This window comes from Euleptes europaea, chromosome 18 (assembly GCF_029931775.1).
Source record: "Euleptes europaea isolate rEulEur1 chromosome 18, rEulEur1.hap1, whole genome shotgun sequence".
NCBI lineage: Eukaryota > Metazoa > Chordata > Lepidosauria > Squamata > Sphaerodactylidae > Euleptes > Euleptes europaea.
This window is the reverse complement of record NC_079329.1, coordinates 36,458,097-36,600,897: the sequence shown is the minus strand read 5'-3', so window position 1 is coordinate 36,600,897 and position 142,801 is coordinate 36,458,097. Positions and strand designations below refer to the sequence as shown.

The window sequence follows — 142,801 nt, the reverse complement described above, 5'->3', positions numbered from 1 at the left end:
GCTGCTAGAGACAGACAATCATAATCTATTTGGAATAGTTTGTTGTATCATTTCCCCCGCCATGCTGTTTTTCTCTGTGGAGGGAGGAAACATGCAACTTCCCATTGTCTGCAAACTGACGTGGCCCCAGCCCAGGAAACACTTCAGCACTTGATTCTGCTGATTCATCTAAACTGGATCTTAAAACAAATCCCAGTGCTGGAGAACGCAGAGAACAGCAGGCATTGGTTGCTCACTTGTGTATTTTAAAAGCCTTGAACTAGAGTTTTTGAAATGCTTTTATGGGCTGTTTAAATAGCAAGGTTTAAAAAAAAAAAACACTGGGGCTGAGAAACATTTTTTTTTAATAAGTTGCCTTTCTTTTTTCTTGCATCAAACACCATTAAAAAAAAATGACTAGACTGAGATACAGAACTAGGGTTGCCAGCTCCAGGTTGGGAAATTCGTGGAGGTATTTGGAGGTGGAGCTTGGGGAGGGCACAGTTTAGGGAAGGAGAGGAAGCTCAGCAGGGAGATGATGCATAGAACCCACCCTCTAATGCAGCCATTTTCTCCAGGGGAACATCTCTGGAGATCAGTTAATTCCTGGAGATCTCCAGGCCCCACCTGGAGGTTGGTAACCCTAACCCTCCAAAGAGAACACTTGCAAAGGTTTAGGGAGTTATATGCATGTTTGCCTCTGAGTGGATTAGATTATTGGGCTCTCTTTAGAGGTGGAAACAGTGGTGCGCCATTGAATGCCCAATGTCCTTATCCTGTTTTCCTTCCCCAACCAGCTATAAAAGGGGTGGGGGAGTAAGAAGAGGGTAACGGTATATGTGTCGTGCCATCTGTCCCCCAATATTTTCCTGGGTTTTGCTATTCCAAAACAAAAAGAGCTGTTGCCAAAAAAACCCTTTAAGTCATAGAAGTATATTTCTGCTCTCCACCACCTGTTCAGAAACTGCTTGGTGTAGTGGTTAAGAGTGGTGGTTTGGAGTGGTGGACTTTGATCTGGAGAACCAGGTTTGATTCCCCGCTCCTCCACATTAGCAGCGGAGGCTAATCTGGTGAACTGGATTTGTTTTCCCACTCCTACCCATGAAGCCAGCTGGGTGCCCTTGGGCTAGTCACACTCTCAACCTCACCTACCTCACAAGGTGTCTGTTGTGGGGAGGGGAAAGGATTGTAAGCCACTTTGATTCTTCACTAAATGGAAGAGAAAGTCAGCATATAAAACCAAGTCGTCGTCTTCTTAGTCTCTCTTCCCCATCCCAAGCTGGTGGCCATTCAGCTCTCCTCTGACTGGGTAGGGTGACGATCTTTTTGCAGTCTATGCATGAAGCTTTCAAAGGGGATGCTTCTTAGGAAGAAACAGTCAAAAAGTCTACCCGGAATCATTTGCAAATGTTCTTGGAGCTGACAGTGGAGTCCCCTTTACCCCATGAACTAGATCCTACTGGTCTCTCTTAAAGGGCGACCTGAGATTCCTTCTCCTCCTGGCAGACCATGCATTGTCTCTGTTGGAGGCTGCATTGCGTTGGAGTTAGAAGAAACCAAGCACAACAAAATGATTTGGGAGGAGAGGGGAGTTCTTTGGATTTAGTTAATATGAAATCCAAAGCAGAGGACATCGAGGTGTGCAGAGAAGTGCATTCTGAGGAATGTTTAGGTGGAGTGTGTGCAAGCAAGCCACAGATTGTGTGTGTGACATTTGGACGTGTGTGTTGTGTTTACGTGTGCAGTAAATGTCATGGTGTGCATTCAGGTCTTGCTGCAAATGTGCTCGCAAAGGTAACAGTTGTAAAGGCGGGTTGTGTGTGCCTGTGCATGCAGAGGTCACCGTATGTATACTGAACTAGTGTTTGTACAGGATTTGTGAGTTTAGCTGATGTATATGTGAAAGTGCAGAAAGGACCAGACAGGTTGACACTGTTTGCATATACCCATAATCGCTACACACAGGGGAGTTCTGGTGACTCTAAGGCTGGGTCTCTACAGGTTAAGCTTTGTGGAAATGTGAGACCAGTAATTGCCAAGCAGTTTGCCATGAGACAACTGGGAGTGTGTAACAAGTTATAAATTAAGTCATTAAAAGGTCCTCTGAAGCCTCTTGCTGCCGGTCTCCTGTTGCCTGGCTTCCATTCAGTCAGCCTTTGGGGGTTGGACAGGTGGGAGGCAATTATGCAGTAGCCCCTGCATTGGTTGTGAATGACCTACCCTCTGAGGAGGTGTCCCATTGCATCTCTGCATGAATTGTTGCTCTAGGCTAGTCTCTGTGCAGTCAGAAGGCATGTGTGAATATGTCTTCATTTCCCCCCCTAATGTGTTGTCATTGTGTGCCTTTGCATTCTGTATAGAGATCTAAATTTTCCAGAAAATGTTGAAACCAAGAAGGAAAAAATCAAGGGCCAAATGCATCATTCATAGCTTTGTTGGCATATAAAACTGGCATATTTATTCAATTTAAAAGTATCATTGTGTGTGTGTGTGTGTGTTAAGTGCCGTCAAGTCGCTTCTGACTCATGACGACCCTATGAATGAAAGTCCTCCAAAATGTCCTATCTTTGACAGCCCTGCTCAGATCCTGCAAATTGAAGGCCGTGGCTTCCTTTATTGAGTCAATCCATCTCTTGTTGGGTCTTCCTCTTTTCCTGCTGCACTCAACTTTTCCTAGCATGACTGTCTTTTCCAGTGACTCTTGTCATCTCATGACGTGACCAAAATACGACAGCCTCAGTTTAGTCATTTTAGCTTCTAGGGTCAGTTCAGGCTTGATTTGATCTATAACCCACTAATTTGTTTTTTGGGCAGTCCATGGAATCCGTAACCCTCTCCTCCAACACCACATTTCAAAGGAATCTATTTTCTTCCTATCAGCTTTCTTCACTGTCCAGCTTTCACACCCATACATAGTAATAGGGAATACAATGGCATGAATTAATCTAGTCTTGGTGGCCAGTGATACATCCTTACACTTGAAAATATTTTCTAGCTCCTTCATGGCTGCCCTTCCCAGTCTCAATCTCCTTCTAATTTCTTGGCTGCATTCTCCCTTTTGGTTGATGGTTGAGCCAAGGAATAGAAAGTCTTGAACAATTTCAATTTCCTCATCGTCAACCTTAAAGTTGTGTAATTCTCCTGTAGTCATTACTTTTGTTTTCTTGATGTTCAGCTGTAGTCCTGCTTTGGCACTTTCTCTTTTAACTTTTAGCAGTAGTCATTTCAAATCTTCACTATTTTCTGCCAATAATGTAGTGTCATCAGCATATCTCAAATTATTAATGTTCCTCCCTCCAATTTTCACTCCAATTTCATCTAAATCTAATCCAGCTTTCCTAATTATATGTTCTGCATATAGATTGAAGAGATAGGGAGATAAAATACATCCTTGTCTGACACCTTTGCCAATTGGAAACCATTCCGTTTCTCCATATTCTGTTTTAACTGTGGCCTCTTGTCCAGAGTACAGGTTGCGCATTAAAACGATAAGATGTAGTGGCACGCCCATTTCCTTTAAAACTAGCCATAGCTTTTCATGATCCACACAGTCAAAAGCTTTGCTGTAATCTATGAAACACAAGCTGATTTTCTTCTGAAATTATCTCGTATGCTCCAGCGTATATTTGCAATATGATCTCTAGTGCCTCTTCCTTTTCTGAAACCATCAGGCATTTCTCATTCCATATATGGTAACAGCCTTTGCTGTAAGATTTTGAGCATCACTTTACTTGCATGAGAAATTAATGCGATGGTCCGATAGTTGCTGCAATCTTTGATGTCTCCTTTCTTGGGAATCGGAATGTAAATGGATCGTTTCCAGTCTGTGGGCCACTGTTTTGTTTTCCATATCTGTTGGCATATTCTTGTCAAGATTTTGATGGACTCCGTTTCTGTGGCTTGGAATAGCTCTATTGATATCCTATCTGCTCTTGGTGATTTGTTTCTCCCGATTGCTCTCAATGCAACTTTCACTTCACTTTCTAAAACTGTAGGTTCTTCTTCAAAAGATTCTTCTTGGAAATAATCTTTTATCCTTTCATCTCTTCTGTATAGTTCTTCAGTGTATTGTTCCCACCTTTTCTTTATTTTGTCCTGTTCAGTTAATGTATTTCCATGCTGATCTTTCAGCCTGCCTAACCGTGCTTTAAATTTCCCTTTGATGTCTTGGATCTTGTGGAACAGATCACTTGATCTTCCTTTTTTGTTGTTCTCTTCTATTTCTTTACACTGGTTATTATAATAGGTCTCTTTGTCTCTACGTGCGAGTCGCTGGAACGTTGCACTTAGACTTTTGATTCTATTTCTATCACCTTCTACTTTTGCTTCTCGTCTATCTCTGGCAATTTTAAGAGTTTCCTCAGACATCCATCGAGGTTTTTCTTTTCTTTTGGCTACAGGAATAGTCTTTGCACATTCTTCCTTGATAATATCTCTAGTTACCACCCATAGTTCTTCAGGTTTACATTCACTTGAACTCAGTAATGCAAATCTGTTCCTTACCTGGTCTTTAAACTCTTCCGGAATATTGCTTAGATTGTATTTTGGTGCTATGAATGTTTTGGTATTTTCCTTAAGCTTTATCTTGATTTTAGATATTAACAATTCGTGATCTGTACTGCAGTCGGCTCCTGGTCTTGTTTTGGCGGAGAGAATAGAGCTTCTCCATCTTCTGCTTCCAATTATATAATTATTTGATTTCTGTACTGGCCATCTGGTGATGTCCATGTATACAATCGTCTGTTGGGTTGCCTGAAACATGTGTTTGCAGTGAACAGATTGTTGTCTTCACATAATTCTACGAGGCGTTCTCCTGCTTCATTCCGTGCTCCTAGCCCAAATTTGCCAACAACATTTGATTCTGCTTTGTTTCCTACTTTTGCGTTCCAATCACCTATGATTATCAGCATATCTTGTTTAGGTGTGTGATCAATTTCTTCCTGAACACTGGCATAAAAACTTTCAATTTCTTCCTCATCAGCATCTGTAGTTGGGGCATATACTTGAATGATGGTTATGTTGATAGGCTTTCCCTGAAGTCTGATTGATATTATTCGGTCAGACTTTGCATTATAGCTCCTGACTGTCTTTGCTACATCTTGCCTCACTATTAAAGCAACTCCGTTTCTTCTCTTTTTGCCATTCCCTGAATAAAACACTTTGTAATTTTCTGATTGAAAATGTCCTAATCCAGTCCACTTTAATTCACTTACTCCCAGGACTGAAATGTCCATACGTTCCATTTCTTGTTTAACAAAAAAGTATCATTAGTTTTGTTCAAACAACCTTGCAAATGTTGCCAATATTTGAGAGAGAGAATTACAGACTTCTGTTCTGTCTGCTACATATTCAACTGGATTTTAGTCTTTGCCATCTGAGACACAGGAAAAAAAAATAAAAGTTGAAAATAGAAACCATAATCTTTGTAGTAAACAAAAAGTGATTTATTGTTTGGGCTTAGAAACAGCCTTTTGTGTGGTCACAATAATGACTATCAGCAGATTTGGATATTGAATTAACATTGAAAACCTTGACCTCTTTGATAATACATCCTACAGACAATATGCCACATTAATTGTCGACAACATTAGTTACATTTAAACAATAATTATATCCTTCCAAAATATGTTTAATGTGTTTACAGGATGCAGAGGAATTATCATTATTGAATACTGTCTACAGTCTTGCATTAAAAAAAAAAAAACACCTCTTCATACAATGAATTTTTAGATGGTATTTCACTAATTACAAAAGAGGGAAGATGTCATAGGAGATTTTATACTTCTCGAATGTTGAGTCCTGAGTATCTATCGTATCCTGTATCAGCTTGCCACGTGCTGAGATCTCTCCTACGGGAACTTATGCCCACCCCCAATCCCAGACACAAGAACTATAGCCCTGTTGAATCAGAGCAGTGATCCATCTAATCCAGCGTCCTGTTTCACACAGTGGTCAACCAGTTTCTCTGGAGGGCCAGAGCCCTGCTGGATCAGAGCAGGGGTCCATCTAGTCCAGCCTCCTGTCTCACACAGTGGCCAACCAGTTCCTCTAGAGCAGTGGTTCCCAACCTTTTTTTGACCAGGGACCACTAGGACTTTTTTGTTCGGTGCAGGGACCCCAAGGTTCAAGATAAAAATTCCGAGAATTTGAAAATAAACTTTAATCATAACTGTTAGTTAAACATTAAACTTAGAATAATATTTGAATATATATATATTTATAATAGAGAACTTTTAATTGAAAATATTAATTTATTATGGGTTTATAACTTTGTTTTGCGGACCTTAATTTAGTTCTCGCGGACCCCTGGGGGTCCACGGACCCCTGGTTGGGAACCAGTGCTCTAGAGGGCCAACAGGAGGGCATAGAGGCCTTCTCCAGGTGCTGCCTCCTGGCACTGGGTTTCAGAGGTTTGCCACCTCTAAATATGGAGGGTCCCTTTGCTACCATGGCTAGTAGCCATAGATGGAACTGTCCTCCACAAATCTGTAACCTGTGGGTCCCTCTCCCCCTGGGGGTCAGGTTGATTCCAGGACTGCAGGTCTCCAGATGGAGCTAAAAGCTTTTCCGGTAGGCCAGGGGTCGGCAAACCACGGCTCCTGAGCTGCATGCGGCTCCTTGGCCCGTTGAGTGCGGCTCTCCGAACTTGGTTCGGAGCACCTGCTCTCGCGCCCGCTCGCGCCGGCAGCCAGGCTGTGGAGCCGGCGCGCCTGAGAGAGAGCGAGCGAGCGCGAGAGAGCAGGCGAGCGGGCAAGCGGGTGCACTGTCTCTCCCCCCCCCCGCCATGGAGAATGGCCGGGTCCCCCTTTCCTTGCCCTCAATGGTTGGGAGGCTAAAGCCTCCCCTCCCCTCTAGCCGCGCGATTGCTGGGCGGGCGGCTCGGTGGTTCCTGGCCCGCCCCGCCCGCCTATCAGCTGTTGGGCGGGGCGGGCTTCCTTTGGTAGACCTGGCCTCCGGCTGAGTCCCATTGGGAGGCCATGTCTACCCACTGGCTTTCTTGGTGGTAGACCTGGACTCCGAGGAGGGGAAAAAGTCCCCCTTCAGAGGCCAGGTCTACCCATTGGCTTCTATGGGCCTCCGGAGGCCAGGTCTACTGCCAAGAAAGCCAATGGGTAGACCTGGCCTCCCAATGGGACTCAGCCGGAGGCCAGGTCTACCAATAGGCTTTTATGGCGGTAGACCAGGCCTCCAGACGAGGACTCCGGACGGGGAGGGGGAAATGGCAGGGACCTACAATTTAATTTTTATCAATAAATAAGATCACTATTAAGTATGATATCAAGTTTTATTCAGTGTACCTATAGTTTAATGAAGATTTAAAACTTTAATTAAAGTTTATTAAGTTAATGAACAGTATACCTACCTATATAGTTTAAGTTTAAGAAATTTGGCTCTCAAAAGAAATCTCAATCGTTGTACTGTTGATATTTGGCTCTTCTGACTAATGAGTTTACCGACCCCTGCGGTAGGCCTTCATGCCAGTTAGGAGACAGATTGCACCTTTCGCTTATTGCTTATTGTTTGACTCTTGCGCTGGCTGTGTTAGGTGTTTGGAAGAATTTTACAGGGTTTGTTTTATTTGTTTTTAATTGTAACTGCTTTGAGCACTTTCAGGTCGAATAGTGGTTGATGAGTAAGCCAAGTGAATGAAATCAGTTTCTCAGTTTTTAGCACAAAACCCTAGAAAAGTGATTACATCTCTTTCATAACAAAAAGTGGTTAAATCTCTTGCATGTATATATGTACAACATTTTTAGCTATAAGTAATAGTTTTGTCATGATAACTTCAGTAATCCCTCCTTTCTGCCCAGTGTTTTCAATTGTTTTTGTTTCGGATGTATTTTAGCTCTGGTTTTAATTGTTTTAATGATGGATTTGTGGGTGGTTCTAATGGTTTTAAAATGTGACGTTATTGTGTATGTTTTAATTTGTTAGCTGCTTTGGTCGCCCTTGTTAGTGCAGAAAGGTGGGATATAAATTTTGTTAAGAATATAATTGAGAATATACTTAAGAATATAATTTCACTATTTGTAAGATAATGGAGGAGGGAAGGCGGCATGGTATAGCCCAATCTCAGAAGCTAAGCAGGGTCAGTACTTGGAAGGGAGACCACCAAGGAAGGCTCTGCAGAGGAAGGCAATGGCAAACCCCCTCTGCCTCTCACCTGCCTTGAAAGCCCCTTGCTGGGGTCGCCATAAGTCAGCTGTGACTTGACGGCGCTTTACACACATGGTAATGGGGGGGAAGGTCTGAAACTGGACTGAGTTCCAGTGCTTTACCCCACTGGCGCTTGGTATCCACTGTAACCCTGGAAGCCACGTTCTCACTGGAGCCCTTGTGCTTTTTGCGAAGGACAATACCTTCCAACTGTGGGTGTACTGCTGGGAATGGAATCAGATTATAATCATTTATTTATCATAGCACATTTATTGTATATGTCCCTGTTCCATTCAACTGTTCAAGGCAGCTTATAGCAATTTAAAATAAAGAAACAGTAAGAATTACCCGAATTTAAAAAAGTACTTAACTGACATGAGAAGGTTTGCTGTGGAGGGAACCACACATGGAAGCAGGGAGCGAGTGAGCAAGAGACCGGCCAGCTATCAGTAAAGCTTTTGCACAGATTCTCACTGAACTAATTTTGGCTGTTGTGCGTCCCTGTAGCAGAGCCTCCTTGGTTGGCCATAGGATGGCCAACCTCCAGCTACTAGCTGGAGATCTCCCACTATTACAACTGATCTCCAGCCAATAGAGATCAGTTCGCCTGGAGAAAATGGCCGCTTTGGCAATTGGACTCTACGGCATTGACATCCCTCCCCTCCCCAAATCCCGCCCTCCTCAGGCTCTGCCCCAAAAACCTCCCGCTGGTGGCGAAGAGGGACCTGGCAACCCTAGTTGGCCAGCAGAGCTCAGGCAAGTAAATGTGTCAGAGGCAGCTCTTTGGGTTCTCTGGATCCAAGCCTGGAAGGGCATTAAAGCTTATGACCAACACTTGGTGTTGGGCCCAGAAACAAACTGGGAGCCAGTGGGGCTCCCGGGTGTAAAGGGCTCTCCCTGAAGGCATTTGTTAACATCTCAGCAGCCGCACTCCGGAGCAGCTGACGTTTCTGAACTGTGTAAAAATCTCAAGTAGAGTGTATTAGAGAACAGATCTGCAACCTGTGGCTCCAGAGCCAAATGTAGCTCAATATGGAATCCAAGGATGGGTCTTTCAAAAAGAAAAGAAAATCTTTAAGATAAGCTCCATCAGAGGGGCTGGCGGGATGCTGGAATAACCAGTGAGTGAAGGAAATGACAGGGAAAGTTTTCTTTCCAGTTCAAGGGCTTCTTGGAGATGCCTTTCAGAAAGGGAAAGGAGAGAGGTGAGCAGTTGCCAGTAATCCAAGAGCAAACGGATTTGTATCGGTGCACTAAAACAATTGTGTGTGTATTACTTGCTGTGAGACCTCGTGGGTGTGCAGCTTCCTAGCAAAGGACGCACAACAACCTGTGTTTGGGCTACAGAAATATTATGAGTTATTAATTGACGTCAGTTATTAGTAATGTTAAGTTGTATATTTTCAGTTATGCAAATCATTCTTTCAAGACTCTTATACTGACTCTTTGTGGATGTCTCCTCTGAATAGTGACATAGGTTGGCTCTTTAGTTAAAGAAAGTTGCTGACCCCTGAGTTAGAGCTTCAGTTATCCCCTTCTGCGTGGCACTCCATTCCTCCACACCACTAGCTAAACAAGTTATGCAGAATGAATAGACATGAGCAGATGTGGGTAATTACAGATGTTACCGAATTCAGCTTTCCTCGGCACGGATTTTACATCTCCTTGCTGATAGGAGATCTCCCTTCCCAGGTGTGTGGCGGCCGCGTGGGGACAATCTTCTGTGGTCTTCTGGACTGGTATGGAAATCTTGGTTGTTTTTGTAGAGTGACTGGGGCTGTCTTTTTTTGTTTGTTTTGGTTTCCAGAGAGATCTGCTGAGCACCGTGATATCCAAAATGCACAGGACCACCAGGATAAAAATCACAGAGCTCAACCCCCACTTAATGTGTGCGCTGTGTGGAGGCTACTTCATAGATGCCACGACCATCGTCGAGTGCTTACACTCTTGTAAGTTTCCAGCCATGTGCAGAAGGCTCTGGGATTAACTGGAGACCCATGTCATCTCTGGACTCATTTCAGTAGTGGGGATTGCTGTAGCAAATGTGAAGCAGTCATGGAAGAAGCATGTCTTAGAGCATACAAAGAGTGCATCCTCCTCATGAACACATGAAGCTGCCTTGGTCCATCAAAGTCAGTATTGTCTATTCAGACCAGCAGTGGCTCTCCAGGGTCTCAGGCAGGGGTCTTTCACATCACCTACTTGCCTAGTCCCTTTAACTGGAGATGCCGGGGATTGAACGTGGGACCTTCTGCGTGCCAAACAGATGCTCTACAAACTGAGCCACAGCCCCTCCCCAAACAGTGAGACTGCCACTACTGAACAGTGAGACCATTCTCAAGGGCCCACGGTGCCTTGTCTCCACAGTGGAAAATCCAGTGGTACATATCCAGAAAGGAAAAGAAATATAATCAGTTGAAGAAGGGACTGTTGGTCAATTTGCTGTGTTCTGTTAACAGTTAAAAGCAAAACCTCAAGTTGTGAATAGTGGCAGCAGCCAAAATTGTGCTGACCGCTAAAACACCCACGTTCAGGCGGCAGAAAATGAGAAGGGCTGTTCCTTAACGAATCGTTCCCTCTTGAAATAAGAAGCTTTTAGCCTGGGGTGTAAAGATGGTCAGCAATGGAGTTGGGCGATGGGAGGAAACCAGGGGGATCCAAAGAACTGGGGGGGGGCATCACTTGAGAAGGCCCTGCGCATGGCCATTTGCCTTGCTCCTGAACAGGGGGGTGGGGACAAGGACCACGAAGCAGGATTTGTGAGAAAAAAGAAAACGTGAACGTTGTTACTTTGTGAGGACACACTCAAATCTGTGGGCTGAGTTGGCCGCCAGCAGTGGCCTGAGGGATTTTATTGCCTTCCCCCCACAACCTTGTGTTGTGCAGTTCTATGAGCAGCCTAGCAACAGCTTATAAAAGAGGATACTGTATTTTCATTTTTAGGATCTTATTTTCTCCCCTTTACTGTTGTGGTCTCTTGGGCAGGCTGTGGAGGTCACAAGGCTGCATCTGGGGGGGTATCCCCCGCCACAGAGCTGCTTGGAGGCCTGGGTGTGCCTCCTCCTGCCAGGCAGGCAGAGGGGTGCCCGGTCTCTTTCCAGGGTATTGGCACTGGCAGAGCTGAGGCAGGCGGACCGTGGGGTTCTGGCACCCCACTTTGCCTCTGTGCTCAGGGACCTCTGCACTTTGCTTCCCAGTGGGAGACAGGCTCTAAAGAACGGCTGGTCTGTATCCTGGTCATAGAGCTAAGCGTCTGGCGCTGTGCTAACTTTCTCTAACCTTCTTCCCCCCCATTCTCTCTGTTCAGTCTGTAAAACCTGCATCGTCCGGTACCTGGAGACCAACAAATACTGCCCGATGTGTGACGTTCAAGTGCACAAAACGAGGCCCCTCCTAAGCATCAGGTATTTTGCGCCAACTCCCGCCTTAACACTATGATAACCTGGATTGCCAGTGGAATGTCATTCATGGGGGTGGGAGGCATGTGACAGCAGCTTAGGAGTCGGGTGGGTTAGCTGTGGGCCTCTTGAGGTGGGAGAGAGGCATTTTTCAGTGGATCCTGCATGAGTCCCAATATCAAGGGCCAAACTCTACCGGACCTTGCCTCAAAGGAAGCCAGGACACACACACACACACACACCCTTTATCACAAGCAGTCAGAGGATGGTCACATTGAGGAGTGGTCTCTCTCCACACTTCCCTTCTCTTGCTCTAGCACCAATGCACAGCTTGATCCATGCAGAAGCAGGACTCAGGTCCGCAACCCTGTTTCTGCCATGAAAAGTCTTCCGGTGGGTGGGGGCCGGCACTGGCTTGGCTGTTTGTAGAGCAGGTGGAGGATGCCTTTCCCCCCTGCAAATAAAGCCACGGTCTTAATTAAAGAGTTCTGTGAATGCTCAGCTGAAGCCTCTAAGACAATCTCTGGACCACAAGACGAGCAGTCCTTGAAGGAACAATGAGAACAATTTAACCTGCATGTGGTTGTGGTTTACAGTGCATTGATCCGTTTGCCTCAGAACCTGCCTGTCTGTGGCATACTTACGAAATCAGAATTTTGGCAGGAAAAGCCCAGTTCTCTGCCCTGAATAAATGAGTAAGAATTTGCATAGGTGCCTATACTTACTCATTTTGTATAATTGATTCTGCTTTTGCCAGTCTGGGGGAAGGCTAACGAACTCTACAGAAACTGACCTCCTCCCACAACCATGGGAAGACCCCAGCCTAGCCCCCAGCTTTAACGGATTACCAGGTGTTGCTAGAGAGTGTTTAGGCTTATCTGTGCAGCTGAAAGGGCTTGGGACTTGTGGGGTGTGGAGAGCCGGGTTCTCCAGTTGTGGGAGTCAGACAATGGAGCCGCCCTTCTCTCTCTCTCTCGATACACAGCACCTGTCAGGGATGCTGCTAGCATCTCTCCTCTCTTTATGGCTCGGCCTGCCTGGGATGGGGTTTCCCCTGCCTTCCCCAGGCACAATAGTGAAAGCCAGCCAGCCCAGCTTTCCCCTTGGCTTTGAGCTGCATCTTGCCACTTCCCCATTTGTCTGGATTTTAGGGGAAGCCAGACATGCCTTAATGGACTCTGCAGATGGTTGGCATAGAAACCAAGAACGCAGTCCACCACAGCTGCATGCATCTCTCCGGGCTTATTTTTAGCTCCTGCTCTGTGTAAATTCTCTTCTCTAGTAACGCTTTAGGCTCTCTGCAAAATATTTACAAGCTGGGTTCCCACCGGTCTTCCCTTAGAGGCCCACAGATCTCCTCATGCTCAGGTTCCTGTACCCACCAGGCAGGCACCAGACGCCGCTGATATAGAGGCACGAGCAAGGAGCCAAAAAGCCATCAAAGCTCCAACAGTGCAGCAAACTATTTCATTTACTTGACTTTGTTTGTAGTTCGCCTTTTTCACTGAGATTCAAGGTGGAGTACACAATTTTGAAAATGCAATCAGAGCAGTATAATGTGTACAACAATGTGACATAAAAGGATGGCGAAATTTGAGAGTGGGGTAGTAAAATAATATACTGCGTGTCACGGGGTTTGCTTCATAGCCAAGGGAGGACTGCAGCCATTTAAAGAGCCAATCTCCTACTGTATGGAAGACAGAAATGCAGATTTAGAAGCATTTGAATCCTTGTAGGCTCACTTCATCAGCCCTCTTAACAAGTTACAGTGGATGCATGTACAGTCTGTCTATTTTTCTTTATAAGTGCATTGAGTAATTATCATGTTGCATTCAATGCATGTACAACTGAAGATGTGGTTGAAACTGCACATTTATTCCAGGTATTGATTTCATTTGAATGCCCATTGGCTTTTTCTTACACAGCAGCCAAGCAGTTTGTTTAGCTTTACCTATGCTGCCTTTCTGCTCAATTCAGGGTCTCCAAGGTGGCAATCATTGAAACATTTAAGACATTAAGAAAGCATTTAAATCATTTAAATCAAACCATGATGTACACACATAAACAGGGCCAGAGGGCAAGGCCTGCCCTTGTCTCCAAGTCTCTTAGTTCTTCGGTGTGTGAAGGGATCCTCAAGATGGCAACCCCTGAACAAGTAGGAGTATTTGGGCTTCAATAGTGCTGAGTGAAGGCTATGGCTTCGGGGCACATTTAAATCCTATTATCTCCTCTTGAAAGAAAAGAAATGAGTGAATGGATAGCAGGGTGGAGTTTGTATTGTCTGTGCAGGGACCCAAATGCTTTGGGGTTAAATAAATGTCAAACTGCAGCCCTGTAGCTGTGAGGATCACACCCTTTCTCCTGCCCAGCTGAATTATTTAACCATTCTCTAATTGCTTTGTCACCTAGAACAGGTCAAAGAGGAATCAAGAGGAGTCAGAGAAGAGACTATTGGGGGTTACCGCACTAGTATTCCCAGCAGTGTATTAAGAGTTTGAAAACGTTATAAAAAATACTGTTCGCACTTTGTTTGGGCCCTTTAGCTGTGAAGACGTTTTCCAACCATTTATAAGCCGTGGTATCCAAAACCCCTTTTAAAGCGATGTTTTTTATAACATTTTCAAACTCTTAATACATCGCTGGGAATACCTAGTGTGGTAACAGCCATTGTTTCACAGGGCATTTGGGGTGGGCTAGGACTGAGGCGGGATTCTAGTCTGCAGTAGTGAGCACAGAGCTGTAGTTTTTTCTAGATTAATTAACCCAAAGGGTAAAGGGTTGAAGTTTTGTTTTCAATACATTCAAATCCTGTATTCGGATTAAAGTTTGCAAATAGTTATGTAAGCTGAAATTCACTCTATGGAGGAGCTCTTTCCATGCCTCCTAAAGAGTAAGTTAGAGTTACCAACATTCAGGTAGGGCCAGGAGACATCCCGGGAATTACTAGGAGACATCCCGGGAATTCCCAGTTCGTTCCCTATTCCCAGTTCCTTATTCACGTTTCCTAGTTCATGAATGATATTGAAGACAATTTAAAAGCTCTGCACCCCAAAATAAGGATTGGACCACCACATATATACCCCCACATGCAGGAGACTGTTCCCTCCGAGAGGGCATGCGCTGAGTCCTGATCTAAAGTCCAGTTTTTGTGCCAGCTGCTCCAAAGTGAGGTGCCCCCAGGACAAATGCACAAATGGGGGTGTATGATATGTGGTGGTCCAAACTTTCTTTTGGAGTGCAGAAGGCACACAACTGTTCCAGTTCCTTATTCAAATTTTCCTTGCAAGACAGGTTTCTGGGGGGGACCCAAAAAGAAGGCAGTGGTGCCAGAACCAGTGTTTGGACCAGGCATCACTGTATGTCTTCTTGCAGGGGACAGTCTCTGGAATATGAGGATGTGTAATATGGGGTGGTCCAAAGATTGATTTGGGGTGCAGCTGGGCCCTAGTGTCTGTATGTGCATTTGTCCTGGGGGCACCCCACTTTGGAGCAGCTGGCACAAGAACTGGACTTTGGACCAGTACTCAGCATGCGCCCTCTCAGAGGGAATGGTCCCCTGCATGTGGGGGTGTATGATATGTGGTGGTCCCATCCTTATTTTGGGGTGCAGAGCTTTTAAATTGTCCTCAATATCATTCATGAACTAGGAAATGTGAATAAGGAACTGGGAATAAGGAACGAACTGGGAACCAACTTCAGCCTCCTGGAATTACTACTGATCCCCTGACAACAAAGGTCAGATCCCGTTGTGGAAATGGCTGCTTTGGATGATGGTATTATACCCTGCTGGTGTCCCTCTCCCCAAATCCCACCATCCCCAGACTCTGCCCAAAAACCAAACCAAATTTGCCAACCTGGAATTGACAACCATATGTTTCTGTCCTTTATGGTTGAGAAGACTATTGTTATATATCTGGTCTCTCACAAAGAAGTGACCACCACAAGGCCTCAGTAACTGAACAACTACTCATTTATTTAGCCATTTTGAGCATAACCTTCTACGGAGAGAATGAGGACTCTATCACCCCTCTGGTCTACCAACAAGCTGCTCTTCTGATATACTCTATACCAGGGTACCCATGGGCGCCATGGTGCCTGCCAACACTTTTTCTGGTGCCCGTCAAGTGTTTTTAGGAAGTGGTTAGGACTTATGACCAGCAAGACTTCTGATTTGCCATTGGAGATTTGATTGGCTGTGCAGTTTTTTTAAAAAATGTTGCTTGGGCAGCAGCTGCCAACATAGCACAAAGATCTCCATTATCCAATACTATTTCCTCGCATATTCCATGCCTTGCTAAAGTGTCAGGTAACTGAATAACTTCTGGACACCTGCTGTAATAGTCCACCACAAGCAAGTAGTTCTTTTGTTCCCAGGTGAACAAGCCTGTTCCAGTTTACTGCCATGGCCTGTTGCTCTGACCATCATTGGTTCTTTGGGTGCTAGTCTAAGTACACTGTGGGACACCGTGTCCTCTTTCTGAGCACTCATCACAGGCCAATATAATATATCTCTTGCCCTTCTTTTGCACAAGACCGTGTCCATTCCTTTTGTCACAGAGATTTTGAAATAATGATCTTCTCTCCTCGTAGTATAAGACATTTATGAATTCTCGGCTCCTCCTTGACATTCCAGAAATCTTTTATTTCCCATGGCACTTGCAACCATTTTGGGCCATGGTCTCCTTATCAACCCCATTCATTTCTGCATTGTCTCGTCTTTATTTCTTCCAGTTTCTCCTCAGTGGCTGGATAATTCTTTAGGATCATATGAATCTGTCCCTTCAGGTCTCCGGTAGAGAGCTGATCTCAGCGCCACGTTTCTCGGGGACCTCCCGAGGAAATCCAAGAAATGTTCCAATTTGGGGTGCTGTATAGCCCTCCAACCCGGTTCCTAACTGGTGGACTGGGGAGCAGGAATACCCCTGCAGCCGAGAAGAGCGGTTTGACTCCTAAACTGTCTGAGGGAGCTTTCTTAAGTCCCCCTTAGGTTTGGATGTTTGTCCTGCCGGCATCGAGGGATATGACATCGCCACGAACGCTTCTTTGGCATTAGGCTCTGATCTCCTCTATCTATTACCATCAAAGAACTACATTACAAAGGAAAACCTCATCTCCCGAAATCTAAGTAAGTCACAAGAACTCTTTTGTTTTTACCTTGAATTAGAAGCCACAGGGGTTTGATAAAATCATCTATGAACTCCGCGTCTCTCTGCCCATTGCATAAGTTGATTCTTTAATGAAATATCCATCAGATAAACCGGCAGGGACTCTATCAATTTGATCAGCGGATAGACTAAAAAACGGGACTTTTTGATAGACATTGTTACTACCAATCGAATGCTGCGTTGTTGGAAGGGGAGGGAGGAATGAAATCCCCCCCCCCCGTGAGCTGTGGCGTCTTTCCAGTTTAAGAGAGTTCTCCAGCCACATTCTATTTGGAAGCGACTTACTTTGGAACCGGAAGACAGCAAGTAAAATCAATTCACTGCTCTTTAAGGCAATGAAGCAATGATACCATTGAGAACAGAGAAGAAGGCATATCATAGGACCGGAAGTGCATCTCCCTTGTGCAACCGTTAAAAAGCTCCTATACTTTTGGATCAGCGAGAGGAGGCGACGGAAGGTCCACGTCCTTACAACTTCCTGTGCATTTCCTGTTTCCTGCTTCATTTGCCAACCTAGAGCGTCTTCTAATACTCACTGGTAATTTAAAACTAAAAGCCCCATTTTTGTACCAATTTGACGAATTTGACATTATTTACTGTGGCGAAAATGCAATATACACGGACTTGAACTCCTTATACCACAGGATCAGACCTGCCAAACTTTTCAAATATTACTTAAAGTGTCAATGTCTGGATCCCGTCCAAGATCTGGATCTTTGCATAGTCCTGCATTTTCAAAACTTAAAGAAACCACGTAAGGATCAACCATGGAAAAGAAAGTGCAAGAAATGCTAGCCAAACAATCTGAAACGTTTGCAAAGCAATACGACCAAATGTCCAAACAGCAAGACCACCTTGCAAAATAAATGGAACAATTGACTTCTATGATGACTACTCTTGGTCAATCTATTAATCAGAAATTTGATGCTGTGACAGAAGAAATTAAAGATATGAAGACTCAGGTTACAACAATGAAAGTGGATATGAAGCCAATGGATACTTCAGTTAAAAAGGTGATTGAAGGACAAAAAGAGGTAAAGAAGAAAATTGAAGGACATGACAGACAACTGGATGCAATACACTCACAAGAAGACACAGTCAAGGACCAGCTGGCTATGATGGATTTGAAGGTGAGAGAAGTCAGTCTTCATCTACAAAATCTACCTGAAGACCTTGGTGATACTAGAGAGACCATGATAAAAACATTGGCTGACCTATTCCAAATAGATGAACAGGATTTAGACCATGCAATAAATAGAATATACAGGATACCTTTACCGGCAAGATTAAAGAAATCAAAACCCAGAGACATTATGATCTCCTTCTATGACATTAGGATGAAAGCCATTATGATGCAATTTCATTATGAGAAACCCATTGTTGTAGGGGAAACACCATTAGTAACCCTTAAAGATATTCCTCGAGGCATAACAGCTATATACACGAAACAACAAGCAAAAATATTGGTTAACGAATCAATGTCAGATAATTGTACCATACAAAAAGGGACAAGACAAGGATGTCCGCTTTCCCCTTTGCTTTTTATTTTGGTATTAGAAACTTTGTGTTGTAAGATAAGAGAATCGGAAGACATCCGCGGTTTACAAGTAAATAAACATGAATTTAAAATGAGAGCATTTGCGGATGATCTTCTGTTAATTTTGGAAGACCCAAATCAATCAGACAAATTAATGGAAATATTGAATTCATATGGCCAAGTTTCAGGATTTAAAATTAACCAAGAAAAAACACAAACAATATTTAAAAACCTCTCTGAAGCAGAGCAGAAAAGCTTTGTAACTACTACAGGATGGGTGAAAACAAACAAAGTGAAGTATTTGGGTGTCTGAATTTCTACCAAGAATAAAGACTTGATTACTAACAACTATCTTAAATTATGGAAAACAATTTAAAAAGATATGTTAAGTTGGTCTAACAAAAAACTTTCTTTTATGGGACGTATTTCGACAATTCAAATGAATATATTACCGAGGATATTATTTTTATTCCAGAATTTACCTATTATCTCCCAAGCAAAATACTTTTTGGAGGAAAGATTTATTGACTTTCATCTGGCAAGGGAAAAAACCAAGAATTGCTTACAAATACTTAGTGGACTCTAACGATAGGGGAGGTTTTGCACTCTCTAATTTCCAATTATATGCTGAAGCGGCTGCTTTAGTATGGCTAAAAGACTGGATTGAACTTTCTAATGCACGATTACTTGATCTAGAGGGTTTCGATAACAGAAGTGGTTGGCATGGATATTTGTGGTACGATAAAATTAAAATACATCATTTCAACAACATAGGATTAAATCCTCTTTATTTAGGATATGGCAGAAATATAAACATCTTCTTGAACCAAAGACGCCGATGTGGATTTCATCACAAGAAATGTTGACATTACGATCACTTAGGCCCACTCAGTTTATAACGTACCAAGATCTTTTAAAGTGGGAAGGTAATAAATACTCACTGAAAGACTATGATGAAGTAAGGGACCTCTTGATCTGGTTTCAATATCATCAGATAAACTCTGTCTATACTCAGGATTCGAAAATCTAATATCCAAGATGTATAAACTATTACTAGAACTTTACTGTGAGCAAGAACGGATAAAACCTACCATGATTACCTGGGCACAGACAGTGGGCCATGATATATTATTGGATAAATGGGAAAGACTTTGGTCACGAGATATGAAACTAATTCTTGCTCAATCATTAAGAGAAATATTTATAAAATGATGTATAGGTGGTATTTAACACCTAAAAAGTTGGCAGCGACCTACAAAACATTGTCCCCAAAGTGTTGGAAGTGTAATATAGAAATAGGCTCATTTCATCATATGTGGTGGACTTGTGACAAAGCAAAAAAAAATTTGGGACATGATTTATAATGAAATAAGGTTGATCATACAGAACAATATACCTAAAACGCCTGAGATGATGTTACTTAGTATGACACTAGATTCTATTCTAACTCAGAGAACATTCTTAATTTATGCCACTACTGCTGCAAGACTGATTTATGCAGCTAAATGGAAATCATCGGACATTCCAGACAAAAGAGATATGATACAAAAAATGCTGGAACAGGTGGAAATGGCAAAACTTACAGCATTGGTAAATCAAAAAGACAATGCGCAATTTATGGGTGAATGGGAGGCATGGAGAATCTACTGAGAAAATGAACTTCAAATGGGGGAACTTAAGGGTTATTAAGTGATCTAATCCATTTTTTACTATTATTAGGGATGCTTTTACAATAACAATATATAGTTATTATAACAAGGTTGATTTGAAGAAAGGTAATAATCATGTATGATCTGAAATAATATGAATTTATATTTTATTTTATTTTTGATAAAGAATCACATTTATATATATATATAACAATATCAGGATTTGAATTTTATACAAAAGAGTACATAAATTTATAATGGGATAGAGGGAGATGAAGGGGAAGTCTTCATATTTTATTTCAATATATTTGTACTTTCAACAATAATTCATTGTTTTTTACTCTCTTCAATGATTTTTATCAATTGTTGAACTGTTTGTTTAAATATTTTGAAAAATAATAAAAAAAAATTTTTTTTTTAAAAGTCTGCCAGGATGGTCCAATGTGGAATGGAAATGAATGAGAATTGATCATTCTAGTATAAATCTCCATGGCTCCAAGATCGCAGATGCTTTAGGTGGTGCTCTTACCCTAGTAAGGTGTTAGAGTTTCTGTCACAATTCTATAATTTGTGCAAGTCTTGGAGCAAACCTGCTTAAATAGTTAACCATTCCCATTATATTTTCCAGTTCTGATCTGGATTTCAGTTGGCTTTTCTGGATCAGGTTTTATGCTATCTGCAGTTACTCTGTGACCAAAATAGGTTACGCTGTCAACTCCAATCTGCATCTTGTTTGGGTTTAATTTCAGATTTTTCTCCCTGCATCTTTCTAATAGTGCTTTTAGGTTATTGTCATGTTTTTCTCTGGTGGATCTGTGTATCAATATGTCATCAATAATTACTTCTATGCTAGTGTGGTGTAGTGGTTAAGAGTGGTGATTTGGAGACATGAACTCTGATCTGGAGAACTAGGTTTGATTCCCCACTCCTCCACATGAGCGGCGGACACTAATCTGGTGAATCTCCACACCTACACATGAAGCCAGCTGGGTGACCTTGGGCTAGTCACAGCTCTCTTAGAGCTCTCTCGGCCTCACCTACCTCACAGGGTGTCTGTTGTGGGGAGAGGAAGGGGATTATAAGCCGGTTTGTTCCATTCTTTTGAGTTCTTTCTCCGTTTTTCCTTAAGAACAAATGGTACTCTTCTTCGTGAATGTATTACAGGTTTCACATCTGGTTTCAGCTTTATGCGGCTCAGTCCTGGTAAACAGCCCAGTCTTGTAAACACATCTGAGAATTTTCCTTCCAGTTTTTGCTTAGTTAGCGCTATGTCTTCTGTGTTCACTAGTCTCACAATCTTTATTAGTTTCAGTTACTTGCCTTCCAACCCAATATTGGTTTTGCATTTGTTTCCGCCATAATGCAAAATGTAAGGGTATATGTAATTTTAGCTGTGCTCACAATAGGGTACATTTTCCCAACACCTTTAATGAATATCCCTCCGCATTCTGTCAAAGTTGGTAAACCAGTTTTCTTCCCCAAATTTACATCTGATAGCACCCTGTGATATGTTTGGGCTGGTATGCAGTTAATTCTCAGCAATTCTATCTATTTTGAACTGAATCATTTTCTTGTTTTTGCCTACTTTCATATCCACCACGGACCTTCAGAAATGCCCACCATCCTGTCTGCACTGCATACAAACACACTTTGTGAGCCTTCCCCAGATATCATACCAAACTAGATTTGAAAGATCACAGCAAACAAGGAGGGGAGAATGGGTAATTTGTCCCTTAAACACCCTGCTGTGGTTTAGATGCCAACTGGAGTAAAACCTCCCAATAGAAGCAGCCAAATCCTCTCTTCGTACATTTTAGAGGTAGAAATGTGCCTTTCTGAAAAGCGAGCAAGCTGAAATTCCAGCGCTAATGAATACACACAGTCCGGGATGAAAACAGTTTTTGTTGAGCCACCTAATTTACTGATTAAAGTGTGGTGTAGTGGTTAAGAGTGGTGGACTCTAATCTGGAGAGCCGGGTTCGACTCCCCACTCCACTTGAGCAGCAGACTCTAATCTGGTGAACCGAGTTTGATTCCCCACTCTGCCACATGAGCAGCGGACTCTAATATGGTGAACTAGATTTGTTTCCCTATTCCTCCACAGGAAGCCTGCTGGGTGACCATTTCTCTCTGAACTCTCTATGCTTCACCTGCCTCACAAGGTGTCTGTTGTGGGGAGGGAAGGTGATTGTAAGCTGGTTTGAGACTCCTTAAGGTAGAGAAAATTGGGGTATAGAAACCAACTCTTCTTCTTCTTCTAAAGTGGTGCTGTGTCATGGGTTCTTTCAAGTGTTGATGCTGACTGCAATATTTGCTGGGGCTCAGGTTTTTGTGGGTGTGCCTGTTTCCTTCCAGTTAGATGCAATATGAGAAAGAGAAAATATATCATTCAGGGGGCAGGTGTAGTAGAAGATTTTATAATCTAGGAACAGAATTTAGCAACCAGCCTGTTATATTTGTAAAAGAGGATACATTCTTAGGATTGCACTGTTAGAGTTTTCGTTGCGGTTCAGATTGAAATAGTGTTGAGCCATTTTGGCGCCTTAATCTGAAATATTACAGGTATTTTCTGGCTGCTACCGCCTCCATTACCACCCAGTCAGTTTGTGGCGGGAACAACCATGGAGTGCCGGCTCATTTTCACGGCTTCAGCTTGGAGGTGGGTGGGAAGAAGAGAGCAGTTCTCTTTTCCTGCCACTGCTGTGAGCAAAACAAGCTGAATCTCCACGCATTTTCTATTTGGGAGGAGTTTAAATGAGGGTTTTAATATTACACACTTCTCTGGCTGACTGCTACTTTTTTACCTGGCCTTTCAGATCAGATAAAACCCTCCAGGATATCGTGTACAAGCTGGTGCCTGGACTTTTCAAAGGTATGTGTGTGCAAGTGGGAACTATTTTTTTATTAATAGAAGAAGAGGGCCCTTGCTGTAAAGGAACTGACGCTCGTTTCTTTTCTCTTGCAGATGAAATGAAGAGACGGCGGGACTTTTATGCAGCATATCCCATGGCGGATGGTTGGTGGCTTGTCTTGGGGGTGGGCTTTTCCTGCTGCTCAGTAGTACTGCATTTTTTAAAGTCTGATTTTCATGTTCTGTTCCCCCCTACCCCTTCTTGACTTGCCTAGTTCCAAATGGATCAAACGAAGACCGAGGAGAAGTTTCAGAGCAAGAGAAAGGGAACCTGTCAGACGATGAAATTGTTAGCTTATCCATAGAGTTCTATGAAGGAATCAGGTAATTTGGGGGCAGATGAGAAAAATGAATCAGTGGACTTCGCTGATGTTTTGCTATCTGCTCTGGTTTCTTATTGCTTCTTTTTATTGATTTTTATCTGTCTTTGTCTAAATTGCAAAATGATTTGCAGCCCATTCCTAAGGGGTGTGGGTTTTACGACAGTGGCTGCAAGTGGCGCTGCCACACCACCTCCTCCGAGGTTTCCCTGTCCCCGAAAAGAAATTTAACTCCTTTTAAAAATTAAAAAATAGGAAAATGCCCTTATAGACATCAACAGGGCTACAACACCAAAAAAGGTGTTTCCGCAGCTGTGGGAAGGGGCATTCCCAGGGTGAAAGGGGTTAGGAAGTTGCCTAAAGAAGAAGAAGAGTTGGCTTTTATATGCCGACTTTCTCTACCACTTAAGGAAGAATCAAACCGGCTTACAATCACCTTCCCTTCCCCACAATAGAAACCATGTGAGGTAGGTGGGGCTGAGAGAGTGTGACTAGTTTCATGTGTAGGAGTGGGGAAACAAATCCAGTTCACTAGATTAGCCCCTGCCGCTCATATGGAGGAGTGGGGAATCAAACCCGGTTCTCCAGATCAGAGTTCACCTCTCCAAACCATAGCTCTTAACCACTACACCATGCTGGTAAAGGCATATTCCTTGGTAGGGAAGAGCCAAAGTTTTTTTTTGCTTTGTTTCTCTGGTGCCACGGCACAGTCACACCTTTGACTGTGATCTGTCTATCACCTTTGGCTAAAACCTCTGCAGAAATTACCCAAATGCTGGATAAAAAGAGCTCAGAGTCATCTGGTGTCCCCTGCTATGGTCAACTATCAGTTGTCTTTTCAGTAAACAGAGCAGACCTTCCATCCACTATCCATGTGTAGATTTTGCTGATTGCCCTTCTTGTCTGTTCTCTCGCAGAGAAGAAAACAAAGGGACCATTGAAAACAGGAGTGTAGAGAAAGACAAGGTGGGTTCTGTCCCAGTATGATGCCTGAAGGGAATCCAGCGTCAACCCACCATTTGCATACACACGCCATATTGTCTGAGTAAGGAGGCGTGGGTCTGCATGGCAACTGTGCAGTGGGGCTAACGGGGCCCAAATAATGCATTTGTGGGTCCTCAGGATGTGTTTGGGTTTGCTGTGAGGATTTGGCCATTTTTTGCCAGTAAAAAAAGTATTTTTTGGGTTTAAAAAAAAATTGGCATGTTGATATGCACACCCCTAACAACTACTTCATTACACATCTCATCCTTTCCCTCTGTCTTCTAATAATTCTGTCTCTCTTTCTCTCAAGAAGAACAGCATGAGATTCCTCCGTTGTCCTGCTGCTATGACCATCATGCACCTGGCCAAATTCCTCCGCAACAAGATGGACGTTCCCAGCAAATATAAAGTGAGTGGCAAGCAAGCACTCTGGGGCCAAAGGTGCTGCTGGTCTTGGGCATGTCCTTGACCATGTTTCATGGAACCCGACCGCAGCACTCTGCAGAATACATGCAAATCAGCAAGACGTGCACCTGTATTTGCTTTTAAATGTTCACGATTTCTGCTTACTGCAGAACTGAATTTACATCCTGGTGGCTTCAGCTGTATCTGGGAGACCAGCGTGAGAAGTTGGTAGAGGGGACCCTCCTTGGGCCCCTAAGCATTGACACTCTGGTGCCCCTAAGGGACCTTTCTGATCCCTGATTTTGTTTCACATCTATATTAACCCATGGGACTAGAGATTTTCTGGCTTTCTATTTCTTCTTCTCAACTGAGGGCCTAAATACGCATCACAAAGACCTCAGGATGTGTTTGGGTTTGCTGTGAGGACTTTCAGTCAGATGTAAATTTTGAGTTCCCAGCTAGAAATGCAATTCCCAGGTGCACAGGGAGTCAGTTCTGATTGAATGTCCCTGTGGTGGACCCAAGGAGTTTGTAACATGTATTTAGGCCCTGCATCAGGTAGAAGAAGAGTTGGTTTTTATATGCTGACTTTCTCTACCACTTAGGGAAGAATCAAACCGGCTTACAATCACCTTCCCTGCCCTTCCCCACAACAGCTGCCCTGTGAGGTAGGTGGGGCTGAGAGAGCTCTAAGAGAACTGTGACTAGCCCAAGGTCACCCAGCTGGCTTCATGTGTAGGAGTCGGGAAACCAACCCAGTTCACCAGATTAGTGTCCGCCATTCATGTGGAGGAGTGGGGAATCAAACCCGGTTCTCCAGATTAGAGTCCACCGCTCCAAACCTCTGCTGTTAACCACTACACCATGCACAGACAGCCGATGTTATGAACAACCCCTGCACATGGTAACACAGTGGATGGGAGCTAATAAATTGAAGCTTTGTCCAGACAAGATTGAATTACTGTGAATTTCAGAGTTGCCACTCAGAAGTTAAGGAGTTCTGGCTGGGGTTGCATTCCCACTTAAAGTGCAAACTGATATCTTATAAAATTTGGAGGTAGTCTGTGCCTACTCCAAATGAGGCCACACCATAGATCTGTGTGTGTGTGCGCGCACATGCCGTCAAGTCACAGCTGACCTATGGTGACCCCTGGTGGGGTTTTCAAGGCAAGAGACGTTCAGAGGTGGTTTGCCATTGCCTGGCTCCATGTCATGACCCTGCTTGCCCAGGGCCGACCTTGCTTAACTTCTGAGATCTGACGAGATCAGGCTAGCCTGGGACTATCCATGTCAGGGCATAGATCTATACAGGAGCGTTATAATACTGGCCGTTCTATTTTCAGTCCCTTTCCTAATAATCCTTAATGTAGACTTTGCCTTTTTCACCGCTGCAGCACACTTTCATTGACCCATCTGCTATGACCCTAAGATCTTTCCCTCATAGTCTCAGTACGTTCAGACTCCATTAGCCTGCAAACTTGGACTTTGGGTTCTTCATGTTGGAAGTGAAACAGGTGTGCCCCCAGGGGTTTCTCTGGTTGTTAACTTTATCGATTGCAGAAATTTTTGCTTCCACCTGATCATTATTACTGATATTCTTTTTCAAAAAAGATTGTTTCTATTATTGGCGGTCTATAAGCAACCTGGGAAGATTTTGAGTGGAGAGTCTCTGGAGGGTGTAAATTTTTCAAATAAAAAATAAGTGCTCGTTGTTGTCACAAATGGAAAGTGTCTTCTTGATGGGCTTTGCTACTCAAAACTTGAATTCAAAATGAGAGAAAAGCTCCTAACCCCAAATCAGAGGAGTGTGGGAACTGCCTTGCCTCTAACCATGGAAGGAATTGTAATCTCTGCATGCTTAGAGGCATACTAATTTATTTTTGCAGTCCACGTAACAAGCCTGAGATGCAATAAAGTTCCAGCCTCCTACTGGTGGGCCTTGCTGGTTCCGGCGCTGATGCTGTGTGCAAGGTTGATCTATGGAAATCAGTTCAAGCAAGTTCTGTGGGTGCATCAAAAGTATAGCTATTCTGCAGCAAAGGCCTCCAAATTCTGCAATGTGATAAATTATGGAAATGTTGTTACAGTATTGATTTGCTTAGTTTGCATAATTTGTTTTTTTCCTGCAAGTCTGGCTATCTTCACAAACCAATGGCTAGTTTTTTTAATAAAAATGAATATTCACGTGGTCAAGATCCTGCAATCTGTGCCCAGCCCTCGTGTGCGTGCACGTGCCCTGTGACTTGTTAATGATGTCATTGTCTCTCTGTTAGGTGGAAGTTCTCTATGAAGATGAGCCTCTGAAGGAATATTACACTCTCATGGACATCACGTACATCTATCCATGGCGAAGGGTGAGTAGGGAAATCTCACTCTGGGCAAGTCTGCCATAGGTGAAATTGCTGTTCCCAGGATCTCCCAATGGGATCCATTTTCTAAGCCATCAAGAAGAAGAAGAAGAAGAGTTCGTTTTTATATGTCGACTTTCTCTACCACTTTTTTTTAATTTTTTTTAATTATTTTTAGTACAAGACATGGGAAAGGGAAAACAGGGAACGGGATAATCAATCTGTGTTCATATTACATTACTATTACACCGGTGTACGGTCTTTCTAAATCATTATCTCTAACATAATCTTGCTTTCTTATAACATTCATATAGCAGTTTTCTAATGTTATATTTGATATCTATGGTGTTACTTTTCAATCTGTTACAAAAAACAATCACTAATGTCATAATGATATCATCTACAATATATACTTATCAACTATCAGTTTGTCATAGAAGGTTTGCCATTTCTGTTTGTGCTCCTCATACATTTCATGATGTATCAAAGCAGAAAGTTTTGACATCATCACATATTCATGCATTTTTGTAATCCACATATTTAAATCTGGTATCTCCTTGTCTTTCCATTTTTGCGCCAATTGTAATCTCGCCGCTGTTGTAGCATATTGATACAACTCTCTTTGATTGGGTGGAATTTGAGGTGGAATAATACCCAGTAAAAAGTATTTAGCTTCTAGTTGGAAATTGGTATCCGTTAAGTCTTGTATTTCCTTATGTATCTTTTTCCAGAAAGTTTGTACTTTCTTGCATGTCCACCATTGGTGGAAATACGTCCCTTCTGTAACAGAGCATTTCCAGCAATTCACCTGGTTTGATTTGTAGATCTTCTGTAAATCTTTTGGTGCGTAGTGCCATCTATAAAACATCTTATACCAGTTTTCTTTTACAGCTTGTGATCTGGTAAACTTAATGTCTGTTTTCCACAATTTCTCCCAAGTTTGCATCGGGATCATCTCCCCTAAATTCTGCATCCATTTCACCATGCATGTTTTTACTTGCTCAGGTGCAGATTCTATGATCAGCAGTAGTTTGTAAATTTTTGACAAGAGATGATCTTGTGTTTTGGTAATCAAAATTTCAAATTCTGTTAACTTCCTTTGTTTACCTTCTTGTACATAGTCTTTTCTGAGAGCATGTATTATTTGATGGTATACAAACCAAGAAATCTTGATGTTCTCTCCTTGAAGTTCCTGTAATGTTTTCACTTGACCGTCTTTCTTAATACAATCATAAGTAAACAGGTCATTATTACTTCTGCTTTCAAAATCTGCATATGCTTCTATTGGAGACATTAGTCCAGGTGGCGATGGGCTGAGAAATCTTTTTAATGAATTCCATACCTTGATCATCTGAATTGGTAGTGCCACCGTTCATGCTGTTAAAGCAACACTCTTAAAAAGGACCACTTTCTAAGGAGTGATATATTATCTTATTCAGCCAGTTACCCAATAAGCAGGACTCAATGCTTCCTACCGAAGTAGGCTTTCTACTGAAGTGTGCCAATAAATTTATAAACAGTGGGTTTCATTATTTACCATTTATTTCACATAAAATATATGCATATTTACACACTCTTAAAAACATGTCATAAAGTACAAACATTATGATTCTTATACATGTTCATTTATGCAAGCAATCTTAAACAACCTTAAGCAGTTTCTATGTTTCTTTATATTTCTCTATATGAGAGTTCAAACCTTAAACCTGTAATGTACTTTCATTCAGGAATATAACAGTTACAGAAATCCTGTAAAATATGATTAGTACAATGGAAAAAGACCTGTTATAGTTAAAAGCATCTTAAATCAAAGTACCTAAAATATAAAACATAAGTTGTAATAAACCAAGTACAACCTTATATTATTTCTAAATCTCTCCAGCTCATATGCTCAGCTTAGGGAGATTTGTAAAGGTCCTAACTCATGTTTAGGATGTTCAAACCTTTTCTGTAAGGACATAGAATCTTTCCAATATTTCTATGTTCTTGCATTATCTTTGGTATATGCAAACGTCAGAGAATCTCTGATTCCTAGTTCATATAAGAGCTAAAGTCCAAAGGCTCTTTAAGTATTTCATGCTAGTTTAGGTTCATGAAAATATAGAACTCCATTGTTTTGAAGTCTATGTATCAGAGCTATGTCTATGCAAAGCTGAAGTTAGAGCTATGCAAGACTATAGTCAATTGGTAATTTGTAGCTATGTGTAGCTTTAATATTCAAGAGTTATTACTTACAACTCTGTTCTGAGGTCTCTCTGGTTATGCCAATATTAGGGAGACCCTTGTATGTGAACCTATAGCTCTGTGTAAAAGCTCAAAAGCTCCATGGACCTTAATCCATGTATAGACTATCCTGTGTATGTACTATCATTGTCACTGAGTGCAGAAGCGTCCCCTGCCCGTTGGGGAAACCTCTGGCTCATACCCTGAGAGATATCTCTGATTGATTAGAGAAACCTCTGAGAGCGTCTCAAAGAACATGTTTCTAGTCTCTTCAACTCTTTGAAGGACTTGTGTCTTGGAAAGCCAAGTCAGACTATATAGATCTTTGTGAGAACTCATTAATCCTTTTGATTGATTAATGCAGTGAGTTTGGCAGTGAAACTTCTGGTTTTTGACAAATTAAAACCACGTCATCTGCATAACTTCTCATTTTATAGTCTTGATCTTCGTATCTTATTCCTTTTATTTTGGAGTCAGCTCTTATCTTATTTGCAAGTATCTCCATTGCCAAATCAAACAGCAAGGGGGACAAAGGACAACCTTGTCTTGTCCCTTTTTGTATTTCAAATTGTTCTGTTAACATCCCGTTAATCAATAGTCTCGCACTTTGATTGGTATATAAGGCCTTTATGGCTTTCTGAAATTGTATGCCACAGTCTGTTTGTTGTAACATTTCCATCAAAAAATTCCATGAAATGTTATCAAAAGCTTTCTCTGCGTCCAAAAATAACATTTCAGCTTTTTCTTTTTTGTTCTTGGTGTAATTGATCGCTGCCAAAACCACTCGAACATTATTTTTCAATTGTCTCTTTGGAATAAAACCAGTTTGATCAGAATGTATGATCTTCATGATACATCTCTTCAGTCTTTGGGTTAGTATTGAAGCAAAAATTTTGTAATCAACGTTTAAAAGTGAGAGTGGCCTATACGCATTGGGGAGGTGGCTTTCTGCTTCATCTTTTGAAATTAAATAAATGTGTGCCTCTTTGACTTTCTCTACCACTTAAGGGAGACTCAAACTGGCCTACAATCACCTTCCCTTCCCCTCCCCACAACAGACACCCTGTGAGGTAGGTGGGGCTGAAAGAGCTGTGACTAGCCCAAGATCTTCCAGCTGGCTTTGTGTGTAGATGTAGGGAAACAAATCCAGTTCACCAGATTAGCCTCCACTGCTCATGTGGAGGAGTGGGGGAATCTAGCCCGGTTCTCCAGATCAGAATCCACCGCTTTGGTTTTCTAACTTTTGGCCTGCCAACATAAGAAATAGCAGTGTTACACTTAAAAAAAAAAAGCCTAAGGAAAATCTGCATACACAACCAAAAAATAGGCAGTATAGGTAATTGGCACCTATTTGGGAGGGCCGGCAAGCCTGCTGTGATTGAGATGCCTCCCTTTTCCACTGCTGAAGCTGCCACCATCTTACCCATAGAGCTGTGTGTGTGGAGGCCAGGGGGCTGGTAAAGGGTTTGGGAGCATGTTTGTGTTCGTACAAATCAACAAGCGGTCAGTTTTAACAACAGGATACCAGTATTGCATAAAACTATTTGGAGGGAGGTTTACATGTAGGGACCTTATCTGCCTCACAATTAAAAGCAAACAAGTAGAACCCCAAACTAGTGTGCAGAGTCCTAGTGGAGCTTTAACCTTTAGCTAGAAGAGACAAGGAAAGCATATGAAATTTGAGAGAGATACTTTTTTTAAAAAGCAACCCACAGCTGCTGCTGAAGTGTTTAGTTGGAACCAGGGGCTTTTCTTGTGACCCTGAGCTCCTGTACATGGCTGGTTGGGTTGCCAACTCTGGATTGTGGAATTCTTGGAGACTTGGGTGCAAAGCCTAGGGATGGCAGTTTGGAGAGGGGAGGGAGCTCAGCAAGGGTGCAATGTCAGAGAGTCCAACCTCCAAACCAGCCATTTTCTTTAGAGGAAGTGATCTGAGGTCTAGAGATCAGTTGTGATTCTGGTAGATCTCCATGCCCCAGCTGGAGGGTGGCAACCTGGGTGAGAGGGAGGGAAGGCAGAAAAGGATGTGGTGGTCTCTTATCAGTAACCTTCAACCTGGAGACAAATGACGCTTTCACACATGCTGAATAATCCACTTTCAATGCACTTTGCAGCTGGATTTTACTGTGTAAAATGGCGAAATTCACTTGCAAACAATTGTTAAAGTGCATTGTAAGTGGACTGAAAGTGCATTATTCAGCATGTGTGAAAGTGCCAAAAGTGTTTGGATTGCAGGTTGGGCACAGCCAGGGTAGTGTGGTGAACCCAGACAGGGATGTCCATCACTTCCCATGGTGTTTGCAGGGCCTTTGCACCCTCCCCATTGTGCCACCCCAGGCAGAACCACTTGGATGGAGAAGATGGGACCTCTTGTATTCCAGACCACAGTGAACCTGAATCAGTTAACCTTTGGGTTGGGACACAACCAGGAGTGCTGCTGGTTGGGCTGAGGTTCTGGGAGGGGGGTGAGTGGGACATACCTAGGCAGCTGCACCTGCCCCAGCCCCTGTGCAGAGCTGGTGGAGGGGACCTCTGCTGCTGTTGGGTTCCCCCTCCCTTGGGCTTTCCCTGCCATTTGAACACATGAAGCTGCCTTATACTGAATCAGACCCTCGGTCCATCAAAGTCAGTATTTTCTACTCAGACCGGCAGCAGCTCTCCAGGGTCTCAGGCAGAGGTCTTTCACATCACCTACTGGCCTAGTCCCTTTAACTGGAGATGCTGGGGATTGAAGCTGGGACCTTCTGCATGCCAAGCAGATGCTCTACCACTGAGCCACTGCCCTGTGGTCCTCTGTGGTGCATTTTTAAAATGGCGATGGTACAGGGCAGACAGCAGGAGGAGCATGGCTGTCGAGCTCTCAGATACCTTGGGGGAGGCAGTGGGAGCCAGTGAATGGGATGACCTTTGGCAGGAGGAGCTGGTCGAGGGCTCCATAGCCTAATGTTGGCTTCTGGAAGAGAAGGATCTGTAATGACCTCTGAACCTGAAGACTCAGGTCTGTGATCAGTGGGCTGTATAGGTGAATCCATCAGCTGGAGTTGGATCAGCCGCAGTTGCGGGGCGGTCCCTTTTTTGTGCCCTCAGCCCAAGGGGGGCAGCAGGCCCTGTGCTAAGAGGGAGAAGAGGTACCAAGGGGTGTGGGGGGGATGGAGAAGCTCTGCAGCCCCTGCCAGGTATTTTTAATGCTACCCAGTAGTGGAGAGGAAGGTATGGGAGGAGGACCTACAATTTGTGGACTCTAATCTGGAGAACCGGGTTTGATTCCCCCACTCCTCCACATAAGCAGCTGACTCTAATCTGGAGAACCGGGTTTGATTCCCCACTCCTCCACATGAAGCCTGCTGAGTGATCTTGGGCTAGTCACGGTTCTCTTTGAGCTCTCAGTCCCACCTACCTCACATGGTGCCTGTTGCTGGGAGAGGAAGGGAGGGCAATTGAAACCGCTTTGAGACTCCTTAAAGGTAGAGAAAAAAGAGGGGTATAAAAACCAACTCTTCTTCTTCACCAGAGTTTTAGGGATTTGAGATGAGCAGTGTTACGGGTGGGGTCAACGTTTTTATTCCAAATCTTTCATAAATGGTTAAAGTATGGGGAAGGGGTGGCCATGGCCCCCTCAGCGAATGGAAGAACTTGGGGGAGGGTTGCATGCAAGTGAGCTACGCCCCATAAAAAACCCCTGACGTTTGTGCACTGCCCAATGTATGTCTCTGTCAAAGGAAGACTTTTGAAAACGGTTGCTCCCTCTCCACAGAACGGACCCCTCCCCTTGAAGTACCGCGTCCAGCCGGCCTGCAAGAGGCTAAAACTCTCTTCCCAGCCCCCCAACTCGGAGTGCACCAACACCAGTGGCGCTTCAGAGTGTGAATCTGTCAGCGACAAGGCCAACAGCCCGGCCACCTTGCCAGCCACCACCTCCTCTTCGCTGCCCAGCCCAGCCACCCCTTCGCACGGCTCTCCCAGCTCCAACACCACCTCCGTGAGCATCCCTGCCAACCCGGCTTCTGGGGCTGTGCAGAACGGCTCCTCGAACTGCCACCAGATGCAACCCTTGTCCAGCAGGGGGCGCAAAGCCATGGTGAATGGGGGCCCGGCGGCGTCGGCTTTGACTTAAAGAACGGGGTTTCTTTTGGGTTGGGGTGTTTCTCCCCCCCTTGGCCAGATCTTCAGTTTTATAAATAAGTATATTACGTGTAGATAAAGGGCAGTGGGGGTGGGGTAGGGAAATTATACATACTTATTTTCTATTGATTGACCTGATTTAATTTAAGAAAAAAGAATGCAAAAAAGATAAAAAACAACAACAACAACAACTCCAGTGGTGTATTTTTAAAGAAATGTGTCTCCCCCTTTTTTAATTTTTAAAAAGCGAAACTGTGCCCATGTCGTCGCATGCCAGCGTCTGTGTAAAATCTGCTGCCCTTCCTGGTGAATCTTTTTTCCGTCGGTGCCCTCAGTTTGACACATAGATCCAAGACAGAAATTCTGAGGCTTGGTTCTTAGAACCACACCGTGGGGTTCTTGTGCTCTCCTTGCCCCCTTACCTTCCCTCTCCTGCCCCCAGTCCCAAATTCAGAATTGCTACTTCAGCCTTGCGTTTCATGGCCGGAGCTGCGGTGCAGCTGCCGAGACGGGAGGGAGGTTCAGCTCTCTGTGCCAGTAGGAGCAGGGGGTTGTGATGCTCTCCTCCCCTCCCCATGGCTGCTACTGCCGAAGCCCCGCATTGATAACCAAGCAAGGTGGCTGGGCCCACGGTGTGGGGCGGAAGACCCAAAGGGGCGCCAGTTAAGGTGCAGCACTTTATTTTGCGGAAAGGGCCAATCCCAGAGTGGGAGGTCGCCTTTTCAGCCTGCTGCTCATTGGAACCCCAAAGAGTCTTGGAGGCCGCCTGACAGGCTCTGCTCTGGCTCCCGAAAGCAGGGGCCACAATGAATGTGTAGTCCTTAAGATTCCTCAAGACTCTGCTATAATGCAGTATCTGTTTCAAGGGTATCCTTTCTTCTGCTAACTTGCATTTCAAGACTGTCAGGAGGCTCCTGGCGTTGCATGCGGAGCGACGCAGCAAGGGATGGGTCGGCTCTGCTCAGGTGTATCGCTGATTCTGTACCAATGCTGGCTGCCAGGTCCTTCTCAGCTGCCCAAGCCGTCTCCCTGGGGTCTTTAGGGTGGTCAGCATTTCTGTGCCCATAAGAGCGCAGGGGGAAAGGACTGCTGTTACTGCCATAAGGTCACCAGCTCACTGAGGAGCCGCATGGCCCCTGTGGGCGTGGCACCGTGTGCTGAACACTCGTTGTGATGGCACGGGCTTGGAGTCTCACGCTTTGCTTTTCCCTCAGCTCAATCAAGGTCCTTCCTTCCTTGTCTTTGGTAAAAGGTAAAGGTAAAGGTAAAGGTCCCCCATGCAAGCACCAGGTCATTCCTGACCCATGGGGTGATGTCACATCCCAACGTTTCCTAGGCAGACTTTGTTTACGGGGTGGTTTGCCAGTGCCTTCCCCAGTCATCTTCCCTTTACCCCCAGCAAGCTGGGTACTCATTTGACTGACCTCGGAAGGATGGAAGGCTGAGTCAACCTTGAGCCGGCTCCCTGAAACCGACTTCTGTCGGGATCGAACTCAGGTCGTGAGCAGAGCTTTTGACTGCAGTACTGCAGCATTACCACTCTGCGCCACGGGGCCCCTTGTCTTTGGACTTACCTTTAAACCGTTTCTGCTGTCACCATTCCCACCCACCGGCCTGGTCCTTGTGGAGCTGGTGCATGCAAGTCCCATGGTACAGTTTCTAGCCATAAGAGCTAGGGATGGAACCTCCATGTTCAGGAACTGTATACCTCTGGCTAATAGTTGCTGGGGATCAAGCAACGGAGGAGGCCAGTCGATTTCCCAAGGGCACTTGGCCTGCGGTTGTCGGAGACAAAATGGCTGGCTGTGTGGATCCTCTCCAAAAAAGGTGGGGCGCATCCTTGACTGGGAGTTGTGAAAGCGGGACAGGTGTGTGTAGTTGATTCCAAAGTGTAGTGGAGGTGGAGCCCCAAGCTCGGGCTTTCTATGAGTAAGGGACATTGGAGATCAGGAGCCTCAGCATCTTAGCTGTGGCATCTTTGGCCATCTTGGAGGCTGAAGGTGCACGTTGAGTTCACAAAAGCTGCCACGGCCAAGATCTGTGTTGCCTCCAGCTCACACTACTGTCCCGTCCCCCCCTTTAAGGCAAAGAACGATTTCCTTGTTTGCACTCCTTGCGTGCTGGGTTTGAAAGACATCAATATGGTGCCTTTGGAAGAAACTTTATATCCGATGTTGCCAAGGTGGGGGGGGGGTTGTGATTTTTCACTGGGGAAAACGAGGGTGTCCTTTCTTCTGCTGACTTGTATTTCAAGACTGCCAGGTGGAAACGCACAACTTCCAATGGGAAGAGTTTTATTCTGCCATCCACTTGAATCTTCTCTCACCTTTTTTTTATCTGGAGGGAAAGCAATCCAGAGTGAACCTTTTTCTTTTTTTTTTATGGGGCAGAAAGGGCTAACTTGACACAAGCACATTTGGTACCCTGGATGTTAAATCCCAATATCCTTCTTTGGTTTAATGTCAAAAACAGTCAACCCCTCCAAGGCAATTGCATGAACACACAAAGCTGCCTTCCGCTCAATCAGGCCCTTGGTCTATCAAGGTCAACCCCATCTCCTCTTACTGGAGGTGGGAGCTCTCCAGGGGCTCAGACCTCTTTTCACATGCCCTCTTGCCTGATCCCTTTAACTGGAGGTGCCAGGGATTGAAACTGAGACCTTCTGCATTTGAAGCCTATCCTTTGCTACTGGGCTACGGTCCTGTGCCAAATGCATTTTAGTAGGTGGATCTGCTAAACCAGGCGTGCAGTGCCAGCTGCAAGCAGCAAGGAGAGCATTGTGCGTACTCTGCAGTTTGGCAATATGTACGGCCTCCCCTGTGCCACCTGCAGATACACAGCCCAGGAACAAAACCGAAGGCTACTAAAACAGGCCCTTATTTTCAGGGCTGCTAAGCTCTGCCTGGGATGTGGAATGGTATAGTGTAGCTCGATCTGGGAAGCTAAGCAGGGTCAGTATTTGGAAGAGAGACCACCAAGGAAGACTTTGCAGAGGAAAGCAATGGCAAACCACCTCTGCTTAATCACTTGCCTTGAAAACCGTATGGGGTCACCATAGGTCAGCTGCAACTTGATGGCATTTTACCCACACAAGCTCAGCCTGGAACGCACAGCTCTTCTAGTCTTTGCTGCACAACATGAGTAGGGCTGGGATTCACAACAACACCTGACACCCCCCATGGGGGCTGTCTTTAGAGAAGATGTCTAAAGCCCTCCATTGGACTCACAGGAGTAGTCAGGCAGGACTTTGGCTTGCTACCTCTGGGTGTTCCTCCTTGGCCTCTGGTTGTGTGTAAGAGGTTGCCCTTGAAGGCACCAGTTTGGCTCACAAAGTGAGATGCTCCCAGAAGGTGTTCCTGCAGCCTGTGCAGCTTCAGCATGCCCCGCCGGGCCCTGAAAACCAAAACCTCCCCAGCGGACCCTCAGGCGCTGGGGCACCGAGGTTCCCTGGGAGGCTTTTGAAATAAACTTCAAAAAAGCAACTTGGCAATTTTGTCTGGTTAAATTTGCAGACAGCCATTAATAGTGGGGCCATAACTTTAAGGAGGGTGAATATTTGCAGGGGCTGAGAGAGCCCTGAGCTCCCTCCAGTTCAATATATCAGAAGGCTGTGGAAGTTGCAGTATCTGCACAGAATATAGAGTCGTAGAGTTGGAAGGGACCACCAGGGTCATCTAGTCCAACCTCCTGCACAATGCAGGAAATTCACAACTACCTCCCCCCCCACACCCCCAGTGACCTCTACTTCATGCCCAGAAGATGCCCTCCCTCTCATGATCTGTCTAAGGTCATAGAATCAGCATTGCTGACAGATGGCCATCTAGCCTCTGCTTAAAAACCTCCAGGGAAGGTGCACTTACCATCTCCCGAGGAAGCCTGTTCCACTGAGGTACTGCTCTAACCGTTAGAAAATTCTTCCTAATGTTAATCCATTTTGGGGTTGGGGTGATTCCTCCCATCTCCTTAGAGGGGGGTGGTCCTGGGCAACAGCCTGTATTTTCCAAGCCACCTTCCACATAGCATCTGCAGTGGTGGACAAATTCTGTTGCCAGAGGTACCCCCATTTGTCTCTGGGCTGCTCTCTGGTCAGCTTCTCAGGTGTTGCCCCTGGGGCTTCCAGCCCTTGGCTGCTACTTCAGAGTCAGGTATATTTTCTTACAAGGAAGTACCAAATGCCTGAAGAGGCCATCAGCATGCTCAGAAACACATCATAGAACCCTTCTCCTGCTGCCCTGTTTATCTTCCCATGGGCCGAGACTGTTGACCTTAAGAGCAGCATTATGTCATACTTCTCGTTTTCAGTCCAAAAAGGTTCCCCCTTTTTTCATTATCTTTGTACGTACCAAGAAAAAGTGACAAGACCAAGGCAACCTAAAAGCCTCGAGGCTTTCTCCCTCTCCCCAACTTTTTTTTTGTAAAAAAGTTTAATATGGTACAAGCCAAATCGCTCTGTATGTTTGCAAAGTTGTACGATGTTTTAATGTGCTGTAATATATTCTGATATTCATATACTGTTATTGGTTAAAACATTTGTATCAATTATACAGTTTGTAAATGGTAATAAATGCAACAGCTTTGTCCTTCAGCTCTGTTGTGTGGAGTTTTTAGTCCTGCTTTACACCCTGAAATACCTGTCTGTGCCCCCAGGGCCGCCTTGCCCTCTATGCACCGGGTGAAATGGGGATCTATCACCAGCTTAAAGACACAGTGTTCAGGGTTCACTTGGCAGAGGACCTGAGGATATTGCTGACAGCCCCTGGGCCATCTCAGTTTGTGCCGGGATCATGCTGGGATCATTTGATGTGGTTGCAGCATTCCAGCAGAGCTGGCATGTTCACAGAGTTCTCGCTACCACAACTCCCATACCACTTCCTTGGAGAGGCATAGCCAGCTGAGTCTCTTTCAGGGTGACCGTGCAGGGCTGTGCCTGCTGCGTTTAAAACGTGGAAAACTGCACCAAGAAAAGCTTGATTTGGCAACTAGGATACATTATGCACATGTGCATTTTTTCTTCTTTTACCTAATTACTTCTGGTTTTGTTGGCCATAGGAGAAAGAAGCCTCACCCAAACTGTCAACCCACTTCCTGGCTTGGAAAGCTAACAATGACCAGCCACTGTTAATACTTGGCTGGGAGACCATCAAAGAAGACAGGGGTTGCTATGCAGAGGAAGGCGATGGCAAACCACTTCTCCTCATCTCTTGCCTTGAAAACTCCATGGTTCTGGGGTCATCACGAGTTGGTTGCAACTCGAAAGCATATTATTATTATGAATTATATTATTATATCATACTCTGCATTTGTGTTTCCTTGGGATTATGGCAGAAGTAGGGTATAGATGTGGGACTGGAGGGTTTTTAATTCTGTCCTGGTGTGCATCACTTTGCATGCACTTACATTGATCCACCCCCTCATCTCTCATTTCGTTGCCCATTCACTGTGTTTCTGGCCACTTATGCAGGGCTGTTTCCCCACAGTCACCCCTGCTGACTGCTCTGGTGCTTCATTTTGATTATGCATGCCTTTTCTGACCGTCAGAGGTTGCCTCGCTCTCCCCGTGTGTTTCTGGCATTTTGCCCGCATTTTCTGCATCCAGAAAACACGGGCAAAACGTGCAGTTAGAAGCGAGGCAACCTCTGACGGAATATTCTGAAAATACTCTTTGTTGTGCACTTTAGGCTTTGCTCAATATTATATTACCAAGGCCTGCAATTCAGATGTAACCCTCTATTGGCTACAATGGATTAAAATATGAAGACTGGCCTCTTCCTAGGGTTGCCTCTTCACCACCGGCAGCAGGTTTCTGGGGCGGAGCCTGAGGAGGGCGGGGTTTGGGAGGGGAGGGACTTCAATGCCATAGAGTCCAATAACCAAAGTGGCCATTTTCTCCAGGGGAACTGATCTGTATCGGCTGGAGATCAGTTATAATAGCAGGAGATCTCCAGCTACTACATGGAGATTGGCAACCCTACCTCTTCCACATTCTATCTTGCATCACCAGCTACATTCCCATATGCAGCATCCCAGAATAAAAGGTATAGGGGCTGGTATTATAGAAGCGGTGGGAGAATACTCCACACATACCCAGAGGCACAGTTTTCTTTGACATTAATTCACGTTTCTAGGCTGCATTAGAGATAAAGTCCCAGTTCACACATGTATGCAGCTTGTTTAGTGCACACTTAAGTCCTGCGCAGAATGAATGCCTGGAAGTTAGGGGCAGGTCCGGCAAGTGGTGTTTGGACCCTCACTCGTTCATTTCCCCTGAATACAGCATCTCTACTGGGGGGGTGGGGACTTTGGTAGCTGGTAGGTAGGGTTGCCAGCTCTGGGATGGGAAATACCTGGAAATTTGAGGGGTGAGAATTGGAGAGGGGAGGGACCTCAGAAGGGTATAATGCCATAGAGTCCACCCTCCAAAGCAGCCATTTTCTCCAGGGAAACTGATCTGGGTCATCTGGAGATCAAATGTAACAGAAGAAGAAGAGTTGGTTTTTATACCCCGATTTTCTCAACCGAAAGGAGTCTCAAACTTACAATCTCCTTCCCTTCCTCTCCCCACAGCAGACACCTTGTGAGTAGGGTTGCCAACTGCCAGGTAGTGGAACAAGACCAGCAGTTATAGCCCAAGCAAATTACAACAATTGTTCTATGCAAAATCAATGCTTATAATTCAAATCAAGTTGAATTATAGTCATATCATATGATAATGAAACATGATAGTCATATCATATGATAGTCATATCATATGATAATGAAACAACAATTTCCAACAAAGGCTACAAATTCAGTTGCAATTGTATCGTAGACGCTTGAGTAAAGTTCCTGTTTTTTTGGAACGTATCACGTGATCGCGATGGTCTTCGGCGTCTGTAGCTTTGTGGTTCCAATGATGCCCCTTATAAATTGGGGGTGTAGCTACAGGGGTCCGGTTATCGCCCTGTTTCGACCCTTTGGGTCTTCCTCAGCACGAACCACTACAATATGTATTGCAATATGCGTTCCGAAAAAAACAGGAACTTACAATTGCAACTGAATTTGTAGCCTTTGTTGGAAACGCTTGTTTCATTATTATATGATATGACTATGAATATCATGACAACCTTCAACTGATTTGAATTATAAGCATTGCTTTTGCATAGAACAATTGTTGTAATTTGCTTGGGCTATAACTGCTGGTCTTGTTCCACAACATCATACAGCAGGCTAACTTTGGTTTACCAACTGCCAGGCAGTAGCAGGAGATCTCCTGCTATTACAACTGATCTCCAGCCAATAGAGCTCAGTTCACCTGGAGAAAATGGCCGCTTGGACAATTGGAGTCTATGAGATTGAAGTCCCTCCCCTCCCCAAACCCTGCCCTCCTCAGGCTCCACCCCTAAAACCTCCTGCCGGTTGTCAAGAGGGACCTGGGAACCCTACTTGTGAGGTAGGTGAGGCTGAGAGAGTTCAGAGAGAACTGTGACTAATCCAAGGTCACCTAGTAGGCTTCATATGGAGGATTAGGGAAACAAACCCGGTTCACCAGATTAGAGTTTGTAGGAGTGGGGGAATCAAATCAGGAGGGTGGACTCTATGGCATTATACCCTTCTGAGGTCCCTCCCCTCCCCAATAGTGGGAGATCTCCAGGTGCCACCTGGAGATTGGGAACCCTACTGGTAGGTGATTGTCTGAATGGACTCTGTGTTGAAAGCTGTGACTTTCAGCTGATCTAAGGAGACATGAAGGGTCAGTTTGTGGTGCTCTGTGATTCATCTGGGGTCGCATGCCCATATGGTCCGTGTGAACCATGTAGACTTTGCCACTTCCTCCCTGTGGTACAGGCAGGGCACTCCTGGGTGGGCAACTTTGTAGGAGAGCCACAGCACATTTTCTCCCCACAGGAAATGGGCCTTCGCCCAGGAACCAGACAGCTTCCTGCAATTACTGCTTCAGCATCTGTTCCATTATTTTGGCTATTATTATTTTAAAAGATTGGTTTTCTAAGCACTTTATGATTGTGTGGTAGCCATACACAGACTGGGGGATTTGAGCCAGCATTCACTCCCCCCCCCCCATCTACTCTGGTATGGTATCAATGGCCATTTATGCATGGGAGGTTTTGCCATGGATTTGCCACTCTTTAGATGCACATTTTCCCCATCCAAATTCTCAAAACTCAACAATAAGCCCCCATGCACAATTTTGAGAATTTGGATGGGGAAAATGTGCATCTAGAGAGCAGCAAATCCAAGGCAAAACCTCCCATGCATAAATGGCCAATGTCAAGGCACAGCCCCAGAGCGCCCCCCCCCCAAATATTACCCAATGCAGACAGTGGATTTCCCACAGCAATAGAGGCATTCACGTGGGAAGGGCTTCACGGTGCGCATCAAAATGCTCACCTCTAACCTGCATACTTTTGATTGGACATAACCACTAACCGGCTTTCCAATGTGTATTTAGAATTACAACCGAAGGTTTCAATTTCCCAGGCCTTTAGAAAATAAACGGAGGTGTACTTGATATTCGTCAGATCTCTCGCTCTCAAATACCCACAGAGGACTCTAGCTCAAGCATCGTGCATCTGGTGACGCCCATGAGTTGGAATGCAAACCGGGCCTTCCTGCTCTGCGCCGGGCCGTTGTGCTGTTTGTAGCCAAGAAGTGCTGAATTCCTCAAGTGCCGATGGAGCAACCACCTTGGCAGCTTTCACTTGTGTCAGACTCAGCGCCTCTGTAGGCCTGAAAACACGCCCCCCCCGGCAGATCTTCATCATGTGGCGTGTGTAAGATTTTAATTAATTTAATTCTAGCATATTAAAAAATGTTATTTTTCTATTATATTTGTAAGCTGTGGTTATTTATATAAGTCAGTAGAAAACAGTATTGTCTAACTTAAACTGAACAAAGCAGGTGATTTTTCGTATCTGGAACAGAGTGGTATAGAAAAACAACATGTGACCACGAAGATGAGATCATAGGCAGGTATCACAAGATGATGACATCACAGAGGGATGGAATTAGAAAAGAGGATGGCTCTTGAGAACAAAGAACTCTGGAAAAGTATAAAATATGGGAAATAGGCGGAGTCTGTTAGGAGACTTTCACTTTTTTATTATTATTTTTTATTTTTTATTATTTTTTTAAATAATTTTATTTATATAATTGAAGGGGTACAGGAAAAAAAGGAAGGGATTGAATATTATAAGTATAAAAACAATACAATAATAAAAAATAAGCTCGATTGTATATTAAGAGATTCTCTATACTAAAAAAACTGTTACATAGTGTCATTCTGTTATTACTTATATTAGTATTCTATTGTATAAGAGTCTAAGATTACATTACTATTGTGTATAACAAATTGAATATTACATAACCGTCATGTTACATTCAATTAACTAGAATTCATATAGGTGTAGAATGACATCCACTTATCATGAAATTGCTCTGTAGATTCAGTAGATTCACTTTTGAAGCCGAAAAAGGGCTGGAATTCTCCTCTTTGCCTGGCAAAATAAAAAAAGCTTTTTTCCCCCTTGCTTTCTTAACCTGGCGTCGTCTCTGCTTCATGGTAATAAAATCTGGCCAAAGAAGAGAGTATATTTACATCCAACAATCACACCTTGAGAACTCTGTCATGTCTCGTATTGGGGCGGTGTGGCGGTGTGTGTGTGTGATATCGACACATGTCCCAGTCGCGTGGCTTTGCAGGGGTAAGGAAGTTGTAATTTGAGTGAAAAACCTGTTCTCAGTACATGGAACAAGTAATAGGATTCAAGTGCCTCCTATCTATTTGAAGAGTAAAAAGCTGATAAGCCACTCACATCGTCTTTAGAAGGAATAAAATCGTCAATTTTCAATTGTTTTGTAGACTTTGTTGGAGAAATCTGGCCTGAGTGCCTCCTCAGTTTTCTTTTCCGTCTCAGATGCGGGCTCATGGTTTACAACCGCAACAAAGATTAGTCCAGCTGGAGTACAGGAAATTATTACCTGGGACTGCTAGAGATAAACAGCAACCTCGCCAATTAAAATTAAACTAAGATTAGATAAAATAAATGCTAAATCTCTAAAATTCTGGCAGGAGAACATGACACACCAGCATGCTGGTCGCCATCTTTGCCCAGCTCCTTTCCAATCGGCCACAGTGATAGAATTCAAGAAGAACACGTCTCTAAGCAGGAGCAGCGTGCCCAGTTCCTCTCCAATGAGTAACAACCAGTCTCCCTGCAGGCAACTTTAGAAGCTCAGCATTGTGGTGGCCCAGCATAGTGGAGATGTGCTAAGGGGAGTTGCAGTGTTGTTAAGCAGTTGCAGGACGGCTTGAGCATGAGATTCCCTCCACCCACATTCCACCATAACAAGGTGGTTGTGTGAATGATCCCTCACCATCAGCACTTCTGGTCATAAGAACATAACATAAGAAAAGCCCTGCTGGATCAGACCAAGGCCCATCAAGTCCAGCAGTCTGTTCACACAGGGGCCAACCAGGTGCCTCTAGGAAGCCCACGAACAAGACCACTGCAGCAGCATTGTCCTGCCTGCGTTCCAGAGCACCTAATATATTTGGCATGCTTCTCTGATCCTGGAGAGAATAGGTATGCATCATGACTAGTATTCATTTTGACTAGTAGCCATGGATAGCCCTTTCCTCCATGAACATGTCCACTCCCCTCTTAAAGCCTTCCAAGTTGGCAGCCAGCAGCACATCCTGGGGCAGGGAGCGTCACAATTTAATTATGCGTTGTGTGAAGGAATATTTCCTTTTATCTCATTTGAAAGCCCAGGCCCCATTCAGAAGATACGCCACCACCCTCAAAGAAGGGGGTATTTTTTTCCATTTCAAATGACTTTAAAATGTCATTATCAACCATTTTAACTGCTGTTATTTCATTCACAGATTGTTTCCATAGAAAACACATTTGAGGCTGTATTTTTTTTTCTGTCTTCCATACAATTTCGATGGTATTTGCAAAGACAGATTCCCCCCCCCCCCGAGATCCTGCCTTCCAAACTTCAGAGAGACTAGACAAATCTCCCCCATTCTTTTTAAAGAATTCAGTTTCTCACAGAGCAGGTACAATGAGGTGTCTGGCAATCTGCAAGACAGGCAGATACACACCTTTGGCAAAGCAGGAAGGGAAGTCGCATCGGCACATCAGGCAAGGGAGGCTGGCATTCCACACCTCCAGAAAGCAGGCAGTGTGGCGGAGTGGATGGACACATAAGATATGCTGAATAAATACAGAGCTTAGCAGGCACATGGGGCTATCTCTGTACCACCCATACAAGGGTTGGGTAAGAGTGCAATAGGGCCACCAGTGTGTGTGTGGGGGTGCTTGGGTTGCCAACTCCAAGTGGGTAAATTCCTGGAGATTTGGGGGTAGAGCCTGGAGAAGACAGGGGCCTCAGTGGGATAAAGAACATAAGAAAGGCTCTGCTGGATCAGATCAAGGCCCATCAAGTCCAGCAGTCTGTTCACACAGTGGCCAACCAGGTGCCTCTAGGAAGCCCACGACAAGACAACTGCAGCAGCACCATCCTGCCTGCGTTCCACAGCACCTAATACAATAGACATGTTAATCTGATCCTGGAGAGAATAGCTAAGGATCATGACTAGTATCCATTTTTACTAGTAGCCATGAATAGACCTCTCCTCCATGAACATCTCCACTCCCCTCTTAAAGCCTTCCAAGTTGGCAGCCATCACCATATCCTGGGGCAGGGAGTTCCACAATTTAAGTATGCGTTGTGTGAAGAAATACTTCCTTTTATCTGTTTTGAATCACCCTCCAACTTCAGCAGATGACCTAGCGTTCCAGCATTATGAGAGAGGGAGAAAAGCTTCTCCCTGTCCACTCTCTCCAAAGCATACATAATTTTATAGACCTCTATCATGTCTCCCCTTAGTAGGGTTGCCAACTGCCAGGTAGTAGCAGGGGATCGCCTGCTAATTCAACTGATCTCCAGCAGATCAGATCACCTGGAGAAAAATGGCCACTTTGGCTATTGAACTCTCTGGCATTGAAGTCCCTCCCCTCCCCAAACCCCGCCCTTTTCAGGCTCCGCCCCAAAAATCTCCCACCGGTAGCGAAGATGGACCTGGCAACCCTACCCCTTAGCCACCTTCTTTCCAAGCTAAATAGCCCTAAGCGTTTTCACCGCTCCTCATGGGGCAGTTGCTCTAGCCCCCTAATCATTTTGGTTGCTCTTTTCTGCACCTTCTCAAGCTCTGTAATATCCTTTTTTAGGTGTGGTGACCCGAACTGTACACAGTATTCCAAGTGTACATATAGTTCACCCTCCATATAGTTCATCCTCCAAAGCATCCATTTTCTCCTGGGTAACTGACCTCTGTAGTCTAGAGATGAGCTGTAATTCCGGGAGATCCCCAGGCCTAGGGAAGTCAGCCTCCAGGTGGGACCTGGGAATCTCCCGGAATTACAGCTCATCTCCAGGCTACTGTAATGCCTGGTTATATAAAGGCATGTAGTGACTATGTACTCATATGCACACACATGGAAGCTTTGGGGAAGTTGGCATCCGGGAGCCATGAACCAACAAATCATGCTCTCTGTGCCTGGTACGGCCTCACGCCAGTAGAGAAAAAGCTCTGAATTACCTCCAACCTTAGGAATGTGTTTTCTACTTCCTAGCTCACAAGATCAAGCACTCGCTCAGTGACGCCTTCGGGCAATATCTATAGGCTATGCTAATTAACGTGGAGTAGAGACCTACCGGTAATGTGCATTGGTGCTTTTGTGTATCAATCTGCTTGTCAGCAGCTATGGGCCTGCCCCATCCGAATGCATAAATGATACTGAGCTTCCTTCGTTCTCTGGTGAGTAACCTTGCATCTTAACTTTGGTTATTTCACCCCAGGTCTGTGTTTAGCTAAATAAAGAACTGTTGCTGTTAACTTAACCTCCTCCTTGTTGTCTGTCATTGGACACTATAAGACAACCAGGCACTTCACTACAGAAGTCAGTTGCACTGGTTCTTGCAGTTGCCTATGCTTTTTTTTGTCCTTACCAAGGTTAATAGCAGCTTGGGGGAGGGATTTATCCCAGGGAAACAGCAGGGCTGAAAGACTTAACCCCAGCCTTGTGGCCCCCCAGTCCAAATCCTCCCACAGCTGCATTTAAGGAGAAATGAAAGGCATCCAGAGGTGCATTGCACATGGTGGTCCTTGTGCCTTATCCAGTTTAACCTGCAAAGAGGTCAGGCCAACGACAGCCACTGCTAAGAACCTGCTGCCAAAACAGATCACCCCTCCTTCTGTCAATGGGTCCAGCCTGGCTGGGTTTACCTTCAGGTTCAGTGGAAGACTTTCAATAAATTTCAGAGGTGGTACCTTCCTTGGTGCTGTTCCAGGGCTGAATGCCAGCAGTTTAATTACTGCTTATTTATATATGTACAATTTTTATATTCCGCCTTTCTGCCCAGTAGTAGAAAAGGGCCAGAGTCCAGCAGCACCTTAAAGACTAACAAAAATATTTTCTGGTAGGGTATGAGCTTTCGTGAGCCACAGCTCACTTCTTCACTGTGAACTTTCTGCCCCGTCAGGGTCACCATTTAAAAGAAGAAGAGTCAGTTTTTATATGCTAACTTTCTCTACCTTTTTAAGGAGACACAAACTGGCTTTCAGTCTCCTTCCCCTCCCCACGACAGACACCTTGTAAGGTAGGTGGGGCTGAGAGAGAGTGGAGAGAGCTGTGACTACCCCAAGGTCACCCAGAAGGCTTCATGTGGAGTGGGGAAACCAACCCGGTTCACCAGATTAGAGTCTGCTGCTCAAGTGGAGGAGTGGGGAATCAAACCCGGTTCTCCAGACTAGAGTCCGTCGCTCCTAACCACTTCACCACACCGGCTCCTTTAAAAGGTTCTGGCTTATTCATTCCATGGCCTTTTTCTGCTAGTTGCATAGAAGACTGACACCGCACATGCGCAGGGTCGAGAGTGTCCAGCACTGCCTCCCCAGTCCCAACAGCTGTGCCATGTTTCCCTCAGGACAACACAGCCCCCAGATTTAGCAAAATCAAGTATTTTATCAGTCCAGTTTAGCCCTGGTTCAGTTAAGTCAAGCCAGTCTGTCTGTTTATGTAACATTTCATCTGACCCCCAAACCTCTGTGGGGTAAAGATGGCACCAATGTGGCAAAGGAAAGGGGGCAATGCAGAATGGGCGCAGGACAGAAGACCAAACGGGTGTGTGCGCTTAAAAATCACCGTCAGTTTCTTCACATTTATACAGTTTCCCCTTTGCCAAGTGGTAAGTAGACTTAGGGCAGGGGTGGGGAACCTTTTTTCTGCCAAGGGCCATTTGGAAATTTTCTGACATCATTCGCGGGCCCTACAAAATTATTAGCTTAAAAATTAGCCTGCTATATTTGGTCAAACATTTAGCCAAGAGGCACGACCGGAGACGGCTCCGAGTGTCTGCCAGGTAGAGCGACTCGCTTTTGAGCTCTGCCGTCCCCAGCTGGGCCCAAGAGATTCAGGCAGGGTAGCATCCTTCTGAGCTAGAGATCTGCCAGGACCCATGGAGGGCCAGACCAAATGATTTGGTGGGCCTTATACGGCCCCCGGGCCTGACGTTCCCCACCCCTGACTTAGGGGCTAGCATGTACCCATTCACATTGTGTGACAAATGCAGCCCGCATGCCTTAGCTTTCTTTCCACTAACCAGGATCCTAAACCAGATGAAGAACTGCAGCTGGGAAAGAGTTGGGAACTAACTCTGTTTAAGGCATGTGCTTGCATTTTTGGATAAGCAGAACTAATCTGAAGCCATGAATTTTATTCTTTGCCCTCTGCACAAGAACAGGACGGGGCAGAAGGAAGAGCCAGGCACGAGCTTGGTTTTTGCACACTGAACTATGCTTCAGGCGGCCATCTGAACGCAGCCTTTGTCTCCGTCTGTCTCTTAAAGCTGCTGTTTCTTCACATGTCCCCCTCCCATCATGCCCCCTTCTTCTAGCTCTGCTGAGTACTTGAGAGTACTATCAGGGCCCATAGAGGTGCTAACCTCCAGGTAGCAGCTGGAGATTTTTTGATATTACACCGGGGGGGGGGGGGGGTCCTTGTTAGGTAGAGTTGCTAGCTCCGGGTTGTGAAATACCTGGAGATTTTGGGGGGTGGAGCCTGAAAAGGGCAGGGTTTGGGAAGGGGAGGGGCTTCAATGGGGTGTAAGGCCATAGAGTCCAATTGTCAAAGTGGCCATTTTCTCCAGGTGAACTGATTTGTTGCCTGGAGATCAGACGCAATAGCAGTAGGGTCTCCAGTAGGGTGCTGCAATCGCATGTGTGCGCCTGCACGCGCGCACGGCCACCACATCCCCGCCCCCTAAAACCTCCCGCTGATGGGGAGGTGGGACCTGTCAACCCTACTGATGAAGACTGAATGCGGTCCAGAGGAGGCTGTATGTTGAGTGCTCACTAAAAGGGAAAAGCAGCGGCACAAGAACAGTATCCCGCTCAAGCCCCTCAGAGGAGCCTGGAGGGGGAGATTTGGAAGGGCGGGATGAAATTCCAAATGGTTCATCCCCCTCCTCCCGCCTGAGATTCCTTGCAGGCTGCCAGCTTTCTGTTCCTGTTATTAATAAGATCTCCCAGTTAAAACCACCTGTAAGGAAGAAGCCATTGAGCAATCTGGCTTTGAGAGTTTACCCCCCAGGGAATCACACCTGGGATAGTTTTGAGATCAGGTGAAACTAATGAGGCGGCAGGAAGCCAAGGTCAGCGGTTAAGTGAAAAGGGGAGGTTGTGTAAGCTCTAGCCCTGCGGCGAACCCAGAAACAGATTCCAGCAGACAGCAGGTCCACAAAAGCAGTTTTATTGGTTATAACCGACAGGTTTCAGAAGCTATAATTCAAAAGGACACTAGTAAGGGGCAAAAGCAAGGCACAGGCATATATGGAAGAGCAAAAGGAGATAACTGGTAACCCAGGCGACCCCCATCTCAGAGGCAGGAAGGCGTACTTGGCATTTCCCACAGTATGGGAATCTATGAAGACTAAACGCGGGGCACAGACTGGCCTTGGACAAAACAGCTCTGCGTTGTAAGTAGAGTAGGTTTCTAGTTGCTCTGAGTTTGTTGTTTTACTTTTTAAATTGCCTGTAATGGTGTGAGAGCATATTTTCTTTTTTTGCTCTCTCGCCACCAATAAATTTGTTTATATTAAAATATTGTCGAAGGCTTTCACGGTCAGAGTTCATTGGTTCTCGTAGGTTATCCGGGCTGCGTGACCGCGGTCTTGGGATTTTCTTTCCTGACGTTTCGCCAGCAGCTGTGGCCGGCATCTTCAGAGGAGTAACACTGAAGGACAGGGTCTCTCAGTGTCAAGTGTGTAGGAAGAGTAATACATAGTCAGAAAGGGGTTTGAGCTGAATCATTGTCCTGCAAAAAGTAACAAAGATAATGTGCTAACCATTGTCCTGTAAGTATCAAGATAATGTGCTAATGAGGGTGTGGTATGTTAATATGTTTATATTACTTAAGTAAAGGTGTGAGTCTTGTCCCTGTGTGGCTCTTCCCTGTCCAGAATGAACCTGCAGGCTGGAGGAGAAAAGCCTGAGATTTGGGAAATTACAGGCCCCAAATAAAGGAGGTCAATGTCTCTCTTTTGCTTCTTGCATTGAGGAGAGACTAGAACCATACATGGTGGCAGCGGACTGGGTGGGGCATTGAGTCATGGCAGGTCGGGTCTTGCATTGATGCTTAACAGGCAATAAAGTGAGGATAGACTAGCTGTGATAATTAGGGATATAGAACAGCGATGTCTGTGGATTTTCCTGAACCAAAAGTATATGATGTGGCAATTGGACTCTATGGCACTGAAGTCCCTCCCCTCTCCAACCCTGCCCTCCTCAAGCTCCACCCCCAAATCTCCAGGTATTTCCCAACCTGGAGTTGGCAACCTTACATAACTGTAGCGGAGCCTTCAAAATGGCATTTGCTAATCATCTCTACCAAACAATGACTTTACATCTAACCCCCCACCCCAAAGAAAATAAATTAAATTCACAGCGCTTAAGTGAATTGTTCATCATCAGCATTTATTACGATCAAGAGATCAGTCAACAACAATTTTGCAGCACAGTTTATATACAAATGTAACATTAATATACAGAGATTAAGATTCATAGCCTTATTGTGCTGTAATTAATTATACAAGCAGCCATCTGGAGACCAACACTGGCATTCAGAAATATGCAGAGTCAGTACTGAGCTAGATGGAGGGTGGGCCTGAATATGCGACCCAGAACTAGTTTTGACTAAGACTGCAACTTCGGAAATATAATAAAAATGAGAGTGTGCCTGACCATGAGCAAAATGCCTTTCTCCTGCATCTTGCCTTTCAAAAAATAATCTTGTGGATGAATTTTAACACTATAGCATGGGTTCTCAACAAGGGGGGAATTCCCCCTGGGGGGAATTTTAGGGTTGGGGGGGGGGAATTGGGACCACTATTCAGCAAAGTGTGATGTCCTGTAGATTATGTACAATCTGTAAAATTGTAGTTTTTTTTTTTTTAGTTAGACTATCTTGGGAAGGGAGGAATTATATTCTGAACAATGGTGAAAGGGGGGAATGGAGCAAAAAAGCTTGAGCACCACTGCACTATAAAGTAGGGGAGGGAAGGAGGCATGGTATAGCCCATCTTGTCATATCTCAGAAGCTAAGCAGAGTCAATACTTGGGAGACCACCGAGGAAGACTTTGCAGAGGAAGGCAGTGGCAAACCACCTCTGCTTCTCACTTGCCTTGAAAGTACCTTTGCTGCTGTTACCATAAATTGGCTGAGACTTGATAGCACTTCAAACACACACATAATTAAGTAGCAAGTATGCCCTGAATGTTGACCCTGTGTGTTTTCTAAAACAATGCGTCTCCAAGACATACACTGCAGGGCTCGCTCTCTCTCTCACACACACACACCAACACACCTGCCTTTCATACTGGCAGGCACTTCATCTGAGAGCTTAAATAGTATTCTAGGATCTTTTATGCAGGGCTGTTTCACTCGCTGTCACCCCTCTGATGACATCAGGTCTTTGGGTTTGCCCTGCCATTTCCGTCTGTCAGAAGTTGGCTCGCTCTCCCTCTGCGTTTCCCCGTGTTTTGCCAGAGTTTTGCAGGACCTGTTTTATCTCGAATTTGAAAACATGGGGGAGAGCGAGGAAACCTCTTACAGTCCGGAAACGGCATGCTTAATCAAAACAAAGATCTGAAGTCGTCGGAGGGGTGATAGCAAGGGAAACAGCCATGCATAAAAGACCTGGGTCTCATCACAACCACAAAATGTTGCTGAAGACTCATAAATCGGATGAAAAACAAAAAGCCTCAAAACCCTGGCCTTTCTATCGATTGTGGTTCCCACATAGACATGAGGAACACTATTATTATCATTATTATTAATAATAATGATGATGATGATGATAATTTATATGCTGCCCTCCCTCGCCAAAGTAGGGCTCAAGACGGGTTACAACAAGATTAAAAACATATGTGTATTAATAATATAAAACATAAAACACAAGAAATTAATACATTAAAATAGAGACTTTACAAAATTTTAAATATGGCGCTCACTAGTCAGTCAACCCCCCCCCCCAGCTGTTAATACATTATATCAAGGTCCAACAGCTTGGGGGAATTGTCAAAATCCAGACAGGCTAAACCGGGGGGTGGGGGGGAGAGCTGGAAGGAAGAGGCAAGCAGGAGGGGAGTGCAAGAATCCAGGCCAGTAAATAAGTGTAAACCGTTGCTGCCCTCAACCATAGGACTGGTGGAACATCTGTGTCTCACAGGCCCTCTGGAACTAGGAAAGATCCATCAGGGCCCAGGTCGTCTTGGACAGGGAGTTCTACCAGGCAGGGACCACGGCCGGAAAAAATGTGGCCCTGGTTGAGGAATAGGGTTGCCAGGTCCCTCTTCACCACTGATGGGAGGTTTTTGGGGCAGAGCCTGAGGGGTCGGGGTTTGGGGGATGAGAGGGACTTCAACAGTGCCATAGAGTCCAATAGCCAAAGCGCCCATCTTCTCCAGGTGAACTGATTGGCTGGAGATCGGTTGTAATAGCAGGAGATCTCCAGCTAGTACGTGGAGGTTGGAGGAGAACAAATATGAAGTTAGCCTGCTATATAAGTAGTTAGTAAACCATGAAATAGCAGAAAATATGCAAAGTTTTATACTGCAATCTTTTTAGTTAGATATATGTTTCACAAATATTCACATTATATTAAAGTTCATATATGAATTTGTACAACCACAATATATCAATTGACAATCACAAATTGTGCAAATATCTCGCTTTGACTTGCGTCTTGGAGATGTGAAGGTAGTCCCAGTGGCAAGGGTTTCTGGCAATAAGGTAGTCTTTTCTTTTTGCCACAGTCTTTTAGGTATAAGGTCTCACAGGTGGCAATTTCCAATTAGTAGCCAAGTGGCAATCTTCAGATTATAGGACAGGGTGCCGGATATTCCCTATTTCGACCATTCGGGGTCTTCTTCAGCTGCCAACCAGGGCTGTATAGTAACACGCGCCTTGTCTCTGTATAGTAACACGCTCCTTGTCACAAGGAGCATGTTACTATACAGCCCTGGTTGGCAGCTGAAGAAAACCCCGAATGGTCAAAATAGGGAATATCCGGCACCCTGTCCTATAATCTGAAGATTGCCACTTGGCTACTAATTGGAAATTGCCACCTGTGAGACCTTATACCTAAAGGCTCTCACCAAACACATTTTTTCCTACCCTCGTGAGGTGTAAACCATCCCCCGACAGAAGAGCTTCTTCTCAAAAGCGTAAGCCATGGTCCAGAAATCCAAACCTTTCTTGACAATACCACCTACGCAGCCAGTCATTAATTTGGAGTATTTGTCTTTCCCTTCCTAAGCCACGACCTTCAACAGGCAGAACTGACGAAAACACAACCTGCGCCCCCAAGTCCTTCACCTTCTCACCCAGAGCCATGTAGTCTCTTTTAATACGTTCTGGGCTGTGCTGGGCAATATCATTTGTTCCCACATGAACAAGTAAGAAAGGGTGGGCTTTCTGTGGGAAAGGGTGGGAAAGGGTGGGAAATCTGTGGGCTTGATAAGTCTTCCTACTCTTTCTGTCACATCCTGGATGCGTGCACCCGGTAAACAGCAGACCTCTCGGGACGACAAGTCAGGTCGGCATACTTTAGACTCTACCCCTCTCAGGAGGGAATCCCCAATTACGAGAAAACACCTCTTCCTAAATTGTGGGGCGGAAGATCGAGTCCTCTCATGCGCAGGAGCCTGAGGAATTTCTTTCACGCTTTGGGGGGATAGCCCTTGTTCTAATGGTCCAGAATCAGTATCTATCGGGAGATCCTGGAACCGATTGCTGAGCAAGAGAGGATCAGCATGTGTCCTGATTTTCTTATTCCTGTGGGCCACATTCTTCCATGCATCCTCTTCCTGCGTTGTTTGTACCTCCATTTGTTCAGATTCCTTACTCTTATCTCCTGCTCCTGTTGCTCGCTAAAGAGAGCTTCATGAGTTCTGTCCATGAACTCTTCACCTTGCTTTAAAAAATGGAGTGTGGACAAGCGTGCCTCAAGACCCTGTATCTTCTCCTCCAGCAGGGCTACCAACTTACACTTGCTGCAAGTGTAATTAATGTTACCCTCAGGTAAAAAGACAAACATGCCACAGACCTTGCATGTTACTGCCTCGGCTCCCTCACTAGCCACACTGCTGTGACCCATTTCTGAAGTTTCTTTCCTAGGCTACTCTGATAGTTCCCCTGGCAAACCTTCTTTCAAGGCTCCCTCCTTGAAGAAGTAAAAACACTCAGCACGTTAAAAAAATATATTACAGAGCCCCCAGGCCAGCCCCCTTGTGCTCTTGCCCTTTGGCTTGAGCCAAAGGCTCGCACCTCTGGCAAGCAGAGCCTGTTTAAATACTCTCAACCCCACCCTCAGCAATCAACAATTGCAGCAATTAGAGCAATTACCTTCAGCCAGCTACAGCTAGAAAACAACAACAAAGAGAACCAGTCAGAAAGCCCCTGTTGGGCTCCTCGCAGGATATGTTATTAGATCTTGGGAAAACTGAAGCTTTTACCAAAATTAAAAAGCACATTAAAGAGCAATAGAGCTGCTGCCAGTCAGAGTAGACAGTACTGATTTTGATGGACCAAGCGTCGGTCGGTCGGTCGGTCTCTCTCTCCCTCCCTCCCTCTCCCCATTCTACTCAGGGCCAGTTTCAAACTGGCAGTTTGGCATGCTGCTTGCCCTCTGACTCCAGGGCTTGCTCATGAGGATAGCGTACTCTCCAGGATGATAATTTGTGGGTGTGAAATCACAGTGGTGTCTCAGGGTCAAGACCTGTTATTTAGGAGGTGTGGGAAGGCAGGAGAGGCCTGTCACTTCCTGCGGCAACCATACAGTCATTGTTATGGGCAGATCCACCCCCCACGCACACATCCTGCCTTCCTGTCTTGCCAGCTCCCTGAATGGGAAGCAGTTTTAGACGACTCCCCCCTCTTCCTTTTCTCCATCTCTTCCCTCCAGGCTGAAATTCTACCTCTTTTCCCCCTTGGATATCACAGCTTCCACAGAAATCACAAATTGCCCCTCCTTCTCAAACCACAGTGCCAATACGTCATGAGCAGTGTAAAATATGTTGTTGTGTCAAGGCAGTCTTCCCTCCTAGTTTGCCATCTTAGCCACTGACAGAAGCCAACTGGATGACAAAGAAGGACAGGGTCCCTTGCAGGGCTTGATGGGAATAACCGTCCCTCACTGTTAACTGCCACCATCCTGCCTCTGAAGATGGGCAGAGCCCCAAATAGCAAAGCATCAATAGCCTTGCCTCCTGCATTTCCAGTTATTCCTTATTAAAACCGCGGGCTGGATCTTCAGCAAGTAGTTATGCTAAACACGTTGTTCAAAGGAATGGATGGTTATTTAAAGAAAATCGTAGACCAGATGTCGAGGAGTAGTACAATAGGTAGGACTGTGGCATTGAAGTCCCTCCCCTCCGCAAACCCCGCCCTCCTCAGACTCCACCCCAAAAACATTCTGCCGGTGGCGAAGAGGGACCTGGTGTTGTGACCCCAATTGTCATCGAGTCCAATGAAGACAATAAGGAGGAGGTTGGGTAAACTACAGCTCTTTATTTTGGCCAAAGCAATAGAACCGGGTGCACAGACTCCGAACCAAACAGAGTCGGGAGACTGCCACACACGAGCAAAGGAGAAACAGTACTTCTTATACCACGAAGACGGTTACATTCCATTAAAAGATACATTTGACCATACGGTCTCTAGTAGCATCACTGCATATTAAAGATACAAAGTCGGCACTTTTGTTTGCGCAGGCGCACCTAATCAGTCTTTCGCTATACTGAAGGAACAAAGCAATCTATATGGGATCAGAGCGTTCTTTCGTGTGCACGAACAGGAAAGGAGGGAGGGCGGTTTCTGTCCTTGGGTAAAAGACAGTTTAATCGGATGTTTGTGTGTGTGTGTGCAGCATCTGCACTTTCAAACAATAGAGTGAGTGTATGTGAGTGTGACTGTATGTGCTGTTTGTGCGTTCAGGCAACGGTATGTGTGTGAGACCTGTATGATTTTCACGGACACAACACTGGAAACCCTACTGCACAGTGAATGGAGTATTCTTCTAAGGTGAGGTAAGCCTCATGCTCTCGTTTACAACAATACCTACAATAATCATTGCAGTGGAGTATTTCATGACAAAGGTGCCCTTCTGGTAGGGTTGCCAACCTCCAGGTGGTGGCTGGAGATATCCTGCTATTTCAACTGATTTCCAGGTGATAGAAATCAGTCCCCCAGGAGAAAACGACAGCTGTGGCAATTGGTTCCATGGCATTGAAGTCCCTCCCCTCTCCAAACCTTGCCCTCCTCAGACCCTGCCCCCAAAATCTCCAGGTGTTTCCCAACCCGGAGCTGCCAGCCCTACCTCCTGGGCTGTTCATTCTACTATAGTTTTGATCTCTTTTTACACATGCCCTCTCAAATATTATGCTTTGCACATTCTACAGAATGACAGAAGTGTGGGAACCCTCCTGGTCTCCGCAGGCAGGCTGAAACAGCTTTCACAAGGTGAGAGCCACTACCTAGAATGTGCGTGAACCGGCCACTGCAGGCCCTACCTGTTTTCAGAAGGCTTTGCTCAGATGAGCGGAGCTGTTGCAGTGGAGCATAGCAGGAGAGGCAGCCCTGCAGGGAGGAGGGTCCAAGGCCAAGGTGACCACCAGTCCCTTGAAATGAACTCAGCAGTTGATAGGTAACCCATGGAGTGTCTACAGAATGGATGTGACGTGTGTGTTCCACCTGGTTGCCAATAGCAGCCTGGCTGTGGCATTCTGTACCAACTGGAGTTTCTGAGTTATCTTTAATGACAGACTCACATAGTGTGCATTATAGGGGAAGGTAACCATAGCAAGGATCAACGTGACCAGGTCAGCTGAGTCAAGGTGAGGGGCAATTTTCTAGGCTAAATTCAGCTGGTAGAATGCCTTTTTTTTTTTTTTTTGCAGCTGCCTTAACTTGCTTCTCCTTTAATAGTGCTGGATCCAGGATACGGCTGTTAACTGAATGAGTGTGAGCTGGAACCCACAATGGTGGGCAGCACAGTGTCCCTAAAGACTTCAGCCTTCTCACATGGAACACATGAAGCTGCCTTATACTGAATAAGATCCTTGGTCCATCAAAGACAGTATTGTCTACTCAGACTGGCAGCGACTCTCCAGGGTCTCAGGCAGGGGTCTTTCACATCACCTACTTGCCTAGTCCCTTTAACTGGAGATGCTAGGGATTGAAGCTGGGACCTTCTGCATGCCAAGCAGATGCTCTACCACTGAGCCATAGCCCCTCTCAACTAGCATTACCTCTATTTATATTAAGATAAACCAATAGCTTTCAAGGGGAAAAATTAATTGCTTCTAGATGATGCCTGGCTAATTGTCAGCACTCTATTGTAAGTATAGGGAAATTGCTGCTTCTAAAACAATGCCTGCCCCTAGTAGCTTTTATATTGCATTAAAAGAAATTAAATTTTCTAAATAAACCTAGTTTTTAAAGGATCCAAAGGTTTTAAATCAATTAGTCTAATTCAACAGTCTTTAACCTTATCAGGTCCAGAATTCACTTTTAATCTAAGCTTGCAATGGGACACTTTGGAATAAGGAATCTCTCTCTCTGTTCAGGGCAGTGGTCAGACACAACACTCCTCAACAGGTAGAGTTCAGAAACATTTACCTGCCAGTCATCAAGCAAACAGTGATCAGGTGTAGAGAAATTAACCTATGGCCGTTTATGCAGGGACGTTTTTCCCCGTGGTCACCCCCGCTGACTGCTTCAGGGCTTCCTTTTGATTGTGCGTGCCTTTTCCACCTCGTTTTCCCCACGCATTTTGCCTGCGTTTTCCAGATTCTGGCTAAAACAGCATGTGGAAAACATGGGCAAAATGCACGGGGAGAGTGAGGTGACCTCTAACGGTCGGAAAGGCATGCATAATCAAAAGGAAGCCCCGAAGCAGTCGGCGCAGGGTGACCATGGGGTCCCTGCATAGTCCCTTGTCAGGCTGTTATCTCGGTTTCATTGTTGCCTCTGTTCCTTTGCTGCACCGTCCAGACTTCAAGGACGGCTCCACATACCAAAGCCTGGGAACGCTGCTCCTGGGAAAGTGTGCTCTGTATATGCCTTGTTTATGCTTTGTAATCTCCCGCCGTTTTCAAGCCTTATATTGCCCACTAGCTAGCAAGACACTCATAGCTGTCATCTTATCCTTTATGCACTGTATTGCCTATTTGACCAGTAAAAGCCATCTGCTTGGATTCTAAATGTCTCTGTGGTGATTTCTGGTTCTTTGGGTCAGGAGCTGACATCCCTGCATAAAAGGCCAGTGTCCATGCCTGTGTAAAATGGGTCCCAGCCCCAGAAAGATGCTCCTTGCAGCATCGTGCCTGCCCGCCCACCCACCATGGATGGATGGACCGACATCCCCCCAGAGTAATAGCTGCCCCGCTGCCTTTATTTATTCTCCATGTATCAACTTATAATCAATTTTTTAAAAATAAAAATACACTGCCCAGTCTTTCATGTCACAGGCAAACACACAGAAACACCTTTCTTCCTTCTTCTGTGGTATCTTCTCCAACTAGAAAATGTCCTAACAAATGCAAGCCTTTAGGGGAGGGCAGCTGAACAGCCCACCCCTCCCCATTTCCCAGAACTTTCATGGGACCCCAAATCAATCTGCTGCGCCTTTGTTTTGTACTGGGTTGGCGAAGGCCAAGAGCATTCTTCTCGGAGCTGGCTGAGAAGCACATCTCTTTGGATGTCAGCTTGCAGAGTTTGCTCTTGGCAAGAAGGCCAAAGCACAAGGCCTGACATTTGTGGCATAGAAAGGCACCCAAGGTACAAATCAGAGGGGCAGCAGCAGGTGCCAGCAGGAGCCCCTTTGGCATCTACATACCACCACTTATATGATACAATGCTCTCACCAATCCAGAATTCAAATGCATCTGAATATTTATTAAATCATCATATAATCATTACACTAACCAAAACCCTAGGCCCATGGGAATAAGGAAAACACAGTGGGACAAAGGGATCTACATTTTAGTTTTAGTTATTTAGGTATTCTCAGACCCTAAAGACCCTAAGCAGCTTACATCATTCTCCTCGCCTCTATTTTATCCGCACAACAACCCTGTGAGACAGGTTAGGCTGAGAGTGAGTGAGTGAATGGGCCAAGGTTACCCAGCAAGCTTCCATGGCAGAATGGGGATTTGAACCCGGGTCTCCAAGATCATAGTCCAGCACTCCAGTGATGACACCACGCACAGTCCAGATGTGCTTTTACAGCCACAGAACCCCATATCACCAGGGAGCTCCTTGAAAGGAGAAAGCCCACGAAGGGCCGGCCTGTTCAGCATCCTCCTACTTGATGTCTGGGGCCCTTTGCAGCACTGCCCCCTTCTCCTTGAAGTGACAGTTGCCAGTTACCCCCCACCGAGCAAGACCCCCCCCCCACATGTCCCACTTTGATGCGGCTCTAATTGAGCCTTGCTGCACAGCAGGGGCTCTGCTGCCAACTGCACCCATCAACAATTTACAGCAATTAATGGCGGTGGGGGGGAGCAGGATACAGAGGAGAAGTGGCTAAGCAGACAGCAGGCACTTAGTAGTAATTACACTATGGCCATTTATGCATGGGAGATTTTGCTTTGGATTGGCTGCTTTTTAGATGCACATCAAAATTCTTAAAATTCAAAAATAAGCCCCCATGTAGAGTTTTGAGAATTCAGTTGGGAAAAATCTGCATCTATAGAACAGCAAATCCAAGGCAAAATATTGTCGAAGGCTTTCACGGTCAGAGTTCATTGGTTCTTGTAAGTTATCCGGGCTGTGCAACCATAGTCTTGGAATTTTCTTTCCAAGACCACGGTTACACAGCCCGGATAACCTACAAGAACCAAGGCAAAATCTTCCATGTATAAATGGCCTGTGGCAAAAAGGAAAATAATCAGGAAAGGGGGTGGAAATTGGTATATTAAAATTATACTCCTTCTGCTCTAGCAAATACCTGGCTTTCTTTGAGGAAGGGTTCAGCCCCAGTGGCGCTCGACCCCTGAGCCGAGAGTGTCTCTGAACACATGACCTATTTTGAGGCAGGAAAAGTTGTACTGCCATATTGGTGCACGCAAAAACCCCAAACAAGCGCAAAATATAGGGTTGCCAGCTCCCGGATGGGAAATATCTGGAGATTTTGGGGTGGAGCCTGAGGTGGGTGGGGTTTGGAGAGGGGAGGGACTTCAATGCCCTAGAGTCCAATTGCCAACGCGGCCATTTTCTCCAGGTGAACTGTCGCCTGGAGATCAGTTGTAAAAGCAGGAGATCGCCAGCCACCACCTGGAGATTGGCAACTGTAGCTAAATACCTTTCATTAGGACCAACCCAATGGCCATAAATGCTGACAGACAGCCACCCCAAAATCTTTTTTCAGAGGCAGAGAAGGTAAAACAACAATTAAGATGGAAGTGCCTCTGTTCATATGCAGAAGATTTCCCCCCTTTTACAACTGAGAAACCACAACCAGCCCACATACATCTTGGATTGTGGCCCAAACCTTCCAAGGTACAAGATTTGTCCCCCAGCCCCAAGGCAGTTGGGAGCCAGGCACCATCTGCTGCTCAGGCTGGCAGGGGATGCGGGGAGAGATGCTACTAGAAGGGGAGGGGGCTGCAACCAGAGCCCCTGGATCCCTTGCAAGGCTGCCTGGATGCTTTGACCCCACGGACGACCCCCTCCCTGGCAGCAGCTGTTGAGGGCTGCCAGCCCCCTCCCCGCTGATTCCGCCATGACCCAGGTGGACACAGATGCTGCCTTCTTACAGATTAGCTCTCCCAGGCAACCTGGCCAGACAGCCAGACAGATGGGAAGGGGGGGGGGCTGCTGGATCTGACTGCGGGCTGAAGGCCAGCCTACTGCCAGTGACCCTTCCAACTAAACCTCACAATGTCTGAGCTGGCCTCCCTCCATACTACATAGGGTTGCCAGCTCTGGGTTGGGAAATACTTGGAGATTTTGTGGCAGGAGCCTGGGGAGGGCGTGGGTTGGGGAAGGGAGACACATGCACACATCAAGCTGCCTTCTACTGAATCAAACCCTCAGTCCCTCAAAGTCAGTATTGTCTACTAAGGCCGGCAGCGGCTCTCCAGGGTCTCAGGCAGAGGTCTTGCACAGCATCTACTTGCATCTCTGCACCTCTTGAAGGCATTTCATCACCTGCCCGAGTGACCGCAGGCAGACCCCAAAGACATGGAAGGAGAGGGGAAGGATTTCCCAGGGCAAAAGGCTGGAATATGTAGTGGGGAAACCTCTTCCAAATCTACAGCAATTAAGAAGGATGATGAAAGAGGGATTTTATTCTATGGACTCCAAAGGTGGACCAGCATAATTTTTGGGCAAGGTTGCTATGGCTGGATCTGCAATTTAAACGAGCCCCCCTCCAGCACACTTTGCTTTAGCTCTCTGTGGGAATTTTTTAGAAGGATCAGTACATTTCCCCCCATCCCCACCCCGTGCAGGACTCTGTGCTGCTAGGAGGAAATTATCTCCCCCCCCCCACTTACCCTACACTGTTTTCCTCTCCCAGAGAAAAACTCCCACTGCATCTTCCTTCAAGCCAGGCCAGTTTGAGAGCCAGTGTGGCATAGTGGATAAGACTGATGGTTTGGAACGGTGGAGAACCGGGTTCGATTCCCCACTCCTCCACATGAGCGGCGGAGGTTAATCTGGTGAACTGGATCCCCCCCACACACACACACACATGAAGCCAGCTGGGTGACCTTGGACAAGTCACGCTCTCTCAGCCCCACCTACCTCACAAGGTGTCTGTTGTGGGGAGGGGAAGGGAAGGTGATTGTAAGCCAGTTTGATTCTTCCTTAAGTGGTAGAGAAGGTCAGCATAGAAAAACCAACTCTTCTTCTTCTTCTAATCTTCCTTGTTGTGTCAGATCTGCTGAACTCCCAGGGAGTTTTACCTTGGGCACCCTGTACAGGGCTAGTGGGCTAGACGGCCCTTCCTCTTGGGCAGCCTTCCTTCCTTCCAGCCAGGGTTGCCAGGTCCCTCTTTGCCACTGGCGGGAGGTTTTTGGGGCAGAGCCTGAGGAGGGGAGGGTTTGGGGAGGGACTTCAATGCTATAGAGTCCAATTGCCAAAGCAGCCGTTTTCTCCAGGTGATCTGATCTCTATTGACTGGAGATCAGTTGTAATAGCAGGAGATCTCCAGCTATTACCTGGGGGTTGGCAACCCTACTTCCAGGTGGGCTAGGTCCTTCCAACTGGATGAGGACTAGGCTCTTTCAGAGGGCTGTCTGGGTCCAGATCTCTCTGTGTCTCAGTGGGATTTCCATCTTCATGGCAGACACTGAAATTACATGGACTTCCTCAAGCTTTCCAAACTTTAGGATCATTCATTATCAAGGAAAGCCATATTATACAACTGATCTCTTTATTGCAGATATTTTTACCCTGCTTTTCCAAACATGTGCATCGTTTGTTCTCCTACAGCTGGCCAGGGAGGGACTAGAAGCCGCCACCCACCCACTACTGCACGTTCTGCTCAGCTCTCCCTCTGGCTTCTGCGGTTTTGCACAGCACTGCCCAATGCCCATCTAGATTAGCATTTATCATCCTGCTCAGAGAGTTTTTGCACTGTTTTCCAGATTAATTTCTTGGGATGCTACTCTGTAAAGAATAGCAAATTCTGCCCTTCCGCTGTGCCTGTGCGGACCCCACATTCTGAACGGGCTGCTTCCATATGGACAATTTTCTCCAGCTTGGCTTCCGAACTGGAGCACTGTTTTTTGGAGTGTCCTCCCACATCACCCTCCGATCAATTGTCCACTTTCCATGGGTTGCTTGCATCTGCTTAGACTTATGAGGAGGGCTTGTGGCTCAGTGGCAGAAACTCTCTTTGGCATACAGAAGGGCTCCAGGTTCAATCTCTGTTAAAAGGTCAGGGGCGTGAAAGCCCTCCAGCTAGGGTTGCCAACCTCCAGGTAGTAGCTGGAGATCTCCTGCTATTACAACTGATCTCCAGCTGATAGAGATCAGTTCACCTGGAGAAAATGGCCGCTTTGGCAATTGGACTCTATGGCATTGAAGTCCCTCCCCTCCCCAAACCCTGCCCTCCTCAGGCTCTGCCCCAAAAACCTCCCACCTGGCAACCCTACCTCCAGCTGAAACCCTGGAGAGGTACTGCCAGGCAGAGCAGACAAGACTGCCCTTGCTAGGCTGACAGTCTGACTCAGGATGAAGCAGGTTCATTGGTATGAATTCTGCATCTTTACCTGAGTTCACATTGTCAGGGTTTCCAGCCCAAACCACAGGAGCTAGAAAGCCATGCCAGGTAGCATTCCAAAGCACAGCATTTACATTCCATGCCAAACAGGTGTTGCTTGTTTTCTTCAGGCTGGAAGCTTCATCTCCAAAATGATGAGTCCTTTTCCGCCACAACTGACTGCCAGGCTGACTTTCAGGGCAGGCACCCTCCCCAGGCCAAGCAGGGGTGCTGTGGCTTGTTTCATAACAACAAGCAGCTTCCTTGAAAGTTGTTGTGTAGCCGCTAGAGCAGTCCCAGACCTTTGGTGGGATACTCAGAGCGTGTTTATTGTTGCACCATCAACATGGCATTTAAGAGGACGCCATGGGAATTTGGGGAGGCTTAAGTGCAATAAGAAAGCAAAGTCCCCCCTTTCTAACAGAACCTGCTGGGTAGGGTTGCCAGCTCTGGGCTGGGAAATACCTAGAGATTTTGGAGGTGGAGCCTGGGGAAGGCAGGGTTTGGGGAGGGAGGGACCTCAGCAGGGTATAATGTCATACAGTCCACCTTCTAAGGTGGCCCTTTTCTCCAGGTGAACTGATCTGTGTCACCTGGAGATTAGTGGTAATTAGGGTTGCCAGGTTCCTCTTTGCCATCAGTGGGAGGGTTTGGGGGCGGAGCATGAGGAGGGTGGGGTTTGGGGAGGGGAGGGACTTCAATGCCATAGAGTCCAATTGCCAAAGCGGCCATTTTCTCCAGAGGAACTGATCTCTATCGGCTGGAGATCAGTTGTAATAGCAGGAGATCTCCAGAGAGTACCTGCAGGTTCTCAACCCTAGTGGTAATAGTGGGAAATCTCCAGCCAGCACCTGGAGGTTGGCATCCCTATTGCTGGGACAGTTGGGGCATGTGGAAGTTGCCTCTCCATTCTCTGCTAGGGTCATGTTTTGGCACAACATCAGCACAAAGCAAATTCACAACAACCTGATCAAGCTGCTGACCCCTAAACTCTTTCAGGAGTGCTGGGGGTGGGGGGGGGGAGAGCCCGGCAAGTGTCAAATTGGGGCATCCTAAGACATTTTTCCTTACCTGAGTCCTCTCAAACCACAGAGTCCTATTCCCTTCTTCTACCAGACCCCATTGGCTACAAAGTGCTCCTGGGAAAAGGTACCTCCCAACACCAGCGGCCCAAAGCCCCAAGGCCACCCCCTCTTACAAGGCACAGAACTGGTGTCACAACTCCCCTGAAACTCCCCCAGGGAATGAAGGTGAGGGGGTGACCGTTTCCTTCCTTAAGAAGGACCTAATTAAGGGCAGCTGCTTTCATTAGGCAGGAACAGTTTCTGGTTTGCCCGGGAGCAGGGAGGCACTGGGTATGGCGACATTAAAAGAATGTGTGCGGCGTGTAAGCACTTGGCATTTGCATACCTAAGTCTACTGAAGATTGCATCTCTGAAACCCAAGCAGTTGTGCTAGGAACTGTTTTGGATCCTCCCCTGGATCAGAATAGTCACCTGAACTACCAGACTGCCCATGGAGGCCTTGCAGAGATGGTCTTCTTTGATACCCCCCCACCTAGAATGGCATCCTTTCTCAGTTCCACAACCACCATCCCCCTGTACTCCTCTGTGTCTCAGATGCTTTATGCAAGGCTGCCTCTGTTCTCACTGACCGGAAAACAAAGCAGAGAGCCCCAGGGACAAAGTGTGGGGGGTAGCATTGCGAGGTCCCTCTTCGCCACTGGCAGGTGGGAGGGTTTTTGGGCGGAGCCTGGGGAGGGCAGGGTTTGGGGAGAGGAATTCAATGCCATAAAGTCCAATTGCCAAATGCAGCCATTTTTTCCAGGTGAACTATTCTCTGTCGGCTGGAGATCAGTTAAGATAGCAGATCTCCAGCTAGTACCTGGAGGTTGGCAACCCTGGGGGGTCACTCTAGAACTGGGGAGTCCCGGGTTCAAAGCCCTCAGTCAGGATCCTGGCCATGTTTGGGCTGTTTGGGGTTGAGGGAATGGCCCGCTACACATGCTCACACAGAGATCAATATTACTTCCTGTAGCTCAAGCCTGCCGCTGATCCGAAGCTCCATGCCCAAGACTGGCCCAGAAATGCAACAAGCTCTTCCCTTTGTGGAGCATCTCAGGTGGCTCATGGGTTTGGATTTCCCTCGGCAGAGGTGGGAGGGCATCTGGTGGCGGCACGTGAAATACCTGCATACCAACCTGTCCGCCCATCAATCACCACTCATTCCTGCCTCTTGTGAGCTCTCTCACCTGTCCTCCTGATCGCTCAACACATGGGAGTGTGTCTCCCTCACCTCCCCCTCCCCCCATGGCCTTGCCTGCCTTATCAGATTCCTAATTGCTGCTTTTCCATCAAGGGAGGTAAGGAAGAGAGGAGGAGGAGGAGGAGAAGAGTTGGTTTTTATACCCTACTTTGCTCTACCTTTAAGGAGTCTCAAAGCAGCTTACAATCCCCTTCCCTTCCCCTCCCCAGAACAGACACCTTGTGAGGTAGGTAGGGCTGAGAAAGTTCAGAGAGGATTGTGGCTAGCCCAAGGTCACTCAATAGGCTTCATGTGGAGGAAAAAGGGAAGAATCTTGGAATGGGGAGGCAATAGCCACGTAAAGAGGCCAGGAGGATTTGGGACAAGATATTCACCAGTCTCACTCTCTACTGTCAGCATCTGGCCAAGATACAGCTCTGGCCTGATAAATCAGCAAGGGAAGACCCAGGTGGGAAACCCCAAACCCCTCCATCCGTCCGTGCTGCTTCTTCACCTATTCATGAGGGAGGCAGCTATTCCTTACTGCTGGAGAGGACATCTTAACTTGCAAGTCCCAAGGTTGTTCTTAGGGGTGGGGCCCTGGCCACAGGCACCCACAACTGCCTGGGGGGGGGGGACTCTTCCTGCCACAGTTGCAGCCCCTCCTGGTCAAAATCCAGGCTCTCATTTCAACCACACCACACACGCCTTGAGAGGAGATGGGAGTCTGATAGGAGGAGGAAGCTGCCCCGGCAGATACCTGCCTGGAAGTTGCCACTGTCGCTGTGGGAAACCCTCTGCGCGGCTGGCTAGCCCTGTCTTGTGCGCAGGGGTCTGGGGCTCCTGCCCAGAGGTGGGCTCTGCCCTTTAGTGCATTGAACCTCTAGGCCAGGTGCTATACAGAAGGGGAAGGGCTACAGACTCTGCCCAGAGACTCCCAAGTCACAGACCAGCTTCACTATGAAGCAGACGTGTGACCCCCTCACTGCAGGAGTCCTACTCCCCTCCCCTGGCAGGGACCCCCACCAATGCCCTCTTTTTCTTCCTCAGACAATTCCCCCCAAACTAGTTCCATTATGTCCTTCCTGTTTTTTTTTAATTTAACTAAAAAAGAAGCACTATACAACATTACATATATGACATAAGCAAAATATGTAAAATATAATAAGAACTAAATTTCAAAATTGGAAAATGCTTTAAAAAATCTGCACCAAAATTACAGAACTAGGTAATGCAATTATCAATGCCAATGTAGTTGACGCTCCAGTCTAATTCCTTAAAATCGGTGCACAATCTCTGGGGGGATGTTGATTTTAAGATTAAACTTGCAATCCTAAAGCCACATATCTACTGTAGCATGGACAAATAGTCTTAATTTGTAATTAATGCAGGATAATAAAAGTTTATATTTCTTACCCACAGCATATACATTGCTTTTTGGATATATGAAATTCCCTGGTCTTTTTAGGATTTTGAACACTGCATGGCGAACATAAGCATTTTAATACAGGTACCTATTAAGCAAGTCCTTCCTGTTTTTTTCAATTGTCATTTCCCAGCCATGTCAATATATGGTCCCATAGTACTGCTCTCTTGTGTTGTGTGCATTCCCATGGGTGTGGCACAATGCAGGGGAATGGGAGGTGTGAGTGTACACAGTGGAGAACTTTGTGGCCCAGAAAGGAGCAGAAACCAACCCCTATCTTCCCCCCCCCCACACACACACTCAGATGCCTCAGACAATGACATGACCTGGCCAGATCCATCACCTGCTGATGGTTGCGGATCCACATTTCACCTGTCTTGGCTCCAATGCCTGGGCAAATAATCCCCTCCCACCAATTGCAGAGCCAGACTCCAGTTTCCTCCAAAGGAATCTGAGAGACGTCTTTGCATGAGCAGGTGGGATGGAAAGTCCTTGAAAAATATCCTTTTTTGTCACTGAATTTTTCACAATGACCCCATCTTCTAAACAGACATGAGGAGAGAAGCCAAATCTCTTTTGTCCGCAGGCCCTCCTGCCACCTGGTCCCCACAAGCGGATCAGCAATGCATGTTTTGAATATACTCATCAAGCATGGCTCACTTATCATTCTTTAAATCATTAAGATTTAATGAGAATTATTACAAATCAATAATATATACATTTATTTTCACTTTGCTTAAGATTTAAGTAAATATTTGTTTCATTTGAACAATTTCTCCCCGTCTGAAGAACTTGAACTGCTTGGAACTTGTACTTTTTATCAGTAGAATAAATGCAATTCCCCTTGGTGTCTTTGGGGTGGGGAGGCAGAAGCCCTTGTTCTCTCAAACACAGATGAAGCAAGAAACCTTCAGCTGGGCAGAAAAGTGTCAGATGAGAGGTGAGGATCACCTGGAATACTACTTGCTGTGGGAAACTTCCCCTTCCCACATGGACTGCCAGCAGTTCAGAGGCTGGAGTCCCCTGCCTGCTATGCAAGCTTTTCATGGGTGAAAACACATTTTTGTAGGAAGGAGGATTCAGGCATGTGGAGTCAACAGTGATGCGCATACCAGATTCAAGCTGGACACTCATTTGCAAGACCTCTGAAGGGAACAAAGATTCTGTTGGAAGCAGTTTAACTTGAGGAGGGATGAGGCCCTCGATTAGGCCAGACACTGCTGTGGTCTCCCCACCGCCTAGGGTTGCCAGCTGAGTTGAGAAATACCTGGAGAATTTAGGGGTGGAGCCTGGGGAGGGCAGGGTTTGGGGAGGGACCTCAGGAGGGTATAATGCCATGGAGTCCACCCTCCGAAACGGTCATTTTCTCCAGAAGAACTAATCTTGGTCATCTGGAGATCAATTGTAATGGTGCGAGATCTCCAGGTGCCACCTGCTGAGTGACCACAGCCATCTCCCCCCACCCCCAATGCACACACAGATAGGAGGCAGAGATGAGACGAAGTGCCCCGAGTCACAGGACGTGGCTTCCAGGCCGTTCTCAGGTGGCACTTCCAATTTTAGGAATCAAGAATCGCTCTTGAGGAGGACAGCTAGTGAAGACGACCCATATGCCTTCTCCCCCTGGAGGCAGGGCTCAGCCCCCCACCCCCCCAACTTGTTCCTAAGAGAGGCTGTGTTGTTGAGTGCAGCTCATTTGTGTGAAGGGAGACAAAGAGCTGGAGCAGGGCTTATCCTGGGCGTGGCACACTCAACACCACCTCTGGAAAGCCCTTATGTAACTGTCCCAAAGGAGATTTAAACCAGTTGCCCTCAATTCTCTTACATAAACAGGGATTAGTGGCGCAGGCTGGCGCCCAGCTCCAGGCCCTCCTGTTGCTTGTCCAACGCCCTCCAGAGCCTCCATTCGGTGCGGCCTGTGAGGTCACCTCTTCTGCAGCCTGTTCCCTTACCTCATTAGCCCAGCCTCACCTCCATAGCTCTTGCTACAAGGCATTTATAGCACCTCAACATCCCAGGTATATTCTAGCACCAGCTGCATATTTATACTCCCTGGAAAGGAACACACATAGGAGGGCCTATACACTGGCCAGATGTGCAGCCTTACCATCTGCCCTATTAGAGATTTAAGATCCCCAGGGCGGAGAGACTTTGCCCGGGTAACACAGGGGAGCTGGAAACCACAGAGCATGTATTTTTTAGATGTCCCCTTTACAAGTCACCACCTAATCTGAAAGATTCAGTGCTGTTGACGAATATCTCAAAAGCTCCACTACGTCCCTAGAACATCTTCTCAGCTGAACTCGGACAAACCTTTCTTGCTCTGCGTTTAAAATTTTAAGAATTCAAACAGCGGGACCAAAACAGGGGTCTAAAACTGAAGGCAGAACTAAATGTTCAGAGGCAAACAACGGGATCAGGTGCCCTTGGAATTCCTCTCGGCAGCATCCCTTGTGATCGCAGCAAACACAGGCTGGAAACGTCCGCATGCTGAGGGAATGCCTAGTTCGGTCCTGAAAGGGGCCCACCTTTCACCGAGAAAGATGCTTTTGGTATCTCGGGCTGACACATGGGCTTGTATGTCAAATAAGAACAGAACACCTCACCGCACACAGAGAGAAACGCGAACGGCTTGAGGTGCTGGGCGGCTGGAGCTGTTGCCAAGGCCCAACCAACGGCCCCCCTTTCAGGTTCCTGAGTAGGCAGGTGCCGGTTTGTGCTGGATGCAGCAGCTGTCACCAGAGCCTGGACCCGTCCGAGCAGGTTGCTGGTGGTTTGAAGGGCTGGTGGCTCAGCCCAGCCTTAGATTTGAATGCATGAAGCTTCCTTTGCTAAGAACAGAATGCTAGAGGCAAATAAAAAGGAATTCCTCGTAATTTTGTAAAGATTTATGGTTTTAAATTATCCAGCACTGACTTCATAATATTGGCCTGCATCCAAATGGAGGGAATTTTCCACTCTGCATTCATTGCTCCTGCAAATTCAGAGGCCTCAGTATTGGTAACAGAGTGTCCACATAGAAAATAGTACTAAACCAGGTTGGGCAAAACACACTGAAGACGAGGAAAACCTGGAAAGTAGATGATTTGGGTATGACTCCTCAAAAATGCTTAGGGGGTGATTAGGGAATGACTCCTGCAGTGCTTCAGTTTGGAGACCCTTGGTCCATCAAAGTCAGGATTGTCTACTCAGAGCCACGGCCCCTCCCCTGGGGCCCTTGGAAGCACCAGAGCAACAGCCAAGGGAATTCCACAACCCCCCCATGGCGCCACCCCCAGAACCAGGACTCCAAAGCAGCCTCCTCCTCCACCCCTGCTCTGCCCACCCAAGATGGAAACAAGAACACCTCCACTGCCCCAGAACAGTCCATTCCCCCAGGGGTCCCGGCAGACAAAGGCCATCTCTCAGAGCCTGATGGAGATGTAGGGGAGAGGAAACAGCACAGAAGGAGACCATCCAAGGGCGTTGCCTGCCAGGAACCACAGCTGTCGCTCCCTCGCACCCCACAGCTCCCTCGGGCAGAGTTGTGGGAAGGCCACAAGAGGCAAAGGAAGCAGCTTCTGAAACCGCCTGCAGGGAGCTGCTGCATCTTCGGAAGGGTGAGCCCGGCCTGCCCTTCCCGGAAAAGAAACTCGCTTTCCAGCTGCCACGCCAGCAACTTTTGTCTTCGAAACTCAGCTGTGCTTTTTCAGCCCTTCTTTATCTTTGGCACACATCAGGCCAGCCAAAATCTCCCGCCCACCCCCACCCCGCTGCACACGGATAGTCACCAAGTGCCGTGCTCCGTTTTACAAACTGCCTTTTTAATAATTTAGAGTTCGCTTCTTGACAAACACACACACAACCCAGGAGCCCACAAACAGGCCATAAAAACATTTTTTAAAAAGACCCAAACAAATGACGGTTGAGGCAAAATGGGCCGAACAGATTCCCTGGCCGCAGCCTCCTGCTTTTTGGGAGACTCCCCCTTCCTCTCCCGGGGAGCCCCACTCCCCAGAATGGAGACTGCCTCGTTGGCCACCCTCTGGACCAGGCTGTGTCCAGGTTCTACAAGTCCAAACGTTCTAGTCCACCAGAAGGAAAACTGCCGCTTGCCTATTCTTGATCTAGGTATTGTCCAAAAGCAACACCTTGGAGTGGTAACACAGTGTGTCCTGGAGCGCAAAAAGTCCCAGGTCAGTCCACGCTGCAGGATCGCAAACCCAGATTTCCGCCCCCCTCCTCTCAGCGCTTCCTCTTGCTGCCACGAAGGAGCTTTTTGCGCCTGAGGATCATCTCGTAGAGCTTCTCCAGGCCCTGCTGAAGTCCCAGGCCGCTGACGGCGCTGCACCCCTGGATGTGGCTCAGCGTGGAAGCGCCCAGTTCATGCAGGCTGAGGACCTTCTCCACCTCGGCGACTGAAAGCGCCTGAGCTGCGTCCTGCTTGTTGGCCAGCACCAACACGGGGATCCCTTGGTTGTCCGAGGCGCGGGTGATCCTGTGCAGCTCCACCCGAGCCTCCTCCAGGCGCTCGGCTTCTGCAGAGTCGACCACAAAGACCAGCCCGTCTGTGCAGCGCGTGTAGGACTTCCACAGCGGGCGCAGCTTCTCCTGGCCCCCCACATCCCACACTTGGAAGGTGATGGCGCGAGAGCCCCCCAGCGGGACCCGGATCTTCTCCATGTTGAAGCCTTTGGTGGGCACGCTCTTGACGAACTCCTGCAACTTCAGGCGGTAGAGCAGGGAGGTCTTTCCCGCAGCGTCCAGCCCCACCACCACCACGTGCAGGGCCTGCAGAGGGGGCAGGAAGGGGGGCACTGGAGCCAGCTGGTTCCCCATAGTCCACCGGATGGGGGCCAGACCTTGGAGAGGGTCACGGCCTGGGTTGCGAGGGCTCACAGAAACAGCAAATCTGGGGTGGCAAAACACACAAGGAGAGCATTAACGCAAGCACAGCACACACAGTGCGTCTCTCTCTCTCTCAGCCGGGTCTTGCTGTTTTTTACAACAGGGAAGAAAATATAGAGGCAGAACTGAAATATGTGTTACATTTTCTTAACTATCCATAATACACACTGAGTCTGTTCCTCAAGCCAGGGTGGTATAGTGGTTAAGAGCGGTGGTTTGGAGCAGTGGACTCTAATCTGGAGAGCCAGGTTTGATTCCCCACTCCTCCACATGAGCAACGGAGGCTAATCTGGTGAACTGGGTTGGTTTCCCCACCCCTCCACATGAAGCCAGCTGGAAGACTTTGGGCTAGTCACAGCTCTCTTAGAGCTCTCTCAGCCCCACCTACCCCGCAAGGTGTCTGTTGTGGGGAAAGGAAGGGAAGGCGATAAGCCGGTTTGATTCTTTCTTAAGTGGCAGATGAAGGTGGAATATAAAAACCAACCTTCTTCTTGTGCAGGTGGGGAGGGGGTGGAATCACCCCCTCCATGCACACACCTGGCCACAGCAGTGGGTAGCAAACAGGAATGGCATCCACACGCACCTCTGGCTGCCTTGCAACTTCCCCTTTAAACTAAGCTTTATTTTTCTTTGGATTAAAGGGGGAACCCCTGGGGATGCTGCCAGTTCCGAAAGAAATCCCCCTCCCTTTCATCTGGGTGATTCCTGCCTCGCACACAGAGAAAAAACCCCCTGTGGAAACAACCGACAAAATTTCTAAGTTAGACCTTCCAACCAGCCCCCCTCCAATTCTGTGGTCAGAAAGGCTGGCAGGGCACTGATCTGGGGCACCATGCCCAGGAAAGGAAGGCTCCCAAGGTGAAGCGCAATGCCAGCGTGGCACAGCCATCCGTCAGACTAGGAGCTGGGAGACCCCGGTTGGAATCCCCACTCCGGCAAGGAAGCTGGCTGGTGGACGGCCCCGGACCCCCGCAGGTGCATCCAGCCCAGCCTACCTTACAGGGCGGTGGTTCCGAGGATAAAATGCAAGAGGGGAGAGCCACATAAGGTGGATGCACCCGCAGGTGCATCCAGCCCAGCCTACCTTACAGGGCGGTGGTTCCAAGGATAAAACGCCAGAGGGGAGAGCCACGTAAGGTGGATGCACCCGCAGGCGCATCCAGCCTAGCCTACCTTACAGGGCGGTGGTTCCGAGGATAAAATGCAAGAGGGGAGAGCCTCGTAAGGTGGATGCACCCGCAGGTGCATCCAGCCTAGCCTACCTTACAGGGCGGTGGTTCCGAGGATAAAATGCAAGAGGGGAGAGCCACGTAAGGTGGATGCACCCGCAGGTGCATCCAGCCTAGCCTACCTTACAGGGTGGTGGTTCCGAGGATAAAATGCAAGAGGGGAGAACCACGTAAGGCGGCCTGGGCCCCCACTGGGGAGAAATACAGTCGATAACTAAATATGTCCAAGGAACAGTTGCCTCCCCGGTTGGGAAAGAAACACGCCGTGGTAACCTCCTAGCCCCTCCTTGCAGTGTCCCCATTACAGACGGGGCGGGAGGGGGTCGAAAGAGCGCCAGAGTCGGGCTCGGTCCCCGGAGGGTTTTTCTTCCCCCCCCTCCCCGAGCGCCCCTCCGTCGCCAGGGAGGGACACCCCGACGCCGCCCGGCAGCTCCCTCTGCAGCCCCGCTCCGAGGAGCCCCGCACCCCGCCGCCCTCTCCGGAGCGGAGCCCCGAGACCCTCGGCCGGGCGTGGGCGGCCAGAAGCCCCCTCCCCTCCCGGCAGGCAGCAGGGCCAGGCAGGGGCTTACCTGCCCGGGGGCCGGCCAACTCCGGCGCGCGCCACCAGCCTGCGCACCGCCCCGCTCCTCCTGCCCGGGCTCCTGGCGCGCGCGGCCAGCCCCTTCGGCCGGGGCCGGGCCGGCCCCCCGCCCTCCAGTCCGGCTCGGCCAACCCGGAGCGCCGACGGCTGCCAGAGGGCGGGGCCGGCTCTGGCCAGCGCTGACCTTTGGAAATCAGCTGCGGGGCGGGACGAAGAAGAAGAAGAAGAAGAAAACCCAGTCGCACTTACCTGCAACCGTTGTTCATTTTTTTAAAAATAGCATTTTAAATTTTTTTTTTATACTACAGTCGTTTCCATCATTCATGACGAGGATCCCATGAGAGAAACAACACCTCTCTATTCCGTATCACTCATTAATTCACCTGTTTACCTTGCCTTCCCCTCTCTCCTCCTCTGTCTTCGGGATAACTTTCTTGTCCCCTTTGCATTTAATTTCTTTCTTTCTTTTTATAAGTTTTTATTGAATTTTATAACATAAAACAAACAACAACTTAAATGAACAGTACAAAATACAAATTTTTTTATAACATAAAACAAACAACAACTTAAATGAACAGTACAAAATACAAAAAATTTTATAACATAAAACAAACAACTTAAATGAACAGTACAAAATACAAAAAAATTTATAACATAAAACAAACAACAACTTAAATGAACAGTACAAAATACAAAAAAAATACAAAAATACAATAACGGAAGGGTATCAGTATACCTAATTCTTATATTCTAAAATTCTATTATTCAGAAAAAGAAGATACCCATTCCCCCTCCACCCACCTAAAACCGTGACCCCACACCCGACTTCCAAAGAAGTGTCTAACTGTTTTTTTAACATTTAAAAATGCAGAGATATAAAATTTCACTAGTTTCTATAACTCGTTAATTATAACCATAAAATCCATTTTTGCCGTCTTATCCCAATATGAGGCGGCCTTTGACCAAGTTTGTTTAAACAAACATTTAATTTCTAATTCAGTGCAATGCTTCATATAGAAACCGGATTACAATTCTTGAAATCTAAATCATTAGTCTTGATACTGTTTCTACCTTGATCAGTTGGATGAGAAGAAAACATAACCTTCAACACCTCCCAGTTTAAATTCATTTCGACAATGTATTGTCCGTGCCTCCCATTCTCCCACAAATTCTGTATTCTCCTTTTGATTTACTAATGCCGTAGGTTTAGCCGTTTCTGCTAGTTCCAACATTTTATTTATCCAGTCCATCTTATCCGGTATCTCTGAAAGTTTCCATTTTGCTGCATAAACCAATCTTGCAGCTGTAGTGGCATATATCAAAAAAGATCTCTGAGTTGAGATTGTTTCCGGTATAATACTTAATAACATCATTTCCGGCGTTTTAGGGATATTCTGTTGCATAATCAGTCTCAATTCATTGTAGATCATATCCCAAAAGTTTTTGGCTTTTTCACAAAGCCACCATATACGATGAAAGGAGCCAACTTCTTGACATTTCCAACAGTTTGGTGACATTGTTGTGTTCATTTTGGCCGTGCAGGCACATGTGGGATCTGCGCGTGCGCAGGCCAGCCGCGGAGACTTTTGACTCTTGACGCTTCTGCCTAGTGATAGGGACCCTCCCCCTCCCCTCCCCCAACGGCTCTTCCTGCCTTTATGGTCACGTGGTAGAGGGGGGAGGGAGCAGCCATCCCTCAGTTTTCACTTCGCTGCCGTGGGACCACCACAGGGAGCTGCAGCAGGCCACAGAGGGGAAGGAAGGAGGGATGTGTGCCTGCACAGAGGACCACTCAATGAACAACAGTTACAGTGTTTTACATTGTCGTGGCCTCTGTGCAGTCCCCCATGGGAGAATAGCAAGCTAATAATACAAGGAGCCGGGAGTGAGGCTGCAAAGCTCAAACTTTATTTAAGAGCTGACATGAGAATAGCCTTCCCCACCTCTGCCTCAGCAGACACATCGACATCCATTGCATAATGCTTTATAAATGTCGTTACAGATGACCAAGTGGCGGCTCTACAGATGTCCCTCAAATCCACAGAGGAAGAGAAGGCTGCAGAAGACGCCTGAGCCCTTGCAGAATGGGCCCTGACCTGTAAAGGGCAAGTTTTGTGAGCCAGGTCATAGGAACACCCGATGGCCCTAGTGACCCATCGAGAGATGGATGGAGTCGTGGCAGCCCTGCCCTTTTTTGGGCCTGAGAAACAAACAAAGAGGTTGGGGTCAACCCTGAACTGTTGCGTCCGCTGTAAGTAAATTAATAAAGCCCTCCTGACGTCTAATGTGTGAAGTGATTCCTCTCCGTCAGTAGCAGGAAATGGAAAAAAACTCAGGTAGGACCACCTCCTGGGAGGTGTGAAAAGTGGAAACCACCTTAGGAAGATGATTTAAACTAGTGCGAAGCACCACCCTGTCAGCGTGGACCTGCAGGAATGGGGGGTCATGACGCAATGCTTTTATGTCTCCCACTCTCCTGGCCGAGGTGATGGTCACCAAAAAGGCCACCTTATAAGACAGGTAGTCCAAGCCGCACGAGGGTAACAGTTCAAAGGGTTCTTTTATTAACTGGGAGAGAACCAAGGATAGACTCCATTGAGGAACCACCCTCCTAACAGGGGGGAAACATTGTTCAAACCTTTTAAAAACCTCTTGCACAAAGGGTTTGAAAAAAGAGAAGCTGAATTTATGCCTTCATGGAAGGCTGAGAGAGCTGCTAGGTGTACCTTGATGGAAGAACCATACAAACGATTGTAAAATTTGGGGGTCTGAACCTCAGATACACCTTGGGCGGCCAGTCACGCCGACCCCTTCTTCCTTGAGGCCCCAGGGGAGGATTGGCGATCCCATTTCTTTCCCCTGCCCCTGGAAGAAAACTTCCATTGCTCCTGCGGAGCGTGGGATGGCTTAGACTGTTGATAGCCATATGAGCTGGGGCCAAATCTAACCCCCCTGCGACAATAAGGGTTCTGCCTTGGCTGATATCTAGGCTTCGCTGAAGAAGCCGTAGCAATCTGGGTGACCCCCAATGACTTGGCCATGGCTCTGTCTTTCTTAAACTTGTGGAGAAATTCGTCCATGGACGAATGGAAAAGAGCCTCCTCATCAAAGGTCATGTCCTCCAGATGAGATTTGGCATCGAAAGGGAGAGTGGAGGAACGGAGCCACGAGTGGTGGCAGAGGGCAATGCTCGAAGCCACGGTTTTACTAGCTGCATCAGCAGCGTGGCGGGCCCATAAAGTTGGTGGCATCCCAGCTTATACCCCTCGCCCTGCATAGCTTTGCCGATCAATTGTTTGTCCTCTGGGAGGAAATCCACCAATTGGCCCATCTTTTCCCAAATCAGCATCTGATACCTTGACATCAGTGCAGAGTGTGAGGATACCTTGAGACCCAAGGATCCAGCTGAGTAGAAACGCCTCCCCAAGACATCTAATTTCCGCCCTTCCGTATCAAGGGGGGCAGAGTGGGGACCAGGCTTACCCTTGTTGGGAAGGGTCTCTGCTATGAAGGAATTATTAGGGGATGGTGACAGAGAAAAGAGGAGGTTTCGTCCTGCACCTTATACAGGTTATCAACCTTCCTTGGTATAGGTGGATAAGACGCAGGTTTGGCCCAGTTCTTTTGGGCTATTTTCCTGATTCCCTTCACCATGGGGATCTTAATGGGCAGGGCAGTGGAGTCGTGGAGGACATCCATGACGGGATCCGACTGCTCCTGCTCCATTGGGGCAACCACAATGCCTAGCGCATTAGCCATCCTGGCCAGTTGCTCATTGTATGAGTGGATGTCCTCTATGGGGGACACAGGATAGGGATCCCCGACAACCTTGTCAGGGGATGTGGTTGAGGCCACATTGGAGTCCTTGTCCGAGTCATTGAGAGATTCCTTGGAAGTACAACCAGGCTCAATAAAAGGGCTTGAGACCCTGGAGAGCCATGGAGAGGGGCCCTGGCTGAGTGGTAGAACATCTGCTTGGCATGCAGAAGGTCCCAGGCTCAATCCCCGCCATCTCCAGTTAGACCAGGCAAGTCTGGAGAGCCAAGGAGACCAGGCCATCTCCAGTTAGACCAGGCAAGTCTGGAGAGCCAGGGAGAGGGGCCGTGGCTCAGTGGTAGAACATCTGCTTGGCATGCAGAAGGTCCCAGGCTCAATCCCCGCCATCTCCAGTTAGACCAGGCAAGTAGGTGATGTGAAAGACCCCTGCCTGAGACCCTGGAGAGCGATGGAGAGGGGCCGTGGCTCAGTGGCAGAGCGTCTGCTTGGCATGCAGAAGGTCCGAGGCTCAATCCCTGGCATCTCCAGTTAAAGGGACCAGGCAAGTAGGAGATGAGAAAGACCCCTGCCTGAGACCCTGGAGAGCCATGGAGAGGGGCCCTGGCTGAGTGGTAGAACATCTGCTTGGCATGCGGAAGGTCCCAGGCTCAATCCCTGGCATCTCCAGTTAAAGGGACCAGGCAAGTTGGGGATGTGAAAGACCCCTGCCTGAGACCCTGGAGAGCCATGGAGAGGGGCCCTGGCTGAGTGGCAGAGCATCTGCTTGGCATGCAGAAGGTCCCAGGCTCAATCCCTGCCATCTCCAGTTAGACCAGGCAAGTAGGTGATGTGAAAGACCCCTGCCTGAGACCCTGGAGAGCCATGGAGAGGGGCCGTGGCTCAGTGGCAGAGCGTCTGCTTGGCATGCAGAAGGTCCGAGGCTCAATCCCTGGCATCTCCAGTTAAAGGGACCAGGCAAGTAGGAGATGAGAAAGACCCCTGCCTGAGACCCTGGAGAGCCATGGAGAGGGGCCCTGGCTGAGTGGTAGAACATCTGCTTGGCATGCGGAAGGTCCCAGGCTCAATCCCTGGCATCTCCAGTTAAAGGGACCAGGCAAGTAGGTGATGTGAAAGACCCCTGCCTGAGACCCTGGAGAGCCATGGAGAGGGGCCGTGGCTCAGTGGCAGAGCGTCTGCTTGGCATGCAGAAGGTCCGAGGCTCAATCCCTGGCATCTCCAGTTAAAGGGACCAGGCAAGTAGGAGATGAGAAAGACCCCTGCCTGAGACCCTGGAGAGCCATGGAGAGGGGCCCTGGCTGAGTGGTAGAACATCTGCTTGGCATGCGGAAGGTCCCAGGCTCAATCCCTGGCATCTCCAGTTAAAGGGACCAGGCAAGTTGGGGATGTGAAAGACCCCTGCCTGAGACCCTGGAGAGCCATGGAGAGGGGCCGTGGCTGAGTGGTAGAGCATCTGCTTGGCATGCAGAAGATCCGAGGCTCAATCCCTGGCATCTCCAGTTAAAGGGACCAGGCGAGTAGGTGATGTGAAAGACCCCTGCCTGAGACCCTGGAGAGCCGCTGCCGGTCTGAGTAGACGAGACTTGGATGGCCCCAGAGTGGGATCCAGTGGCAGGCAGCTCCAGGTGTTCCTGTGTCTCCCTGCTGGCACCGGCGGGGCTGGAGACAGGGCGGCGGGAAGGTGTGCGCTCCCCCCTGCGAGGCCGGCGTGGGGGGAGCGCGGGGCTTTGCTGCCCCCTGGCGGCCAGGGCCGCCCCGCGCAGCCGGGAGCCGTCGGGGAGGTAGGTGGGTGTTGGCGCGGGTTGCCCGGCATCGCGCTGCCCGACGGCATAAGCGGCGCTGCTGGCAGTCGGGGCCGGGGCGCGGCGGGCGGCGCCATGGCCGCCTACCACTGGGAAGCGCGGCGCAGGCAGATGCAGGCGGAGCGGCGGCTGCGGCTGCGGCTGCGGCAGGTGTGGCGGCGAGGGGGACGGAGACCCCCGGCCAGGGAAGGGCGCCGGCAGCGGGCGGGCCAGGGGGGGCGCCGGAGCACCCAGCTCGGTCCTGGCAGCACCCCCACCGCAGCTCTCCGGCAAGAGTCGGGCCCTTCTGCCTGCAAAGTCCGTGGGGGGGGGGGAGGTACAGAAGAGCAGGCAAGCAGGAGAGTCAGGGAGGGAGGGAGGGAGGGAGGGAGGGGGGTGAAGCCAGGGTTGGCCAAGGAACTTGGATCCCGCTTTGGAAACCCGCTTCGACGTATCTGCCGCCCCGGGCGAGCGGCGTGCATTTCGCAAGGGGTCTCCCAGAAGCCAAAAGGGAGACGCTGGAAGAGCTGGTGTGAAAGGGAAGGGAGCAGGACCCCGACGGGGCGGTGGGAGGGACGAGCCGGGAAGGCACGCATGGGGGTGGGGGTGGTGGGATACCTTGGCTAGGGAAAGGTAACCGGTCAATCCAACCCCCTTGGCACCCAGGAGAGAGAAGCCCCCCGTGCAGACCCGCTGCAGGACGTTTCCCAAGATGGCAAAGCGGAGGCATCTCCTCCATCCTCCCGAAGTTTGCCCCCGAAGCCAGCCCTGCAGGGTAAGGAGCCCGCAACTGGTCCACAAGAGATGGACATGTTTTGGGGCGAGGAAGCCATGTACTGCATTTGACCGTGTGTATATCAGCATCTGGCATGCAATGTGCCCCATTCCTACCCCATCCCATAGAATCCAGCCTGCAACTCCAGGAAACCTTACCCTGGCAGTTCTTGCAACCAGGAAGAGCAGCCCCAGTTTTTGGTGGGTTTGTGTTCCTATTTTTGTAGAACTGAGTGTGACGGAGTTAGACCCAGAACTTAGCCCTGGGGCCTGTTTTTGCAAAGGATGCAACTCAGAGTCAATGGAGAGGAAGGTTCCTCAGAGCATGTGCGCAGAGCAATCATCTGTTCGCCACCGTTAGCCCCACCTTGTTGCTCTGGACTTTGTCAGGCTTTCATTTTTAGGGACTGACCACAGATAGGAAGAGGACCACAGTCCTGATCCAGGGGCACTGACTCCATCCTGAGCACAAGGAAGGCAAATGACTCTTCCAGTGACTGCTGAGGGGGGCCCTGGTAAGGCAGGCAAGAGAAAGACACCTCTGGGAAGCCCCGTGGCCACATTTCATGCAGCGAGTTGAAGGATCGCCTGAGACTCAGTTGCTTTTTCTGAAATTCCTGGGCCAGGAGAACCAATTCAGCATTTTTTCAGCCTGGAACTCACTTACCGTCTTGCTGCCCTCCCATACCGGAGACAGCACCCTGCCGCTTTGGCAAGCACTTCGGACCTCCTACCAGGAAACCGAGAAAGAACAAGGCCTCTCTGCCACCCCCCACCCCCACCCCCCAGCATTTCACATGAACTTGGTGTGTGAAATATTAATGCCCAAGAGGTGTTTGAGGATTGGGTGTTGAATGTCTAGTCTAAAAGCCTGCGATCAAATGTCAAGGATTTTTGTGCCTTCCCAGCCGCTCACAAGAGGATGCATAACATTGCAATCCTGTTCCATTGGCAAGGTAATGGCGGCTTGGTAGTGACGGGCTTTTAGACCAAGCAGAGCCCCCCAAACCATACCTGGAAAAAACTGCTCAAAAACACAGGACTTCCTGAAAATATAGTTACTAACTGTCTTGGCTTCACTATAACAGGACATCACACTGGGTTACGCTGTCTCTTATGCAAGGGGTGTGTGTATGTGCTAAACCTTTAAGTCATACCAAACTCCGACTGTCTTTAAATCTTGTTTCTGGTCCTCAATGACTTTCCGGAACAGTTAAAGAGATTTAATCACCCCAAGCAAACCCCCCCCCCCCATCCCCTCCTGGGCCAATGGCGGAGAAGGCTGAGGCAGGGGTTGCCTCTTTTACGGGCTAAAGCCCATAAAAACCAGCCCCTGGGGACTTGGCATTTCTGTATTTCAAGAGGTTGGAACGCTCCACACAGGCCTTCATTCAGCAAGCTTAGCTTCTGCTGCACACGGGAATGCCTCAAGAGGCTCCCACCACCCCAGTGCTCCAGGCAGCCCCCCTTCACAGCTGCAGGCCTTTCTGCTTAAGGCAACTGTGGCACCTTTTGGAGGAGGGCCAGGGCTCGAGCCTTCCTGCAGTCTGGGAGCCAGTGGGGTGCCGTGGTTTGGAGCAGTGGACTCTGATCTGGAGAACCGGGTTTGATTCCCTACTCCTCCACATGAGCGGCAGACGCCAGTCTGATGAAACGGGTGAACTGGACTTGTTTCCCCACTCCTCCACATGAAGCCAGCTGGGTGACCTTGGGCTAGTCACAGTTCTCTCTGAAATCTCTCAGCCACACCTACCTGACAAGGTGTCTGTTGTGGGGAGGGGGAAGGGATGGTGATTTTAAGCCAGTTTGATTCTTCCTTAAATGGTAGAGAAAGTTGGCATATAAAGACCAACTCTTCTTATTATTGCCCGCCCCCCTGTGGGAAGCACCTGCCTGCCCCCCTCTCCAGGGCCACCCACTTGCCCATGGAGAGATCCTGGCCCCTCGGCACCCGCTTAGCATGTGTCTTGCTCCAAGGAAACTCTGGCAAGCGGAAGCATTTCTTTTGATAATTCCTTGCAGATGCTGCTGAGCCTCCCTGTACGTGCAACACGGCCCATGTCCAGCAACACAGTGGCAAATTGCTGAACAGACACTCAGTAAGTGTGTGTGTGTGTGTGTGTATGTGTGTGTGTAGGAGGAGAAACAACTTCCTGGCTGTGTGTTTCAGCACAGCCAGCTGTGCAGCAGTGAGTGTCTGCCCTCTCCTTCCCCCTCAGCTGCTCCAACACTTCTATATTTGCAGCTGGTGGCTGACAATCAAAACCCCTTTGCCGTGATTGTGAAGCCAGCTCGGCAACAACTTCTTGCTTCTCTTCTAGAGTACGGAATACATCCAGCAGTGGTAGCAGCCAGAGGAGGAAGTCCAGATGGGGAAGTCTGAACTGAAGGGAAAATGCAAGTGAGCTAGGCTGGAGAACTGGGCAGAACCTTGCCTGCTAGAAAATAAAAAGCTTCACAGCACCACAGACCTCTACGTACGTGCCTCTCTGTGGAACCGGACACCGCCGTCTCCAGAAACCCCCTCCGCTTCAGGAGCTGCCCAGGTGTATGAAGATACACGCTGTGGAGAGCTACTGCACATTCTCTTGGCAGATTGTGCATTTTCCCACATGGGTCCAGCAGAGAAAGTGGCCTGGCCCATGAGAAAAGGTCATTTGGGTAGCAAACCAATGGGAAAGCCAGCATGGTGTGGTGGTTAAGAGTGGTGGACTCTAATCTGGAGCAGTGGGTTTGATTCCCCACTCCTCACAGAAGCAGCGGAGGCTAATCAGGTGAGCTGGGTTGGTTTCCCCACTCCTCCACATGAAGCCAGCTGGGTGACCTTGGGCCAGTCACAGCTCTCTTAGAGCTCTCTCAGCCCCACCTACCTCACAGGGTGTCTGTTGTGGGGAGGGGAAGGTGATTGTAAGCTGGTTTGATTCTTCCTTAAGTGGTAGAGAAAGTTGGCTTATAAAAATCATCTCTTCTTCTTCCTTTCAGTGGCCTGCAAAGTGGAATTAAAAAATACCCAAGAGATTAAGGCCATAACGCTTTGGGTGCCTTTTCCCTGTGACCAAATCCTCCTCCTTCCTCCTTGGAAAGTTGTCCCAAGTCACAACTCCCTTTCAGCACCAGGCAACACTGTGCATAGGCTCACCCACCTAGCATGGCATAGTGGTGAAGCCAGAGTGGCATAGTGGATAAGAGCGACGGATTCTAATTTGGGGAACCAGGTTCGATTCCCCACTCCTTCACATGCAGCCTGCTGGGTGACCTAGGGCTAGCCACAGTTCTTTCAGCCCAGACTACCTCACAAGGTGTCTATTCTGTGGAAGGGAAGCTTTTTTGAGACTCTTTAAAGGTAGAGAAAAGAGGGGTATAAAACCAACTCTTCTTCTTCTAGTAGCCCATTTGCCCAGTGTGTTGCCTTCATCCCTCACTCACCCATACAGAAATCCAACCACCTGTGACCGTGAGACAGGAAATTCTTTATTTTGGAAAATTTTCTTTTTTTAGAACCATCTAGGAGAAAATGGGTGTCACTGAAATTCTGTCCTTTCCTCCCTGATTTTATAAACGTTCGTGGTATTCTGAACTTCTTCAGGGTGAGGGACAATCTTCAAAAACGACTGTGCTGATCCAGTGGTTGAGGAGGGGCTAGTGGGGGAAGGGAAAGAGGGAAGACCACTGAGAAGCAAGGCTTGCTTCAGCAAACAAAGGAGTGCAAAGTCCAAGTCTCCTCCCCACCACTGAAGAGGAAATGAAATCACTTGAAGACAGAAGAAATCTTCAGAGGTCCTTCGCCAGAACCTCCCAAGCAAGGTGAGCCTCTTTCACTAGTATCTGCCTCCCAGAAACATTTCCAGATGGTCGAGGCAATCCGAGTAACCAGCTAGGCAATGTCTTTTGTCATTTCCACCACAAAATCCTGTAGCTTCACCTTGGCTTCCCTGCCATTTCTTGCACATCCGGATCCATTTCTGTTGGTCTTCCAAGACTCAAACAGTCCCCCCAAAGATCACAGAACTTTTGGCAAGAAGCATCCCTTCCTCTTTTGCTGCAGACTTGGCAATGAGTCCAAACAGCAAATGTGCTCTCCCTCTCCCCAGTGCAGACTCCATCCTTCACAACAGGGATGGAAACGATGCTCCAGTGTCACTGGTAGAAAGAAGAGGGGACCGTCCAGGGCTCCTCCATGGCTTCATGACTGCTGCAGAGACCTCTGAGATCTGGACAGCCGAGGAAGCGTGGCATTGCCCCGACAGTCCACATACTGGTAGTTCTCAAAGGCCAGCTGCTCCGAGTGAGAGAGGTAGGAGCATGTCAGGGTACCCCTAGAAGGGGGAGAAAAACAATCTCTCAAGAGGCTGCAGTCTTGTGGCCCATTCCCCAGATGGCTGTGACCCAAAGCACCCCCCCCTTCCAGCCAGGGTTGAATTTGCATTCAACCCCAACAGTGTTGAGGCTGAGCTCTGGAGACCCTCTGAGCATGCACAGCTTATAGGGTTTCATCTATGCCAGGGGTCCCCAAACTTTTTGTGCCTGTGGGCACATTTGGAATTCTGACACGGCACGGTGGGCACAGCAACAAAATGGCTGGCACAAGATGGCCGGTGCAGAAGGCAGTGCCAGCCACAAAAGGACTGCCACAGCTTTACTTCAGTAACACAGTGTAGATCTCTGTGCTGTGGTGGCAGCTGCTGCCAAACCAATATACTTAAAAATCTGCACCGCCAATCAGATCTCCAATAGCCAATCAGAAGCCTTGCTGGGCAAAAGCTCCATCTTGCCCCACCCACTTCCTAAAAACACTGGGGCGCCAGAAAAGGTGTCGGCAGGCTCCATGTTGGGGACCACTGACCTACGCAAAGGCAAAAGGAAATGGCTTCCTCAACAAGGAATGGACAGCCCTCAGCCACCCTCAAGGTGATCATCCTAAGCAGAGATCTCCACCCCCAGCACCGCTCCACCGCAAAGTCGCTGTTCCTATGGGACCCAACCAGGGTTCATGTGGACAGAAACTAGGGTTGCCAGCTCTAGGTTGGGAAATACCTAGAGATTTTGGGGGTGGAGCCTGAGGAAGGCGAGGTTTGGGGAGGGGAGGGACTTCAGTGGGGTATAATGCCATATAGGGTCCACCTTCCAAAGGGGCCATTCTCTCCAGGTGAGCTGATATTAGTTACCTGGAGATCAGCTGTAATCCCAGGAGATCTCCATCCAGAGGCTATCTGACATTGCAGCACAGAGGCTCTTAATCAAATCTATTTGTCTATGAATCTAGTTTTAAAAAATCACGTGATAAGGATAAGTCCCAAAGAAATTATTATTATTTACTACTAAGAAATGATCTACATGGATAATCTCGTGAATAGCATTAGCAGCATGCCAAATTACATCTGGATCCCTCAGTTAGTATAACAAGCCTCGCAGGGCTCAAAACAAAGGAATATAAACCAAAGTAAACTTACTCAGCCTTCCATCCTTCCGAGGTCAGTGAAATGAGGACCCAGCTTGCTGGGGGTAAAAGGAAGATGACTGGGGAAGGCACTGGCAAACCACCCCGCAAACAAAGTCTGCCTTGGAAACGTTGGGATGTGACCTCACCCCATGGGTCAGGAATGACCCGGTGCTTGCACAGGGGACCTTTACCTTTTTAAACTTACTCCAAAGTAAACTTATTTAATACTATAATATATATGAAGTCAAACTGCTGTAAAAGGAGTAGCATTAACAGCATGCCAAATTCAGGTTGATCCTGAAGCGTGTTCAGCATTTAGCCATTATAACTGTTGAAATCATACAAATAAATGTTACCAATAAATTTTAAACAAACTGTATTAGCAGTTTGTTTAAAATTTATTGGTAACATTTATTTGTATGATTTCAACAGTGATAATGGCTAAATGCTGAATATATGCTTATCAGTTTGCAAAACACGGCCATTGGGCATAGATTATTAATGGCAAACTGGTGAAGGAACTTGACGAAACACGCTTCAGGATCGACCACACGTTCTTGCCTTATTCATCACGAACGACGCTCCCTTTTACAGCAGTTTGACTTTCCACATAGTTGGAGCGTGTCCATGGATACCTTGCCTTCTAAGGACTTGCACCAATTGTTTTTTCACGTTCATATAAATTAGGCTGTATTTTCATTAGAGCCCTGCGAGGCTTATCATATATATTATAGTATTGATAAGTTTACTTTGGGGTAAGTTTACTTTGGTTTATATTCCTTTGTTTTGAGCCCTGTGAGGCTTGTTATATTAACTGAGGGAGCTGGGTACCCAAGGTTGGGTGGAAAATAAATAAATAAATGTGTGTGTGTGTGTGTCTGTATATGTATCTGTGTATAAATACTGAAAATATAATTCATTAGAAGGTTAAAATTATTTAAAAGCATTAAAATAGCACAATGGTATTTCTTGAGGTTGATAACTGTAACCACATACCAAACGTGTTTCAGCCTATAGGGCCTTCATCAGTGGTTAATTAAAACCCTTGTTAAGACTGCACACATTTACAGAAATAAATTAATAAATACATATACAAACAGTTCAAACCCAACCAGGCATGTGCATAGGTTGTAAAATCTATTCCCAATTACTCAAACATCTGGTCAGATAGGTTCTAGTTGTAATATTGGTTAGTATATGTCTCTCATATACTACGTGTGCAGGTATCAACCTAGTAAAGCTGTTAATGCTATTCACGAGATTATCCATGTAGATCATTTCTTAGTAGTAAATAATAATAATTTCTTTGGGACTTATCCATATCACATGATTTTTTAAACTAGGTTCACAGACCAATAGATTTGATTAAGAGCCTCCGTGCTGCAAGTTCTATTGAGTTGTTTTCATTGCCAGCACAGTTTTTTTATCTTTAACTAGTACCGTTTGGAGGTTGCCAACCCAACCGAAACACCTGTCTGAAGACCGGGCAAAAGGAAATACAGCCAAGGGATAGAACATGGAAGCAACTCCAGGACCTGGGGGCTTAGAGTCTTCGTCAAGGGAACAAAGAGCAGAGGGAGAGCCAGAGGCAGTGGGAGAGCCAGGGGGAGCTGAGAACCAAGGGAGAAGGGGCGAGGCTCATGCCAGACAGGGAAGAAAAATTCCATCTTGAAGGAGGGCAGGGAGATTGCCTGGTGGATGCTGCTCTGACCATTAGGCGAGGAGCTGGGGAAAGGGACCTAGGAGGAGGGAGGGAGAACCAGATTGCCAGGAGATGTGGGGGGGGGCGGGTTGAGGCCTGGGGAGCTGGGGCAGGAGCAGCAGAGAGGTGTGATGGAGGCTGGGCATTGAGAGAAAGGAGCGTTCAGCAGTGAGGCTACAAAGCAGAAGCAGCTGGGGAGGGGAGAATGGTTGAAACAGGAAGCAGCCCCACAGAAGAGGAGCGCCTAAAGTAGCAGGAGGGGGCAGAACAAAAGGGACAGAGAAAAAGAGGCACTTACTGAATGTGCAGAAGAACATTGTGAACCTTTATCCTGGACCACGTGCAGATGTTGCTGTGGGAAAGAGGGGGATCAATTGAGAGGCTGCGAAGGACTTAGTACAGCCGAGATGGGACCAAGGCAAATGTTGCCGCTTCCATAATGCCAACTGGAATAAGCTCTGCTCACCTCTGGGCCAACTCAGGTTCAAGCTTTGGGGAACCCCAAGCAAAGAAGGGCCTCCGGAGCTGTAGCCGGGCAGCCCTGAGCAAGGGGGACTCGGCTGAAGGCAGCCATGGCTGAACCCATCTCTCCGCCCATGCAGCAGCAACCGTCTCAGCACATACAACCCCCCTGCATTTCACAGAATCATAGAAACAGAGTTGGAAGGGACCACCAGGGTCATCTAGTCCAACCCCCTCCACAATGCAGGAAATTCACAAATTCCCTTCTTCTCCCCACAACAGACACCCTGTGAGGTCGGTGGGGCTGAGAGAGCTCTAAGAGAACTGTGACTATCCCAAGGCCACCCAGCTGGCTTTGTGTGTAGGAGTAGGGAAACAAACCCAGTTCACCAGATGAGAGTCCGTCACTCATGTGGAGGAGTGGGGAATCAAACCCAGAGCAGAGTCCACCGCTCCAAACCACTGCTCTTAACCACTACACCACGCCAGCTCCCAAGAAGGCACCTGTCTCCTCCACTCTATGTCCAAAGCTAACCAATAGTTTGCATCACAGAACAAAGAGTACAGTGTCTCTCCCCCACCCCCACCCTTCAGCAGTAATGTAAGCCACAGGCAACCAAAGCAAACAGCCCTCCGTTGAAACCCAGCAATATTAAACGTTTCTGTGAAATCTGCCTGAGCCTCGGGGCAATCGCAGCTCACTGTGAAATTGTGAATTTGGAAGTCACTTTCTTGTTACAGTAAGAGAAAGCAGTCAATGGTTGCAAAACTAGATCCAGAAAAAACTTTTTAGCTATGAAGCTTTTACTTCCCAAACAATAAGCTGCCTCACATTTTTAAAAAAGAGAAAGAATCAATTTCCTTCCTCATTCTTTCCAAGGGCACATAGATTAGGTTTGCAATGTGCATATTAGTCAACTAGTTGAAAAGCCATATAAGGCAATTAAAAGACACCACTTAAATCAGCAGGCAGCCTTACTTTATATACCCCCCAAAAATTTCTCAAATGAAGAGCAGACCTCGCAGTCATACTTACTAAGTATTATTGTCCATAATGGTACTGGAGACGGTGTAAAGAATCTAGAAATAAAACCAGAGGGAGACAGAGAGAGAGAGATGAAGTTGATGAGTAGGTTCCGGATGGACAAAAGGAAATATTTGTGGAATCTTCTGCCAGAGGCAGTTGTGATGGCCATAGGCATACACACTTTCAAAGGGCAGGGGTCTATCAGTAGCTACTAGCCTTTAAAAGGGGGGTCTATCAGTGGCTACTAGCCATGGTGACTAAAGGGAACTTCCACATTCAGAAGCAGCAAACCTCTGAATCCCAGTGCCAGGAGGCACCATCGAGAAAGGCCTCGGCCTCTATGCCCTGTTGTTGGCTCTCTACAGTAACTGGTTGGCCGATTGTGAGGCAGATTGCTGGACTAGATGGACCACCAGTTTGATCCAGCAGGGCTCTTCTGATGTTCTTACAAGCCCGTTCGGTTTGGCTGGGCTCAGTCCTCACCTGAGCACCTTGCAGGGGCTGGATATCTAGGTGGGTCATTGCCGTACTCTTCCCAATAACCAGGGTCTTGTGCAAAACTTCGATGTCCAACTGAGCCACATGCACCGTGTAGAAGTTGTTGTTTGTGACGTTCAGCATATTCTAGACAGAGAGACAGAAAGGCTGCAGCCATGCAAGACAGGAGTCCAGGGGGGCACCTTAAAGACAAGCGACATTTAGTCCAGACGAGCCAGGGCTCACTTCATCAGATGCATGGACTGTACATCTATTAGGCAGATGCTTATACGCTAAATAAAGATGCCTTTAGGAGGGGGTTGATGCATGCCCATCATAGGGTCTCCCTGCCATCCAGCTGTTCTCTTAAAGGGCTTCTCATAGGAGGCCCCAAAGTACTGCTGCTACTTTACTTTATCTGTCTGCAAGGTACTGTACCAAGCACAGAAAAAAAGCAGTCATGGCCCTGAGGAACCTACAATCTATACATTAGGTGAGAGTCTAAATGTATTGCCAGTGTGGGAGAACTGTGATCAGGGAAACAGGGGCTGCCAAAAGTCATCTGGACACCTTGAAAAGGAAGGTGTGGCAGAACCTGCCAGATGATCTCTTTCAAACCTTTCCACCAGCCCCTCCTCTGCCTTTGAAACCAGCAAGAGCTGGATCCACTTGAATGCCTCACCTGACAGAATGTGGAACTGGCACGGTCTGGATTCTCTGTACAGCAGTGGGAAGGACACCCTCTAATTGCCAGCCTGGCACTTTCCCTAATCCAACTTCAACTGCTTGACAACTGATTCGGTTCCATCCGACAAGAAAAACAGCCGAATTTTCCCTGATTCGGCGGTTTCTACTTCGGATAGAACCAGTTAAAAAAGGCGGGAAAATGACGAACCGAACTCAGCGAGTTTGGGCGGAAGCCGGATAAATTTGTACAAGTTTGGCGCCCCCAAAGCAGCATTCTCCTGCGGCCAATCGGTGGCCAAGCTGGGTCTTCTTCTAGCCAATCAGTCGTGGATGAGTGCGTGACCCCGGGGAGAGAAAGAGAGACTGGGAGTGTCTGTTTGTGTGTGAGAGAGATCCCCGTTGGTGGGGGGGGGGTGCGTGTGCACATTCATGGCTTTCCACGAAGGGGTTCTTGCAAGAAGGGTCCCCTCAAGCTACACTAAAAGTTTGGGACCTCTACCTCCAAAAATGCCCCCCCAGAGCCGTGGAAAGGCGCAAATGTGTTTTTAATGGCTTTATTCCAATGGGCAATTGGGGGGGGGGACCCCTTCCGGGCCCCCTGACCCAATCTTTACAAAACTTGGGGGTTCTTGCAAGAAGGGTCCCCTCAAAGTACACTGAAAGTTTGGGACCTCTACCTCCAAATATGCCCCCCCTGGAGCCGCGGAAAGGCGCGAATGTGTTTTTAATAGCTTTAAATGGCCGAATTTATTCACGAACTCCGAATTGCATGCCGAATTCCACGGATCCGAATCGGGGGAGTTCGGCATTTCCCGAATAAAAATGGGCCAAATTTTGCCGGATCCGAATTTTACCGAATTTTTTTTTCAACAGCCCTAATAAACACACACCCTTTCTTTGAAGAAAAAGCTAGTGTGCGTTGCTGAGTGGAAGACTTAGCCTGGCTGGTTTTTTTGCCCCTTTTTGAACAACTGTGTGTGCACAACTGGGTGTGTGGCTGTACTACACTGAACAAAACAACTAAGAAGAAGAAGAAGAGTTGGTTTTCATATGCCGACTTTCTGTACCACTTAAGGGAGACTCAAACCGGCTTACAATCACCTTCCCTTCCCCTCCCCACAACAGACACCCTGTGAGGTAGGTGAGGCTGAGAGAGAGTCACCCAGCTGGCTTCATGTGGAGGAGTGGGGAAACAAATCCAGTTCACCAGATTAGCCTCCGCCTCTAATGTGGAGGAGTGGGGAATCAAACCCGGTTCTCCATATCAGAGTCCACCGCGCCAAACCACCGCTCGTAACCACTACACCACACTGAAGCCCTGTGCATGGCTCCAGGCTGAGAATATGGTGTGTACATCTTGGGTGCACCAAGACAGCAACACACATATCGATTGCAGAATGCAGGCCCCCACTTTTCTGGGACAAGCTTCCAGGAAGCAGGCCTGTGCCTTGGGCATTACCTGAGACCGTGGGCATTACCTGGGGGACCTGAGAAAGGGGTGGCCATAAGAGCCACCAAACCAGGCCCAAGTCTTGGGAAAGCTGCTGTCTGTATGTTGGTACAGTCCCTTCCTGTCATTCCACTGGTAGATGCCAGATATCTTTCAGCTCTGTGGGATTATTTTTAACAGATCAGCTAACCATGGCACTAATAAATAAGGTCCTATCATATTAAGAATCTTTTAAAAAGTCTGAGGAATTGATGGTCTAGTACAAAACAAGTTTGATTATTGTTACTTGGGGATTTTGTTCACTGATGGTTCAGAACAGCATGTGTTAGGCTGAATGAAGGCAGGGCAATTAATGCCACTGGAGGTGGGATTGGGGGGGGGGCAGGAAAATGCCTGATGCCCAGAAAAAGCCGTGAGGCCAAAACTAGGGGCCTTGTGCATCACCAGAGGTAAAAATGCCACCATAAATGCCCCCACCCAGTTCTAGGACCCCTCCCCCTTATGTATTCATTTAGGCCTGAAACGGGCCCAGTGCCAAAGGCACATCATCCGCATTTTGACTAACCCCCTTTCGGACGCACACCTTAATGTGGTGAGGGGGCTTGTGTGTGTCAGCGAAACTGGGAGCAGTGCCGTAAGGGGTCTAGACTCTGTCAAGAGACTAAACTCCTAGCAGAGTCATTCAAGATGGAATGGTCACAGCTGAGACACCAGACAAAGATGCATCCACCCCCTTAAGGGATCAATGGCCACATCCGCAGAAGAGAACAGGCAGTTCCAATGGGGATGGTGGCAGAGGAATCCCTGAAGGTTAGCTTCTGGGCAGCAGTAGTGGGAGGTGACACTGGCAGAGGATCTTTCGTAGACAACAGCAGTGCTGCTGCAGCTAACCCTGGTTAGTACTGCACAGAAGAAGGCAATGGTAAACCACTTCGGACCAACCCTTACCTTGAAAGCCCTATGATGAGACAATCCAAAATGAAAGATAGGATGCTTTGGAGGACATTGATTCATTGATTGGGTTGCCATGAGTTGGAAGCGACTTGACGGCACTAAACACATAACATATTGACTAAGAGCAATAGCTCAATACTCTAGAAAGCTTGGGCAGTTTTTAAATTACACCTCCAATGGGAACTTCTTGCCATCCGAGGCGGCTTGATCTAGTTTGTTCCAGTAGATTTTCTTAGTGAACGTACAGTGGGAACAGTCAAATTTAAAGACAGATGAGGACGCCCCCCCCCAGTTACAAAAGCTAGTTATTTAATCTCATAAAATGTCTGATTAGGAGATACTGATTAGCCAACATTCAGCCTGCAGTCCTTGTTAAACGCCCAGGCCTGGCCCAGCAACATGAAGAGCAGTAGAGAGAAGGCTGGGCACACGAAGAGCCCCTTTGGGCTGTTGTGTAGCTACAGCCAACGTTGTGTACTGTGTGAGACTAGAAAGGTTACTGTCCTAACCCTGGCGAGAGGTTCAGTGTTACCGTCAGCGATTATAAATGGAAAATTTAGGAAGCTAGCAAAATTGGAGTGGGGATGCCCTTGTAAGTCAGGAGAAATAGAGAATGTAGGTCACGTTTTATTTAGATGTACTGATAAGTGGGAAAATCTATTTCTGGTGCATTTCTTCATAAAAGATACAACAGATTTCAGCTCAGAGGTGGAGAAATTAAAATATCTCATGTGGGAAGGAGATTTAATAGATTGTTGTGTGTGTGTGTGTGTGTGTGTTAAGTGCCGTCAAGTCGCTTCTGACTCATGGCGACCCTATGAATGAAAGTCCTCCAAAATGTCCTATCTTTGACAGCCTTGCTCAGATCTTGCAAATTGACGGCTGTGGCTTCCTTTATTGAGTCAGTCCATCTCTTGTCGGGTCTTCCTCTTTTCCTGCTGCCCTCAACTTTTCCTAGCATGACTGTTTTTTCCAGTGACTCTTGTCGTCTCATGATGTGACCAAAATACGATAGCCTCAGTTTAGTTATTTTAGCTTCTAGGGTCAGTTCAGGCTTGATTTGATCTATAACCCACTGATTTTTTTGGGGGGGGGGCAGTCCTATAGATAGGTAGCTAAATTTGGTTCTGCAGCGATCAAAACTCACTCGGAAAAGGTGGGTTTAGTCAATAATTTTAAATCCTACATATTAAAATTTTGGCTATATTTTAAAGGAAATAATATTTTATCTGGGTTTCTAGTAATTGCTTATTTTGTATTTACAATGCATGTAATGTATATTTGTACTTTTTTGCTGGCAATCGCTGTAATAAACTGACTAGAAAGGTTACTGGATCAGAGAGAGCTGTGTTTTCCTGGCACCGTGGAGCTCTGACAATTCTGTCCACTGCCCCCCCCTTTAAAGAGATACACAAACACCCACTAAGCCCCTTCTCCCAGCACCCTCCTGCCAGCCACTCACAGTCATGTTGAGGATGATGCTGTAAGAGGAGTTGTCGAAGGAGACGGCAGAGGCACTGAGCCCTGCTGGGACCACTGCGATGGAGCGCGGGAACAGGAAGTACATCATGAGACACGTTATCAGCAGGCACAGGGCCACCGTGATGGTGACATACAGCTTCCTGAAAAAAAACCACGGCAGGCAGATCAGCGGGAGCAGAAGCCCAGGAGGGAGAAGAAGAAGAGTTGGTTTTTATATGCTGAGTTTCTCTACCACTTAAGGAAGAATCAAACCTGCTTACAATCCCTTCCCTTCCCCTCCCCACAACAGACACCCTGTGAGGTAGGTGGGGCTGAGAGAGCTCTAAGAGAGCTGTGACTATCCCAAAGTCACCCAGCTGGCTTCATGTGGAGGAGTGGGGAAACAAATCCAGTCTACCAGAATGGCCTCTGCCAGTCATGTGGAGGAGTGGGGACTCAAACCCGGTTCTCCAGATCAGAGTCCACCGCTCCAAACCACTGCTCTTAACCACTACACCATGCTGGCTCCCCCCTCTCCACCCTATCAATGATGAGCAGGGGCCAGGGAGGTGGGGGGTAGAGTATAGGTGCGAGGAAAATGGGGAAGGGAACCAGCCCCCCAGAACTTACGTCCGCCTGGGCTTCAACCGCTGGTCCCCATATGGAATGAGGGCCACAAGCTGCTGTTCTTGCTCTGGGAAGAGGGGGGGGGGGAGAGTCAGGGAAGGGCATGGAAAAGCAAAGCCACAAGAACTTCACATGGTGCAGCAGGACAGGTTCCTGAAACATTCTGGCCGTACGTTTCCTGTTCTCAGGGCATCAGGAAAACAGCCAGCTCCTTGTGCGACCGCAGGGGCCGTGGAACACCTTTGTGTAGAAATGCGGGAGAAGCGCTAACCCTACAGAGAAAGGTGAAAGTCATTGGGGGCTGCGGCTCACTGCCTGAGACCCTGGAGAGCCGCTGCCGGTCTGAGTAGACAATATTGACTTTGATGGACCAAGGGTCTGGTTCAGTAGAAGGCAGCTTCCTGTGTACCCTGGCTGCTTCCAAAGAGAGGACCATTGCACCACACCCACAAAGGAACCTGGCAATGGTTGTGCTGATCCCTGATCATCCAAAAAGGCAAATTAAGGACCATTGAGACTGGCAATCCAATCCAAAACAGGTGATGAAACCCCTGTGGAATGCTTAGGAAAACCTGCAATCACCCTGAGAATCACTGCCAGAGGAAGATGTGAACGAACGTCAGGGAACATAAGAGGCTATTCTGAGCATGAAAGAAAGATGTCGTTCGAATGCTGGCGGCCAGCAGCAGTGGCCCAAGAACACCACTCAGCATTTAGGAAGAGAATGGCTTTGCTTACCAGAGGCAGGGGATGGATATTCCCAGCATGCCTTACTGGTGAATTGACCCTAAAGCAGGTGGGTGGCCTTTGCCAACAGACAGGATGGGCCACAGGTCTGACCAGCAGGGCAAGACATTTGTTGTCCCAAATCACCATGGGAGATTCTTCAGAGTCTGGCCAAACAAGGCTGGGAGTTGGCACCTACCTCGAGGAATCCTGCCGGTGCCCTGGCAGGTCGGGCAGGTGACGGAGCCCCGGCTGGAGAAGCTGGGACATGGCACACAGGAGACGTCGGCAGTCTCTCCGCCATTGATGCTGCCGTAGCAAGACTCGTCCTTCTCAGCACACTGGTCCTTCTGCACGATCGGCTGGCCTTCTTCTACTGCGTCTTTCCAGGCGGGCAGCTTCGGGAACCACGATGGGGATTTGTCCATTTCTCGGAGGCACTGTCTTGCTGCTGCAAGGAACAAAATGTTGGCAGGCATCAGAGAGAGAGGGTCATCGATGCCAAAGGGCACTGCTGAAGTTCCAGCACGGCAGAGGTTCTGGGGCTTGTGCCAGGTATACAGGGCCCATTCCCCAGCGGTAGTCTCCCCTGCTTTCTGGCACCCTGCCACCAGAACTCTTTCCAGTCCAACATCCCATTGGCACCCTCCATTTCTGTGCTCTAACAGCTGTGACACACTCCCCCCCTTGGCCTGGCACCCACAACTGGATGTTCCTCTATCCTTGGCCATGTGCAGCAATACGATGCAAGCACTGTAGGCTATTTTTTTAAAACATGCCTTGCTGCTCAGGGTGTGCATACACTCATCGTATTCTTGTCTCTAGCCAAACAGGATTGTGTATTGCGTCAAAACCCATTTGATCAAAGGGGAGAGCAGGAAGGAAGAAATCCTCTAGTACATCATGAGAAGTGGAGATCTTGCAGGTAGGCTTGGCTGCAGAGCCTGGCTCGATTATCCTGTGAACAGAGCATAGTGGCTGGTGGTATTGCAGAGATCACACCAATCCGGACATGATCTCTCTCCCCTACATGTCCCATCAGCCTGGCCTCTGCTCCCCATTTGGACACCATGAAACTTCTGTTGGTCTCGAAGGTGTTGTGTGTGTGTGTGTGTGTGTGTAAAGTGCCGTCAAGTCGCAGCCGACTTATGGCGACCTCTTTTGGGGGTTTTCATGGCAAGAGGCTAACAGAGGTGGTTTGCCAGCGCCTTCCTCTGCACAGCAACCCTGGACTTCCTCGGTGGTCTCCCATCCAAATACTAACCGAGGCTGACCCTGCTTAGCTTCCGAGATCTGGCTGTGTGTGTGAGTAAAGTGCCGTCAAGTCGCAGCTGACTTAACGGCGACCCCTTTTTGGGGGTTTTCGTGGCAAGAGGCTAACAGAGGTGGTCTGCCAGCGCCTTCCTCTGCACAGCAACCCTGGCCTTCCTCGGTGGTCTCCCATCCAAATACTAACTGAGGCTGACACTGCTTAGCTTCCGAGATCTGGCTGTGTGTGAGTAAAGTGCCGTCAAGTCGCAGCTGACTTAACGGCGACCCCTTTTTGGGGGTTTTCGTGGCAAGAGACGAACAGAGGTGGTCTGCCAGCGCCTTCCTCTGCACAGCAACCCTGGCCTTCCTTGGGGGTCTCCCATCCCAATACTAACCAGGGCTGACCCTGCTTGGCTTCTGAGACCTGACGAGATCAGGCTAGCCTGGGCCATCCAGGTCAGGGCCTCGAAGGCGTTACTGCGCTGGAATCTAACTGCCTTCTTAAGGCACCTGAGGCAGGAATTGCACCCACCTGGTGGAGAGCACGGCCGGATCACTCCCAGGAGTTCCCACCAAGCCCAGGGACCAGAAGGAAACGGTGGGGAGAGACCGACCAACCCCACAGCGCGGGGCTCCTTCCAGCTACCCCCAGGCATTCACACTTGGATTCTGTGCATTGCCCGGACGGCAACCCAGGACTGCCCTGTAAGGGAGGCAAGGGAGAAGAGGGCTGGGGAAGAGGAGAGGCCACCCACAGGCTGCCAGCGCTGCTTGGCTGCAGCCTCCTCCCCCCCATCCCACCCCAACTCTTAGGATAGCATCTTGAGCTCTTGCGTGCCCATGCACCCTTACAGGGAGCAGGGAAGGGGAAACCCCCAGCACAACTCTGGTTGATCCGCAACGTGGCGACGTAGGGGAAGGTTCCCACTTAGCAGCGCTAGTAAGGAGGGGGGGGAGAGAGAGAGGAGAGAGCCTCCTCGGGGCTGGAGCTGCCGAGTTCCTCGTCGGGGGGGCTTCCCTCGGCCAAGCCCCCCCCCCCCGGCCTGGAAGCGGGGCTGGCTCCAGGCAGAGGACGACCCCGGCCCCGGGAAAGCCCGGCGGGCCCGCCTCCGTCCCCGACGGCCTCACCTGGGCCGGCAGGTGAGACGCGCGCGCCCCCCCCCGACGGGGCGAGGGACCCCTCGGTGCTGCCACTCACCTGCGGCGGCGGCGGAGGGCGAGACGGAAAGCGAAAGCGCGCCGCCTCCCCGGCCAGGAAGCGCCCCGGGGAGGAGGAGGAGGAGGAGGAGGAGGAGGAGCGCCGCGGATGCGATGCGCCTGGACTTTTGTCTTCATCCCCGATGCCAAGGACGCAGCTGCAGGTTGAGAATTCCCAGCCGCTGGGGGGTCAGACCCAACAGACACCCCGGGCGCGGGCATCATCCTTGGCCATGGGAGGGGCAGAGGCGCAGCCCGCGCGCGGGGACCCAAAGGGGCCCATCCTCGGGACCCTCCCGTTAGCAGGACCTATGCGGGAGGGTTCCCGACCTCCCTGTGCCAACTCCATAAAACCACTTGCTCAGACGGTCGTGCAGAAACAAGGATCTTTATGGGAAGCTTCAGGTAGTGCAGGCCTTCCACTGGTAAAGTTGCAAGTGAATACAGTTTCACAAAGACAGAATTATAACCCCTACTGGTAAAATATTGTCGAAGGCTTTCACGGTCAGAGTTCATTGGTTCTTGTAGGTTATCCGGGCTGTGTGACCGTGGTCTTGGGATTTTCTTTCCTGACGTTTCGCCAGCAACTGTGGCAGGCATCTTCAGAGTAGTAACATGAAGGACAGTGTCTCTCAGTGTCAAGGGTGTAGGAAGAGTAATATATAGTCAGAAAGGGGTTGGGTTTGAGCTGAGTATTGTCCTGCAAAAGTAATGTGCTAATCATTGTCCTGTAAGTATCAAGATAATGTGCTAATGAGGATATGGTATGTTAATATGGAACCATTGTATCCTGAAGTGATCTGTTAATGTGTGTAATCCAAAGCTAATCTGTATGGCTATTGTTGAATGTTGTCTTTGTCTGGAGGTTTTTCAGGGCAGGAAGCCAAGCCTTATTCATTCTTAATTCATTCTACGTCAGGAAAGAAAATTCCAAGACCACAGCCCGGATAACCTACAAGAACCTACTGGTAAAGTTGCAAGTGAATACAGTTTCACAAAGACAGAATTATAACCCCTACTGGTAAAGTTGCAAGTGAATACAGTTTCACAAAGACAGAATTATAACCCCTACTGGTAAAGTTGCAAGTGAAGACAGTTTCACAAAGACAGAATTATAACCCCAACGGGAAAGCAGATGTCAAACGTATGTTATGGGAATCTACGAGATAATTGTGCATGGTACAAGGACATCAAAGACCTCAGGGAACTCGTTAGGCTATCTACCCACCAAGGCCACAGCTGGCGGGAGGGAGGCAGAGAGAGCAAGGGAGGCGGACGTGGGAAGAGACGTTCCAACCTGGGGCCTGTCAGACCCAGCGCCTGAACCAAGGAAAGGCAAAAGGCCTGGACTGCTTGTACGAGACCAGGGGGGGGGGGGAACACACAGGCAAAGGCATACAGACCCTCACACTATGGCAGAATTGCAATACCCAGCTCGCTGGGGGTAAAGGGGAGATGACTGGGGAAGGCGCTGGCAAACCACCCCACAAACAAAGCCTGCCTAGGAAACGTCGGGATGTGACGTCTCCCCATGGGTCAGGAATGACCCGGTGCTGGCACAGGGGACCTTTACCTTTATTGCAGAATTGAAGGCGGCTGCAGAGAAAGGGATGGTCTCATGCTCGCTAACGAGCAAGGAGACCCTCCAGTGCCAGGTGCTGCTCTGTTTGAGCCTAAATTACTGCAGCTCGTATCTTGGACCCTGGCAGCTGCCAAGGCTAACTAAGAGGGTTCCTAGCTGGCTCTTATCGCTGGAAAGCTATGCAGCTTATGCAAGCATAGTAAGGCCTTCTATGGGTTGGTTCTTGTGGGTTATCCGGGCTGTGTGACCGTGGTCTTGGTATTTTCTTTCCTGACGTCTCGCCCGCAGCTGTGGCAGGCGTCTTCAGAGGAGTCACACTGAAGGACAGGGTCTCTCAGTGTCAAGTGTGTAGGAAGAGTGATATATAGTCAGAAAGGGGGTTGGGTTTGAGCTGAGTCATTATCCTGCAAAAAGTATCAAAAGTATTACAGGACAATGATTAGCACATTACCTTTGATACTTTTTGCAGGACAATGATTCAGCTCAAACCCAACCTCTTTCTGACTATATATTACTCTTCCTACACACTTGACACTGAGAGACACTGTCCTGCAGTGTTCCTCCTCTAAAGATGCCGGCCACAGCTGCGGGCGAGACGTCAGGAAAGAAAATACCAAGCCCACGGTCACACAGCCCGGATAACCCACAAGAACCAATGAACTCTGACCATGAAAGCCTTCAACAATACTTCTATGGATTCTTTAATTAGCTTCTAACTAAGGAGCAACAGTGGGCCTCTGCAAGTGCTTGGTGTAACTATACAAGCCACCTCTAATATGCTGAGTGTGGCATGTTCATGAGTGCAGATATACTTTATTGAGTACAAAGAATATATTTCAAATCAAAGAATACGTTTCCAATACATTTCCCATAGCATATAATGATTTCAGGCCCTCCCCTGCCTCCCAGGTCGGATTGAAATGAGGCCAAAAGAGAGCCCTCCCCCGCCCCGGGTCCCTTCGGCGCCGGAGCCCCCCTATTGCTGGGGCGCTGCCAACTGAAGGGGTCTTTTTGCACCAGTTGCAGCACGCTGTCGACGCCATCCTGAGTCCGTGCCAAAGCGCGCCGGGAGAGGCCTTCCTTCCCCTTCCGAGCGAGCCTCACCCCTTGAGGCGGGTCTGGGGGAACTCTGGGGGAGCTCGAATTTGCACAGAGGCCCCGCAGGAGCCGCAGCGGGGCTCCTCCTCGACATGCTTGTGTGTGTGTGTGTGTGTGTGTGTGTGGAAGAGATGGATATTGGCCAGGGTTCCCAACCTCCAGGTGGTGGCTGGAGATCTCCGCTATTACAACTGGTCTCCAGGTGACAGAAAAAATGGTCACTTTGGCAATTGGACTCTATGGCATTGAAGTCCCTTCCCTCTCCAAACCCCACCCTCCTCAGGCTCTGCCCCTAACATCTGCAGGTATTTCCCAACCCGGAACTGGGAGCCCTAATATCTGCAAGTCCCCACTCACCCCCTGCATTCCACCACAAGATGTGGTGATGGATCAGCCAGATCCTTAGAGGAAGAAAGACCTGTCCATAGAGCTGTTGTTTTTTCCTAAAAATTATTTGGCCTCAGGGGTCAACAAAGGAGTAAATGCAATTTTAAAACCACACTAATTGAAGGCCAGGTGGAAGGTCAGGAAGGACACTGCCAAGTCTAAAAGAACGCCTGCATGGTTAACAACCCAAGGAAGTTATAAACAGTAAAGAGGTTTCTTGTAAACCGTGGAAGGCCTGCCCCGGTGAATGCGACACAAGGGACCACCGGGTCTGGCAAAAGAAATTCAACTCAATAATTAGGCAGGCAAAAAGAGAATTTGAGAAGCAGGTTGCTAAAAGCATCAATAAGCATTTATTTCAATATATCCAGAGCCCAAAACTGGTCAGAGAAGCAGTTGGAACTTTGGCTGACCAAGGAATAAAGGGATTGCTAAAGGAAGATGGGGAGATGGCAAAGAAGCTCAATTAATCCTTTGCATCTCTGTTCACTTTTGAAAGTGTGGGGTGTGTACCCAGGACACAGCCACTATTTTCAGAAAAGGGAGTCTGAAGATCTGAGTAAAAGCGAGGTGGCAAAATATGAAGTTCTACTGGGGAAATTGAAAACCAGTTGGTCTCAAGGTCCTGATGGCATACATCTGAGATTTCTTAGGGTACTCAAATGTGAAACAGTTGATCTCCTAACGAAATTAAACTGCTCATTGACCACTTATGCTCAGGGAAAGCCCCAGGTCCCGATCTAATCCCTTACGAACTCTTTGAAGTGAATAGTAAATGGTGGGCCGACATTCTTGTTATGGAGAGCTAGCGTAGTGTAGTGGTTAAGAGCGGTTTGTTGGAGCGGTGGACTCTGATCTGGAGAACCGGGTTCGATTCCCCATTCCACATGAGTGGCAGAGGCTAATCTGGTGAACTGGATTTGTTTCCCCACTCCTACACATGAAGCCAGCTGGGTGGCCTTGGGCAAGTCACAGCTCTGTTAGAGCATTCTCAGCCCCACCTACCTCACAGCGTGTCTGTTGTAGGGAGGGGAAGGTGATTATAAGCCAGTTTGAGTCTCCCTTAAGTGGTAGAGAAAGTTGGCATATAAAAACCAACTCTTCTTCTTCTTCTGTATTTACACAAATTAACACATCAGGGACCATTCCAAAATCTTGGAGACATACTATAATCTTCCCAATCTTCAAAAAGGGCCAGCTTTCTGACCCAAGCTGTTATCGTCCAATCAGCCTACTGTCTTGCTTGGGGAAATTGTACTCCTACTTATTAAAGTCTGTTGGATTGAGTTGAGAGTCATGACATCCTTGGCTGGGAACAGATTGGCTTCAGAAGGGGTTGGTCTGTCACGGACCACTGTTTAGTGCTGTCTCATTTGACTAACCCATATATGTAACCTATCACTACATTCAGCCACTGTACCAGAAGACTGGAGATAAACAAATAGTATTAACTACAAGGACTGTTGGCCAAATTTAAACATTACACCTATTTTAAAAAGGGTCTAGAGGAGAACCTGGACAAGAGGCCACAGAACAGAATATGGAGAAACAGAATGGTTTCCAATTGGCAAAGGTGTCCGACAAGGATAGATTTTATCTCCCTATCTCTTCAATCTATATGCAGAACATATAATTAGGAAAGCTGGATTAGATTTAGATGAAGGTGGAGTGGAAATTGGAGGGAGGAACATTAATAATTTGAGATATGCTGATGACACTACATTATTGGCAGAAAATAGTGAAGATTTGAAACGACTACTGCTGAAAGTTAAAAGAGAAAGTGCCAAAGCAGGGCTACAGCTGAACATCAAGAAAACAAAAGTAATGACTACAGGAGAATTACACAACTTTAAGGTTAACAATGAGGAAATTGAAATTGTTCAAGACTTTCTATTCCTTGGCTCCACTATCAACCAAAAGGGAGACTGCAGCCAAGAAATTAGAAGGAGATTGAGACTGGGAAGGGCAGCCATGAAGGAGCTAGAAAATATTTTGAAGTGTAAGGATGTATCACTGGCCACCAAGACTAGATTAATTCATGCCATTGTATTCCCTATTACTATGTATGGGTGTGAAAGCTGGACAGTGAAGAAAGCTGATAGGAAGAAAATACTCCTTTGAAATGTGGTGTTGGAGGAGAGTGTTACGGATTCCGTGGACTGCCAAAAAAACAAATCAGTGGGTCATAGATCAAATCAAGCCTGAACTGACCCTAGAAGCTAAAATGACTAAACTGAGGCTATCGTATTTTGGTCACGTCATGAGACGACAAGAGTCACTGGAAAAGACAGTCATGCTAGGAAAAGTTGAAGGCAACAGGAAAAGAGGAAGACCCAACAAGAGATGGATTGACTCAATAAAGGAAGCCACAGCCTTCGATTTGCAAGGCTGTCAAAGATAGGACATTTTGGAGGACTTTCATTCATAGGGTCACCATGAGTCGGAAGCAACTTGACGGCACTTAACACACACAGAGGAGAACCAGGAAATTACAGGCCATATAGCCTAACATCTGTTCCAGGCAAATGGGTAAAAAAATAATCAAAGAAACAATAATTAGGCACAAAGACATCCAATGAAGCTGATGGGCAGTAGATTCAGGATGGACAAAAGGAAGTACTTCTTTACATGGTGAGCGTTTAAAAGGTGGAATTCCCTGCCAGAGGATGTAATGATGGCCACAGGCACAGATGGCTTTAAAAAGGCATTAGACAGATTCATGGAGGAGAGGTCTATTAGTGGCTGTCTGCCGTGGTGACTAAATGGAACCTCCACATTCAGAAACAGTAAACCTCAGAATATCAGTGCCAGGAGGCAATATCAGGGGAAGGCCCTAGCCTCTATGCCTTGTTGTTGGCCCTCCAGAATAACCTGTTGGCCCTGTGTGAGAGAGGATGCTGGACTAGATGGACCACTGCTCTGATCCAGCAGGTCTCTCCTTATGTTCTTAAGTGAAGCAACGAACAAAACAGCAAAGGTGAGCAAGTCTGAAAATCAATCTTTGTAACAAATTGAGAAATGCACCTGGCCACTGTCCTGCATGAGGGAGTTCCATGGAGACCACAAAAGCCCATCCCCCCTGAACAGTGGCGTAGCGTGGGTTGTCAGCACCCGGGGCAAGGCAAGTAATTTGCGCCCCCTAACCCGTGGATTTTAGCACTCGAGTCTCTTCCACTAGATTAAAGAAACCCTTACCCCCTATGTATTGTTTGTTATGAAAATACTGATGTAATTAAAGTAAAATGCATCTAAATACAAGTTTATTTTCAAACACTTCTCAGAAGAGCATCCTGGTGTCCGCAGCCTCCGCCAGGGCTGTAATGTGTTTCCAAGGAGAGGGCCTGTGGGGGGGGGGGCACTGGTCCCCTGCAGAGCATGTTGTGCTAACTGGGGCCTGGGAGGCCTGGGTTCAAATCTTGGCTTTGCTGGGGGGCGCAGAAGGGAGGGCAGCTTGATTTCTGGGGCTTGGGGAGGGGGTCTTGCTGCAGGTCGTGCTCCAGGGGCTGGCTTGGAAGGAAAGGCCGGCGGCAGAAGCCGAAGGGCCGGCCTTGCGCCGAAAGGGCGCGTTCCCGCGGGAGCGGGGCTGCTGTGCCGCGCAGGGGCCGGGCCGGCTCCGCTCCCTGTGCCGCGCAGGTGCTTGGCGAGGGGGCGGGGCCGGGCCTCGCCTCCCTGCGCCACGTCTGCTGGCCCCGCAGCAAGAGCAAGAGCCGCCTGGACGCCGCGCAGGTGAGCGGGCCGGGGGGCTGGGGGGTGCGTGTGCCCCCGGGCTGGCGCGGAGGCGCGGGGCCGGCCGGCCTGCCTGCCTGCCTCCCTGCCAGCAAGCGGCCAGGCCGGCTGCGGCGCCAGGAAGGGTGGCTTGGCGGACGCTCGGCTCGGCGGGGCAGGGGTCGAATCCCGGCTGCGTCGTGCACGCGTGTTGGGTGGTCTCGTCCAAGCGCGTGCATTCTCCGCCTGGCCCACCTCACCCGGTGGGGGTGAGGATAACATGCCGCAGAGGGGAACGACGTGAGCCGTCTTGGGTCCCCACTGGAGAGGAAAGGGGTGGCGGGTCGGGTGAAGCGCCCTTTTGCCGGAGGGGAGGCTTCCCCTTGAGACCCTGGCGGGCGAGGCGAGGCTGGAGCGGACTCTGGAGAAGAGCGGCTGCTGGGGACGGGGGGGTCTGCCCCCCCTCCCCCAGCCATGGAGACCCGGCCCCTCGGGGCAGAGAGCTGTGAGTGCGAGCGCCCCCCCAGATGTTGCGCCCGGTGCGGCCGGCCCCCCCTGCACCCCCCACGCTACGCCACTGCCCCTGAAGGTTTTCAAGCAGGGGCTTTCCAAGCCAAACTTATATTGATGGACGCTGAGCAATGAAGCCCTCCTTTGGTTAATGACTAGGATGTATGTGTCTTTTTACATTTAAGCAAAAATGAAAACAATATAAAATTATTAAATTTACGACTACAAGGAATGAACAAGTCCCTGTAGTTAGTTATTATTTGTCTTATATATAATACTATTTATCGTATATATTTTGTATCAATTGAATGGCTGTATTCATGCCTCAATCATATTGAAATGTATAAGCAAAAAGTTATTCTATTGAACTACATACCATGCAATTAAAACACAATTTATTCCAATACTGCAGGACCTTCAACTATGTCTGGAAAACAGGCTAAAGCATTTCTACTGATCTGTGCCCTTCTTACAGGTTAGTTTCCAGGTCACAGGTATGGATAGAGTTTCCCTTCAGATTTGCAATTTCCAGAACCCAGCATCTACAGTGTTTGCAACAGGGAATGGCCGCCCTTTTACCTCCAGAGGCATTGGGCTGGCCACTGTTGGCCACATTTAACCAGCTCTTTATTACATAACTTACAAAAAACTGCATGGTGTTTAGGAGCAGTGGACTCCAATCTGGAGAACTGGGTTTGATTCCCTGCTTCTCCACATGAAGCCTTGCTGGGTGACCTTGGGCTAGTCACAGTTCTTTCCGAACTCCCTCAGCCCCACCCACCTCACAAGGTGTCTGTTGTGGGGAGGGAAAGGGAAGGTGATTGTAAGCCAGTTTGAGTCATGAAGAACACATGAAGCTTCCTTATACTGAATCAAACCCTTGGTCCATCAAAGTCAGTATTGTCTACTCAGACAGGCAGCAGCTCTCCAGGGTCTCAGCTAGGGGTGTTCCACATCACCTACTTTCCTAGTCCCTTTAACTGGAGATGCCGGGGATTGAACCTGGGACCTTCTGCATGCCAAGCAGATGCTCTACCACTGAGCCACAGCCTCTCCAGTCCTTAAAGGTAGAGAAAATTGGGGTGTAAAAACCAACTCTTCCTCCTCTTTCTTAGCCCCCATAGCATTTGTTAGCATCTCCCACCCCCCACTGATAACCAAGTAAAATAGCCCAATGCCAGAATTTCCATTTGTGAAAAACATACCATCTGGCTACTGTTGGTACAGAAACAAACATCTGCTTCTAGAACTATCGCTTGGTAGCAGTATCCCCTTTGTGTGCAAGGTGCTTGAATGAGTGGTGCACTTCCAGGCATTCTTGGATGAGACTATCTAGACCCATTGGAGTTGTGTTTAAGGTCTCATGAATGAAAACTGCTTCAGTTACTCTGGTGGACAATCCTGGCTGGGGAAGAGACAAGAATGACCCTGTAGATTCTCACAGGTGTTTCAGGACCACCTTCTGGCCACGTCGGTGAAGATGAAAATCTGAGGCAGTAACATTCGCTGTGGTGGTGCTGGAGGACAGCTGCTAGGACCACAGCACTTATGCTGTGCTCCCCACCCCCACTCCACTGCCCCTATTTTATCCTGCAAGCTATTCAACAGCTGTATGAAACTGAGATTTAAGAATTAAGTGAGCTCAGTATGCTAATGTGCTGAAGCTGTCTTTCTCCGGGTTTGATACCACGCTCCTCCACATGAGCGGCCGATTCTAATCTGGTGAACTGGATTTGTTTCCCCACTCTTCCACATAAAGCCAGTTGGGTGACCTTAGGCTAGTCACAGCTCTCTTAGAGCTCTCTCAGCCCCACCTACCTCACAGGGTGTCTGTTGTGGGGAAAGGAAGGGAAGGAAGGTGATTGTAAGCTGGTTTGATTCTTCCTTAAGTGGTAGAGAAAGTCAACATATAAAAACCAACTCTTCTCCTTTTCAACAGCATCAGGCAAGATGGTAGAAGTTCTGAACAAGCCCTGGATACCACAGACTGGAGTATTGATCATGTTTGCTATGTAGTTTGTATATGGAATGAATAGGTCTGTTTGACTGTGTTGTACTTCTAGTGTTCTTCAGGTTTTCTTCCCCCACCCCCAAAACAATACTTTTTATTAGAACTTAGCTCAATATCTTTTGCAAACTTTGAGAACCTCTCAGAACTCTTTCAGCAGACTGGATGTTAAAAAACAAAATGTGGGGGAGGGAGAAGAAAACAGTGTTTTTTTCAGGCCATGAAGGCCTCTGGGCTGCAATTTATACAGGAAGTGTCAAAGACTTAATTAAATTAGGGAGGGCTGGGAATAACCAGTTTTGGAATAACTACTTTGGGATGCTTGCTTGGATCGGGAGAAGGCTTGAGAAGATTCAAAAAAGTCCGGAAATGGCTCATGTAATAACACCTATATAAGTTGACCACCCTATTCTGAGTCTTTCAAATTTGGAATTCAGCGAAATCTGTTTCCCCCATTTTAGGCGAGGCTCTGAGCTTAAAAATTTAGTTAAAGTAGGAATGTATGCTTATATAGGATTAATTTTTACGGGGTATGCTAGTGTCCTGTGTATCTATTTAATAATGTTTTATTTAATTATATCTACTAGAGTTATTAGATTTATTTTAAAATAAAAGTTTTAATTAAAACATTGACTGAGAAATACAAGACTTTCGCTTGGAAACTGGAACAAACAAACCTCAACTTTCTCCCTAGAATTCGAGGGCCGTGCCCTGCAAGGCTTGTATGTCAAGGGAGAATTCAGTCAACTAAGCAGCAATCCTAAGGGGGGGGAATGCCATAGGAGCTGGTGTGACCCCTACACTGGCGTCCATGCCACTTTGCGCTGTGCAAAGTGGCACCTACGCCAGCTCCAGGAAGTGATGCAACAGCATGGGTGCCAGCACTGTAGCATTCCTGGAAGTGAGTGCCTGCGCCAGTGTTCCCAAGGGTGAAACCACCTTTGGGCAGCTTCCAAACCCCTTTTGGCCTGGGAATGCCTCTTTGTGCTGTGAAACTCAATGGGCAAGTGTCACAGGGCTTTAAAAAATGCTTTAAATATATTTTCCCCCCAGCTGGGAAGCCTCTTAGAAGGTGGTGTGCCCGCGCTGTTCCCGGTCCTCACATATCTACCCACCCCCAGGATTGCTCTACCCGTGGTGAATGCACTGCTGTAATTCAGCCAAAGAAATAAATTAGTTTCAGGTCAGCCGCCTCAAGAGTGGATCTGAGCATCTGTCGCTGTCCCATCTCTGTTCCTGCCCCAGCAAGCAAAGGAAAGTTTGATGAAGAACAAGTGCTGGTTTCTCACAGTGATGAAGTTTTTTATTTAATGTATATTTTATTTTGTTTCCATCACACTCAAAGACTTTTTTTTAAAAGTGCTTGTTCTGAACAATATACAAAGATCTTATATTTGCACTATTTAAATTATCCATGCATCCTCTCACAAAAATATACAAAGCCAACATAAGTAAAACATTAACATTTCAGATTCTATGGGACCTAAAAGAAAGCCAGAGATAACAAGAAGTTGGCTGATTGGAATGAGAGCAATAAAACTAATTCAAGAAAAAACTGAGGCAGAACTATTTGGAAATACCAAGATTTTCCCCATCAACTCAGTGAGAGGAGAAAAGCTACAATCAGGTCAGCGATCTCCAGCTTTCCATGCATTGATTTTATAAAGTAAAGTATGTGTTCTCTCCATTATAGTTCTTCCCTTTTACATAAAAAGTTATAGGAACACCTGAGAATTAAATAAAAAGGACACTATCCAGCAGCACTGGTACTGTTCATGCCTATCAGGTTTGGGTGGGAAACAGTCCTCGGGGGTCCTTGACTCGAGGGTTAGGGTGAAGATTGCCTCCTTAATGCTGTTTTCTCACTGTGCATTTCCCCTGCTTGACTCCCCCAAAGGCATCTAGCAAGTGCTGTTAACAAGGTTTGCAGAACAATCTTTTTGCCTCAACACCCCAACCTGGGCACAGCAGGCTGCATAGAAGTGCCAAAATGCCTTTGCAAAGAACTCTGGAGTCTTATGGATTAATCTGCAAAAATCACCTCCCCCCGGTGTGTCTCAACCATTTGTCCTTCAAATACTTTAATGCAATTATAATAATCTTTAATAATACTTATAAAGTGTTACATATTAGGAGCAACTATTCTCCGTGTTGCTATTTTTTAATGGCAAGCTCCTCTTGCAGTAGTTTACCACCACAATGGCAGGAAACAGCGGCGTTGGGAGGAGGCAGGAACTAGAATGTGATCAACACTCCTTTAGGTATGGGGTCAGTGCCCTGCAAGACACACAACAACGGGAAAATCCTGGCAGTCATTGCTTCAACAGGAAGCAGGAGATTCTGAAGCACACGAGAGGACAAAATTCAAACCAGCTCAGGTCATGGGAGGGCAGGACCCAAAAGATCTGACCTCTCAGTGGGCAGAGAAAACACTGCACGGTGGCCCTGCTCCAATTGGCTTGACTGCAGCCCCACGCAAACGTGGAGTGGGTGATGACCCTTAGGAAATTGGTCAGGTCACAGTGACCTTGCACGCAATCAACATTTCCCCTCCCATGGGTATTATTTCACTTCAAAAAAACCTGCTGCCTGAGCCATGAAACTGAGGGGTGGGGGGTGGGGGGGGGGAGAAAGATGCTACATAGGATTTTAGCAGGACAAAAAGAAAAAAGAAAAAAGAAACTAGAGGTACAATGGAAGGTGAAAGCCAAAAGCAATCTCTGCTCTGCTGGAACAGAAGGGAGCCAGAGGTGCCATCTGCTGCTCTACTCTCAGAGGTGGTTCAGTATTGGTTCCCATACCAGTCACTGTGGCTTTGCTGCAGCAGCTCCGTGACCACTTGGCCCATGTCACAGTTATGTTTCTGCAGCAGCCGGTGGTTGAGCTGCCGGTTGCAGAAGCCCATCTCGCTCAGGCTGGCCAGGAAGGCCATCATCTGTTCCTCGGTGATCACAGGAAGAGCCTGGGGGGTGGGGGAGGGGAGATGAGCAGAACCTCCCGTAAAAAGAGGAAGCCATCTCGGTGCATGTACATGCACAAGAACACATGCACGCTTATCTGCATGCCTGGGATTCTTTGCAAAGCATTCTGCAATTCTGCACCCACAAACCCCCTCCCCTCTGAAGATGGTATACATACCGCAAATCCAGCTCAATGGAGTTTTGGAGCCATGGGTTTGGAGGGACCACAAGGCTAACCATATGTGGGCAGGCAAGACCCATCTACCAACCAGCCATCCCATCCTGCAACCCTACAGATCAACTTATACCACCCAGCACATGGTATTCCATGCAGTCAAGAGCACGTGCCTACAGAGGAAGTGGCTCCCAGTGACTTAAGCAAGGAAGCCAGACTGCATGCTGCAGAGGAAGGCCAGTGTGACCAGGTGGACAAACTCCTTGAATCCAAAGCACGGCCCTCAAACCAACCCTGAGCAAGAACCACTGTCCACCCTATTGGAATTCAAATAGGAAACTTATGTGATTCCCAACGTCCCATTCCAGTTCACAGCAATCTCCGGTCATTCATTGTCATTGTCAAGTCTACCTTTGAGGCCGAGTCAATTACTCGCGTGATGGTGCACCCAACACCCCATTTGCCCTTGAAGGGTGTCCTCACAGGAACCCAGAACAGATGTGTCCCTGCTCCAAGTCTCTCCCATCAGCACAGCAACTACATACCTGCTCCGTGGAAGGTGGTCCAGCAAACAGGGCCTTGTAGGCTGAAGCAGCCACTGATAAGGCCCCTTTCATCAAGCCCCCGGCCAGGCTGTGCCCTTGGGTGTGTCTGGAAAGTCGGTTGAAATGAAAAAATGTGAGAGAAAAGTCCCAGGAGACAAGATCCTCCTTAGCAGAGCATGCAAATAGGACAGATGTTTGGATCAATCCCTTCAGAAAAGAATTTGCTAAAAACAGATGATGTCTCTCAGATTTCTGTTTTCTGTCCTCCCCCGCAAATACAAATCACAAACCAAGAAAGACTCTGTGACTTGAACAACTTAAGAAGACCTGCAACTATCTTACACTGTGTCAGACCAGCAGCAGTTGCTGCATCTGGTGCAGGAGTCCCAAGGTCTTGGCAGTATCTCTCCCAGCCCTATTTCCTGAAGATGCCAGGGATTGCGCCTGGGATCCTGCATAAGCAAAGCATATTCTCTACTAATGGGCCATGGCCCTTCTCTAGGTGCACCATGCCAACTCAGGACCTTGCGTGTATTTGCTGTCTTGTCACAATACAGTCTGCGTTAGCTTGCCAAGGGGAGGAGGTGCACAGAAGGCCCTCTCTTAACTGCTGAAAATCCTACTTGGTCCTCTCAGTCCTGAGATTTCATCAGACGTTTTCAAGTTAGTCTTTGCAAACTTAAACACTTAGGAAACTTAAGGACCCCCCCACAAAAGACCCAATGAACACATATGTTCTCATGATGCTGACTTCCATGCTATGTACACAGACTAACTTTCATAACTGCAAGATGGACGGAAGTGGGAAGGGATCTCCTCATGACGGAAACTGACCCCGCTTCTCAGTGAGAATCTCTTTGTTGAACAGGCCAGAATGCAACCCCAGCTGTGGTTTCTATTACCTGGAGAATTCTGAGGATGTTGATGTGCTGGTTACAATCTCTGCTGGTGGAACTCCAGAAACATCTCCTAGAGGAGAAAAAAATAGGACCGTTGGAAGCAGGAACAGAAGGAACCAAGAAGTAGCCACTGGAAAGATGTTGCGGGCATTAGGACTGGCCTAACTGAATCTGCACGGTACGTCCCTCTTGATGTGACCAAACCTACACTGTTTGGTAAATCACCTACCCGGAGAATCTGGATCAACTCTGGAACACTAACGAACAAGTCAGCTGCTAACAAGCTGCTAGCCAATCGCCCTATGTGAGTGTATGGTGCAGTACCTTCTCTCATTTGGTCTGGAGCTGATGACCAGGCTTCTTGAGATCTTGTTTCTTGAAGACTGTCATCTTGGGAAAGGTCTAGAGACCTATTAAAAAACCAGCAGAGCTTCATATTAAAAAACAACAAAGCCACAGAACGGCACAGAATAATATCCAGGCACTGTGGAACACAGGCAGGATAATGCTGCTGCAGTAATCTTGTTTGTGGGCTTCCTAGAGGCACCTGGTTAGCCTCTGTGTGAACAGACTGCTGGAATGGATGGGGCTTGCTCTGATCCAGCATGGCTTTTCTTATGTTCTTATCTGTTCCCCCAGCTGTGCAAATTTTAGAGCAGAACTGAGGAGATACACACTAAATTTGAGGACACATTTACATCACCCAATTGACTGCTGTGCTGCAACTCAGGAGCCTATAACTATGATTCAAACAAATGTGATTTTTCAGAGGACCTAATATGCCAAGTCTAAGTTCTGCAGCCAAGATTCCCCCCTCCTCTGGAGACTGCTTATCACTCCAGGGACAAAGAGGACTCAGAGTTCAGCCCTGCGCTTGGGCCCACATGGTACCTTACTGGCGGGGCCCCCATGATCTGAGGGGCCAGTGGCACTGCATCCAGGACCTGCGATGTGGTCAGGATATCGTTGATGCTGTGAGCAGAGGGCTGGCTCTCTTCTTGGGGACTGGCTGGGCCCTCAGCTCCTTTCTCTAGGCTTGGCTGCGAGAGAGCAGAGCTGTACATGGACTCGCCCAGAGGGCGGCTGGTGTCAAAGCATTCTGGGAGGATGACCACGTAATCCTCGGAGGAAGTGGAAGACACCTGGCTACGGACTTCATCCTGAGCATCGCTGTCAGCCTCTCTGTCGCTTGATTCCTCGCCATCTGGCACTAGGAGTTGCTCTAGCAGAACACAGAAAAACAACAATGTTGCTTACCTGTAACTGTTGCTCATCAAGTGCTCTTCTGTGAAGGCACACATGGGAACTGGGCATGTGGGACTGTACAGAAGCTACGATGAGGAACATTACATTATCCCCCCAAAAAGAGGACCCTCTATCAGTCTCCCTTTCATGGGAGAGTCCAATCCATAGCCATCCTGTCCCATCCTATGGAACAAGGTAGGATTCTCCTCCCCCCCAACCGTACGTCTTCTCAGACAGCTGGAAGGACCACAAAAGGCATCACCTTGCAATGCCTCATCATCTGGTCCCACAGTTCCCAAAATCCACATGCGTAACTCGAGCAATGGGCCACAAACAAGCAGGGAAGAACAAGACAAGAGATCTCTCTGCTCGTTAAAGACCTTGGCTTCTGACCTTAGTGTGTGTGTTAAGTGCCGACAAGTCGCTTCCGACTCATGGCGACCCTATGACTGAAAGTCCTCCAAAATGTCCTATCTTTGACAGCCTTGCTCAGATCTTGCAAATTGAAGGCTGTGGCTTCTTTTATTGAGTCAATCTATCTCTTGTTGGGTCTTCCTCTTTTCCTGCTGCCCTCAACTTTTCCTAGCATGACTGTCGTTTCCAGTGACTCTTGCCTTCTCATGACGTGACCAAAATACGATAGCCTCAGTTTAGTCATTTTAGCTTCTAGGGTCAGTTCAGGCTTGATTTGATCTGATCTTTGATTTGACAATCCAACCTGACCTTAGACATCGCTTAAAATCCAGCCCCTTTGTCAAAAGGACATATTTCTAGTAGTTCACCTCAGGATAAGACTGACCTCATACTAACTTGGATGCACTGACAGCATCTGGGAATTGATGTGCAAATGTAACTCAGAAGCCATATTTCCTATTCCTCATGCTTCAAGTGTTAGGTACCAACAGTACGTGCATGATGGTTAGGATCTTGGCTCGGATTGGAGTAGCTAATTTTTTTCTACCATTCTATCCACTTCCCTTCCCTCTTTGTTCTTCCCTTCCCTTTCCTTTCCTTTCCCCCCTTCTCTTCTTTGTCCTTTTCCCCTTCTCCTTGTTCCCTCTTCCTGTCCCTATTCCTTGGGGGACCTGGGACTTTCTGGGTCGACGTTGGTCTCCTGAGTATCACCTTAGACTATCCTCACCATCGAGGATATTCCTGTCATTTCTTAGTAGCAGTTGTGGAGTTAGGATGTCATCTTGTTAATCTAAACTGGACAATTGGTTTAAAATTGTATGGTTTAATCTTACATGTATATTGTATTACGTTGTGAGTTGTTATTGTTGGAAGCTGTCCTGAGCCTGGCCTTGCTGGGAAAGGGCAGGGTATAAGTTAAATAAAATTTTAATATATAAAAAAAGAAAAAACCTCGGCCTCTCCCGTCCCCATACTCCTCTCAGCCCCTCTTCCAGTTCAAACGGATCCTTCCTGAGCACGGGGATTCCCCTGGCTCTGCAAGGCTCTGTTGTGGGCACAGAAAAAAGTGACAGACACTCCCCCTTACCAAACTTGGGCTCTTTAGCCACCTCAGTGTCCTGATTCGTGGACTCTGGTTCCTGTAGTGTGGAAATAGAACTGCTTTTGATCCTAATGGGATCCTCAGTCTTTGGGCTACGGTGGGTGGTATCCTGTAGTGCTTGTTGAGAAACTGAAACAAAAGCAAACAGCCCCCCCCCCCAAGGAACAAGTCAGTCACCAATGATCCTGCTGCACACACTAGCTTGGGGCTCACATACTGGGGGTATGGCTCAGCTTGCAGAAAGTATTTTCCTGTCTCTCCCCGCTGCAGCCCACCGCACACCCCAAAATTCTGTCCCTTGGAACAATCCTGGTGCAGTCTGGGGTTCTGCAGTGTGAAGGATCTGCGTGAAAAATGGCCTCCTCCTCTCCACTGGAAGTGCCCTTCCTATAGCGGAAAACAAGCTAGTGCTCCATCCTACTATATTTTCACCATGAATGGGGAAACTTCACACTTACTCTGCAAAGATTTCTTCTTTTGTGGGGGCCTATGGTCAGGCGCAGCATCCAAGGTCAGGGAACGAATGACCGTCTCACACACAAACTGTGTTCCACTCATATCTTCATCTCCTTCTTCCTGGTTGGCTGGGGATTCGGTCTTTCCTTTCCCTTCCTGAGAATCTATGGGGTGAGAAGTTTCAATCCACACTTACTGGTCAAATGGGTAGGAAATATGGCCATGCTCCTGGAGGCCTGATCCTCACTCTTTGCAAGGGCTTTCAGCCAAGACATCAGGCAGGGATTTTAAACAAGGGAATCAGAACGGCACAAGTTTCAACAGTATCGGCTGCTGGACTAACAAAAGCAGAATTTGGTACTAGAGGCAAGTTCCAGCATTCAAAAAATCTCAGGTTTCATTCTTTCTTAAAAAAGGGTTTAATACCCCAGCTTCTAAACGTTATGAAACAGGCTTGAAAGCATTTGGGTAATTATCTGGTCAAAGCTCCAGATCACAGAGCATCAGACGAGGATTTAGGAGACCTGAGTTCAAATCCCTGCTCTGCCATGGAAGCTCACTGGCCGACCTTGGGCCAGCAACTGGCCTTCAGCCTAACCTACGTCACAGGGTGGCGGCTGGTGGTTGTTAGGATAAAATGCAAGAGGGATGAATGAGGGTTTTTTTTTAGATTTTTTTTTAATTATATGATCAAGGGATACAGAAGGAAAACGGGAAAGGGAAAAAAGAAATCTCTTATACCGTTAACAAGCTAAGAATTGAGTGTTTCAATGCAGATCAAACGAACAGCATTACTTTGCATTTCGGTATCTGGGCGAGTTATACTAATAGCCTAGTCGGTGAATGGTCATTTATTATCCCCATGCACTACATAGTTGTCTAAGTGTAAAGTTAAAATTACATTGCTGTGCCACTAAATATTATCTAGTTTCTCACTTAAAGTTTATTAATCGTGAGCCTCAACATAATTATAAAATAATTCCTATTTCTCATGATGTTGCTCAAAGGTCATATCACTGCTTGCGTTTAACATATTAGTCAAGGGATGAATGATGTTGTAGATCATTTTGGGTCCCAGTTGGGGAGACAAGTGGGGTAAAAATAAGGTGAATTGGGTAGGTTCTTGTGATGGTCGGAGGAGTCTTTCCTTGACCATTCCCATAGATAACAGAAATAGAAAAGTGCAAAACTAGTGAGATGCCCACAAAACGATGGGAAATATATACTTCTTAAAGTGATCAGGGGCTTGCTTGTTTCTCTTTGCCACAAATTTACTCCTGACTTCCCACAAACTTACTCCTGACTTCCTCAAAGGATGGACTCTCTCTCTTGGTTGCTAAACCGAGCCATAGCTGTTATGATTTCCTATGCACCTTCAATTATTCTGATTCTTCTGCTTCCAGGCATGATAAGCCTTTGCCCTTACTTTAATCTGCACTGATTGGTTTCATGCAAATAGATTTGAGAAGAGGGTGGGGAGTAGCTGCTGGTACCACACATCCCTGAAACATGGGAAAGCAGGGCAGTTCTCCTGATTGGTTCTTGCTGGGAAAGACCTCCTGGGAGGTTCTCGCCCAGATGAAAAGCTCAACATTTTCCAATTACAACATTACCCTTCAACTTTTTTTTTTTAATAAATTTTATTGATTTTTTAAAACTATAAATTCTCCATAATTTTGACAACAGTGTAAAAATAGTATCACAATCACAATTATATTGATTGTTGTCTTAATTACCATTAAACATAAAAATATAACAACTTCCCCCTCACCTCCATCTACCTCTTAATAAAGTATTATTATCCTTCGTTAACATGTACTGATCCTAGCATTAATTTCATTCTAAAGTTTCATGTTTTATAAAGTTTTACATTCTGGATCAGAATAAAAAGTAACCTTCCATTATTCCCAGATCTTGTATATTATCACAATGATTCCTTCATTTCTCCCCTTTTCCCTAGTTTCTCCAACTCCACCAGTTCTAACATTAGAATGATTTAATCCCTTTATTCTGAAACCTTTGTCCCTTTCCATTTGGCTGCATCAAATTGCAGCCATTATAACATAAATTTAATCATACTAAACAACATCGTCCACACTGTCAAAGCCTTCCAATCCAGCAATCATATTTAAGTCAATCCTTTAACCATGGTCTAATACTTCCTTCTGTAACTGAAATAAGCCAGTCAGGTATGGGAACAGGATTTCTTTGTTCTCTCTCATTTCTTCAGGCAAAGTGCGTATCCAAAAATGATTCTTTCTGGGCTGCATCTTCATCGTGGCTTCAATCTGTGTTCCTTGACCTGCTCTCTTCTTCCTTATATCCACACGTCCTTCCATGACTTTTTTAGATGAAAAGTCCATTTCTTGTATGTCTGATCTCTTTGTCGCCGGCTGGTTACTTTCTTGAACTTCTGTCTTCTTCTTTATATCCTTGTGTTCTTCCATAACTTTTTGGGCAGAAGAGTCCATTGCTTGTATGTCTGTATTTGTAGTCATCGTTTGAATTTTCAAGACTTTTATGTCTTCTGTAACCAGATTCAACGTCCGATTACATACCTGTGATGATTGGTCAAGAGTCATCATCATTGAAATCAATTGAGCCATCTGTGTTGAAATCTGTTTTAATTGTCGCCTCAGAATGTTTAGCAAGCATATCCTGTACTTTTTTTTCCATGGTTGAATTCTGTAAAATTCCCTTTGATTTCATAAGAGCAGGGCTATATATTTAGCCAGATCAGGGAGAGGTTCCAGAATATATAACTTAATTAAATTTGATGGTCATCTGGCAGGAGTCCATTGCATGTAGTTGATAGAGAATGCTTCATTGACCAACTTAATATCTTTTTCGGGTTGCAAAAATAAGTATTTAAACTTAAAAAAAAAACTTTTTTTTTTTTAAATTGAAAATACCAACGAGTTTTACCAGACGCTCTAGATCGGCTGAGCCAGGAAGTATTCCAGGGGTTGCCTCATCGTGGACCTTCTATCGTCTCCTCTCTATGGTTATTACCTTCAGGAATGGTTTTGGTGTAACACGAGTAAGACGAATTTCCGGTCTTACGACCTTCTTCCTGTTGATTTTGTAGAGCAGTGGAGAGGTAAAGCACAGAGTCTTCCGGTCAAAGAGTCCTCTTTGTTGCAAAACGTGACTGGAGGATCTTTTTTACCTCATGCAAATTCTCAGAGATTTCTCCCTCCCCTTCCTTTAAGAACGCGTCGGATTGGCAGATCTTACGTCAATCATTCAAGCTCGTTGTTTTAGTTTAAGTTGATCAGATTGATAAGGCTCCTGCTGCTTTGTCTGATGGATCTCATGCAGCAAAATCATCCAGTTCAATTAAGGGAGAAAGAGGGTTACCAGGAATGTTTTCTTCAACCCCCTGTTATTCGATAACGCCAGTGAAAAACGAAGGTTTCTTATCTACTCACTTGGGCGCCCGGAGGTGAGGTTTTAATCTTAATGTAGTCCTTATGATGTTTATAAGGTGCTGGAGGGTAGAGTCTAAAGCCGAAGTTGCGCGCTGGCGATTTCAATCCCTTCGTGCCCACGGGACCAAACGTCTGAAACTCCGGGGGACTTGGTAGAGCTCCCTCGGAGTATTCAGGAGGTCAAACCGCATATATGGCTGCAGGGAATTCCTGCCTCTCAGCCCACTTGCAAGGGCTGGAGTGGGGTGCGATAAAACACCCCAAATTACACGCAAACTTGGATACTCCCCAGGAGCCCCTGGGAAGACGTAGCACTCAGCCCAGCTCAGCACCGGAAGTTCATTTACCCTTCAACTTCAATTGGTATATCAGTTGGAAAGACAGACTCACTGAGGTGTCCCTGAATGTTTTTGAGGTTGCTCAGTTTGCTTTTTCTTGGCCCAGAAGACAATTTACTTTGTCAGAGTATGAACAGCTTTAGAGCTCTATGTCAGTATCGCTAAAACCAGGAGGTGAAATCTCCACATTGTACAGGCAATGGCTTTGGAACAAAGCCAGTTTCCAGTAGGGAAAAAGGTGATTTGGTTAATGGGAGTGGCTTGAAGAGCAGGGAAGAGCTTCCCTGGGCACATCACCACGCAGCAGCGCATGTGGGTTTCCCTTCCCTGCCTAGCAGTGGTCCAAGCAATGCTCCTTCAGCATGGGGCTGGAGATTCCCTATGGTTATACAAGGGTGAGGGAAACATATTCTGCACATGCGCAGTGGAACACCTCAGCTCACAGGGAGCCTGGAAGGATTACAAACACAGTATCTGCAGGGAACCTTCCCACCACCACTTGGATGTCTGGCACTCTCTTTGGGGCATATCTGGGGAACGTGGACAGAAACAGCTCAGGCAGAGCAGTCAGGGGGCCTGAGGCAAACAGATGCTGGCCCAAGCTTTCCCCAAGCACTGACAAAAGAGGAGAAGGCTCTGGACACCCTTCCCAATGGGCACCCCATCATGATGATATGTTATGAAGAGGTCGGGAGGGGTCTGTCTATGTCAAGGGGGGCATTGCCATAGCAACCTGCCCACTTCCAGATGGAGCGCTGGGTTCCAGGACGCTCAAGTCCCAACATCCCACACTTTGCTGGGCTGGGGATGATGCTTACCCACAGGACTATCACGAGGGACCTGCTCCAGCTCTTGCACAATGTTGATGTCCAGCAACTCAAAGGAGAGCAAGTCCTAATGGAAGGAAACCCAAAGTATGCAAAAGTTCAGAGAGGGAGGAAGATCAACCGCCCACCTCCTTCTTGCCCAGGAAACTAGATACCCATATAGTGTAGGTGAGGGACACAACATAGTGTCCACCTTATGCGAGCTCCCCTGCCCCCAAACCTGGCATGCACTTGACGTTTCACCTGTGCTGTGAGGAGGTCAACTGATGGAATGTAAAACTCTCTCTCGCAGGTGATGCTCTTCACCTGTGGTGGAGAAGATGGGCTGGTCAACCCTTCCTGGATGGTAGTCTGCAGATCTTCTGCCTTGGGCTCTGAGGATCTTTCCTGTAGAAAGCAGGGAACAAGGGGGACGTTTGAGGAGGCAGGAGGAACACCCTGCCTGTCACCAGCCCTGTGCTGAACTGGCAGAAGCAAGAACTAGTTCGTTACACTGTGCTGACAGCACACCCAGCGCCAGCATGATCTTTTAGTTGTTGTATGAGTTAGAAAAAGTCTAGCAAAAACACACACACACACACACACACACACAGGGAGTAGCAGATCCATCTTGGTGGGTCTGAGTAGTAGAATAGGGTCTTACAGCCAGGGAGAAAGGAAAATGTTCCTACCCTGCTCACACACGCAAAAGCAGCACCCCTTCTCTTACTCACATACACAACACGGCACCCTTCTTTCCCCACACACGCACACAGCAACTTTCATCTCATAAACTGCGATGCCCCTGATCATCTTGTACATACACTACCGCTCTCTCATGATTGCAGCGTATAAGGTAACATGGCCCATAGAACTGGGCAAAGAAGCCATCAGAGCCCGACGGACATGTTTCTAGAGATGATAAACTCATGAAGTGGGAAATGTGACCAAGGCCGTCATTTCACCCAGATGTGCACGGTCTTGTGTATGTTGAACATGTTTCAATCTTCCCTCCCCAGCAAGACAGCACAGAACCCCTTGTCTCAGGAACACACAAAACATCTCTCCTCGCCCAAACATACATGAGTAAGCACTATGCTGCACCTGCACACACAGCAGCCCTTCTTCTTCCGACACACAATGTGCATGTCAGAACACCTCTGCCTCTCTCTCCCTCATGCACAAAGCCAGCAACATGTCAGGGATGCAGTAAGTCATCCTGCACTCTGGTCTAGATAGTCTGCAGGGCCCCTTTACAACTCTTTAATTCTATGATTCTCTCTCTCTCACAACCCCATTTCTAACCCAACCTGACTTCCCATTGATCAAAAAAAGCTTAGAAATCTCTTCAGAAATACAAAACGTATTTTCATTTAAAAAAATGGTCAAAAGGAAAAATTCAAGATAGGGGTAGGTGCGTGGGTGCCAACGCAAACATGAACCTCAGATGAAAAAAAGTTTTAAACTTAAACTGTTCTTCACCAACTTTCTCTGAAATCTGGCCTTGTTACTCTTCCGATTCTTCACACCACTTTCCCTACATTTGGGACAAATAATCTTGCTTTAATGATAAACAGAACACTGAAGAGAATTAAAAAACAACTCACTGTGGTAATTCCACAATACAAATTAAAAAGGTTTGCTAAGATGTGTTTCCTCTACGTAGCCCTGGAGCAGATACAACTCCTGGCAGGGTCACCTGCATGCCTGCTCCACCGGTTGAACAGCCGACGCTGCTGTTGGTGAAGTCAGATTTTCAATAAGACACCCCCTGCAACATAAACTGATGGCCAAGAGCCCTGGCAGGGTCAAAGCAGGTTTCGTGCATACATCTTCAAAGCCTGCTGCCCACTTCATCTCAGCCCTTCACTGAACCTCAAGCCTCCCTTTCTTGATAATGCTTCTCCGTAATCTTCCAGTTATCCTTTAAGTTATCTCCATCTCAGAGTTCACAAAAATTAAGGAAGAAAATGATGGGAAGGTGAGAGAAGCCAACTGGGACAGGCACGCTGAACCAGTCTACTAACTGGGGCTTGCTTGGCTTATTTGTCATGAGCCTGGCAAATCACCAACATCAGGGAGTAACTCCTGGATATTCTCACTGCTGGGGCAGAGAAAAGGGAGTGGGGAAGTGTCAGGGACAGAGTGATGACCAACAATACAGGAAGAGAAAAAAAATCTGGACTGTGCTGAATGGTAGAATAAACAAAGTAAATCTAAGTGGGGAACAGACCCAGATGCCAAGAGGCATAGGGGCTGAAGGAGGGATAAGAACAAAGTGTAAGTGGAGGGTCAGGGCACTGAGGGAAGTCTGGGAGAGTAGGAGAAGAGGCTTTAAAGACAGCAGGGCTGGAGTGGGGGGGAACGAACCTCATGCACACTCAGGTACCGGAAGGCCTCACCTCTTTCTGGCAAGGGGATCTGCCCTTCTGGCTGAAACTGCACATCTGTTTGCCACTCTCTGGGCAATCCATGCCGGAGGAGTCCACTACAATGCTGCACCAGATCCGGGGCCCGAACTGCTCCCCTCTGTGCGACAGCCGCCAGTGAGACGTGTAAGTTCCTTCCACCAGAGGGGCCACAAACTCCACAGACACAATGCCCACTTGCCCTGGTCGCAGGGAAGGCACCGTCACATCTTTCTTCTCTAAGGACACCAGTGTCAGATTCCCCCACATGAATTTCAGCTGAAGAGTGGAGAAGAAGCACAGAGAGGTCCATTATTTTTTCCTCAGAGGAAGGGAGTGATCACGCGCTGCAGGACATCGCCACCTGGAGGGGGCGAGTGTCCTCATCTACTTTCGCCACAAAGCCACTGTGGTCTGTGAGAGCCACAGAAAAACCTTCATTCAGGCCTGAGCCTCTGCTATGTACAGAACAGACCCTTGCAGGAATTAAATGAGAGAAGGAAATCTAAGCTGATCACCCACCCCCCATACAAAGTCCCCCGGAGTAGACTGTGGACCCCAAAGCAAAGAGGACAAAGTTAGCAAACTACAGTAAATCGTTCAGTCCAGCAGTAAATCGTTCAGTCCAGTCCACTTTCAAAAGACTCACGCCTTGTAGGGTGGGACAGGAGGAAGAAGGAATAATTTTATCTGGAAGACCTGTCTAATCCATCACCCCCCCACATTTCATAAGGATGAGCTGTCACTGATATGATACTATTTTCTGAAATCAGTCGTTCTCGTTATTGAGCAGACAGGAGTAGTTAAGCTGGGGGGTGTTTCCCTTGTGCTGAACAGCCTGGCCAATGACCCACAACAGTTCTTGGCTGGCTGGCTGAGAATCAGGGCTGAGTTCCGATCCAAGAAAAGCAAAGCAAGTTTTGGTGATTTTGTGTATACAGGCTGAGTATCCCTTATCCGGACTGCTTGGGAGCAGAAGTGGTCCGTATTTCGGATATTTCTGTATACTGGTATATTTTTGAATTCTTGCATATACATAATGCGATATCTTGGGGATGAGACCCAAATTCATTTATGTTTTATATACAATTTATACACATAGCATGAATGTAATTTTAAACAATATTTTTAATTATTTTGTGCACACCAAACCATCAGAAAGCAAAGGTGTAACTGTCCACCAGAATACCCGTTATCAGTTGTTAAACAAGAGCAACAATGAACAACAAACAATGGCAGGCTTTCAGTCTCCACCTATGATGCAGTGTACACTGTATTTTGCCCTGACCTGGATGGCCCAGGCTAGCCTGATCACGTCAGATCTCAGAAGCTAAGCAGGGTCAGCCCTGGTTAGTATCTGGATGGGAGCCCACCAAGGAATACCAGGGTTGCTGTGAGGAAGGCACTGGCAAACCACCTCTGTTAGTCTCTTGCCATGAAAACCCCAAAAAGGGGTCGCCATAAGTCGGCTGCGACTTGACGGCACTTCATACATACACACACTGTATTTTACTTTTTTAGATGAGAGGAAACACTGAAAGCAGGCAGCACAGATTTGCCTGCATGCCGGCTCAAAGGGTCCCGTTTTCAGATCAGTCAGGATATGGGATGTCCGGATAAGAGATACTCTACCTGTATAACAAATGGTATAAAAGGCATCAGGGTGTATCTCCAAAACATCAACAGTAGTAACAGGCTACTGTTGAGCACGTGCTCTTTCCTACACTACTGAATAATGACAAGGAGCCCCTGAGTAGCTGGACTGAAAGGGGCAGAAAAGCTGCAGAAAGATCTGAGCCCCCCCCAAACACACAAATTAAGCACTGGGAGGCACCTTGGTGTCCGAATTCCATTGCATGCTGCCAATGTTCCTCATGCGCCAATGTTTGACGAAGGCTGTTCTTGGCTGAAGGTGGGTCCCGTCTGGCAGATTTTCATCCACAAAGGCAGCACTTAGCGTGGGGACAATGACCGGACAGCCTTGGAGGGGACTGCAAAGCACAGGATGTCACTCAACTCAAGCTCAAATGAACACCGGAAATCTCTGCTTAAAGAGAACCTCTGCACTGCTTAACCAATCAATCAATCATTCCTTTATTGACATAAAAAGGCACAATACAAAAGGATACAAAAGGAATGGGAATTTTAAAAGGTGCCCTTTAAAAAACAGTTAGTAGACAGTTACATCGAATAACATCGTTCGTTGATAATACCATCTAATGAACTGTTTGGCAGGCTTTTAAAACAAACTTTAAAAACTGTGCCACCTTCTCCAATATTTGAGAACGGTTATTCAATAAATAGGCGACATTAAAAGAATCTGGGACATTCTGTCTATCAATCAACAGGGGGCTTAATAGTTCATTGCGAGATTCTGTATAGAAATGACAATACAACAAGGCCTGAGCAACTGTTTCAATAAAATTGTTGTCACAGGGCGGAGCCTGGCAGACAGAGGGATTTTCTGAAATCTGCCTTCAAGTAGCGAAGGTGGCAAAATATTAAATCTAGCTAGAGAGATGACTCTACGTTGAGAGGGATCACACAGGTGAGATAAGTATGGGGAGGGTTGGTAAACACCAAAAGGTACTCCTATATTTAATGGGGAACATGTTTTATTAGCAGCGCTATTTAGATCCTGAAATCCTTGAAAGTCTGCATTTTATCCTTTGGAAAGCTTCAGCCTCAGTAAGCATGAGCAAGGAGTTGAAGTCAAGGCCACTGCTTAGCAGTCATGGATCCCCTGAGCATGGATCCCTGAGAAGTAGACTAATGAAAGGACTTGACCCTTGAACAAGGAATCCTCTGGAGCCTGGAACAGCTACAGTTCCCAGGGCTCTAGGGTGGGAGTGACAGGAGTGAAAAGGACACTAGAAATGATGGAAATAGGACACCCGACCATGAGCCACCCAGAGGTATTTAAGAACCCGTTGAAATCCAAAAAGGGGGGGGGGCGCTACTCTCTGTCCCCTGTCTCAAGGTTGCTTACCGAAGTGCATTGGATTGCAGGCTCTCGGATCTGGCAGCTGTCAAACCAACACTGTCCAGAGTGTGGACAGAGTGCCACAGATGAATCTTCCGGTGCAACTTCAGCTGCTTCTTCAGCTCCCGCACCTCTGCTTTGCGCTGTTTCTTCTCCGCTCGCAAGCGCTGCTTCTCTGCCTTCAGGAAACGCTTGTCCACCTGTTTCTGGAGCCTTCACAGACCCCCCCCCCCAAAAGGTGATTACTTCTGCTTTAGAGAAGCTCTGCAAGATGGGATCAAGCCACAACCAGCAACCAGATTCTGTTTTAAGCACAGGAGGCCTCAACAGTTCAGGACCAAAATGGAGAGGAGATAAAAACTGGAGCCTTAACAGCACACCCTGACAGTGAACTTTCTCTGCCTTGGCCCGCCTGGTGGAATAGCCTCTCTAGTGAGACCAGGGCCCTGCGGGACCTTAAAGAGTTCCACAGGGCCTGTAAAACAGAGCTATTCTGCCAGGCCTATGGTTGAGGCTAGCTATGGTTCCCTATATATATTAATGCTGCCCTCCCTAACCTCCCCGCTGTGGTATTTGATCTGTATTTATTCCATCTGCTCACATTACTGAAGTTTGTGTCTTGTGCTACATTTTAGAGGTGCTTTAGGTAAATTAGGATGATATTTATATGATTTTATAGGGCTATTTTAAAATGTTTTAAAATTTTTATTGATCTAATGGGATATTTATTTTTGTAAGCCGCTCTGAGCCTGGTTTTGGCCGGGGAGAGCAGGATAATAAGTGGAAATAATAAATAAATAAACTAGCGGATTCCCAATGGAGTTGCAAGCAGTGGCAGTTGGGCAAATGACCCAAAGAACTCAAGCTGCTGTCTCAAGCTCCTCACCGGCAGTACAGAAAGGGAGTCCTGGTGAGTTAGGAAAACAGCTGGCGCCTGGGGGAAAGACACCCCCAGGGCTAAGCGGGCCTTGAAGGAAAGACTCGGGCAGGCAAAGGAGCTTCGGCAACAGGAGGGCGGACCAAGCCCGAGTTCCAGCCAAGCCTCTGCCTGCCAGCCTCTCACACACAACCACAAAACCCCTGGCTGTTGCAAGCAGAGGTCGAAGTAAAGACGACGGCCGCTTACCTGAGCTGTTCCAGAGTGGCCAGGCGAGGGGAGAACTGCCCAAGGTTGTAGGTCTCCGAGAGGCACACGACAGGCCTCCGCAGCTTCAGAAGCAGGTGGTTGGGATCGTGGGCATACAGGCCAGCCTCACACAACTCGCAGATGCTATAGGATGGGCACACACTAAAAGGAGAGAGAGGGCCTGTTGTTACAGAACAGTATGGTCTCCTGGCAGTACATCAATTCATCACACCAAGAGGTATAGACAGGGCAGGAACATGTTAAATAAGATAAAAAACACTCATAGTGGTGGTCATAAATGCACTTGGCTAAAATGGTTTATTTCTGTTATAGATGTTATCTGCCTGTGAGCCCCCTGCACTGCGAAAAGGCCTGCCTGGACAGAGAACAAGCCAAGCTTAGCCCTTGTCTTCTACAAGTTCCACAGCCCAACCCAGGTGTCCTTTTCATGCTCCCAGAAACAGAAACGGAGCAAGGAGAAGGAGACGAGGGCAGTCCAGTGAGGAGAGGGTCCATTCTCTTGCTGGCGAAGTCGGGCTTATCTTTGCCTCTTCCCCCTTCCTGCTTTTTTGATGCCAAGAAAGCAGACAGGTTAAGAGAGAAAGAAAAGTAAAGAGACAGAGGAGAGCTGGTCAGAGGAGGGTTCTGAAAAGTATCGGCCCTCCCCACCCACCCAGAGGCCCTGCTGCCGGTTTGCCTTTGGCTTCCAAGATTCATTCCGTCTTTTCACTGGCCACAAGGCTTCACACCTTCCTTTTTTAAAAACAGGAACGTCCTCCTGACTGAAAATGTAAGGGCAGAAGAAACAAGCTGAACTATAAGTCTGTACTTTAACCTCCTCCACATACACTGTGTCCATATTGAGTCCAAGTCAGAAAGGCAGAATAAAAAATGTAGGGAATACGTAACTCCTACCTGCACTGGTAGCGAATGCCCACAATGGGGGCCTGGCAGTTGCTGCAGGGGAGGAGCCAGTCAAAGGGGCTGCCTTGTACCAGGGGGCTCCCGGGAGAGTGCCGGGCGGAGCTGCTTAGGGAGCCCGGGGGCTGGCTGGAAAGGAGGAGCTTCTCACTCAGCTTCTGCTCCAGTGTCTCAACCGTCTCTTGAACCACTTGCTCCCGGAACTGGAAGGAAATTGGGGGGGGTTTGCACCGGGAAGAAGATTACTTGGCTTTTTGCCAAAGGCATCTCCGTTCCCACTCTGTTCCCCAGTTCCCAAACTGGTATATGTAGGTAGCAACACAATGGAATCGACAGAAAGGAAACTGGCTCACGACAACAAAAGGTGGGCTTGCACAGAATGCAAGAATCCTTCCAGAATGAGGGATGTGATGAGAACCACATCTGTACACCTTTGCTGAGAAAGTATTGTATTTGAATGTTGCTTTGAAGCAGATTATAACTAGCTAGCTAAACAAGCTGGGTTGGATTCTACCAGCATTTCTATAAAATCCCCATTCCCCCATGGGCCCTGGGTGGTCTTAACAATCTCACTGTGATCATGGTGCATTTATCCAGTATGCATTTTAGTGTCAAATTTCAGCCTGGATCCTAAGAAACCTCTTTTGCTCTGCAAAACCTCCAAGGCCCCTCCCGCATAAAGGACTAAAAGTGCAAACAAAAGAATCTAGAGGAACAAGTTCTCACCTTTTCCAAGTAGCTTGTGAACCACTCAGGAGGTTCCTGGCTGGGGTGGTCCTCACTCTGGGAAAATTAAATAAAAAATGCAGCTGCACAGTTTAAACACACATACAACCTCTTTGAACTCATTCATAGTCAACTCAAGAGGCCAAGCAAACACACTTATACTCTTTTCAATCTTGGCCGAAATATGAGAAGACTTCCTGATAGGAATGAGTTAGACAGAGCAGGGACTGCATGTCCCAAGATGCTACGAAAAGCCACTATTCTTATGCAGAATAGTGGGAGGAGCAAGGAAAAGGCAACAATTTTTCACTGGTCCCACTCAAAGCTCTTTCACTGGAACAAAGGGAGAGTATTTCAGTTTTATATATCACCTCTGGATCTGAGGCTCAAAACTTTCTCTTAGGCCACAGAAGCTACAGCTTTGGTTAATGCAGATGAAAGCGCCCAGCAAAAGGTCAAACTAAATTATCAAAATGTTGTCACTCTTTTTTAACACAACCAACTAGGATAACTTTGGTGGTGCGGAACCTACAACACACATTTAAAATAGCAGCTCAATACCTGCACCTTAGTATGCACATGATAAAATCCTAGCATGGTTATGTGGAATTGCTGGATGATAGGCAGCCTTTTCTAGTCTGCTGAAACAATCACAAGCGCCTTCCACTAATTTAGTTGGAACGGACCCCCTACCGTTGGCATCACTGCATTTGCACAGAGGGAATACCTGAGGATTTGCCTCACTATTTATTCAGCTGCCCAATTTGCAGAAAAACCAGAAACAAATATTTCCTGCTATGTCTTGGGGAACATGAACATGGGTGGACATACAGAAATATTGATCATGCTGGCGAGAGGGTAGTGTGACAAGCAGCATGTGCTTCCTGTGGCTAATACCAAGCTAAACAGTCTCAACTGTCTTTCAGGATTCATGTGACAGATCGATATCTGGATAATTAACTGTACTGACACCATGCACAACTGATTATGATTTTAGTTGAGTATACTTTATTCAGTTTGTGATGCATTCTGTTACAGCCTATGGCTCAACTGAACTTTTTGACCATCTGTTTTGAATCTGAACTCCTTTCACTGGAGAGACGAGAACAGGACTGGGGAAAACAATGGAATTCGGGGGAGGAGCTGTGGCTCAGTGGTAGAGCATTAGCTTGGCATGCAGAAAGTCCCAGGTTCAATCCCCGGCATCTCCAGTTAAAGGGACTAGGCAAGTAGGTGATGGGAAAGACCTCTGTCTGAGACCCCGGAGAGCCGCTGCTGGTCTCAGTAGACAATACTGACTTCGATGGTCTGATTCAGTAGAAGGCAGCTTCATGTGTTCATGTGACAAAACGAGCGCCCGGGAAGTGGGGCAGCACAGGGGACAGTGGACTGTGAAGCAGAGAGCTCCATTTGCACAGACAGTCTGAGAGGATTCAGGAATCACCTGTAAGAAACTGTCTTGAAAATAAACCAAGGAATTGCGGAGGAGGGGAATATAATCCAGCTGTTAAAATGTAACAAGTTTTTTGAATGGCAGGAATTCTCAAGAAAATTCTTCCAGCTTATCATATTTCCCCAAACATGGGGAAATGGTTAAGTTATCATATTTCCCCAAACATGGGGAAATGGTTATGTGGTTATGTTGGATTTCAAGTATTTAGGGAAAATAAAAATCTAAAAGTACTACGTTTGACAGGTTGTCCCTCAAAATTGTAGCCTTAAGATTGCTCCACAAGATTTTACTTTTTATAATAGCAACCTCTAGCAACTGTCTAAGAACAAAGGGACAGAATTTATTCAGAGTGAGCAACTGAGGCAACCTGTCCTAATATTCAATTCCACGTCCACCTGAAGATCTCCCCAATGGACTTTATGTTTGTATTAGATATTAAGAAATGTTAATTCTAAATGCTTAGCTCTGTCCACTTAGCTTCCGAAAGTCATAAAGTGGTTACATCCCATTGGCACATACAGATAAAATGATTTTTTTAAAATTCTAAACCACTGCCAGTGGGTGTAGTGATGGCCATGAGCATAGATGGCTTTAAGCAGGGGGACATATGTTCATAGAGATCAGGTCACATGAACATACATGAACTGAGGAAGCTGCCTTCTACTGAATCAGACCCTTGGTCCATCAAAGTCAGTATTGTCTACTCAGACTGGCAGCGACTCTCCAGGGTCTCAGGCAGAGGTCTTTCACATCTCCTACCTGCCTAGTCCCTTTAATTGAAGATGCCGGGGACTAAACTTGCAGGTCCCAGGTTCAATCCCCAGCATCTCCAGTTAAAGGGACTAGGAAGTAGGTGATGTGAAAGACCCCTGTCTGAGACCTTGGAGAGCCGCTGCAGGTCTGAGTAGACAATACTGACTTTGATGGACCAAGAGTCTGATTCAGTATAAGGCAGCTTCATGTGTTCATGTGCCTTCTGCATGCCAAGCAGATCGCAGATGCTCTACCACTGAGCCACAGCCCCTCCCCATCAATGGCTACTAGCCTTGGCCTCTATGCCCTATTTGTTGGCCCTCCAGGGCGACTGGCTAAGTACTGAGCGAAGAGGGATGATGGGCTAAGTGGACCACTGGTCTATCCAGCAGGGCTTGTCTTACATTCTTATAAATATCACCCAACACAGATTCTGAGCATGAATTTCAAGATTCCTGTTGAAAATGGTTTTCAGTGAATCCCCATAGGTCCAGCCCTACCTAAGCAGCAATCTCATTTTTCTAATATTCTAGTTTTGGGAACCGTTTTAGACACTCAGATAAATGAGGCAGGTATTAACTCTATCAGAAGCGCATATTTTTGAAAGCAAAGCTTGGTATAGGTGAAAGGCATCTAGCAAACAAATGTCCAGTGGCATCTTAAAGTCTAACAACGATTATTCCAGTATGAGCTGTCATGAGACAGAGCTCACTTTTGCAAATACAATAATCGGCTCTGCCTCACAAAAGCTCATACTGGAATAAGAGATGTTAGTCTTTAAGATGCCACTGGACTTCTCTTTTGTTTTGCTACAACAAACTAACACAGCTATCCTGTTGGAATTATCTGAAGGAAACATATTTTGATCCTACCTGGGTCTTCTCGGCCTCTTTTTCCAGGTCTCTATCTTGCGCCAGGGTTCCATTAAGCATGGAGTAGTGGGAGAGAGATTTCCTCCCATCCTCAGGAACAGGGAACACCTCAGATTTCTCAGGGACTTGACATGACGACATGCCCAGAGCAGCACTTAATTCATACACATTCATCTGTAGCTGGCGTCCTTGTTTTGCTGCAATCTAAAGAAAGAGCTTGTTATAAAGATAACTTTTTACACACTCTTGCTCTATTCCTTCTCTCAAGAGCCACGTTCACAACTTCCTTACACAGAACGCTCCCTAACACTGAATCAGCCAATTCAACGTAACACAACGGCTGCAGGTGGAATGACAGCATTTATAACAACAACAAAAATCCCTCAAGAAGTGAGGCAGGCGTTCTGAAGGGGAGCCTGAATTTGACACCATGGTGCCGTGCGTGTCTCATTTCAGTAAGCAGGAAGCAAGGCAGCTATAGAGAACTGAACCTGACCAGCTGAGTCAGGAAATGAGCCATTAAGAAAGAATAAAAGAAAAATCAAGTTCAGGTGAGTTCTAGAAGAGAAAAGCAGAACCGGGCCAAGGGCAGAGGAAGTCGTACCTCTGCCCACAGGGCAGCAAAGCTCTTGGCAGAAGACCTAACAAGTTAGAGACTCTCCTTTTGGGCTGACACCATTTCTCAGCCTCAGTTCCACCCCCAGGAACTGGGAAGAGTCATACGGTCCTGACAGGCTTTTTGGGAGGGCAAACACACAATGAAACTAAACTGTACTCTGCACATTAGAAGTGGCCTAGTTCAGACAAGCCTGGAGTTGATACAGGATGAGTATCCCTTTTCCAGACTGCTTGGGACCAGAAGTAGTCTGTATTTTGGATCTTTCTGTATTTTGGAATCTTTGCATATACATAATGAGATATCTTGGGGATGGGACCCAAGTCTAAACACAAAATTCATTTGTTTTAAAAAATACTTTATACACATAGCCTGAATGTAATTTAAACAATTTTGTGTACATTGAACCATTAATGGCACTGCTGAGGGCTTGTGAGTAATGCCTGCATGCTGGCTCAAAAGGTCAGGTTTTCGGATCAGTCTGGATATCGGATAAGGGATACTCAACCTGTACAAAGCACAAGGAGCCAGTTGAGGGACGCAGAGAAAGGTGACGTGATCACAGTGGCAGGAGAGAAAGAGGAGTCTACCAGATTTGTTTGGAACCAGGTGGAGTGGGATAAGGGACCAGAGGATGGACCAGCATCTTTAATGGTATGGCTCCAACACACAATAATTTTACACCCCCTTGGAATACATCAATACATGTTCATACAACTTGTTACCTGTCCTGAAGTGCCATTAACAGGGAGTCAAAAGGGCCACCTCCTTAAGTATGAGTAATATGATAGGAACAGCCCTGCCAAGACTTAACATGGTTAGAGGCAGAAGGGATCCCTCAGTCTAAAATGCAGGGGCTTGGAATACACCATTGCAGCTTCCTTCTACCCCCCATATCAAATTGCATGCAAGGGACACTACAAGAATTTGCAAATTCTTGGGACAGGCCCCGCCAACCACAACAGCACACCGTAGTGGGGTGTGACAGGCAACACCAGCGAGTCGAGCATTCCCGCTCCCCCTTGCCCTCCACCCCACTTCAACAGTGAAAGCCAGGCAGCTCTGAAGCCCTTGCAAAGAGACCCTGGTTCCAGCCCCACCACCCTTAGCAGCAGAGAGGGTCTTCAGAATAACAGCCATGAAAACTGGCAACCCCAAGAAGGGCAGAGGGAAAAGAGTGCCACAGATTCTTCACTCCCAACATTTTGGGGCAGCAGTGCTCTGAAAATGGCAAGAGGTGTTACCTTCAGAGCCTCTTCATATTCCTCTGAAAAGGAAGAGAAAAAAGAGAAACACAGTGAGCGCCCCCCCAGATCCACAATCACACGCAAAGACATTTCACGTTTCTTGATCTGTACTCAGGGCCAGCTGAACTAACCTTGCGCTCAACAAACATATGTATAAACAAACTTGTCTTCCGCAAGCAAATTAAATCCTTCTTCTCCAAGCCCGAGGGTTGTTCAGGCACATGAAGAGGAAATTCCTGCATGTCTACGTCCTACCCTCACCCCCTTTATGGACTGTCTTGCCCTGGGCTGGAGAGCGGGCTGCTATCATGAGAAACAGGCCGTGTCCTGAGCCTCATCTGTGAAATTTAAAAACATCTCTCTTCCATAAATGTTTACAGCCATCACAGAGTTCTGGGAATACATGCTGCCACAGAACAGCTTTGGATCTGTTCTGAAAACATTCTAGTAATGTTTATACCATTGAGAGAGATTCAGAGCTATGCAAACATTAAGAATGTCCAGTTCTTATGCCTCATTAACTCAAGCGCAGATACAATAGCACACAGTAAGGATGTTACCTGGCTAAAAATAAGCAAGCAAACAAACAAAAAAACCCAGCTGCTGGCTGTTTGTCACCTGGAAGCCACCCCCCCCCACACACCCCCCCAATTGGCTACGCAGCCACAATGCCAGGGAATGTCCTTAAATATGATAACGGCATTATTTCTGGGTCAGCAAAAGAATACAACCAATTTCAGTGAGGGGAAAGAAATGTCTGTTTTGCTTTAAAGTACTCTGCATGGGATTTAAGCACTGGGGCGGGTGGCAGAGGTGCTAAGTTGGTGGGGGCGCAGAGGCCCAAAGTAGGAGAGGATCTGAGTGATGGGTGGAAGATTGAAAGACAGCCTGAAGAAACAATAAAAGGAGGCTGGGGGGACAAGAAAGGGCAGTTTCACACACTGATCTGGATGCACCAGCCAAATCTTTTGACCACAAGTGTGTAGAGCAGTAACTTAAGTGGAATTCAGAAGCCCCACAGAAACCCACTCTTCCTGCTGGGAAAGGAGAAAAATACTGAGACACCCATCACTGACTATAATCCTGCCTCGTAAGGAGGAATATGCTCCTATGCATAAAACAAGCTTTCTGTGTAAAGAGAGAAGGCACTTGCTCCTGAATTTCTCCTGTAAAGAGTATTTACAGCTGCTGCCTCTGTGGGAAGGCAGCAGAGTCATCAGGAAACTTACCTGCGCTGTTGACAGACACCTGTGAAAGGAAACAAAAAATAAGTGTGAGTCCCTTTGCTGCTGCTGCTCACACCAACCACCCCAAACCGAAAGGGGACTTCCCATCCAGGATTTCAGAAGCACTCCTTGACTTCTGTCACAGTGTCCACCACAACCTACATGTTTATTTCCAGCCAGTCATTCACTCAACTTGCAGCCTTTATAGAGAGCTGAGCATCTCTCCCCCGTACATGTTTGTTCATGGTGCTGGCCAGTCCAATAACCCCAACCCTCCTAGAGTTGTAGGAAGCTGCACACAGCGGAACATGTGCAGGCCAGACTTCATCATCTATCGTACCTCCCCAAGTCCCATAACACAAGACAGCCACTTGCCTCTGCAAGCAAACCAGCATCTCACCCACAGTGCCAGGTGGCACTGGCACAGTTCAATCTGGAAGCCTGGCTCCCTACTTTGCCCACACCCAGGAGGGTACATTCAACAAGATTTTGAGCTACAGCGTGCTGATTCTTAATAACAGATGGAGCCCTTATTCCAGACATCAACAAAAACAGCCTTTGACTGATTCCTTACTAAGCAAACTTTCTGTTTCTTGGGCCAGAAGAGACACAGAAGTTTTACAAAATGGTTTTTACTTATTTCAAACATTTTTATGCCAACTTAGGGTTCCCAACAATCAAAAACATTAAAACAAATGTGTATTTCCAAAGGGGAAAAAAGATGTAAAGTACTGTTTTGTAATGTAATAGTAACCCAATTAAGTGACTGGTCAATCTTCATGTATCCATTTTGCAGACTGAGGATAGTGTATCCTGTCCTAGTACACAAATAACTGAGGAAAGTGCCTTGTACTTCAAAAGCTTACGTTCTGAACTAGCTAATCCAAAGAAAGACATATTGTGTCACCTGTTGCATATGTTTAAAATGCTAGCCTCTCATCTGGTTGTAAGAGAGCAATCACTGTCTGGACAGGAGGCAGGCTCCTCCTTCTTGAATTCTCTAAATCAAGAGGTTAAACACTTTAAACTGAACTCTCAATCTCTGATTTAATTATGCATTCAGTGTTCAAGGGTGGGGGGGGGGGGGAGAAGATTCAGAGCCCCAAAAGACTTGAAAGAGAGCTAGCAACTTCTGGAAAACCAATCAATAGCTCACCTCTCTTTTACTGAGAGTAAGGTGACAAGGATTGTTACTAGAAAGGAATGGATTCCCACACCTCAGTCCTATTTAGGGTTTGATCCCTCCTCTCTCCAAGAATTTGATCTGAAGATCTTCAGTTGAGGTTCTCAAACTTTAAACAGAGCAGAACCACAGGAGCAGAGAGGGAATGGTCTCGTGTTCCCTCCCCCCAACATTTCAATCAATTTCCCCCCAGGGTCTGCAGAGACAGTGAACACTAGGAATTTCTCCCCCCAACTGCATTTCTGCAGTCAAGCAGTTTAGTGATATTGGCAATGCACACCCTTCAACCTTAGGGACGTCATGAAATCATAGCTAACAAGGTGTACACACTGTGAGACTGCATAAGGCTGCTCCTGTAGCACTTACAGAAACAACTCTAAATGCCAGCGTTGCCCCTTATAGCCCAGAATTGTGCTCTGGTGGGTAGTTCACCTGAGGACACTTTCGCAAGTACCAGAATTGCCTGTTAGTATGCAATTCCAAATTTTGAAACTGCAACTCAAATTTAACTGGACTACTTATGGGAATGTGAATTACATGGAATGTGATTTGATCTGATGCAAATTAATGCAGCTGCAAAAAATACTTTCTACCAGCCACAGCAGCACAGAGATTAGACTACTGTAATGCACAGTACAGTGGTCTCCCTTCAAAATCAACTCGGAAATTGCAGCTGTTCCTGAATGCTGTACCGTGGCTATTAGTGAGAGCTAGATGGAGCATGCATATTACTCTCCTTCTGCAGACACTCCATTGGCTGCCCAGTTGTTACCAAGCTCAATTTAAAGTATTGGCTATCACACACAAAGCCCTTCATGGCCTTGGCCCCTCTTATTTGTGGGACTGCCTCTCCCCTATGCTCTGCCATGACAACTACGCTCATGACAACAGGGGCTTCTGCATGTGCCAACCTGCAAATGGGCAAAACTTAACAACTGCCCGTACACGTGCTTTCTCCATTGTAGCTCCTACCTTGTGGAATGGCCTGTCGGAGGAGGTCAGGAAAGCTCCCATTCTCCTGGTTTTCTGCAAACTATGCAAAACTGGATTATCTGAGAGGGCTTTTCTGTGCAGGTAATAGGGTTACACTGTACAAAATGGTTCACAAACGTACTTGAATATATGATTAGAGACAGTAGTCTATACTGCTATGGTACAGCTTATTGTAAGTAGGTTTCTATTATGTAATTTTGTGCCACTTGATGTGTCATATTAATATTTAAACTTTGCTTCAGTTCTTTCTGATGGTTCCAGATTTCTAAAATGCTAATGCACTGGTTATTGAATGTTCTCCCCCCCCCCCCCATTTGGTTGATTGTACTGGCTCACTATGCACAATCCACCTGGAGCAGAGGTGTCAAACATGCGGCCCCGGAGGGCTTTTCTCCAGCCCGCGAGCCGAAGCAGCCAGCCCCCCTCCCTTTACGAGATACCGGGGGGGGGCGCGGCGGGCCTCGTGCGCCCATCCAACCCCCCCCCTGCAACTTTCCTAGGTGCGGTGAGACCCTCGAGGGCCTTGTCCAACCCCCCTGCCCAGGAGGGCCTCACACGCCCGTCCAATCGCGCATCTGCCCTGCCCACTCCCCGCCACAACTCAAGGGCCTCGTTCAAACCATACACACCCGCCCGGGAAGGCCTCGCACGCCAGTCCAAACCTCCAACCCGCCACAACTTTCCTGGGCATGGTGAGGCCCTCCTGAGTGGGGGGAGGGTGTTGGACGAGCGTGCAAGGCCCGAGACACTCCAAACTACCCCCCAGCCACAACTTCCCCGGGCGCGGCGAGGCCCTCAAGGGCCTCGCACACGCGCCCTGCTGTCCCCCAACTTTCCCTTGTGCACCCACCCTGCCCTTCCCGTGCCCACCCTGCCATCCCAATTTTTCCTCACTTGCCCACCATGCCCACTCCCCACAACTTTCCCTCGCTTGCCCACCCTGCCCTTCCCGTGTGCCCACCCTGCCATCCCAACTTTCCCTCACTCACCCACCCTGCCCTCTCCCCGCAACTTTCCCCTGTGTGCCCACCGTCCTTCCCCTGTGCATCCGTGTGCCCACCCTGCCATCCCAACTTTCCCTCACTCACCCACCCTGCCCTCTCCCCGCAACTTTCCCTCGTGCCCCCCTGCCCTCCCCCCCTGAACTTTCCCTCACGTGCCCACTCTGCCATCCCAACTTTCCCTAATATTTATTTATTTATTATGAATAGTCGGCCCAACCAAGACACATTCATGATTATGATCCAGCCCTCCTCACAAATGAGTTTGACACCCCTGACCTAGAGTCCCTGTGAAAAAGGTAGACTATAAATAACATAAATAAACAAACCATAGGGGTCTGAGGCATTTGTAAAATCTGATCAGATGTCACAGATTTTCTTATGCGTTAGCTCTGGAGGGTGATGGTTACACAGTAACTTGAAAATAAACCAGTACAAAAACAAAGATTGGGATTCCTAGGGCTGTACTTTTATGATAACTACCTTTCAGTCCTGATTGTGTAAACAGACTTCCAGAGATATTTACATAACGCCAAACCTACATTTTACACAATACAGGTCAGGTGAGCGCTGACTCAGAATGAAAGCCATTTTTTAAGGAAATGCAAGCTTCTTTATATAAAACTTCCATCCCATTATAGAATTTGAGACTTCTTGCATTTCTGCACATGCAAAGACTTCCCAAAATTTCTGTTCTTGGAAACAGGTCGTTATGGAATCTGCTTCTGCATAATACCTCATCACAGTCTTCATCAAGGTATTTGATCTGGATATCATTCAGGTCAAATGAGACTTTCACCTGCAAGAGAATTGAAACACGGAAAAAGTTGATGACACAGTCTCCTTTACAGAGAAACATGAGTTTAGATCCCCCCCCCTTCTGACATCTGAAGTGAGAATCCTGTTAAGGCCCAGGAAAGAATTTTTCCCTTCCCATATGAACTGTGCAAGAGCATACTCTATACCTATCAAAATTCTGTACAAAATTGCATTGTATCATGTAATTTCCAGTATGCACATCAAATATATTTGCACACATCTATTTATTTTGCATACTTTATTTTTCTGCAGCTAATCTTGAAGAGGAGTAAAGAATCTCACAGGGCAGCCACTGAAAATCCTGTCTGGCCACACTTGTCCCACCCATGTCTGATTTCAACATACACTGCCCACACATCTTTAGACCCATCCATGAACCCACTAGAAATAGAAACTTGAAGAAAGAAAGAATAAAGAAAGAAAAATTGCTAGTGTGCTACACTCTGTGCCCAGAGCCAAATTCCAGAGAGAACCAAAGAAACACAATCAAGAGTCCACAAACATTTGCCAGGCTCAACGGAACAAATTTACAAATCATGGACCTAAGCCTGTTAGTGCGTATGCAAGGTAAACACCAGTGTCCAAAGGGCAAGCTCAGCTAAACCACCCTTCATCACAGACACTGAATTAATGCCACTCCTTACACTTTTGAGAGCAATCGTAAGAAGGTATCTTCAGATCTTTTCAATGGGGGCTCATCCTAGGAAAGTGTTTGCAGGACTGCACAGTTAGTCACCAGACAATAATCAGAATGGTACAGGCTTGTGAGTTTCCATTTTCCATACTAGGTTCAAATCTGAAGCAAACCCAAGAACAACTCACATACGCCTCTGTCTCCCAAGGATGGAAAGATTGATTCCACAGAGTCCTTAGCAGGACTATGCCCTTGGCTCCTGCTATGACAAATGGGAACAGAGAGATGCTGAAATCTCTAGATCTATCATTCAGACCCACAGGGCCTGGAGCGCACAAACAGTACCTAGAAAATTAAATTGGAGACCTTGTTCCTAGGGATTATCACATTTATCTTTTTGTATTCCTGAGATTTCTCCGGATCACCAGTTTTCAAAATCCTTCATCTACTTTTCTTCATCTACTGCCTGAGCACCCTGGGCCCTACTCACCATGGCCTCCACATCAGCCCATGTGGTATTTGATGAATCTGACACGAGGAAGGTCTGGGTGTCACCTTGGAAGGTAACACTGAGGTTCACCTGCAGATCCATATTACAGAACTACAGAAGGAAAAAGAAAGAAGCAACTATGAAAAACAGCACAAAGAATGTTTTTGGCCAAATGCAACCATTTGTAAAATGAGAGGCTCTGGGACTCAGGTCTGAAAACCCTTCCTGTTCAGCCTAGGAAGTGAGGGGAGCAAGCTACCTTTCCCTAATAATGAGGGGAAATTTTACCAAAGGCTCTCTCCTCTTTGTAATTATATCAATGTTCCAAATCCAGATCTTCTACTCAGCTAGGACAGCTCCCCTGACATCACAAATTAACTAGGGCACTTGCTTGTCTACACCACACCTCATTCTCTGTGTCATTCTCACATAACTTTGCTCACCCAAGTCCTGATCTTATAAATAAATCTAGGCAATAGTTCCAAAGAAATTTAAAAGCAACAGTTTAAAACCAATAGCACACAATGATTTAAACTACTGTTGAGTATTTCTGGGACACTCGAACTCTCTACTATAGTACTTGCAAATGAATATTTTGCAAAATGCAAATGTGTGGTCTTCAGTCTTGTCAGACTCAGGAATCCCACCTGTAACACATGTCCCACTTCCAACTTTTGCTAGCCTTAAGCATACCTATCCGTATATGGGACCTGTTGCCATACGTTTTCATATTTTAATGTTTACATTATGTACTATCTAATTCCTTTAAATATTGTATACGTGTATTTTAAACGATTTTTAATGTCTCAAGCATTTCAATGTATCGTTTTAACATTTGCCGCCTCAGTGGGGACTCTGAATTGGGGCAGAAAGGCAGCACAGAAGTTTTGAATAAATCCTTCCCTGCCCCCTCCCCTTAGGAAAGCCATCTATATTGTCCACCTTGACCTGCCCTTTGTTCTTTCAACCCTCCCCAAATAGCTGCTGCACCATTTTGTGTAACCGACATGAGGATGAGACGCAGCCCCCATGGCATATCTGGCCAACCCTTTGAAAACCAAGGCGACAAGCGGCTTATAAACGAACTTTTGAAATCAAATGCGATTGCACATTACTTCAACTGAAGAAGAGTTGGTTTTTATATGCTGACTTTCTGTACCACTTTAGGAAGAATCAAACGGGCTTACAATCCTCTTCCCTTCCCCACAACAGACACCCTGTGAGGTAGCAGTTCTCTTACAAAGGAATTTTAAAGGGAGATTGGAAAGAGAAACTGCTGAATTACAGTTGATATTCAAACTAAAATCAATGCATTTACCTGGGCTGAATAAAGACCTTGCATTCATGTCCCATTACCAATGCTGATTTCTCCACACCCATCTCTCCCCTGGACATCACAGACTCTTCTGCATATCACACCTAATCCCATCAAGCCTGCTATTCACATTTACATACTGTTCCTCTACTTAAAGACCGATGGATTCACACTCTAGCTGTATCTGAAGAAGTGAGCTGTGGCTCACGAAAGCTCATACCCTACCAGAAAATATTTTTGCTAGTCTTTAAGGTGCTACTGGACTCTGGCCCTTTTTGACTACTGCAAACAGACTAACATGGCTACCCCCTGTGAGGTAGGTGAGGCTGAGAGTGTGACTTGCCCAAGGTCACCCAGCTGGCTTCAGGTGTAGGAGTGGGGGAAACAAATCCAGTTCACCAGATTAGAGTCTGTCGCCCAGGTGGAGGAACGGGGAATCAAACCCGGTTCTCCAGATCAGGGTGCACCGCTCCAAACCACCGCTCTTAACCACTACACCACGCTGGCTCTCTTTCTAACTCCCTGGTTCCCAACCAGGGGTCCATGGACCCCCAGGGGCCCGCGAGAACTAAACTAAGGTCCGCGAAACAAAGTTATAAACCCATAATTAATATTTTCAATTAAAAGTTCTCTATCATAAAAACATATATTCAAATATTATTCCAAGTTTAACGTTTAACTAACCGTTGCGATTAAAGTTTATTTTCAAATCCTCTGAATTTTTATTTTGGACCTTGGGGTCCCTGCACCGGACAAAAAAGTCCTGGTGGTCCCTGGTCAAAAAAAGGTTGGGGAACCACTGCTCTAACTGGAAGCAGCAGAGCTCTCTGCGCTGTTCCTATTTCAACACAGGAGTTGCACGACATGGTAAAGTACGACCACGGTTTGAAATTCCTTCACGCTGGTCGCTGTTCAGGGGGGAGGAGGGGGGGAGGAGGGGGGGAGGAGGGGGGGAGGAGGGGGGGAGGAGGGGGGGAGGAGGAGGGGGGAGGAGGGGGGAGGAGGGGGGGAGGAGGAGGGGAGGAGGAGGGGGGAGGAGGGGGGAGGAGGGGAGGGGGGGAGGAGGGGAGGAGGGGGGGAGGGGGGAGGCCTTCTCGGCGGTGCTGGCGGGGCCTTGGCCCACACCCTGCGAAGGAAGCCCCATTCGTGCTGGGGAGGCCGGGATATAACCTTAATAAAAACAAACAAATTCTGCTGGGGAGGCCGGGATATAACCTTAATAAAAACAAACAAATAAATAAACAACGAAGGATGCCCAACTTGGAAGCGGCTGGGAAGAGAGTGGTGGGATCCTGGACTAATGTTGTGGGGGTTGGGGGGGGGGAGTCGCCCAACCTCTGAGGAAGGGTCGCAAAGGACCCCTTCCCCCCCCCCCCAAAAAAGAGGCTCCTTCCAGGCGCTGCCGGTGGAGCAAAGCGAGGGGAGCAGAAGCCACCCCGGAGGAGCTATACGGGGAAATACGGTACTGTTATTGCCCCCCTCCCCCCCCCCCAACGGCGACCCTCTTCGGAGCAATACAGCCGAGCGAACGGGCCGGCGTTTACCGTCCCACGGCCGGTCCCGGAGCCGCGGAGCGCAGCGACGCCTCCCAGCAGCTGTCCCGGGAACCAGGACCCCGTCCGCCGCCGCCGCCGCCGCCCTCAGCAATGTGACGTGCGCCGTGACGGCTGCGCCCTCCCCCACTGTCGGCGAACACCATTGGTTCGACCCCCTGCCCTTCCGCTCGTCCTATTGGACAATGTGTGTGACGGGAGGGGGGGGGCCCGTGGGAAACACAACAAAAACAGAGACGGCGGAAGGAGAGGCGATATCCGGCATGGGAGCCACTTCCGGTTTCCATGGAGACAGATCACCGATGGGTTAGTCTGTCACTCGGGGTACGAAAAGAGCAAAAGTCCAGCAGCACCCTAAAGACTAACGGCATTTCTGGCAGGGTCGGAGCTTTCGTGAGCCGCGCCCTGCCAGGAAATTTTGTTAGTCTTTAAGGGGCTACGGGACTCTTGGTCTTTCCCGCTTCCGGTTTGTTATGCGAGACTACAACTCCCAGAATGCCCTATTGTCCAGCAGCAACAGCTGTTTCCCCAGTGTGCTTTGCCAACTCATATGCCCAGGATCGTACCGGTGGCCACTTTGGGGCCCGGAAGCAATTTTTCTCCAGACCAGATTGGCTAGGGATCCTGGAGAGAGGGTTGCCAACCTCCAGGTGGTAGCTGGAGATCCACTATTACCGCTGCGCTCCGGCCGCCAGAGATCAGTTCCCCTGGAGAAAATGGCCGCCTTGGCAATTGGACTCTATGGCACTGAAGTGCCTCCCCTCCTCAGGCTCAGCCCCAAAAACTTCCCACCGGTGGCTGAGAGGGACCGGGCAACCCTACCTGGAGGGTTCCCCCCCCCCCCCATCTTCTGGGCCTGGAGTAGGGTTCCACTGGGTGTGTGTGTGGGGGATTCCCTGCATTGTGTTGGCGGTTGGACTAGATGACCCAGGTGGTTCCTTCCTACTCTATGACTCTATATGTCACTGGTTCCCAACCAGGGGTCCATGGACCCCCAGGGGTCCGCGAGAACTAAATTAAGGTCTGCGAAACAAAGTTATAAACCCATAATAAATTAATATTTTCAATTAAAAGTTCTCTATTATAAAATATATATATATTCAAATATAATTCTAAGTTTAATGTTTAACTAACAGTTATGATTAAAGTTTATTTTCAAATTCCCGGAATTTTTGTTTTGGACCTTGGGGTCCCTGCACCGAACAAAAAAGTCCTAGTGGTCCCTGGTCAAAAAAAGGTTGGGAACCACTGCTATATGTCCTTGTTTTTGTGCCGTTTCTAAGCTGGGCTGGGGAGTAAATCAACAGGACGCTCCTCTGAGCGACGGCGCGTGTGGGCCGGTCTAGGCAATTTCCTTTTCTCCCCCCCCCCCCGCCGCTGGCGCCTGCATTTCGTCACCACAGCTACGCACCCAATCGGAGGCAGCTGTTTTGGGTCACGTGATCGAACCGACGCGGAAACGGCGAGGCGGCTGGTTGGCGGTTGGTTGCCTAGGCGACCGGAGAGGAAGGCGCGAAAAGAGGTTTGTGGGAAAGGAGCGGCGGGCGCGCGCCGAGGGGGAGGAAGTGGGGGAAAGCGGACCTCCCCCCCCCAGCCCCGAGAGAGGCGCAGTGGACGGGGAGGGGGCGGTGT

General features: G+C 47.4%; 4 protein-coding genes across 5 annotated transcripts; 1 reads left to right on the top strand and 3 right to left on the bottom strand.

The window, feature by feature from the left end:
- Window positions 1-9,952: 9,952 nt before the first annotated feature.
- Window positions 9,953-33,225, top strand: PCGF2 (polycomb group ring finger 2). Of its 2 annotated transcripts, none has more exons than XM_056863245.1 (9): window positions 9,953-10,085; window positions 11,444-11,540; window positions 22,702-22,757; window positions 22,851-22,901; window positions 23,012-23,120; window positions 24,034-24,082; window positions 24,414-24,509; window positions 26,779-26,859; window positions 32,831-33,225. In XM_056863245.1, exons 1-9 carry the CDS (start codon window positions 9,974-9,976, stop codon window positions 33,188-33,190), a joined length of 1,011 nt encoding a protein of 336 aa, XP_056719223.1. In that variant the 5' UTR covers window positions 9,953-9,973; the 3' UTR covers window positions 33,191-33,225. The 2 variants fall into 2 exon arrangements, with proteins under 2 accessions (XP_056719223.1, XP_056719222.1); XM_056863244.1 differs by having other exon boundaries at window positions 24,411-24,509.
- A 37,697-nt stretch (window positions 33,226-70,922) lies between these two features.
- On the bottom strand, window positions 70,923-71,521 carry ARL4D (ADP ribosylation factor like GTPase 4D). The gene has a single exon (XM_056863400.1). The coding sequence runs from the start codon at window positions 71,519-71,521 to the stop codon at window positions 70,928-70,930; it is 594 nt and encodes a 197-aa protein (XP_056719378.1). The 3' UTR covers window positions 70,923-70,927.
- A 12,373-nt stretch (window positions 71,522-83,894) lies between these two features.
- Window positions 83,895-99,814, bottom strand: TMEM106A (transmembrane protein 106A). Its single transcript, XM_056864698.1, has 10 exons — window positions 99,789-99,814; window positions 97,191-97,347; window positions 96,611-96,695; window positions 94,941-95,192; window positions 94,019-94,082; window positions 93,390-93,549; window positions 88,843-88,983; window positions 88,369-88,412; window positions 87,169-87,222; window positions 83,895-84,044 (listed from the first exon to the last, which is right to left on the bottom strand). Exons 1-10 carry the CDS (start codon window positions 99,812-99,814, stop codon window positions 83,912-83,914), a joined length of 1,116 nt encoding a protein of 371 aa, XP_056720676.1. The 3' UTR covers window positions 83,895-83,911.
- A 9,447-nt stretch (window positions 99,815-109,261) lies between these two features.
- NBR1 (NBR1 autophagy cargo receptor) lies at window positions 109,262-138,412 on the bottom strand. Its single transcript, XM_056863292.1, has 20 exons — window positions 138,302-138,412; window positions 137,095-137,157; window positions 133,185-133,203; window positions 131,953-131,975; window positions 130,093-130,296; window positions 127,015-127,071; window positions 126,283-126,491; window positions 125,368-125,529; window positions 124,248-124,454; window positions 123,093-123,249; window positions 121,253-121,537; window positions 119,115-119,258; window positions 118,863-118,938; window positions 114,278-114,439; window positions 113,805-113,948; window positions 111,950-112,280; window positions 111,383-111,468; window positions 111,062-111,152; window positions 110,160-110,265; window positions 109,262-109,441 (listed from the first exon to the last, which is right to left on the bottom strand). The coding sequence occupies exons 1-20, from the start codon at window positions 138,401-138,403 to the stop codon at window positions 109,262-109,264; spliced, it is 2,808 nt and encodes a 935-aa protein (XP_056719270.1). The 5' UTR covers window positions 138,404-138,412.
- Between the last annotated feature and the right edge of the window lie 4,389 nt (window positions 138,413-142,801).

Excerpts from the sequence above, each read along its gene's own strand:
- PCGF2 (XM_056863244.1), top strand. The coding sequence starts at position 9,974 with ATGCACAGGACCACCAGGATAAAAATCACAGAGCTCAACCCCCACTTA. Across the intron at positions 22,902-23,011 it reads AGCATATCCCATGGCGGATG|TTCCAAATGGATCAAACGAA; the intron begins GTTGGTGGCTTG and ends TGACTTGCCTAG. Across the intron at positions 24,083-24,410 it reads GGAGTGTAGAGAAAGACAAG|AAGAACAGCATGAGATTCCT; the intron begins GTGGGTTCTGTC and ends CTTTCTCTCAAG.
- ARL4D (XM_056863400.1), bottom strand. The coding sequence starts at position 71,521 with ATGGGGAACCAGCTGGCTCCAGTGCCCCCCTTCCTGCCCCCTCTGCAG.
- TMEM106A (XM_056864698.1), bottom strand. The coding sequence starts at position 99,814 with ATGGCGTCGACAGCGTGCTGCAACTG. Across the intron at positions 95,193-96,610 it reads AAGGAGCCCCGCGCTGTGGG|CAGCAAGACAGTGCCTCCGA; the intron begins GTTGGTCGGTCT and ends TGTTCCTTGCAG. Across the intron at positions 88,984-93,389 it reads GCATCATCCTCAACATGACT|AATATGCTGAACGTCACAAA; the intron begins GTGAGTGGCTGG and ends CTCTCTGTCTAG.
- NBR1 (XM_056863292.1), bottom strand. The coding sequence starts at position 138,403 with ATGGATCTGCAGGTGAACCTCAGTGTTACCTTCCAAGGTGACACCCAG. Across the intron at positions 125,530-126,282 it reads GGCATTCGCTACCAGTGCAG|TGTGTGCCCATCCTATAGCA; the intron begins GTAGGAGTTACG and ends CTCTCCTTTTAG. Across the intron at positions 124,455-125,367 it reads GCCACTCTGGAACAGCTCAG|GCTCCAGAAACAGGTGGACA; the intron begins GTAAGCGGCCGT and ends GGGTCTGTGAAG.